General features: G+C 42.9%; 10 protein-coding genes across 18 annotated transcripts; 5 read left to right on the top strand and 5 right to left on the bottom strand.

Moving 5' to 3' along the window:
• The first annotated feature begins 29779 nt into the window (after positions 1 to 29779).
• si:dkey-12h9.6 (macoilin) lies at positions 29780 to 37901 on the top strand. 2 transcript variants are annotated; one of them, XM_037448882.2, is made up of 12 exons: positions 29780 to 29895; positions 30013 to 30113; positions 31417 to 31558; positions 31662 to 31788; positions 31974 to 32097; positions 32386 to 32564; positions 32988 to 33450; positions 33547 to 33705; positions 34656 to 34826; positions 35426 to 35552; positions 36296 to 36470; positions 37175 to 37901. In XM_037448882.2, the coding sequence occupies exons 2-12, from the start codon at positions 30037 to 30039 to the stop codon at positions 37363 to 37365; spliced, it is 1935 nt and encodes a 644-aa protein (XP_037304779.2). In that variant the 5' UTR covers positions 29780 to 29895; positions 30013 to 30036; the 3' UTR covers positions 37366 to 37901. The 2 variants fall into 2 exon arrangements, with proteins under 2 accessions (XP_037304779.2, XP_062415490.1); XM_062559506.1 differs by lacking the exon at positions 29780 to 29895 and having other exon boundaries at positions 29981 to 30113.
• Positions 37902 to 39847: 1946 nt separating this feature from the next.
• On the bottom strand, positions 39848 to 47161 carry nrbp1 (nuclear receptor binding protein 1). The gene is made up of 18 exons (XM_037448883.2): positions 46557 to 47161; positions 46023 to 46281; positions 45811 to 45933; positions 45147 to 45248; positions 44953 to 45042; positions 44801 to 44841; positions 44560 to 44654; positions 44329 to 44412; positions 44121 to 44179; positions 43847 to 43945; positions 43624 to 43756; positions 43047 to 43137; positions 42765 to 42815; positions 42442 to 42577; positions 41906 to 41959; positions 41738 to 41801; positions 41445 to 41500; positions 39848 to 41348 (listed from the first exon to the last, which is right to left on the bottom strand). The coding sequence occupies exons 2-18, from the start codon at positions 46251 to 46253 to the stop codon at positions 41253 to 41255; spliced, it is 1605 nt and encodes a 534-aa protein (XP_037304780.1). The 5' UTR covers positions 46254 to 46281; positions 46557 to 47161; the 3' UTR covers positions 39848 to 41252.
• A 916-nt stretch (positions 47162 to 48077) lies between these two features.
• On the top strand, positions 48078 to 57484 carry capn3b (calpain 3b). 2 transcript variants are annotated; one of them, XM_037448878.2, is made up of 23 exons: positions 48078 to 48641; positions 49725 to 49794; positions 50113 to 50231; positions 50690 to 50823; positions 51133 to 51301; positions 51417 to 51500; positions 51593 to 51684; positions 51807 to 51884; positions 52298 to 52458; positions 52554 to 52723; positions 52817 to 52828; positions 53389 to 53597; positions 53678 to 53714; positions 54194 to 54217; positions 54401 to 54490; positions 55002 to 55079; positions 55165 to 55222; positions 55305 to 55369; positions 55692 to 55760; positions 55844 to 55922; positions 56037 to 56153; positions 56336 to 56394; positions 56710 to 57484. In XM_037448878.2, the coding sequence occupies exons 1-23, from the start codon at positions 48330 to 48332 to the stop codon at positions 56734 to 56736; spliced, it is 2313 nt and encodes a 770-aa protein (XP_037304775.1). In that variant the 5' UTR covers positions 48078 to 48329; the 3' UTR covers positions 56737 to 57484. The 2 variants fall into 2 exon arrangements, with proteins under 2 accessions (XP_037304775.1, XP_037304778.1); XM_037448881.2 differs by lacking the exon at positions 54194 to 54217.
• On the bottom strand, positions 57102 to 66268 carry znf106b (zinc finger protein 106b). Its single transcript, XM_037448874.2, has 20 exons — positions 66135 to 66268; positions 65597 to 65718; positions 65408 to 65469; positions 64836 to 65030; positions 63622 to 64756; positions 63485 to 63545; positions 63081 to 63235; positions 62933 to 62993; positions 62123 to 62792; positions 61988 to 62037; positions 61771 to 61901; positions 61500 to 61634; positions 60707 to 60823; positions 60260 to 60451; positions 59945 to 60007; positions 59663 to 59782; positions 59451 to 59522; positions 59261 to 59332; positions 58945 to 59091; positions 57102 to 58813 (listed from the first exon to the last, which is right to left on the bottom strand). Exons 1-20 carry the CDS (start codon positions 66181 to 66183, stop codon positions 58757 to 58759), a joined length of 3666 nt encoding a protein of 1221 aa, XP_037304771.1. The 5' UTR covers positions 66184 to 66268; the 3' UTR covers positions 57102 to 58756.
• Positions 66269 to 66362: 94 nt separating this feature from the next.
• On the top strand, positions 66363 to 68277 carry churc1 (churchill domain containing 1). Its single transcript, XM_037448888.2, has 4 exons — positions 66363 to 66496; positions 66691 to 66826; positions 67253 to 67323; positions 67415 to 68277. The coding sequence occupies exons 1-4, from the start codon at positions 66458 to 66460 to the stop codon at positions 67505 to 67507; spliced, it is 339 nt and encodes a 112-aa protein (XP_037304785.1). The 5' UTR covers positions 66363 to 66457; the 3' UTR covers positions 67508 to 68277.
• A 582-nt stretch (positions 68278 to 68859) lies between these two features.
• On the bottom strand, positions 68860 to 76024 carry ttbk2b (tau tubulin kinase 2b). Of its 2 annotated transcripts, none has more exons than XM_037448876.2 (15): positions 75541 to 76024; positions 74930 to 75052; positions 74662 to 74809; positions 74461 to 74534; positions 74208 to 74348; positions 74007 to 74111; positions 73711 to 73776; positions 73535 to 73627; positions 73318 to 73443; positions 73082 to 73239; positions 72747 to 72936; positions 72194 to 72408; positions 71641 to 72106; positions 70661 to 71361; positions 68860 to 70174 (listed from the first exon to the last, which is right to left on the bottom strand). In XM_037448876.2, the coding sequence occupies exons 2-15, from the start codon at positions 74996 to 74998 to the stop codon at positions 69814 to 69816; spliced, it is 2913 nt and encodes a 970-aa protein (XP_037304773.1). In that variant the 5' UTR covers positions 74999 to 75052; positions 75541 to 76024; the 3' UTR covers positions 68860 to 69813. The 2 variants fall into 2 exon arrangements, with proteins under 2 accessions (XP_037304773.1, XP_037304772.1); XM_037448875.2 differs by having other exon boundaries at positions 68860 to 70177; positions 75541 to 76023.
• Positions 76025 to 77201: 1177 nt separating this feature from the next.
• mideasa (mitotic deacetylase associated SANT domain protein a) lies at positions 77202 to 85049 on the top strand. 5 transcript variants are annotated; one of them, XM_037449713.2, is made up of 13 exons: positions 77202 to 77564; positions 78229 to 79941; positions 81172 to 81384; positions 82107 to 82449; positions 82566 to 82632; positions 82727 to 82869; positions 82988 to 83091; positions 83243 to 83318; positions 83498 to 83586; positions 83784 to 83927; positions 84102 to 84215; positions 84324 to 84490; positions 84767 to 85049. In XM_037449713.2, the coding sequence occupies exons 2-13, from the start codon at positions 78484 to 78486 to the stop codon at positions 85020 to 85022; spliced, it is 3174 nt and encodes a 1057-aa protein (XP_037305610.2). In that variant the 5' UTR covers positions 77202 to 77564; positions 78229 to 78483; the 3' UTR covers positions 85023 to 85049. The 5 variants fall into 5 exon arrangements, with proteins under 5 accessions (XP_037305610.2, XP_037305611.2, XP_037305612.2 ...); XM_037449714.2 differs by having other exon boundaries at positions 77202 to 77742; positions 81175 to 81384; XM_037449715.2 differs by having other exon boundaries at positions 77202 to 77742; positions 82727 to 82854.
• A 10386-nt stretch (positions 85050 to 95435) lies between these two features.
• kcns3b (potassium voltage-gated channel, delayed-rectifier, subfamily S, member 3b) lies at positions 95436 to 100299 on the bottom strand. 2 transcript variants are annotated; one of them, XM_037448674.2, is made up of 5 exons: positions 100182 to 100299; positions 99914 to 99981; positions 99669 to 99779; positions 98651 to 98796; positions 95436 to 98008 (listed from the first exon to the last, which is right to left on the bottom strand). In XM_037448674.2, exon 5 carries the CDS (start codon positions 98002 to 98004, stop codon positions 96520 to 96522), a length of 1485 nt encoding a protein of 494 aa, XP_037304571.1. In that variant the 5' UTR covers positions 98005 to 98008; positions 98651 to 98796; positions 99669 to 99779; positions 99914 to 99981; positions 100182 to 100299; the 3' UTR covers positions 95436 to 96519. The 2 variants fall into 2 exon arrangements, with proteins under 2 accessions (XP_037304571.1, XP_037304574.1); XM_037448677.2 differs by having other exon boundaries at positions 99669 to 99768.
• Positions 100300 to 100688: 389 nt separating this feature from the next.
• On the top strand, positions 100689 to 106686 carry LOC119195016 (uncharacterized). The gene is made up of 21 exons (XM_037449585.2): positions 100689 to 100801; positions 100887 to 100939; positions 101019 to 101102; positions 101171 to 101292; positions 101387 to 101530; positions 101644 to 101721; positions 101801 to 101971; positions 102166 to 102268; positions 102382 to 102602; positions 103029 to 103182; positions 103419 to 103630; positions 103711 to 103825; positions 103897 to 104096; positions 104187 to 104301; positions 104382 to 104551; positions 104630 to 104724; positions 105177 to 105307; positions 105529 to 105712; positions 105863 to 106004; positions 106089 to 106185; positions 106310 to 106686. The coding sequence occupies exons 1-21, from the start codon at positions 100779 to 100781 to the stop codon at positions 106378 to 106380; spliced, it is 2685 nt and encodes an 894-aa protein (XP_037305482.2). The 5' UTR covers positions 100689 to 100778; the 3' UTR covers positions 106381 to 106686.
• A 1174-nt stretch (positions 106687 to 107860) lies between these two features.
• LOC119195012 (zona pellucida sperm-binding protein 2-like) lies at positions 107861 to 112935 on the bottom strand. The gene is made up of 21 exons (XM_062559746.1): positions 112786 to 112935; positions 112608 to 112684; positions 112438 to 112533; positions 112233 to 112357; positions 111794 to 111937; positions 111641 to 111721; positions 111382 to 111546; positions 111209 to 111305; positions 110912 to 111129; positions 110680 to 110836; positions 110400 to 110608; positions 110193 to 110310; positions 109846 to 110045; positions 109664 to 109775; positions 109425 to 109594; positions 109229 to 109356; positions 109024 to 109154; positions 108749 to 108938; positions 108478 to 108619; positions 108272 to 108398; positions 107861 to 108192 (listed from the first exon to the last, which is right to left on the bottom strand). The coding sequence occupies exons 1-21, from the start codon at positions 112803 to 112805 to the stop codon at positions 108125 to 108127; spliced, it is 2775 nt and encodes a 924-aa protein (XP_062415730.1). The 5' UTR covers positions 112806 to 112935; the 3' UTR covers positions 107861 to 108124.
• Between the last annotated feature and the right edge of the window lie 1072 nt (positions 112936 to 114007).

Genomic DNA, 114007 nt, shown 5'->3' with positions numbered 1-114007 from the left:
ACAATTCAAATCAATAAACCAGCATGCATGATAAAGATGTAAACAAATTCAAATCAAACAATTCAAATCCATAAACCAGCATGCATAATAAAGAAAACAAATTCAAATCAAACAATTCAAATCCATAAACCAGCATGCATAATAAAGAAAATGCAAACAAAAAAAAGAAAAAAAAACCAACATATAATATGTCCAACAGTTCACCCAATAGAGAGCCACATTTGTACTGTTCTTCCGAAAGGTTTTTAACCGGTATCAAGAACAGTCTCAGTGAGGGGGGGGGAGAGAGCGCGCCGGGGAGGATTGGCCCATTAATTGGTCGCGGCACCAGGATAGCACCACAACAGCATGTCCAAGGCTGCAGCCCGGTCCAGCTATGCTGTGAAACACAGCATTAGAACAAGACCGTAATTAATGTACAGCAAACAGGCAGACACAGCGACTTACCAAATTACAGGTCACGCTGCCCACAGACCCCGGCGGCAGCACCCACCTCGCACACACTCACAGACGGCGGCCCACACTATAACAATTAAGACCATTTAGATTTTTATAATGACGCCCAAATGTGTTGAAAAAAAGGGAGGCGTGCATCGTACCGAGACACCGAACACCAGCAGTCCAGGCATTCATCCACCCACGTGGGGACATCCATGACCCAGACAGGGTCACTATATGGAAGGATGCACATTAGTGCCGCATACACGGCGACACAGGAGACTAAAAAGGCACAAAAGATGGAAAAATTTCCCTTACCACACCACAGCAGAATGTTGACCTAGGGCAGCGGCCAAAACATAAAGCGCGCCTCCCGGACAGTCTCCACAGACACCCAGCAGGAGAAGACCACAGGACGAGTCCACACACACCAGAGGCTTAAGTAATATCCCTGCCTCTCCCAATCAATCACAATTAGCCCCAGGTGTGCTGGTCCACCCCTGTGTGCAGGAAAGAGGGAGGGGAAAACCCTCATCCGGTCACACCTACCCCTCGTTTTTTTGTATCGTCGTCCCGACGGTAAAGAAGGCCCCCTAGGTCAAGACCATGGCCGAAAAATGACCGATTGCAGATTCATTGTTGGGTCTGAAGGCCTCCCGACCAGGCCACCAGCCGTACCCCTAACAGGCTGAGGAAGCCGGTGAACATTCGAATGATGCCCGGCAGTGGGACGGGTGGTGCGACGCATAACTTGCCCACTCGTACTAGGCTGCTCCGAGGCCAAGGACAATGGGACTTGTGACTGTGACTGAAAGGACGGAAGCAATAGGGCCTGGTCCGGCCTAGTTGCTGTGGAAGGTACGAGGGGCCCAGGAGCTGGGGCACCTGGTGTAGTGCTGGACACCAATAGCCACAAGTCACTATTTGACGACTCGTCCAGCTGAGCCACACCCAAAGGTGATGGTGCTTGAGTGGGTAAAAGATCAACCTCAACTGGCTGTACCACAGCCTTCAACATGTCGCGATGCACATTCCTTACTTTGTGCAGTGCGTTCACCGGTGCCACTGCATAAACTGCCCCTTCCGATGAAGCACTTACCACCTGATGAACCTCCGAGTTCCACAGATCTCGCAGCTTATGACGGCCCCTGGCACCATGATCCCTCACATACACCAGCTGGCCCACCAGCAGCGGCACCTCTCTCACGTGCTGATCATGCCGCTCCTTCCGACGACTTGCTGCTGTCAGCAGCCGCTCACGAGCACAATCAAAGGCAACCCTCAACTTTTCCTGGTGCTCTGCCACCCATCCTTGCACCTCACCCGGCCTTGGTTCTTCCACACGCCCCAAAAGGAAGTCAATGGGCAGCCTTGGTTGTTGGCCAAACATCAAGTAATAAGGGGACTCCCCAGTACTCTGATGAGGTGTTGTATTATAACAGAAGAGGACATAAGGTAGACAAGATGCCCAATTCCGCTTCTGTGTCAAGGGCAATGTTCGGAGAAGGTTGTGCAGTGTTCGATTGAAGCGCTCACACTGCCCATTTCCTGCCGGATGGTAAGGAGTAGTACGAGATTTAGTTATCCCATACATCAAACAAAGTTGTTGGATCAAAGTGCTTTCAAAACTCCTCCCTTGATCAGAGTGCAAGCGACTTGGCACACCAAACTTATAGAACCACTCTGCCACAAGAACCTGGGCCACAGTAGAGGCAGTCTGGTCACGTGTAGGCACAGCCACCGTGAACTTACTAAAAACATCTGTCATGACCAACACATTTTCAAACCCATTTCGAGAAGGCTCCAACAGTGTAAAATCAATGGCCAGTATTTCATTTGGTCGGGAGGCAAGCAGATGGCCCATAAAACTATGTGGCACCGGTCCAGAGTCCTTAGCGACCTGACACCGCTCACACTCACGCACCCAATTGCGGATGTCAGTAGACATCCCGGGCCAGTAACAACGCTGCCGGACCAACTCTGTGGTCCTTTCAATACCTTGATGGCCATGTTGCTGATGAAGCAGATTCAGGGTTTCCCGCTGGAGAACTGCAGGCAGCAACAGTTGGAGGAATCCCTCCCCCCCATCTGAGCGAAGGACCTGGCGGAACAAGACCCCATCCCGCTCCACCAGGCGCCCCCACTGTGTTAACATCTTCAAAGCTGGTTTAGAAAGATGCCGCCGTTCAACTGCGGTAGGTGGAGATTTTTGTCGCCAGAACACCATAATCTCCTTCAACAAGGGATCATTCTGTTGTAATAACTGGAGATCAGAAGCTGAATGGGCTGGGAGCGCAGAGACCAGGGCTAAAGTGGCTACTACAGGCTGCTCCAACGGTTGGCCAGGCTGAAGGTCAGGCAAGACTTGGCCTCCCGGCAACAACGGGACAGCAGAATCTAAACCCGAAGAATACTGTCTTGAAAGGGCATCAGCATTCCGGTTACTACGACCGGATCTGTACTTTATCTCAAAATCAAAAACTGCAAGCTGAGCCGCCCACCGATGTTCCGTAGCCCCCAGTTTAGCAGACTGGAGATGGCTTAACGGATTATTATCGGTGTACACCGTGCACTTGTGACCCAACAGGTAGTCTCGAAACTTTTCTGTCATAGCCCACTTAAGAGCCAAGAACTCCAACTTCATGGAGCTGTAAGTCGCCGTATTACGCTCAGTCTGCCGAAGTCCTCTGCTGGCGTAAGCCACTGGTCTCACCCCACTGTCAGTCTCCTGGGAGAGAACAGCGCCCAGGCCACTATAGCTAGCGTCTACCTCTAAAATGAAAGGACGCGAAAAGTCTGCGAATGCCAACACAGGAGCGGAGACAAGCCGATCTTTCAGTCCCTCAAAACTCTGCTCACATTGCGGAGTCCATACAGCATCCAGAGTCTTACTGGCACCCTTCTTGGACCTCTTGCCTGACGTCTCAGCCACCAAGCGATGCAATGGTGCCGCCAGCTGGGCAAACCCCTCGACGAATCGACGATAATAGCTGGCAAACCCCAGAAATGAGCGCAGCTCAGATGTGTTCTGTGGTCGCCTCCACTCAGCCACAGCCTCACACTTCTTGGGGTCAGTAGACACTCCCTGGGATGAGATGACATGACCCAAGTACCCCACTTCTTGTTGGAAAAAGGAACATTTCTCAAGCCTAGCCTTCAAGCCCTCAGTCTGAAGGCGCCTGAGCACCATCTCAAGACGCTGCAGATGTTGATCTACTGAGGATGAAAACACAATGATGTCATCGAGATAGAGCAAGAGAGACTGACCCTGCTGATCGCCAAACATCCTCTGCATCAATCGCTGGAAGGTGCCCGGCGCGTTGCACAAGCCGAATGGCATACGATTGAACTCAAAGAGACCGAAGGGGGTACAAAAGGCTGTTTTAGGCTTGTCTTGTTCTGCAACAGGGACCTGATTGTAACCGCTGGCAAGATCGAGAGTTGAAAACCAGCGGGCCCCTGACAGCGCATCGAGACTTTCCTCTATTCGCGGCAAAGGAAATGCATCCTTCCGAGTCTTGCTGTTTAGCAACCGATAGTCCACGCATAAGCGCAGACTTCCGTCCTTTTTCCGCACCAACACAATTGGTGAAGCGTACGGACTACAGCTCTCTCGTATGACCTGGGACTCAAGCAGCTGATTGATATGAGTCTTCACTGCCTCATACTCAGAAGGCGGTAAGCGGCGGTATCTCTGCCTGACTGGGATATCATCAAGCAAGGGTATGTCATGGGAAAGGAGATTGGTACAGCCCAAGTCACCTTCATGAGTGGCAAAGACCGAGTCATACTTTTTCAGCAAGGACCGTATTTTTTCCCTATCTGGATCAACAAGCGCAGGCAGAGCCACAGACTCCAACCTATCAGGCACAGAGGAAGGAACAGTTTGAGTGTTAACGGCCACCCAAGTGGTCCTATCCTCAGTCACGCCAGCTGGCAGACTGACAACCTGTGCTGTACTTAGATTGCCCAGACCAGTCCGTGGGTAGAGCAGAACAGCCGTTGTCCCCACATTGACCACGGGGACGTACACCGTGCCCCGGACGACCCTCACCAGGCAAGATGAAACAAGCAGCCCAGCGGGTAGCCCAGTCTCAGGAGGCTCCAGCAGAACCGTCTCACCTGCCAGCTGCTCCGAACAAGTACTGGCAACCAACTTCATGTGGCCTCCTGGTACCCGCACAGCTCCCCTACCTCGAACTCTGACTGTGCCAGTAGCGGAGACGGATTCTTGACCAACTGATTTATGGCACTGCTGTAGTGCCACAACAACCGGACGCGGTGCCTGTGAAACTACAGGTGACTCAAAAAGAGAAGGTCCCAGCGCACCGAAAAGTTCTCTATAGCAACTACGAATAACATTCATCCCCAAGATTCCCGGGGAAGAAGACTCAGCGCCAGGGGGATCCCTCACTACAAGGATTCCACATCGGGGCATGACCTTTCCGCACAACTCTACATCCAATTCTAAATAGCCGATGTAGGGGATCGTCAGGCCATTTGCCGCTCGAAGCTGAAGCCAATTGCAAGACCGAAGGCAATCCTGGCCCCAAGGTGCGAACTGTGCCATGAAGAGAGACTCTGTGATGGTGGACACCATGGACCCAGTGTCCACCAAGCAGGAAACACTCACCCCCCCAATAGAAACATCCATATTCGGGCAGGAGGCAACCAATTCACATGTCGCAACTTCCTGTGAGCCTGAGGGCTCCCCACCTGAGCTGTGGCTCAATAGCTCAGTGGGTGCTAGTTTTCCGGCTGCCAATTGGGCGGAACCTGCCTAATACTGTCTGACTGCTGACCACTGGACCTATCTGGACCCTGGCGGTAAACCCTTTCCCCAGTGCAGTCTCTCGCAAAGTGGCCAGGCAGCTGACACCGCCGACAAATGACAGGGCCAGCATGGGACCTTAATCCCGGTGGGGGCAGAGCCCGGAGTGAAGCTACAGTCTGGGTAAGTTGGTTCAACTGCTCTTGCTGGCGCTTCATCAGATCCATCAGTTCACCTAAAGTGGGTTCTGTTGGAGAGACCCGAGGGCTAGATTGAACACGACCCTGCACACCACACTGAAGACCAAGAGCTGAAGGCAGTGAATAGCTACGACCTCGCACACCACCTGGCAAACCTTCACGTTCCCAGCGCATGGCTTCAGCGCGAAGTTCCATCATAACCATGGTCGGATCACGACGAACAAGTTGTTTAAGCTCACGGCGAAGAGAGCAGTCAAGGACATGTTCGATAAATTGGTCCCGGAGCAGCACATCAGCATTGGGCATACCATCTGGGGCTTGTTGTCTAACACGGCCCATTAAAGACATGAGCGCTAAAGAAAACTCTTGTAACGTTTCACCCTCGAGCTGTCGCCGGGAGAAGAAAACCTGTTGTAGGGCGATGTAGGACTGATCACACTCATAAAGCTTATTCAAGATGGCCAAGATTTTAGCAGGGTCCCTTCGATCAGCACTCGAGCAGAACTTAATTTCTTCCTTTGCCTCTCCTTCCAAGTGATCGAAGATGAAAAGAGCCTGTTCAGCAGCAGCTAAGTGTCGAGCACGCATGCACGCCTCCACTTCCTCGACCCATTCAGTTATTCCCAAACCTGTCCTACCATTAAACATTGGACACCTGCGGTCCCTCGGAATGACCACTAACCGCTCCGTTACAGTGGGGGCAAGGGGTGGGGTCCCGCTGCCGGAAGCCGTCGAACCGGATGCACTGCCACCGGGGTCTGAAGAAGCAGCGCACTCCCGACGGAGTCGCCCGTTGTCCGCCTGAAGCTGCAACACAAGTTCTTTTAGCTGCTGTACCTCCTCTTCCATGACAGCGGAGGAAGTTGAACCAAAAGCCCCACAGAGATGAGAATTATGGAATGTAAGGTCCCAACACCACTGAAACTGTTCTTGATCACAAACACAACACAATAATTAAACCGCTTGAACAACAAAACAAATTTATATATACATACATCTATGGTCTCTGCCCCTTTAATGTTTTGATTGATCCTGCCAGCAACGCCACATGTGGCAATACGAGCGCCCTATGACACTCCAGGAAGAATAATCTCCAGCAACGCCACTTGGGATAAGCCCAAGACCACTCTCATTAAGGCACGCAGAGCCGTTCACCAAATCAGGGGTCAGAGACCATAAGATAATTATAAAAATATAGTTTTATTTGTTTAATACTCTTTTTCTAAAATGGCAATATGTTCTGCGATAGGGCGTTTGAGGACTATAAAGAAAACAATAAACAATTCAAATCAATAAACCAGCATGCATGATAAAGATGTAAACAAATTCAAATCAAACAATTCAAATCCATAAACCAGCATGCATAATAAAGAAAACAAATTCAAATCAAACAATTCAAATCCATAAACCAGCATGCATAATAAAGAAAATGCAAACAAAAAAAAGAAAAAAAAACCAACATATAATATGTCCAACAGTTCACCCAATAGAGAGCCACATTTGTACTGTTCTTCCGAAAGGTTTTTAACCGGTATCAAGAACAGTCTCAGTGAGGGGGGGGGAGAGAGCGCGCCGGGGAGGATTGGCCCATTAATTGGTCGCGGCACCAGGATAGCACCACAACAGCATGTCCAAGGCTGCAGCCCGGTCCAGCTATGCTGTGAAACACAGCATTAGAACAAGACCGTAATTAATGTACAGCAAACAGGCAGACACAGCGACTTACCAAACTAGAAAATGCATTTCCTGCTGAAAATGCGTTGGAATGCAGAAAGCTGAAATTAATTTCAAAAAGTTGCTTAAAGTACAGAAATGAAACAAGCTGAAGTTATTATAAACATTGCTGAAAGAATGGAAAAAGCTGAAATACATTTAAAAATGGCTGAAAATACAGAAATGAGAAAAGCTCAAATGAACTTGAAACAATTGCAAAAAAACTGAAATGGGAGAAGCGTCTATGAATTTGAAAACACAGAAATAATAAAAGCTGAAATTATTTCTAAACATAGCTGAAATACATTTAAAAATATCTGAAAATACAGAAATGAGAAAAGCTGAAATGAACTTGAAACAATTGCAAAAAAAACTAAATGGGAGAAGCTTCTATGAATTTTTAAAACACAGAAATAATAAAAGCTGAAATTAATTTAAACATTGCTGAAATAGAAATAGGAAAAGCTGAGAATTAAAAAATACATTTTGTAGTAATTTAAGGTTTAGTACTATAGTTGTAATTGTGGTACTAGTGGTACTAGCAGGAGTAGAAGTAGTAAGTACTAGTTTCACTAGTATTTGAAAGCAATTGTGGTGTACCTATTGTTGAGGTACAGATAATCATTGAGGCTTTTATTTTGAAACTAGAAGTACTAGAAATATAAGTAGTGGTTGTAGTACTATTTGAAAGAGCAATACGTATTTAACAAAACAGCTTTATCCTAAGCTTCATGGCTAAATTACAGATAATCATTGCAGCTTTTATTTTGAAATGATGGTATTGGGTGAGTGGGTGGGGGGGTTGAGAGACAGTATATATTATTTAATAGGCCTCATCAAACATTACAGTAAGAATTCCCTCCATTGGGTTGAAATACTAGTAGTACTAGTAAAAGTCATTTAGTAATAATACCAGTTGAAATACTAGAAGTACTACTAAAAGTACTTACATTTAAAAATTGCTGAAAATACAGAAATGAGAAAAGCTGAAATGAACTTGAAAGAATTGAAAAAAAATAAATGGGAGAAGCTTCTATGAATTTGAAATCACAGAAATAATAAAAGCTGAAATTAATTTAAACGTTACTGAAAGAATAGAAATAGGAAAAGCTGAGAATTAAAAAAATACATTTTTTGTAGTAATATAAGGTTTAGTACTATAGTTGTAATTGTGGTACTAGTGGTACTAGCAGCAGTAGAAGAAGTAAGTACTAGTTTCACTAGTATTTGAAAGCAATTGTGGTGTACCTATTGTTGAGGTACAGATAATCATTGAGGCTTTTATTTTGAAATAATGGTACTAGTGGTACTAGCAGCAGTAGAAGAAGTAAGTACTAGTTTCACTAGTATTTGAAAGCAATTGTGCTGTACCTATTGTAGAGGTACAGATAATCATTGAGGCTTTTATTTTGAAATAATGGAATTGGGTGGGGGGGGTTTGGGAGACAGAATGTTTGTTATTTAAAGCAAATGGACTTGGTAAAATAGAGTTGTACAGCGCTCTTCTAGTCTTCTGACCACTCAAAGCACCTTAAGACTACATAACATCATTCACCCATTCACACACCAATGACAGGACCTACCATACACAGTGGCGCCTGCCCAACCAGTAACTAACATTCACACACACTGTAGTCACAGCTAGAGGAACAATCCTGGGATTAAGCGTCTTGCCCAAGGACACATTGACATGCAGGTTAGCCGGGCCTGGGATCAGACCGCCAACCCTCTGATTGGAGGACGGACGCCCGCGCTCCCCACTCACCCACAGTCGCACTAAGCTAATAAAACTAAAGTTTATAATTGATGGGCCTCAAACATTACAGGAAGAAATCCCTCCATTGGGGTTGAAATACTAGTACTAGTAATATTAGTAGTAGTAAAAGTCATTTTACTAATAATACCAGTTGAAATACTAGAAGTACTACTAGAAGTACTAGAAATATTAGTAGTGGTTGTAGTACTATTTGAATAAGCAATACGTATTCAACAAAACAGCTTTATCCTAAGCTTCATGTTTAAATAACATAATCATTGCAGCTTTTATTTTGAAATGATGGTATTGGGTGAGTGGGTGGGGGGGGATGAGAGACAGTATATATTATTTAATAGGCCTCACCAAACATTACAGTAAGAATCCCCTTCATTGGGTTGAAATACTAGTAATATTAGTAGTAGTAAAAGTCATTTAGTAATAATACCAGTTGAAATACTAGAAGTACTACTAGAAGTACTAGAAATATTAGTAGTGGTTGTAGTACTATTTGAAAGCGCAATAAGTATTCAACGAAACAGCTGAACCCTAAGCTTCATGGCTAAATTACAGATAATCATTGCAGCTTTTATTTTGAAATGATGGTATTGGGTGAGTGGGTGGGGGGGTGGGGGGGTTGAGAGACAGAATATATTAGAAGGCCTCATCAAACATTACAGTAAGAACTCACTCCATGGGGGTTTGAAATGATGAGAGAAGGTGGAGAGAAGGAGGTCATGTCAGGCTGCACTAATCAGCTAATGAGGATCAGCTGTGAGTCACAGAAAGAGCCCCAGCTCGTTGTCGCGGCAACGGAGAAGCTGCACTTAGCTCACAGACAGTTACTGAGAACCCACACCTCAAACAAATGCTTCCTGGAGCAAAACTATTTGGAGTAGCCAAAAAATAATGACATTTTGAGCGACACAAGACTCTACCGAACGTTTGAGTGTAGTTTTTATGTCTCTATGTGTTTTAAAACTGCTCTACCAGCAGTTTACAAAACATGGACCTTCTTTTGTTGTCTGACTTTGTCCTCACTCTAGCGCCCACTCTAAATTCGAAAAGAACCCCAAAACTAGTGAAACATAATTAGTGATTATGAAAAAAGTATAATAGATATCAACAAGTTGTTTTTTTTATAAAATTGTTAAGACTTGTGTCAACATTTTAAAGTTCAAATGGTGTCTCTAGCTGAAAGATTGGAAAAGCTGAAAAAGTTGAAAGTTGAACAAGTTTTGAGAGGATTTGAAAATGTAATCCATTGGAAACCATGTTAAAAAAGGTTGATGTTTTTAATTTATATTAATTCAATTATAAGAGCTAAAAAGCTGAAGAGTCATAGCACACCTCTCCTGAAGGAGCTGAATATTTGAATAGTCTTAATAGCTGAAAGTGTGAAGGAGTTGAAAGGGGGCGCGGAAGAAATAGAAGAATAACTAGAAAATGCATTTCCTGCTGAAAATGCGTTGGAATGCAGAAAGCTGAAATTAATTTCAAAAAGTTGCTTAAAGTACAGAAATGAAACAAGCTGAAATTATTCTTAACATTGCTGAATGAATAGAAAAAGCTGAAATACATTTAAAAATGGCTGAAAATACAGAAATGAGAAAAGCTGAAATCAACTTGAAAGAATTGCAAAAAAACAAAAATGGGAGAAGCTTCTATGAATTTGAAAACACAGAAATAATAAAAGCTGAATTTAATTTAAACGTTGCTGAAATAATAGAAATAGGAAAAGCTGAGAATTAAAAAATACATTCTCTGTAGTAATGTACGGTTTAGTTATATACTAGTTATAAAACTAAACTCTGTCCTCAAACAGACGTAACCGTGAACAACATCAGTCTCTGACACCACATTAAAACGTATGAAGACTCGTTATAGTATAGTTATGTAGCAGGTCGAACCAACCATATAGAAAGTTAAATTTCAAAGTATGATTTAATTAGAGAATTTTAGAACAATTATTTCATACTGAAACATTTCCCCTCGTTCATGACCATGCTTTAACAGGGAAACACCAGTCTTACTCAAGGGGGAGTTATTCTAACTGAAGGGGGCTCAGTAACCAGAACAAAACAAATAAATTCCCCGTAACAACGTACATTCATTCCACTGCGTGGTAATGTCATTAGCAACATATAGCCATAGATGCAGTAAACGACAGGCCAAGCTTAACACTGTACTGTAACACTGAATGCAGCAAACATGTAATCACAGCATTCAAAACTACCCATAACGTAGACGTAAAAAAAGGAGCCACGATCAGCTGATCACGTTGCTGTTCGTGGACAAGGTGGATTCACGTGTGGCAGGATATTACTCACGTCGGGTAGTGGCGTGGGAGAGGGAGGGAGAGATAGCATGCGTGCTGCTGGCACATCACGGGCTGTAGAGGTGAGGCGGCTGGCCGTCGTTATTCGCTGGCGCGGTGAAGCCTTCAGCGTTGGAGACGAGCTAATACAGTTCCTAAAGTCAGCTAAACACTTAACTAGCGGCTAACATCCTACCGTTGCGCTTCCTCAATCACAGGTGTACTTCCCGGGCTCCGCCAGCAGCTTAATAACAACACCGAAGGAACGTCACGCCCCCGGTTTAAGTCCAGCATACGGGGAGTAGCCTCGTTAGAAGTTTAGCTAGCTAGCGCTCATATCTCTCCCATGTTTGAAATACCTAACCGTCCTGCCTCCACATTACTTACGGTCCGCTCGTCCGGGGTCCCCCGTAACTTTCGACGTGCTTATTAACCGACGGACCTTCTTGCGGTCCGCGAAAAGTTTATTAATAGTATCACACGGTGTAAGAAAATAAACTCACGTGGCTGCCTCTCAATCACCAAAAGAACAACGTCACGCCCCTCCCCCGTAACTTTTGACGTGCTTATTAACCTACGGACCTTCTTGCGGACCGTGAAAAGGTTATTAATAGTATCACTCGCGTAAGAAAATAAACTCACGTGCCTGCAGCTCAATCACCGAACAACGTCACGCCCCTCCCCCGTAACTTTTGACGTGCTTATTAACCTACGGACCTTCTTGCGATCCATGAAAAGGTTTTTAATAGTATCACTCGCGTAAGAAAATAAACTCACGTGCCTGCAGCTTAATGACAACACCGAAGGAACAACGTCACACCCCAGCAGAAGGGGAGTAGCCTCGTTAGCAGTATAACTAGCTAGCACGTATCGCTCTCCCATGTCCCAAATATCTAACCGTCCTGCCTGCACATTACTTACGCTCTGCTCATCCCGGGTCACCGTCCCCACTCACGACACGCACGTCCATGTCATTCTTCCTCGACACGGACCCTGAACTTAACTTGAAGCTAAACTTGCGATTAGCAGACGCATCTGCCATCGTATCCGCCATTGCTCATCGCTCTTAGTCTCTCCCTCGTCCCCCCCCCTCCGCTCTCTCCGTTCGCCTGCACACAACTTCCTGGTCAATGATTGGCCGGACCTATGGCCAAGTTCAGGGGCGCTATTGGGTGTGGAACTTCAGATTGACATCCCAAAGTAATCTCAGGGGCTGTATATAAAGAAACATGTCCGTATTGTTATTTTTTTCCATGACTGTACGAACCCTGGTTGAAAGAATAGCTGTGTCACGTGACGACACTAATCAGCCGTTATGGTTCAGCTGGGTGAGACCAACTGACAGAGTGGAGTATCCATGGCGACGGAGAAGCTGCTCACAGACAGGCAGTGATTTACAGAAAACCCACACCTCAAACAAATGCTTCCTGGAGCAAAACTATTTGGAGTAGCCAAAAAATAATGACATTTTGAGAGACACAAGACTCTACCGAACGTTTGAGTCTAGTTTTTATGTCTCTATGTGTTTTAAAACTGCTCTACCAGCAGTTTACAAAACATGGACCCTCTCTTGTCTTCCGACTTTGTCCGCACTCTAGCGCTCACTCTAAATTCGAAAAGGACCCCAAAACTAGTGAAACATAATGAGTGGTTATGAAAAAACTATAATAGATATCAACAAGCTGTTTTTTTTAGGAAATTGTTAAGACTTGTGTCAACATTTTAAAGTTTAAATGGTGTCTCTAGCTGAAAGATTGGAAGAGCTGAAAAAGTTGAAAGTTGAACAAGTTTTGAGAGGATTTGAAAATTTATTCCATTGGAAACCATGTTAAAAAAGTTGAACAATTTAATTTATATTAATTCAATTATAAGAGCTAAAAAGCTGAAGAGTCATAGCACACCTCTCCTGAAGGAGCTGAATATTTCAATATTTGAATGGTCTTAATAGCTGAAAGTGTGAAGGAGTTGAAAGGTGCGGCGGAAGAAATAGAAGAATAAGATTAATATTGAACTAGAAAATGCATTTCCTGCTGAAAATGCGTTGGAATGCAAAAAGCTGAAGTTAATTTCAAAAAGTTGCTTAAAGTACAGAAATGAAACAAGCTGAAATTATTCTAAATATTGCTGAAAGAATAGAAAAAGCTGAAATACATTTTAAAATGGCTGAAAATACAGAAATGAGTAAAGCTGAAATGAACTTGAAACAATTGCAAAAAAACTGAAATGGGAGAAGCTTCTATGAATTTGAAATCACAGAAATAATAAAAGCTGGAATTAATTTCAAAAAGTTGCTTAAAATGCAACAAGCTGAAATTATTCTAAACATTGCTGAAAGAATAGAAAAAGCTGAAATACATAAATGAGAAAAGCTGAAATGAACTTGAAAGAATATCAAAAAAACAGAAATGGGAGAAGCTTCTATGAATTTGATATCACAGAAATAATAAAAGCTGAAATTATTCTAAACATTGCTGAAATAAAAAAGGCTGAAATACATTTAAAAATTGCTAAAAATACAGAAATGAGAAAAGCTGAAACGAACTTGAAAGAATTGGAAAAAACAGAAATGGGGGAAGCTTCTATGAATTTGACAAAATACAGAACTAATAAAAGCTTAAATTACTTCTAAACATTGCTGAATCTTTTTCATTCAAACTTAATGAACTTGTACACCGCTTTGCTAGTCTTCTGACAACTCAAAGCGCTTTAATACTAGATGACATCTCTCACCCATTAATACACTGATGACACAACCTACCATACACAGTGGCACCTGTCCATGTGCACAGAATAAACAAGACAGGAGAAGATCCTGGCAACAAGTCAAAATAAAATATAAAAACATTTTGCATGGTTGGTGAGTGCCTCAAAAGTTTGCAAATAGTGTAGAAATTACTGAAAGCTTCGTGGCGGTGCCATCAAAAACGCTCCTGGATACTTCCGGATAAGTTAACCGTCATGTCTTGATGATGTCATAAAGATGCGCGGTTTTGTGAAATAAACATGGACGCATACAGCGCCAATGACTAATACAAGTACTACGTGTTTCACTTGGACAATTAAATGTTAGTGGACACACACAAATACTACAGCCCCCATCTCGATTACAATTGTTCACTCCTCAGTGCGCAGTTTCGCCCACCAGCGGACCCCCTCCTCCCCCCTAACCCCGGCTGGTCCACCGTAACTTTTGACGTGCTTATTAACTGACGGACCTTCTTGCGGTCCGATGAAGGTTATTAATAGTATATTAAGTTGACGCTTTGTTGCGTAAAATAAAGACCAAACGATCTCCTGTCATTCGCGTAAGAAAACAAACTCACGTATCTGCAGTTCAATCACCGAAGGAACAACGTCACGCCACTCCCCGTAACTTTTGACGTGCTTATTAACCTACGGACCTTCTTGCGGTCCGCGAAAAGGTTATTAATAGTATCACTCGCGTAAAAAAATAAACTCACGTGCCTGCAGCTTAATGACAACACCGAAGGAACAACGTCACAACCACGGTTTAAGTCTCCAGCGGGGAGTAGCCTCGTTAGCAGTTTAGCTAGCTAGCAATCTAGTACTTATGGCTCTCACATGTCTCAAATATCTTACGGTCCAGCCTCCACATTACTTACGGTCTGCTCATCCCGGGTCTCCGTCCCAACTCACGACACGCACGTCCACACGTACCGTTATCTAACCACGGTTAAACCTGCACGTCCCTGAGCTACGTCTTTATGGCCATAGATCAACAGCTGATCGCTAATTAGCTCACGGCGAAGAGAGTGAAGAGATTTAGACAAAATCCACACCTCAAACAAATGCTTCCTGGAGCAAAACTATTTGGAGTAGCCAAAAAATAATGACATTTTGAGAGACACAAGACTCTACCGAACGTTTGAGTGTAGTTTGTATGTCTCTATGTGTTTTAAAACTGCTCAAACAGCCGTTTACAAAAAGTGTACCGGCTGTGTTTTTTTTTTTTTAAATGTTGGCAGATTTGTATGGAAGCGTATGGGGCTCGGGGCAGACTTTGTCTCACAATCAGGCTCCTCACGCAAAAAGTAAATAACTCTGACATTCCAAACTTATACGAGTCCAACCAGCACAAGCACGGCTAATGTTTTCTTTTTAAATGAAGGCTGAAAAGTGAATATTGTGGCCGTAAAGATAAAAGTGCCTCTTTTTTTTTTACTGAATCCTCACACGGCGCTCACTCTAAATCGCGGGACAATCCGGAAAACTCCACTCTAAATTCGAAAGAAACCCCAAAACTAATGAAACATAATTAGTGTTTATGAAAAAACTATAATAGATATCAACAAGCTGTTTTTTTTATAAAATTGTTAAGACTTGTGTCAACATTTTAAAGTTTAAATGGTGTCTCTAGCTGAAAGATTGGAAAAGCTGAAAAAGTTGAAAGTTGAAGAAGTTTTGAAAGGATTTGAAAATTTAATCCATTAGGAAACCATGTTAAAAAGGTTGAAGATATTAATTTATATTAATTCAATTATAAGAGCTAAAAAGCTGAAAAGTCATAGCACCCCTCCCCTGAATGAGCTGAACATTTTAATATTTGAATGGTCTTAATAGCTGAAAGTGTGAAGGAGTTGAAAGGTGCGGCGGAAGAAATAGTAGAATAAGGCGGAATAAAGATTAGAAGAACAATACTTGGAATGCTTGAAGCATTCCAACTAACTAGAAAATGCATTTCCTGCTGAAAATGCGTTGGAATGCAGAAAGCTGAAATTAATTTTAAAAAGTTGCTTAAAGTACAGAAATTAAACAAGCTGGAATTATTAAAAACATTGCTGAAATAATAGAAAAAGCTGAAATACATAAATGTGAAAAGCTGAAATGAACTTGAAAGAATTGCAAAAAAACTGAAATGGGAGATGCTTCTATGAATTTGAAATCACAGAAATAATAAAAGCTGAAATTAATTTCAAAAAGTTGCTTAAAATGCAACATGCTGAAATTATTCTAAACATTGCTGAAATAGAAAAGGCTGAAATACATTTAAAAATTGCTGAAAATACAGAAATGAAAAAAGCTGAAATGAACTTGAAAGAATTGCAACAAAAAAAAAACAGAAATGGGAGAAGCTTCTATGAATTTGAAAACACCGAAATAATAAAAGCTGAGAATTAAAAAATACATTTTTTGTAGTAATATAAGGTTTAGTACTATAGTTGTAATTGTGGTACTAGCAGCAGTAGAAGAAGTAAGTACTAGTTTCACTAGTATTTGAAAGCAATTGTGGTGTACCTATTGTTGAGGTACAGATAATCATTGAGGCTTTTATTTTGAAATAATGGAATTGGGTGGTTTGGGAGACAGAATGTTTGTTATTCAAAGCAAATGGACTTGGTAAAATAGATTTGTACAGCGCTCTTCTAGTCTTCTGACCACTCAAAGCACCTTAACACTACATAACATCATTCATCCATCCACACACCAATGACAGGACCTACCATACACAGTGGTGCCTGCCCAACCAGTAACTAACATTCACACACACTGTAGTCACAGCTAGAGGAACAATGCTGGGATTAAGCGTCTTGCCCAAGGACACATTGACATGCAGGTTAGCCGGGCCTGGGATCAGACCGCCAACCCTCTGATTGGAGGACGGCCGCCCGCGCTCCCCACTCACCCACAGTCGCCCTAAGCTAATAAAACTAAAGTTATTAATTGATGGGCCTCATCAAACATTACAGTAAGAATTCCTTCCATTGGGGTTGAAATACTAGTAGTACAAGTAGTAGTAAAAGTCATTTTAGTAATAATACCAGTTGAAATACTAGAAGTACTACTAGAAGTACTAGTAGTGGTTGTAGTACTATTTGAAAGAGCAATACGTATTCAACAAAACAGCTTTATCCTAAGCTTCATGGCTAAATTACAGATAATCATTGCAGCTTTTATTTTGAAATGATGGTATTGGGGGAGTGGGTGGGGGGGTTGAGAGACAGAATATATTAGAAGGCCTCATCAAACATTACAGTAAGAATTCCCCCCATTGGGATGAAATACTAGTAGTAGTAAAAGTAATTTAGTAATAATACCAGTTGAAATACTAGAAGTACTACTAGAAGTACTAGAAATATTAGTAGTGGTTGTAGTACTATTTGAAAGCGCAATAAGTATTCAACGAAACAGCTGAATCCTAAGCTTCATGTTTAAATAACATAATCATTGCAGCTTTTATTTTGAAATGATGGCATTGGGGGAGTGGGTGGGGGGTTGAGAGACAGTATATATTATTTAATAGGCCTCATCAAACATTACAGTAAGAATTCCCTCCATTGGGTTGAAATACTAGTAGTACTAGTAATATTAGTAGTAGTAAAAGTCATTTAGTAATAATACCAGTTGAAATACTAGAAGTACTACTAGAAGTACTAGAAATATTAGTAGTGGTTGTAGTACTATTTGAAAGCCCAATAAGTATTTAACAAAACAGCTGAATCCTAAGCTTCATGTTTAAATAACATGATCATTGCAGCTTTTATTTTGAAATGATGGTATTGGGTGAGGGGGTGGGGGGGTTGAGAGACAGAATATATTAGAAGGCCTCATCAATCATTACAGTAAGAATTCCCTCCATTGGGTTGAAATACTAGTAGTAAAAGTATTTTAGTAATAATACCAGTTGAAATACTAGAAGTACTACTAGAAGTACTAGACATTTTAGTAGTGGTTGTAGTACTATTTGAAAGCGCAATAAGTATTCAACGAAACAGCTGAATCCTAAGCTTTATGTTTAAATAACATAATCATTGCAGCTTTTATTTTGAAATGATGGTATTGGGTGAGTGGGTGGGGGGGTTGAGAGACAGAATATATTATTTAATAGGCCTCATCAAACATTACAGTAAGAATTCCCTCCATTGGGGTTGAAATACTAGTAGTACTAGTAATATTAGTAGTAGTAAAAGTCATTTATTAATAATACCAGTTGAAATACTAGAAGTACTACTAGAAGTACTAGAAATATTAGTAGTGGTTGTAGTACTATTTGAAAGAGCAATACGTATTTAACAAAACAGCTTCATCCTAAGCTTTATGGCTAAATTACAGATAATCATTGCAGCTTTTATTTTGAAATGATGGTATTGGGTGAGTGGGTGGGGGGGTGGGGGGGTTGAGAGACAGTATATATTATTTAATAGGCCTCATCAAACATTACAGTAAGAATTCCCTCCATTGGGTTGAAATACTAGTAATATTAGTAGTAGTAAAAGTCATTTAGTAATAATACCAGTTGAAATACTAGAAGTACTACTAGAAGTACTAGAAATATTAGTAGTGGTTGTAGTACTATTTGAAAGAGCAATACGTATTTAACAAAACAGCTGAACCCTAAGCTTCATGGCTAAATTACAGATAATCATTGCAGCTTTTATTTTGAAATGATGGTATTGGGTGAAGGGGTGGGGGGGTTGAGAGACAGAATATATTAGAAGGCCTCATCAAACATTACAGTAAGAACTCCCTCCATGGCGGTTTGAAATGATGAGAGAAGGTGGAGAGAAGGAGGTCATGTCAGGCTGCACTAATCAGCTAATTAGGATCAGCTGTGAGTCACAGAAAGAGCCCCAGCTCGTTGTCGCGGCAACGGAGCAGCTGCACTTAGCTCACAGACAGTTACTGAGAACCCACACCTCAAACAAGTGCTTCCTGGAGCAAAACTATTTGGAGTAGCCAAAAAATAATGACATTTTGAGAGACACAAGACTCTACCGAACGTTTGAGTGTAGTTTTTATGTCTCTATGTGTTTTAAAACTGCTCTACCAGCAGTTTACAAAACATGGACCCTCTCTTGTCTTCAGACTTTGTCTGCACTCTAGCGCCCACTCTAAATTCAAAAAGGACCCCAAAACTAATGAAACATAATTAGTGATTATGAAAAAAGTATAATAGATGTCAACAAGCTGTTTTTTTTATATAATTGTTAAGACTTGTGTCACCATTTTAAAGTTTAAATGGTGTCTCTAGCTGAAAGATTGGAAAAGCTGAAAAAGTTGAAAGTTGAAGAAGTTTTGAAAGGATTTGAAAATTTAATCCATTAGGAAACCATGTTAAAAAGGTTGAAGATATTAATTTATATTAATTCAATTATAAGAGCTAAAAAGCTGAAAAGTCATAGCACCCCTCCCCTGAATGAGCTGAACATTTTAATATTTGAATGGTCTTAATAGCTGAAAGTGTGAAGGAGTTGAAAGGTGCGGCGGAAGAAATAGTAGAATAAGGCGGAACTAGAAAATGCATTTCCTGCTGAAAATGCGTTGGAATGCAGAAAGCTGAAATTAATTTTAAAAAGTTGCTTAAAGTACAGAAATGAAACAAGCTGAAATTATTCTAAACATTGCGGAAAGAATAGAAAAAGCTGAAATAGATTTTTAAATGGCTGAAAATACATAAATGAGAAAAGCTGAAATGAACTTGAAAGAATTGCAAAAAAACAGAAATGGGAGAAGCTTCTATAAATTTGAAATCACAGAAATAGTAAAAGCTGAAATTAATTTCAAAAAGTTGCTTAAAATGCAACATGCTGAAATTATTCTAAACATTGCTGAAAGAATAGAAAAAGCTGAAATACATTTAAAAATGGCTGAAAATACAGAAATGAGAAAAGCTGAAATGAACTTGGAACAATTGCAAAAAAACTGAAATGGGAGAAGCTTCTATGAATTTGAAATCACAGAAATAATCGAAATAGGAAAAGCTGAGAATTAAAAAATACATTTTTTTGTAGTAATATAAGGTTTAGTACTATAGTTGTAATTGTGGTACTAGTGGTACTAGCAGCAGTAGAAGAAGTAAGTTCTAGTTTCACTAGTTTTTGAAAGCAATTGTGGTGTACCTATTGTTGAGGTACAGATAATCATTGAGGCTTTTATTTTGAAATAATGGAATTGGGTGGGGGTGGTTTGGGAGACAGAATGTTTGTTATTCAAAGCAAATGGACTTGGTAAAATAGATTTGTACAGCGCTCTTCTAGTTTTCTGACCACTCAAAGCACCTTAACACTACATAACATCATTCACCCATTCACTCACCAATGACAGGACCTACCATACACATTGGCACCTGCCCAACCAGTAACTAACATTCACACACACTGTAGTCACAGCTAGAGGAACACTGCTGGGAATAAGTGTCTTGCCCAAGGACACATTGACATGCAAGTTAGCCGGGCCTGGGATCAGACCGCCAACCCTCTGATTGAAGGACGGCCGGGCTCCCCACTGACCCACAGTCGCCCTAAGCTAAGAAAACTAAAAAGTCATTGATGGGCCTCAAACATTACAGTAAGAATTCCCTCCATTGGGGTTGAAATACTAGTAGTACTAGTAATATTAGTAGTAGTAAAAGTCATTTTAGTAATAATACCAGTTGAAATACTAGAAATATTAGTAGTGGTTGTAGTACTATTTGAAAGAGCAATACGTATTTAACAAAACAGCTTTATCCTAAGCTTCATGGCTAAATTACAGATAATCATTGCAGCTTTTATTTTGAAATGATGGTATTGGGTGAGTGGGTGGGAGGGTGGGGGGGTTGAGAGACAGTATATATTATTTAATAGGCCTCATCAAACATTACAGTAAGAATTCCCTCCATTGGGTTGAAATACTAGTAGTACTAGTAATATTAGTAGTAGTAAAAGTCATTTAGTAATAATACCAGTTGAAATACTAGAAGTACTACTAGAAGTACTAGAAATATTCGTAGTGGTTGTAGTACTATTTGAAAGCCCAATAAGTATTTAACAAAACAGCTGAATCCTAAGCCTCATGTTTAAATAACATAATCATTGCAGCTTTTATTTTGAAATGATGGTATTGGGTGAGTGGGTGGGGGGGTGGGGAGGTTGAGAGACAGAATATATTAGAAGGCCTCATCAAACATTACAGTAAGAATTCCCTCCATTGGGTTGAAATACTAGTAGTAAAAGTATTTTAGTAATAATACCAGTTGAAATACTAGAAGTACTACTAGAAGTACTAGACATTTTAGTAGTGGTTGTAGTACTATTTGAAAGCGCAATAAGTATTCAACGAAACAGCTGAATCCTAAGCTTTATGTTTAAATAACAATCATTGCAGCTTTTATTTTGAAATGATGGTATTGGGTGAGTGGGTGGGGGGGTGGGGGGGGTTGAGATACAGAATATATTAATAGGCCTCAAACATTACAGTAAGAACTCCCTCCATGGGGGTTGCTTTGAAATGATGAGAGAAGGTGGAGAGAAGCAGGTCATGTCAGGCTGCACTAATCAGCTAATTAGGATCAGCTGTGAGTCACAGAAAGAGCCCCAGCTCGTTGGCGCGGCAACGCAGCAGCTGCACTTAGCTCACAGAGAGTTACTGAGAACCCACACGTCAAACAAATGCTTCCTGGAGCAAAACTATTTGGAGTAGCCAAAAAATAATGACATTTTGAGAGACACAAGACTCTACCGAACGTTTGAGTGTAGTTTTTATGTCTCTATGTGTTTTAAAACTGCTCTACCAGCAGTTTACAAAACATGGACCTTCTTTTGTTGTCTGACTTTCTCCTCACTCTAGCGCGCACTGTAAATTCAAAAAGAACCCCAAAACTAATGAAACATAATTAGTGATTATGAAAAAAGTATAATAGATATCAACAAGCTGTTTTTTTAATAAAATTGTTAAGACTTGTGTCAACATTTTAAAGTTTAAATGGTGTCTCTAGCTGAAAGATTGGAAAAGCTGAAAAAGTTGAAAGTTGAAGAAGTTTTGAAAGGATTTGAAAATTTAATCCATTAGGAAACCATGTTAAAAAGGTTGAAGATATTAATTTATATTAATTCAATTATAAGAGCTAAAAAGCTGAAAAGTCATAGCACCCCTCCCCTGAATGAGCTGAACATTTTAATATTTGAATGGTCTTAATAGCTGAAAGTGTGAAGGAGTTGAAAGGTGCGGCGGAAGAAATAGTAGAATAAGGCGGAATAAAGATTAGAAGAACAATACTTGGAATGCTTGAAGCATTCCAACTAATAAAGATTAGAAGAACAATACTTGGAATGCTTGAAGCATTCCAACTAACTAGAAAATGCATTTCCTGCTGAAAATGCGTTGGAATGCAGAAAGCTGAAATTAATTTTAAAAAGTTTCTTAAAGTACAGAAATGAAACAAGCTGAAATACATTTAAAAATGGCTGAAAATACAGAAATTTTCTAAACATTGCTGAAATAGAAAAGGCTGAAATACATTTAAAATTGCTTAAATTACAGAAATGAGAAAAGCTGAAATGAACTTGAAAGAATTGCAAAAAAAGAAATTGGAGAAGCTTCTATGAATTTGAAAACACAAATAATAAAAGCTGAAATAATAGAAATAGGAAAAGCTGAGAATTAAAAAATACATTTTTTGTAATTGTGGTACTAGTGGTACTAGCAGCAGTAGAAGAAGTAAGTACTAGTTTCACTAGTATTTGAAAGCAATTGTGGTGTACCCATTGTTGAGGTACAGATAATCATTGAGGCTTTTATTTTGAAATAATGGAATTGGGTGGGGGGGTTTGAGAGACAGACTGTTTGTTATTCAAACCAAATGGACTTGGTAAAATAGATTTGTACAGCGCTCTTCTAGTCTTCTGACCACTCAAAGCACCTTAACACTACATAACATCATTCACCCATTCACACACCAATGACAGGACCTACCATACACAGTGGCACCTGCCCAACCAGTAACTAACATTCACACAGTGTAGTCACAGCTAGAGGAACAATGCTGGGATCAAGTGTCTTGCCCAAGGACACAGTGACATACAGGTTAGCCAGGCCTGGGATCAGACCGCCAACCCTCTGATTGGAGGACGGCCGCCCGCGCTCCCCACTCACCCACAGTCGCCCTAAGCTAAGAAAACTAAAGTTATTAATTGATGGGCCTCATCAAACATTACAGTAAGAATTCCCACCATTGGGGTTGAAATACTAGTAGTACTAGTAATATTAGTAGTAGTAAAAGTCATTTTAGTAATACTACCAGTTGAAATACTAGAAGTACTACTAGAAGTACTAGAAAAATTAGTAGTGGTTGTAGTACTATTTGAAAGAGCAATACGTATTTAACAAAACAGCTTCATCCTAAGCTTCATGGCTAAATTAGATAATCATTGCAGCTTTTATTTTGAAATGATGGTATTGGGGGAGTGGGTGAGTAGGTGCAGGGGTTGAGAGACAGTATATATTATTTTATAGGCCTCATCAAACATTACAGTAAGAATTCCCTCCATTGGGTTGAAATACTAGTAGTAAAAGTATTTTAGTAATAATACCAGTTGAAATACTAGAAGTACTACTAGAAGTACTAGACATTCTAGTAGTGGTTGTAGTACTATTTGAAAGCGCAATAAGTATTCAACGAAACAGCTGAATCCTAAGCTTTATGTTTAAATAACATAATCATTGCAGCTTTTATTTTGAAATGATGGTATTGGGTGAGTGGGTGGCGGGGTGGGGGGTTGAGAGACAGTATATATTATTTAATAGGCCTCATCAAACATTACAGTAAGAATTCCCTCCATTGGGTTGAAATACTAGTAGTAAAAGTATTTTAGTAATAATACCAGTTTAAATACTAGAAGTACTACTAGAAGTACTAGAAATATTAGTAGTGGTTGTAGTACTATTTGAAAGCGCAATAAGTATTCAACGAAACAGCTGAATCCTAAGCTTTATGTTTAAATAACATAATCATTGCAGCTTTTATTTTGAAAAGATGGTATTGGGTGAGTGGGTGGGGGGGTGGGGGGGTTGAGAGACAGTATATATTATTTAATAGGCCTCATCAAACATTACAGTATGAACTCCCTCCATGGCGGTTTGAAATGATGAGAGAAGGTGGAGAGAAGGAGGTCATGTCAGGCTGCACTAATCAGCTAATTAGGATCAGCTGTGAGTCACAGAAAGAGGCCCAGCTCGTTGGCACGGCAACGGAGCAGCTGCACTTAGCTCACAGACAGTTACTGAGAACCCACACCTCAAACAAATGCTTCCTGGAGCAAAACTATTTGGAGTAGCCAAAAAATAATGACATTTTGAGAGACACAAGACTCTACCGAACGTTTGAGTGTAGTTTTTATGTCTCTATGTGTTTTAAAACTGCTCTACCAGCAGTTTACAAAACATGGACCCTCTCTTGTCTTCCGACTTTGCCCGCACTCTAGCGCTCACTCTAAATTCGAAAAGGACCCCAAAACTAGTGAAACATAATGAGTGGTTATGAAAAAACTATAATAGATATCAACAAGCTGTTTTTTTAATGAAATTGTTAAGACTTGTGTCAACATTTTAAAGTTTAAATGGTCTCTCTGGCTGAAAGATTGGAAAAGCTGAAAAAGTTGAAAGTTGAACAAGTTTTGAGAGGATTTGAAAATTTAATCCATTGGAAACCATGTTAAAAAGTTTGATGTTTTTAATTTATATTAATTCAATTATAAGAGCTAAAAAGCTGAAAAGTCATAGCACCCCTCCCCTGAAGGAGCTGAACATTTTAATATTTGAATGGTCTTAATAGCTGAAAGTGTGAAGGAGTTGAAAGGTGCGGCGGAAGAAATAGAATAAAAAAAAGGCGGAATAAAGAAAAGAAGAACAATACTTGGAATGCTTGAAGCATTCCAACTAATAAGTTGAATAAAGATTAGAAGAACAATACTTGGAATGCTTGAAGCATTCCAACTAATAAGATTAAGTTGAATAAAGATTAGAAGAACAATACTTGGAATGCTTGAAGCATTCCAACTAATTACAGGTCACGCTGCCCACAGACCCCGGCGGCAGCACCCACCTCGCACACACTCACAGACGGCGGCCCACACTATAACAATTAAGACCATTTAGATTTTTATAATGACACCCAAATGTGTTGAAAAAAAGGGAGGCGTGCATCGTACCGAGACACCGAACACCAGCAGTCCAGGCATTCATCCACCCACGTGGGGACATCCATGACCCAGACAGGGTCACTATATGGAAGGATGCACATTAGTGCCGCATACACGGCGACACAGGAGACTAAAAAGGCACAAAAGATGGAAAAATTTCCCTTACCACACCACAGCAGAATGTTGACCTAGGGCAGCGGCCAAAACATAAAGCGCGCCTCCCGGACAGTCTCCACAGACACCCAGCAGGAGAAGACCACAGGACGAGTCCACACACACCAGAGGCTTAAGTAATATCCCTGCCTCTCCCAATCAATCACAATTAGCCCCAGGTGTGCTGGTCCACCCCTGTGTGCAGGAAAGAGGGAGGGGAAAACCCTCATCCGGTCACATAATGTTGAAGTTAGAGTAAACATACTGCATCCAATATTTCTCCCTCGCAACAATAAAGGCCTATTACACACTGGGGCACTTCATCTATAGACGACATGACAGTGCTAAATACTGATCTATTCTGCCAGTGGCGAGCAATGTGAAATTGCGACAGTTACAACACTTTGTTGGGATCTGGTAATAAAATCATACTCTACAAAATAAAACTGGTAATCAAGTGAAGGGTGAAAAGTACAGCTCTTTTTTTCTGAGATGTAGCAGAGAAATAAGATAAGACAAACATAAGATGTAGTTTTAATTTAGAAATAATGTTAATGCAGTTAATGTACTTTGTTGGCTTGCACCGTTTGGAATTCCTTACGTACAGTTTCTCAGCCCTTCCTTTTTGAAATGGGAAGCAAAGGTCATGTTTCCATCTTATCTAACAGGAAGCTACCTTTTTGGCGTCCGGTCCGGTCATGCTGTCTGGATTCCACAGGAAATCCTCCCAAAATTTACCTGGCAGCGTTATCAGTGTATCACGATAATAAAAAAAGGTGCTCTCATTTGTGTTATCGATGTATAATCAATTATATATTTAAGATCTAATCAATACTAATGAAGTCTTGTTTCAAATGCGGGAAGCTTTGCTATTCAAGATATAAGGCTAAACAATGAGTCTTTATTATTATTATGAAGCAGGTGAGGTCGCAAACTGCGGCTGCTTCTTGGCTCAGGCGTCGGAAATCCACGTGACGTGACCGTTCGTCCCCACTTCTGCAGGATCCCCTGAATGTGATCTCCTTCCTCCTCGCCAGTTTGCAACTGACATGCAGCCAAAGGGCACCTGCCGCCGCGGGCCAAAGTAAATTTCCTTTCTAATCTCGGGTGTAATACTTAGCGCTGTTTAAACGGTTGCGTAATCAGCCGAGGGAAACAAACTGCAAAGGTTGGCATCGATAGTTGAAACTGACTAATGAGTTGGTGCCTACGTGGACGTGTGTTATAGAGATGTATATTTTTATAGGTGCTTATATCATTGTATTGTAAGTAGTGAACACTGATTTCTCTTCACAGCCCCACTTCACTGGAAATGATGCACAGTTATTGATTATGGGTTGGCCGCGGGAAGTTTTACTTGAACTTGGTCTTAATATTTGAGTTATTATTACGCTCTATTACTTGTGGGGTTTCCCTTCAGAAATTACATTTTTATTTTGCTGTTAATTTGCTGGTAATTAGACAATGCAAAATAAGTGTTGGATTTCACCGAATCACCTTTGACATTTTGTAGTTATTCACAGGATAAAAGCAAAAATTAAAATGTGTAAAGGGTAACTTATTAAACCTATTTAGGTTACCCTAAAGAGCATATATAAGCACTATGTAGGAAATGGTTTATAACAGCACTGAAAAAACTGAAAGCGTTTTCCAAAACAAACTGTCCACTTGCTGCACAGATTGTTGGAGCCAGAGTGTCTGCACTATAATGTAGGCCGAAGCATCAAATCCACTTTCAATTAAGTTTTAAACAGTATGTGTGTAACAAGAGCACAACATAGTCTGACTTCTACTAAAACCACACACAAAAACACTTTCATCAGACAAAGAAAATAGGTGTGAAAAACACCGTAATTTCCTTTTTTAAACTCGCAAGTGAATTTGATATTACATAATCATAACAACATGATCTATTCAACTCAATCGCTCTGATTTCAGTCAAAAATGTGTGTGGATTTTTTTTCAATAATTGTTTACTCAGGCTCGGATGGCGTACATGATGTCTTCAGCGTAGGAACAGAAGGCCGCAGCAGAGCCAACCTCGTTGGAAACGTACCAAACAATCTGTGCATAGAACAAAATACATACATGAATATCATTCCGGGCTCTAAGCATAACTCAAATGTACAATTGTGTTTTATAGTAACGGTTTGGGTTACCGTATCCCTTTTTAATCATTCCAGCCATTTGTTTGCAAGTTAACCGCAAATGTTGTTCCACCTGATGGTACCGGACCTGGAAAGCCGTGAGTTATGGTTAAAGAGGAGAGAGATACTTTTGTAGATAACAAACAAATATATTAGATATTAAGTATATTAGATTTGACCAAACTACATCAGAATATCAGAGGGTTAAGTGAACTATCTGTAATGTGATTCTTCTGGGTGTCGGTGCAGAGATTCCAGTCACGTCACGGTCTAAAATTATGTTTCCAATTCGTTTTTATCTCTGATAAACATCAATTTTTTTGAAGCATGTTTTTTTTTTTCTACAACAAAAGGCGCTCTCATAAACCACGGGTCTCTATCTAATCTATAGATTTGTGAGGGCTGCGCTTCACGCAGCAGGTGTTGGTCCATTCCTGAGCTTTGACAGCTCTGTGCCTTCGAGCACATGCAGGACCCCAGGATGCACCAGAAAACCTACCGAGTGCTGCTAATATGCTTCACGAGGGAGCGCGGTGATATCAAATCAAGCACTAACAGGCTGAATGAATCCATTCTCCGAATGATGATGAGCGAAGCACGTTATGCCTTTGACATTCTGGATCGTTTGAATCCATTATCAACACGCTGCTGGCAGGAGGCGCTACATTTCCCCTGAAGAGACAACGCACAGCCATGCGGCCAAGACTGTTTATTTCGGAAAGCCACAGGTGTCAGTTCTACCACACACACACATGTGACAAAGGAAACACACACACACTCAAGGGTATTTTGTTTGGTTTCTTGCACCTGATGTTTAGCCTGAACGTTACATCGGTCGTTCCTTTTTATCTGCCGCTGTGTACAGATTGACAACAATAACTTGTCTCTTATGTCTTAACTGTACAGTGTCCAACTTGCTCTCCTGGCATTTCACAATAAAGCTTTGAATGTGGATTTGAAAATTGATCAATTAATAGTACACGTTAATCACAATAAACTACATCCAGTTGCTTTTGTTGTTCCACACAAAGAATGTGTTATTTTAAAAACATGCGTATTTCAGACTGATGAACAATTTCTAGAAATCAGAACTGTACTTATGGTGGCAGGTTCATATTTTAAAGCTTTCCTGCTATTAGCCTAATTATCCCACAATAGTCTGCATCCTTACAGGCTTAGACGGACATCTGTCTAAGGTCTGCACTCGCACATGCACATTAACTTGAAGCGGCAACCTCCCGGTTGACCAACTAAATCAATGCAGAAGTGTCTTAAAGGTGCTTTATCGCTACTCGCCTGCAGGGGGCGACTCCTCTGGTATGGTGTTCTGCGCTCACTGGTTGCAAAAAGTCAAGATGGCGACGTCCCGATGGCTGAACTCGAGGCTTCGCAACGGCCTTCTACAAACCATGACATGTGTCCAGTCCATACAAACTTGAGTCAAACTCAACTTTACCTGCATTGTTCTCCCAGTGAAAATATCGTTTTACAACCAAATGAACACTGAACAAAAAAACAACAAGATACATCAAACATATCATTTAAATATTTAAAACATTTGCTAATACCACCTATCTATGTCTCACTACTTGACCTCTAATTCCTACATCTTCTTTTTCAAAAATGTTCCCAAGGAAGTTGTAATTGCTTTGGCCACTAACATTTGCTTCAAAGCCTTCCGATCCTCCCGGAAGCTTTTGGAAGAACATTCTTGGGTAAAAACAAACTGCATGAAGGAACTGACTACTTAGTCTGAGCAGGAAGGCAGGAACCCCGATGATTGGACCTTCGAGCGATTGCACAAAAAATTGGCTTTTACATTGGTTTTCTTTTTCTTTTACAACTGTAAAGGATCTTAATACCTCTTCCCCCCACTGATTACAAGCTATGTGTACAACTAATAGGGGTTATGATTTTTACATTGCTCTCAATGTTGCACAGTGGTAAGAACAATTAAAACCACAATTAATAATCAGGTAAACGGCAATGAACAGTGTTGAAATAAATGTCCAATGATTCATTTAGTAGATTACTTTAAACACATGTAGATGGATTATGCCTGTGCTGGGTGAAGGTTTCCTCCCCGGCTGCTCTTGCTGAGGAGGGTTTTCCCTCATGAAAGTTGTATAGCTTTTCCTTAACTGAATCAAGTCTACGCATAGAAGGTTCCTTGTGGCAAGTCTGATATTCAGCTATGTAAATGACTCGAATGGGTTTCTCAATATTACCAAGAAATATGAAGTAGTTAAAAGAATATATTTCATCCTAAATATATTTATTATTATCATAAATACATATATATATTGAATTTGTAATCTGAAATCTAACGGCCACGCCTTGTAAACTAAATGTGTTGTTAACACAGCAGCATGACAACAACCCCCGCGTTGTTTTGCTCCCCCCCTGCGATGAACACGCGCAGGTGCAGCCCCCACTGAGCATGCGCAGACCCGTCGGGAGCCCGGACGCTGCCAGACATCATCACAGGTTTGAGGCGAGCATCCTCCTCCACAACAAGGGATCTTCTTCCTTTTTATTTGTGCCTCCTTTTCTTTCCCCCCCCCCCCGCCCCCCCCATCTCCGCCGCGTGGAAAAACCCGACAGCGCGGAGGGAGCAGAAGCCATAAGATGAAGAAACGTTACGTGGACGCGAGCAGGCTCCGGAAAATGAAGAAAATGAAAATAACGGAGAGGCTGTCTGAGAGGTGGGTGACGTTGGCGCTGCTTTTGGTGTGGTGCGTCTCCGTCTTTGTGTAAATTCCATCCGTCGTCATCGGGCTCACCTGCCCGCCTCACGCGCCGCATCCCCGCATCCCGCGTCTCGCGTGTTTACACGAACAGGTCCGGGCCCGTGATCCGCTTCGTTCGGGTTTATCCGCTCAGACGTGCGCGTGGAAATTCTTGTGCGAGTTACTTCCCCCGTTATTGTTTACAGAACGGACGGACATCAGCATCCGTGCAAGTTAACGTCGGCCTGCTTCTCCTCGGCTTGTGGCATCTTGTCCCCCCCCGCCCCCCCCCCCCCCAAATTAGGCAAAAATAATTCGTTCACTTGACATGTTATTATTATTTTTAATTATTGCATTTTCCTTTGAGTCCAAAGTGATGCAGCTACTTTTGCAAAAAGACATAATTGAAATCGTCTAGACACAAGAGCCATGATAAGAAAACACTGCCTCGGGAGAAAGAAACCACTTCTTTTAATTTAATTGCAAAACATGAGCCAATTAAACTACTAGCCCATAGACTAGATGTGTCTATGAACACTGACGTCTTTTGTTGTCATGAATTTGCAATAAAATATAATATTTTTGCTCCTTCATTCTGGTATACTTATTTGCTAAATAATTGCACCAAGGCCAATTACAACTACTCCGTATCACCCTCCTGACTCCTAAACTCGTACCTTTAGTTAATTAATGCAAATTTTTAAGAATTGAAGATGTATAATTCCTCTTTTTTGTGCCTCGCCCATTCAGACTAATTCAAGTGTTTTGTTGTGGCATATTGAGTATTGTATTAATATGAATTGCCTGTGAGTTACATACAAATATGTTTCACATCAGACACAATAAAAGGGGACATTTGAAACTTTCATGTGCAATAGGATGCTGTGGTGCTCCCTCTCCCCTCCAGATGAAACATTGCCATGGTTACCAAACAAAGAAGGGGTGATGTGATTCCAGGGGCGAGCAGAACAAAGGAGGAAGCCACGGCTCATGCTTTTAGCTCGTGGCTGCCCGATGAAAGGAATTAGGGAGCAGTTTTTGTTCTGTAGTGCCTCTACTCTAAAGGACTGACCTGCAATTTTTAAGATGCAGGCGCTCAATTGTCGGTCCAGCCACGTGTAACAAATTGGTCTGGTATTGGCTTTTGTGTGTGTGTTAAATGTTTTGACTCAAGAGGCTTCTCTAAATCTGTGTTTCTATGCTAGAACCAGAGCCCCCATTGATGGTTGTGGTGTAATGGACAGTAATAACAGCAGTGGACCTTGTTGTGTGTTTGCAGTGCTTACACCTTCCTGAAGTTTATGATGATGTGGACGCTGGTGCTGCTGGCAGATTTCATGCTTGAATTCAGACTTGAGTACTTGTGGCCATGCTGGCTCTTCTTTGGGAGTGTGTACACCACTTTCCACTGCCACGGGCTGGTGAGAGACCTGCTGTGTGAATGATCACAATCATAAATGATCGTAATCCCACAGAATTAAAACAATGCATTTTTACTGAAACTTACGTTGTGTTTTTTTGCAGGTTATTTGTGTGGTTTTTGTCTGTGCCGCCTTCACCCTGGACATCTTTTGTTTAATTTTTGTGCCTTTGCACTGGCTGTTCTTTGTGGCGAGCACTTATGTGCTATTCAATTACATATGGCATACAGGTGAGGATTTGATTGTCCTTGACAAAATGTACCAAACGGTTTCTGTTCCTGTCATAAAGAAACACCATGCTTTTGTATAGTGGATGTGTAACTTTGTTATGAGTTACTCATGATGTGATTGAATTAGTGAGTGATTTGATCTGAGCAAGTTCTCTTCACATCTGGTTATTTTTATTTGTCTGCAGAGAAAGGCATCTGTATATCAACGGTGTCCTTGTGGATTCTGCTTGTGTACACAGAGGCTTCACTTCGACTCAAAGACCTTAAAACCTCTCACGCCAACTTGTCTCATTTTTTTGCTGCGCACTGGTATGCTCATTTAACATTATTCATGAAAAATAATACAATTTCTTGCATTAATTGATCTGTGATTCAAAAGTACATGTATCATGTCTCTGTGAACAATTTACGAAAGGATTAAATGATCTTCAATGTCACTAGTCAACAACCTCTCAAGTAACAAATAAAAAGGAAAAATGAGAATCAATCTGTATAAAGACTAATAGTTAATAAAATGTTTTAGCAGAGGTGTTTTTATCATTTTAATGTGGCACACATATTCTAACTGTGCCTTTCCCCGTTTGTGTTCACATTCAGCATTGGATACCCTGTAGTGTATTTGGGGTTTGATGCCACCTGCTACTTCACCAACATCTTCAAGCTGCGCATACAGAAAGCTGTGCAGAGTGAGAATGACTTCCACATGCACCTGCTGCAGCATTCGCTCCCTCCAGGCCTGCAGGTTTACCCCAAGACTGGCACAGATTGCAGCAGCGGTAAGTTATCTTCACCATCTACACACACACACACACACACACATCCGAGTTTGTGCGATCACTTAAAGCAGTGGTTCGCAAACTGGCGACCTCATCACCACAGCAACGGCACAAAAATATGGTAAGGTTACAAGAAAATTGCGATCAATGTTCCTATATCATCATAGGATGGTTTTACAGAAACTCCCAAACTGTTCATTTGTCAATGTAATATCATTGCTTCTGTGAATTTTTCATTTATATTTGTACTATTAATAGAAACTGAAAGTGTGAGGCAACTTTTAAAAGAAAGTCAAAACCTTGCACCGAATGAGGGAATTCTTACCTTTCCTCCAATCCAAGTGCAACAAACGTTCTTATATCCCAGCAGCCATATTGAGATCATATTACACAGATGCCATTTTTTTCTACCTGTACCCGCAGGCTCAAAATGGAAAATAAAGCCCGAGTCCACTCAGTATCAGTGTCAGAACGGCACCGCGGTGACCCACGATGAGGCGCACACGGCGGACTGCCTCCAGATCCGCAGCGAGGAGAGCGCGGCGGAGAAGGCCGCGCAGGAGACGAGGCCGGCCGAATCAAACCGGCCGCCGCTGACCTCCAAACCTGGCGAGTCCAGGGATCCGCTCCCATGTGGGCCGGGGGGACCCGAGTCCCCTGCGGCCCCCGAAACTCTACCTCAAGACGACCAAGGGAGCAAGGCCGCGCGGACGGCTAAAAGCTCCTCGCCGAAAACCCGCAGAGGCAGCACCAACACCCCTTCGCCGCCCGCGGGGAGGACTGAGAAGAAGCAGAGGTCCGGCTCGAAGACGTTCTGCCTCAGCCAAGAGGCGGCAGAGAGGAGCGCCGCGGCCGCTCCCAATCACCACGCCGAGCAGATGACCAGGTGGGCCGCCGCCGACCTCCGTTCAGTTTAAAAATCAGGCCTGTAAGGGTGAAATCAGAGCGAGAACGTCTCCCTCTCTCTCTCCCCGTCCTCCAGGCAGGAGCAGGAGCTGAGGAGGCTGCGGGGCGAGCTGCAGCTGAGCAGGCAGAGCGAGCAGGAGCTGCGAAGTCACATCTGCAACCTGACCAACAGCGAGAGGAGCCTGAGGCCGGAGGTGTCCCTGCTCAGGCAGTCCAACATGCTGCTCCAGAGCAAGTGAGTCATCCGCTGAAAGCTGGTCTCTGGCACCTTCTGTGGGCGGTTCGACACATTACATCAGTCTATAAATGAAAAAATGAAAAAGACAAGGAGGATTGCGTGCAGAAATGCTGCCAGGACAATGGCTGTCTTCTGTTTGTGAGCTGATGTCATTCTACAATCCTTCTAGTTTTCGTTTTGGGGGCTGCGTATACACAATGAATGGAAGCCCTTGAGTCAATGTGCTCAGCATGAATTTGATCGTGCTAATCTGATCTAATTTCCTGCGTGGTCGGTGCACACTAAACACATAACAAAACTGAAAAAAACGGTCCTTTTAAAGATTGACTTTTGATACACGATCTATCCGGTAACATCAGGAATCAGGAAACGTTTATTGCCATAATATGTTGGACATATATGGAAATTGTCTTGGTGGTTGGTGCATGACAGAAGACAATAATAAGTACAATAATGACAACATAGTGCAAATAAGATAAAAATAAAATAAAAGTATAATAAAATATATGCTATGGGTTCGTACGCTAAAAAGCTAGTTAGTTAGTTAGGGTTAGTAAGTTAGAGGAGATAAGATAAAATTAGAAAGAGAAAGAAAGATAAAGTGCACCAGCTAAACAAAGTGACAAGTGAAAGTGACAAAGTGAATGAATGAACATGGGAGTCAGAGTCAGTCAGGGGGGGCCCGGGCTCTGTTGATGAGCCCGACATGACCTGTCAAAACATTTACCACTTGAAACACTCGTCCACCGTCCAGAGGCTTAAAGTCTAAAGTCTGAGATGAGGATGTTCTGCAGACTTGGGATCAGCGCCACCGCTTCGAATAAGACTTGCTTCAGATTTTAAAGCAAGTGCTCTGTTGGTTTCGGTGAAGTTAATCTCAGGCAACATCTGGATGTGCTCCCGTTGAAGGCGTTGTGTAAAGTGAGACTATGGTTTTCTTCACCCAGGATTCTGTGTCTGAGTAAAACCAAGCAGAGGGACAAACAGAGCAGCGCCATGCTGGAGAAGAAGACCAGAGCGGAGACGGAGGCCAGGCTCTTTGTGGAGAAGCAGCTGGCCGAGCTTCAGGCTCAGAAACTGGAGGAAGCAGCCATCACGGCACGAAGTCTCACCAACAGGTAAATCCCCGCTGTCACACCTTTTTTAAAATGCCTTTTTGTTTTGGCCCAGGAAGTGAAAGCTGGATCTGTAGCTTTAAGTAGAGCCGTGGCCCAAAAATGTGAAGAAATACTGTGAGTTACTTGCTGTCTGCTTTCTCGCCGAGAGGGAGATTAAGTGAGCCAGTCTTTGTGCTAAGCTAAGCTAGCTGTAGCTGCTGGCACCAACAGGGTGGAGAGGGTTACTTCAAAAATATGTATTTCAATACACTAACTATTTACTAGTACTAATGGGATGTCCACCTCTTAACTGTATCAGGATGCAGTAACCTTGTTTTCCTCCTGATTACATAACACTGTAAACAGTTAGCAATGCTAGCATGGCTATTGTATTGTAAGTGTATTTTCCAAAATATTGAGCTGTTCCTTTAATGCACACATTACATTTACTTTGCCTTCCATGTAACATTTAAGTTGTCTGTGTGTAATATACAAAAAAAAACAGTAAATGAATGCAATTGAAATGTCATGTTTCTTTCTGTGTGAATTGAAACTTCATTTCCAGCGAAACCCGTCTCTCACTGCTCCAAACTGTTACTTTCTCCGTCTCCGTCCACCAGGCAGGAACACTGTGAAACCCAAATGTTAAGGAAAAGAGTAAAAGATCTAGAGACAGAGTACAAACAACTTCAGCTGGAGTCTCAAGTGAAAGAGAGTCGCGTGCTAGATCTAGAGAGTGATGTTGAGGTATCTTTTCACACTATTTGGGAATGAGTTTAAATGTCTGTGGTCCAGTACTTGGTTGTCCTCAGTTTGGTCATGTAGTTGTTTTTTTTGCTGTTTGAGTTCTAATTTGTGTCTGTAAATCTTTGTCTTTGTAAAAATCTATTAGAGAACTGAATTGTTCATGGGGACCATTTAGTGTGTTATGTCATTTCTGGCCTGCCGTCAACGTATTGCACTTTGTCATCACAACCGTGTGCAGTGGTATTGTGTGGTTGCTTTGTTGTCTTTAAATAAGGTGTGAAACATTGTTGTGATGTTTGGTAATTGATTTAATATTCACACTCTCCATGAAGCATGCAAAAGCCCGGTCTGTCATGAAAAAAAAAACATTGCACTGCTTTAATAACGTTTTAAAGTACGGGTCACCTCCTTTAAAATGTTTAAAGTCAATGCATATACAGACAGAATCATCGCCTCAGCGAATGTTGTGTTTTTCCAATGGCTGGCCGCTTCATCATGGAAATGTTTCTCCCTTTTTTTATGGTGCATTGGTTTCATAAGTCAGTGAGCCTGAGCACTGAGTCTTTTAAGAAGGCTAACGAAACGTAGCCTTAATGAAATACAAGCCCCCCCCCCCCGCCCCCCCACCCAATACTTACGAAACCAAAGCACACAACCCCGTCCCGGTGGTCACAGCCCGACGCGTTATTGATGTTCAGACATGTGGCGCACGTTCTCACCGTCGATGTGTTTTGTGCACTCAGGCCCTGGGAAAGTACCGCTGCGTGGAGAAAGAGACGGACATGCTGCTGTCCACTCTGTCGGCCATGCAGGAGAAGGCTCAACACCTGGAGTACAACCTGAGCGCCGAGACCCGAATCAAACTGGACCTGTTCTCCGCTCTGGGAGACGCGCGCCGCCAGCTGGAAATTGCTCAAGGTTTTCCGCTGTTTTTCCTCATTGTGCAAAACTTCATTTTTAATGTGTGTGTGTGTGTGTGTTCCCGGGGCACGTGGTGTGTCATTGTGGACGTGATGTTATTTCCCCACCTTGATTGGTCGGATAAACCAACACCTGGTAGACGGTGGGAAGATTTCGCAACCAAATTTCCGGCATGAATTTGGTCCCAAATCATTTTTTTTGACCATATCACTGTTCTGATACTTGTTGCCAAATTGTTGTAAGGAAGTCTATAACCATTAAATGCATTCTGCAAAATGTGGACATATCAGCTAAAACAACCATACTAATCGCTAAATGTCCATTTGCACACATGTGGCGTTACCCAAATCTTTTTTTGGGGCCAGAAGTGATATTATTCCTGGGGACATTTAAGGTCCTGACCCCTCTGCAGCTGTAGAGCGCTTCAGAGAGGACACAGCGCGGATGTTGGCATCGCACTTGGCAAAAAGACAATGGGATTTTTCCTTTATTCCCGTTGCACTCAACTAGCCACTCAGCACACTGTCTGTTGACAGATTAGAATTTTGACAAAAGTTTATCATTTTTAAACAATCAGTAATAAATAACAACAGTGTAGCGTTGGTAAAGGCATTTGTTCATTTACGTGTTTTCAAATTTGAGACGATTGACTCACGGACTTCATCCACGCACTCACGGATTGAACGTTGTTTGCTCGGCAGATAAAGTGATGAGGCAGGACCGCGAGATAAGGCTGATGAAGCAGAGGATTGCGGAGGTGATGGCCGTCAGTCCGGCGGTGTCCTACATGGCTCCTCGGCCTCCCGTCCCGCAGTATCTCACCAAGCTACTCAACTCCGAGCGCTACATGCTGAATCCACGAGCGCTGATGTACCAGTGTCTGAAGAAGTAAAGGACGACGTCGCCTTTTTCTGCTCCTCAGAACTTCAGAGGCCCCGGGTGGATCTGTGTCGCAGAGCCAAATGCCACCACAGAGTCATCTACTTCCGGGCCATGAGTGGAACCAGAACCTCCGCAAGTCGAATGCCTTTTTTCCCCGCACTGACGGTGCTGACTTTACGTTGGGTTGAAGTGTTTCACTGCAAAATAAGAAATCTGATATGCAGAGCTGCTCCCTAGGATACAGCAACAACAAAAAAAAAACACCAAGGTTGGGATCCAACAGAGAAAAGCACAACATTTACCTTCAATTTACTTGCAATTTTGCAATTCAGACCCTGAAGATTTGTCTAAATAGATGATACTCCGATATGTAAGTTCAAACAATACATGTATTTGCTTCACATGACAGTAGAACCACACACAAAAATTGAATTTACAAAGTTAAGATTTTAATTATACTGAATGATTTTGATCTGCAGGGATATTGAAAAATATTTAAAATGACATTGTTTAAATATTGTTTATCCCTTTCAATCAAATTCTTTTAAATATATAAAATCTCTCAATTATGGAAGCCCCTTTCTGCCAATGTGAGGGCAAATCATTATGATGAGAAACATAAAATTATGACAAAGTAGTGACACAAGTTGAAGATAACTTTTTTCCTACAAATGTTTTTATTTCGATTTTGTGAAATTATTAATATTCTTTTGGCTACGATCATCAGGACGTTAGATTATAACAGTCATATAAACGGTTTTATTTGCATCTCCATCACTGGCAGGAATGGGCTACCATAAGTCCCAGCAGAGATTTTGACTACAACGATGTCGATGCCTCTGCTTTTCATTCGGTGGACGAGTCAAAATGGCCATTGTGAGAAACGCCTTTAAATAGTTACTGCAACAGATTCAGGCCAAATTGTTCAGACAACACTATTGCATTGGCCTAAACTTCTGAATGAATGTCTCAATATGAATAGCAAGAGATCATTTTAGTAATTAACCCTAAAACCCCAGTTAGTTGTGTTTATGACCTTGTTCATTTTAAGCACAAAATAAACCTAGGTTTCCCCCAAAAAATTCTATTTACAAACATAAAAACCTTCATATAGATATAAACTGACATCAAAAATGGGAAACATTTATGGAATTTGTGTCTGTGTGGTAAGATCTAATCTGTGTTTTTGGACCCTTCGTAGTGCTTCGGTTGGAGGAGCTCATGGCAACAATGAGCGCTGGTGTTTAATCGTCGCAGTGGGAAGACGCTGCGCACGAAGCTCACACTTAGGAGCAATTATCTCTCTTTGTTAAACTAACATTTGGCAGCTCTCGGCTGCAGGGGGACAGACCTCTGCCCGCCGGATGGTTTGTTCTTGACGTGGGAGTTAAAAGGGGGATTTGTGAGCAACGAGGTTGATGAATTTAATTACTGTGCCTATATACATTACTTTCAAACGGGGGAGTAAAAACACAACGTTAATGTGAAAGAGTAATGTGTTTGCATTGAAGTGCTCTGTACTGTTTTTGTAGATTGTATTTTTTTTTCTTTGTTTTTACTCACTGTACAGAATTGAAAAAAAAAAACCCACGCAGCTGAAAAACACTCATAAACTGGATGTCGCCATTTTGGTAGCTTTTTATTTAGAGTGTGTGTTTTATATCAAAATATTTTTTAGTCTTGCTGTACCTTTATTATACTGCTGTAATTTTGTACGGCAATGTGTTTGTCAGCATGAAATGTGTTTAATTCAACTGTCATTGGAGCACACATTGTGACTTTAAGTATGTACAGGAATTACTTGTACAAGGGCTACAGTTTCTAAACATTTTGAAGTAATAATGAATTCAAACAGTGATGATACACCACGATGGGTTTTTGTATAAATTTAAACAATTGAATTTTGTCTCAATTGGTTTCTGTCATTGCATTATTGTACTTAATATTTGACTCTTTCTGCAAAGGGAAAACATAGTCGTAGTCGTTTTGTAAAACTGCCTTTAGTAATTTCCTGGATTATTTTCGTTTAGATAACGCTGGTTGAAGGTGGAGCTTTCAATTCACATACGATGCTGGATTGTTTTATAATGCAACATAGTTTAATTCTTATATATTTAGACCCAAATCTGAATCGTTTACTACTACAGTAGTGCCCTATGAAACATTTTAAAGATTTGTCTCTTTGCTTTGGCAACATTGTGAAGTCCTAAAAAGCGATTCTTGAGAAAAAAGTAAGCAGTAACAGTGCAGGTCGACCCTTCTACAAACCTGAAACTTTGTTCTGATGAATCTTTGGGCTCCCTGTGATAGACCGTTCAAATCTGGCCTAGAATAACTACAGAGCTCATTTATTCTGCATCACGTTATTTGCTCAAAGCAGTTTTTTCTTTGAGGATGGGAACCACTGCGTTTATGTAGGCAACAGAAATCACAATTCTCTTTCATCTTCTTCCACTTCCCTTGATCATGAAAATTCACACCAAACTAAATCGTGAAGTGTAGATATTTATTTCAGGAAGTGAAAGGGGTGTAAATGCATTGCAGTCATAGAGCACTGTGTCCAGCCCTGAGGGTGAAGATGGTTACGAGCAGAATATTCCACGCTTGTATCTACAGACCCAAAAAGTAATGTCACAGCAGAGTGGACTCGATGTAATTTCCAATTCAAGGAAGCCACAGGATATAAAAGTGTACAGCAGTGCAAACTAAGGGGGGGGGGGGTGTTTCTGAGCCCAATATCTATATGGTGGGGATATGGTTTTAGATCTGGTGTCACGCAGAATGTCGGCCATGAAGAAGACTAAGGAGTCAGAGTCACACAACCTAAATGTTATAGCGTTGACATCCTTTACACAACTTTCTAACCCACTGCCCATTAAATGAGGGAAACCAGTCCCAGAAACTTGTTGCATGCATCAGTTTGTATTCAGACACACTAAAGCATATGTGCATTGACTAAACCTCTTGAAAACCAGATGTGCCTTAAAACGCAAAACCATCCCCATGTAAATCCCACCGACCTTTGCGGTGTAATACGTCGCTAAAGACGACCTTTGCTTGATCCGAACGTATTGATTGGTGCTAAAAACAGCAGCTGCTGCAGCAGTTGGACCACAGCCAACTGATGAAACCCTCTTTTTGAAGCAAAATAACAATTTAAAGAAGGGCAGCAAACAAAAGCATAGATTTAAACAACCACCGGCCTTATTGCTGGAAGTGTTACAGTACTAAAGAAAAATGTACAAATAAATAGTTTGATTTTTTTTTATATATATATTTTAGCTACAGCTCTTCAAATTGTGTTGAGCTGCGTTTAATTTTGAAGTAGTAGTGACGAATCTGCTGCATTGGAGAGTCTTTGATAGAAGGTTGGAAGATGCCCCACTCGCTGCTGAGGGAAAGTTTAAAGAACCACAAGACTTCACCTAACAACACTTAATACACTTCAGTATGCTGGGACCAAGACCAGTTTTATAGACAACTATCGAACACTCAAGTAAAACTTGTTTAAAATACAGTTTTAATACTGACTTAAAGAAAATACTGCTGTCGTGCAGCCTAATGTAGCTCAACTCTTCCTTCACTACTTGAAAGCTGAATGACAGAAGTGCCAAAAAAGTGAAAACATTTGTATATTCCATTAAGTTGAGACTATGGTTTCTTCTTTTAAAAAGAGGAGCAGATGGCTGTATTGGGTGAAGAAAAAAAAAGAAACAAAACCCGACAACCACTTAGTGGCAGCTTTTCCCACCAGAAGAAAGTTGCAGGATCTGCAACCGGAACAAGGCCTCCTCCTCCGTCCTCACAAAGCTTCCCTGCAAACTCAGAGTTGGAGCAAAAAGCTAGTCCCGTTGTGGAGGACGAGGAGGGCTGACCGAAGGCCGAGTGAGTCCTCCGCTACGACGAGACCGTCACGGGATTGAGGGAACCGTTCCGGCTGTAGAACTTTGAGAAGGCCTCTTCCAGAACGGATGCGAGCCGCGGCTGATCGCCCTGAAACGCACAGGAAGGGGAGGTTGGACATCCTCCTTGAAAAGGTTGCATCTCCGATAACCCGAGGGACGCGGTCGGCAGGTGGACTCCCCTTACCTCGCTGATGAAGCCCAGCTGAACGAGTTCCACAGCGAGCTCCTGCACGTTCTCATCTGAGCAGAAACACAAGAGGCAGTGAGAGTCAAACAGGACGCATCGGGGAGAACGTCAACACCAAGTCTTTTCTTCTTTTTTTATTTCATACAATAAGAAGCAGGTATCATTAACCATCAAATAATGTGCCGTTAAATTATTTATGTGCCTTGTTCAAGAGAAATAATGTATATATGTATGTATATTTATTTTGTGAATGTGGATCTTTCAGATCAAATTGTTTGTATGATACTCACTTGGTAACAAATCACAGCTCAAGTGCCTGTTCAATTTATCTTCAAGTTTCAACAACAAGGTCAGCTGTAAGGAAAATTCATTCATTCATTTTACAGTAGAGAAAACAGAAAGCACTTTCATATACAGTTGTTTAAAGCAGAAATATGAATTAGTCAGATAAAACTTACATGATGTTTGCTGCCCTCATCAACAGGCTCAATATTGCACTGCATCTGAAGGACCTGTGAAGGAAAACTGATTAATATACGACACTGACGTGCAGAATATGCACAGAACAAACAAATGAAGAACTAAATGCAAATCCCCAATCATTTAACAGAAAAAAGACAACCGGCATACAACATAATGCTTCTATGGTTTTTAATTCTACCAACAACTCAGCTATGGTGTCCTCAGTGTCTACCATCATCATCTCCCAGTATGATTCGACTACAGCAAGATTAGACAAAATTAGAGTTGTTTAGGTTCCAGTATCTGAAAGGCCCCTGATAGGACCAACAACCCCACCGCGTCTGATTCAGCGCCTGATCCCTGCACCCGAATGGTAGTGTTAGCATGTTAGCATCTGCAAACTAGCACTTCACATCTGTGGTTAAACCCCCTATTTCCGCCTGATAATACTTGAAATCAGCAGAGAGCTACAGTGGGTTCACCATTAATGACTTGGACGCGTCTCTGTGAGCATCCTCACGTCTGTTCTTACCTTCCTGGTCTCCAGTTCCGCGGGTTCGGGGGTGGGGGTTTTCACTGAGGGGGGCACAATGGGCGACTTCACCGCCTCTTGCTGAGGCTGTTGTGGACACGGCACGCCAAACGCAGTGAGAGGATAGATCCCATTCCTATTGCAGCAAGCAAAACCAAGGTCATGGTTTTGTGGACTATTCATGCTTATTAAAATGGACATATGAGGGCCTACTTCAGACTTTGCACTTATTCAAATACAGAGATAAAAACACAAGTTTTTAACCAGCGGGTGAGCAAATCGTTTCCTTATTGTAGATGGAGGTATCCAAGTTAAAATCTTACCTGACATCTTCCAGGAACTTGTCTAGCTCCAGTGCAGGAAACTGAGAGAGCCTGAAACAAGAGAAAAAAAACTAACTTACTCAGTTATCAGGATGCAAATAAGACTAAATCTTCAAAGCAGAGCAACATTTTCATTTCTCAAGTTTATGTGGTCCATAATAGAATTATAATGCACATTTACGACTTGCAGAGATCCATATTAATTCAGAATAATATAAATATTCCATGGGTTCTATCCTATAATCTTTACAGGTGTTATTGTGGGGTTTTATTCAGACTTACTTCATCTGAACTCCGTCCTTGGCCTCAACAATCACCAAGTTAGGGTCCATGTTCTTCGTCATCTCCTCTAAAGCGTTTTCTGGAATCATATCTACCGACAAAAGTGACGGCAATCAGATACAAGCATTCAGACATGATGGTTATTTTCCATTAGATAGTCATTGTAGTTAATGTCCATGGTGGGTTTTGTGACTTCAATTAAAGTTTAATAAACTGATTCTTTAGCAATGTAAAAAGTCAAATTTAACCTCATCGTCCTCTTTGGCTACTCGATATGGGTTCTCGTCTTTGGGCCATTTTTGTCAATGTAAAACCCCTTCAAGTGAGGGGGACACAGAGGGCGCGATGGCTACATGCCGAGATAAGAAAGCTTAACATGCAGAAACTCGGGTTAGGAGGACAGTTCTGTCTTAACAGTTACGTCTGCAGCAGACTGTCACATGACTGTCTCTTATTAGCACTTGTTTCTAAATGGGGTGAGATGGGGCAGATTTTATGACTGAACAATTTAAGCAGTAAAATCATAATCTAATTTGACTGACATCCTGTGTGTGCGTGTGTGTACACTTTCACTCACGTTGGTGGCTAACAATGCAGTGTGCAGCCAGCAGCTTGAGTAATGGCACCTCGAACAAGGCCTGGTGAAACAGCAGCTCTTTGGCTGTGGGTCGCTTACTGGGGTCGACCTCCAGACACTTCTGGATAAATTCCTGAGAAGAGACAAACAACTGAAGGTCATGGATATCTCTTCCGAAGAGCCGTACGGACTTGACATGCTCGCCTCTCCCTCGCTCACTAACCCTTTGCAGGGGGTCCTCTAGGAACTGAATGGCACTGTTTATGGCTTCTTGGGACACATAAGACGAATCTCCGTTACTCTGGATCTCCAACACAGCCATCTGAAGAAGTGAACGGAACAAGTTGAATGGAAGCGATTCCCGTTGACATTTACACTTTGGTAACGCATTGATAGAGACGCCATCAGCACGACCCTGAATCAAGCTCATTTCCCATAAACAAAAGGAGGGTTTATGTCACTCAAAATGGTCAGAGCAGAAAAAAGTAGCCTCTCACCTCTAAGGCGCACATCCCAAAGGAATAGATATCCACAGCTGTGGTAACATTGGCAACAGCTGAAAGCAGAAGTAGGCTGATCAACATCAAGCAACTGAATCGCATATCGTAGTGATACATCGGACACAAAGGCACAGTCTTTTTTAAGATGATGAAGAGAGCGAGAGTTTGAGACGGAGATAACCTTTAACTACCATATTAACCGTACCTCCATATTCTGGAGCAAAGAAGTGAAGACTCTTCTGCTCTTCACGGCAGGTTTTGACGTGGTTATTGATCGTGTCAGGAGCAACTGAAATGAGAGCGGAAAAACATCAATGATAACAACATTAATACAAAACGTACTATCAATAATCGCGGTGGCATCTGTGGCATAGAAAATGGAAATGAGGGACATAATAGTGTGATCTTCTGACAGAACACTTTAAACGACGTCTACCTGAGCCGATCTTGATGAGGCCGTTGTGCTGAATGAAGATGGTGTCACAGGTTAAGTTGCCATGAATGATGGGAGGTTCACATGAGTGCAGGTAGCTGGAGACAAGAGAACGAGGGTTGAGTCAATAAAACAACTGCCACCCCACCAGGGAACAAATACAAAACCTTTTGGGTTTGGATTTGCAATTGTAGACAATTTATTCTTTAAAACCAACTAGCACTCAGAGGTTTGTTGTACTTGCCTGAGCGCACTGAGTATTTGTGTGCACCAGCGCTTCCAGGCCTATTGGAAATAAAAGTCAATTAAAAACATTCCTGGTTTTCCTTTAAACCCAACAGGCTAAACAGGTTTCTTGTATCGACTGTTTCTGACTTGTCGGGCGACCTTTCACACCTTTTCATTCATGGTCTTGTGGTTTTTCTTTGTCTTTTTCAAAAACTGTTTAAGACTTCCCGAGGACATGTACTCAGTGATGAATATGACCTGCAGAGGAAATAAAAGCAAATAGATCAACACACTAATGTTATGACATTCAACACTTTTTACATGATTTCATAAAACAGCTATTTTTTTTATTGGTCTCTCACCCTCGCTCTGTTCTCTTTGACATCAGCCCAGTATTTGTGGAACTTCACAATGTTTAAATGCTCTAGCTGAATCAGATTGTCAAAAACAGCTTTGACTTTTTCCTGTGAAAAGAACAAACAGACCAGATTCAACCAAAATGCATATAATGTAAATATTTTTAGCAGCATTCAACCGAATGTTGAATGTTCCATCCATGTTGTCGAATGTAGGTTGGACTTCCTGTTTTACTGTTTCAGATTCCAGTCAAGTGAGCTCATTTTGTTTTCACAATATATTTGTTTTTGGTTGCCTGGGCTTCGATTGGCCAGCAGGTCAAGCAGGTGGTCGGACAGACTGCCTTGTAAGAGAAAGCTCAAATGCCCAAAAATCCCCCAGCCATGAATGAGTGTCTATAAATAGCAGCTCTGTCTCTTGTTCTGTACTCCACACAGGCTGTGAGACTTTTACTTTGTAGCTAAATCCATTTTAAAGCCTCAATCATTTTGAAAACTTTTTCCTTTCAGTCACATCCATATTAATCTGAAAAGCTGCCTGTGAACAGTTTACTGGCCACCAACACTAACTGGCTTCTTGGCTATATAATCCCCACAGTAATCATTAAGATACATGTTATTCATTATTTAGAGCACATAACCATCTCCATCAACCAGGCATTGTAACTACCTCCTGTAGTTTGAAATTCTTCCTTTCTGAGAACATGACCTCATTCCACACCACTTCGACTCCTTCCTCAGTGTCCATGGCCAAGTAAGCATTATCGATCCCAGGGACATTGCGCTGATTCACCTTCGGGAAGAAAAACAAAATGATGCACAGGGCTTTGTTCGTACATTAGTCAAGGCAAACTTCCCCCCGTCTGGAGACACCTCCTATACCTCTTCTCTGCGTTTCTGCCAGCGTCCACACGGGCTTTCCTCCAAAATCTCAGACTCGTCCTCGCTCTCCTCTTCCTCGTCCTCCGTGGCAGCGGTAGCTGGAGGCTGGGTCACCATGGAGACAGGGGGAGACACAGAGGACGGCGCTTGACCCGTGGGTGCAGCAGCAATGGACTCTGCCTTGGCTTCCTGGGCACTGTCTGAGGCCTGCCTGTTCTCTCCCTCAGACATCTTCTTGGTTGTCAGGCCCAACAGCCAGCTGCGAGAGACACACAAACACAGGAGACGACGAAGTCCAACATCAACATCATAGTTCATAGCTCTACATAAAGTGCCAGGTATCACGTGTCAGAACAAGCTGTACCGCAACGGTATAAACAGGGGGAGTGTGTCTGGCTAACACAGTTACAGAAGTTGAACATAACCTCGGACACTTAACACAAGTTAACGTTCAATAGGTAACTTGTTAGCTTGCGCTAACAACAAAGGCCGGAATAAATCACACCACAAATGTCAACACATTGCCACACATACGTTTTAGAGACGGGAGATGTAACGGTGCCAGCTCCAGTGTAGCCCAGTCCCCCCGTAGAAGACCAGGCGCAGCTTCCTGTTTGGTTTCGTTAGCTTCGTTAGCTAAAACAATCAGCCGATTCTCGGCAGAGTAGCAGCTAGCTTGATTGAAGCTGCTAACGTTAGCTCCTCGGCTAAGGTGCGACCGGGTAGAGCCGTCCACGGCCGTGACTTTCTTCGCTTTTTTAACGCTAGGCGTGTCGCGCAGCCAGCTAACACGCTAGCCAGTACGCCGCTAGCGAGCGACGGTTTTCGCAGCTTTCAGCCGCTTCTCCGGAATGCAGCTAATGTGCGCTCTGAGAATTAGCCACTGCTAACGTGAGAGTAGCGTTAATTAAACTACAACGTATGACAACGCCACTTGTCCTAGACGCGTTCACTGATTAATAACATCGCGGCAGCTCACAGATTCTCGACAGACGCAGCAACGAGAGGCTAATAATGTCATTAACTTTATATCCTTGAACCACGACGGCTGGAGGACTTTAAAGGCTAGCTTAATATTTGGACAAATGTGACGGCGACAACTGCCAGATGCGAACTGCACGGAGAGCTCTGTTAGCCAAGCATGGTTGCCACGTATGGTTTATCCCATCCCCCTTCTGCAGTTTTCAAATCCCAGAATCCAGATATGTTAGCAATAAAACATAAAGAAAGAAAGGGGAAAAAATAACAAATGCATAACATTATAATGCATAACATTATAACAGAGGATACTTTTAGGATGCAGTGCTCAGTGGCCCTCAAACATGGTCATGATTGGAAATCAGAAATGTTAAGAGACTAAACTCACAATTTTGATTTAAGAAGTCATACATTTGACTCACTGTCTCATTATTTCTGATTTACCGTGAGCTTTGCCTTGTAACACAAAAACTGCAAAATTCTGTTGTGCAGTACCTCCATCCTGGCTTGTACTGAAACTTGGAATAAAATGCGGGTTTCTATCAAACCTGGCAATCCTTCCCTCATCTGCCTAACTCCCATTTGTTATGGGCATGGATTGACACATAATCTGACCAACTGAATGCTGAATTATGATGGCTTGTTCAGTGAGCCACTCCAGACTTATATGAATTAACCAGGAATTTGTTTTACCACTAGCTTGTTAATATAGCTCATATTATAGATGTTGAATTGAGGTTTGTAGTAACTGTAATCAAGTTAACCACTTGGTCCCTATGTTGTGCATTATAAGCACTAACTAAAGCTGTTATTGCCTTTTAGTATAGGAATTCCTATACATTTTAAAAGGTGGTATCACAGTACACACACCACCGGGTAGATGACCTAAATCTGACCTACATCTTTTTCCAAAAACGTTCTCTCCAGTAATGATCATTGCAGTACCTTCATGACACGGGGAAATTAAGTGTCGATTCAGGGTCCAACCTTTTCTCAGGCCCACTTTCTCTTAGAGGAGCCTCCTCCCCTCTATAAAAAGCCTATATTTAGGTGCAGCCACTGGGCAGCGGGGTCACAGCAGTGACAGTGTGTGTGAGAGTGCTGGAGTAAGACGCCTTTGGCTGGCGAGTGTCCCTGAGTGGGGACACGGTTTCAAGCAAATAAAGGAACAAAAAGTGAATCCGCGTCAGTGAGGACTCAGGAAGCGTCTCTGGCCGTTTTGCAAGCCCATGCTGTTTCTTTGAAGAAGGAGTGTCTTTTTTTTGTTGTTGGCATTTTTAAATTGAGCGGTAAATAGGAACACCAAAGGCTGAGGCATTCACTTTTAAGATGGGGGATAAGAAATGTAAAGCGCCTCTCGTTGAAGATACGGAGGCGAGAGTGCTTCATGAAACTGAAGCATCATTTGAGGCCGACGACAAAGCGGATTACCCTTCTGCCGGCACAAACTCCATCTACTCAGCGATTCTAAGCAGAAACGAGGCTGTCAAGGATGCCAAGCGTCTCAAGACTTTTTTGGAGCTGCGGGACAAATATGTGAAGAAGAAGGTAATGTTTGAAGACCCGCTGTTCCCTGCAAATGACTCCTCGCTCTTCTACAGTCACAAGCCTTCCATGAAGTTCGAGTGGAAGCGTCCCTCGGTGAGTGACGTCCTTTACTAATCACCTGCCCTAAATGCAAAAGGAGGCTCTCCCCCCCCGTGTTCAGTGAAATCACGGCTCTAAAACCAACGTGTATGTCGTCCCTTCCTCTCAACACGTGACTGTGGTCTTCAAGTGGCTGCATGGCGTCCATACATAGCTCTGGGTTGTCGCTTTCTCCAAGCACAGACATCTGAACCTCCCACAGGACGCCTCCAGCTGTCAGTCACCAGAAACATTTCAAAACAAACCCTTTCAGCATGTTGTATTAGGCATTTTATATTAACAGATTTAATAAACATCATGTATTCATTTCTACCACAATAATCAATTATATTTTTAACTTAATTATTTTTTTTAATTCTTACCAGTGAAAACTAATACAAAACTGAATAAGGACAAATGTCTGTCTAAATCCAGTGGAACATAAATCTGCAGCTTGGTTGCTACTTGTGTTGTGACAAATGACCAAAGTTACTTTTGGCCATTTTGCCGATTTTAATGATACACAAATCTCACGCAGGGCGTCAGCTGTGGAGCCGGTTCTATATTTGGAACATGAGGCTGCATTTTTAAATGTGATGAGGGGAGCAGATACACTGCTGGGAATCACCTGATTTAAAACCTCTCGTCCTTATTATACTCTTATTGTAAACATTGAAACTTTGGATTGTTGTTTTATTATCATATGTTTTGTTTAAACCCGTTTCAAAAGTCCAAAAGTTCCACATCATTTGTTAGTACCTCTTAATATGTTATTTCAATTCATGGCTTTTTTTTCTGTGGTTGCTTTATTTGAAGAATTCACATTTAGAAGCCTAAAGAAGTTTTACGGGAGGTTTGAAACTGAACCCTAATTAAAGCAAGTCTCTGTTTTACAGTGATAGTTATTATGGTGTTATTTACTTTCCTTTTGACTTCTATAGACCAAAGAGCACATGTTTCCTTGCAAGACAAACTATTGTTGTTTGAGACTAGATCAATAGATTCAAAATGCAAGGCCTTCTAACGCATGCATCATTTCCCCTACGTGGTATTTCATCATAATAAAAAAGAGTTTCTTTTTTGTTTTTCCATTGACAGGAAATTTGTGAAAACCCCCAGTTCATCATAGACGGCGCCAACAGGACAGACATCTGTCAGGGAGAATTAGGTAACATTTGATTCGTCCGAAAGAAGGAACATATAACAGCCAGAGAAAAGGAAACATTTAGAAAGAAGCAGCCTTCGGGTGGAAGGCCAACAAAATACTGACGTTTTGATTGGTTCAACAAGTCAAAAGTGTCTCCGCCTAAGACGACTTGTAGCTCCTGTAAGCGGAGACAGTCCTGATAGGGGACACGGCACAATATATGAAATTCACAGCCACGGGCATAAGTGGTTTGGGCTCATACCTCTGACAGCTGCTTTTGGAAAGGGAAACGTTTGGATCAAGAGATTTCACAGCTCATAACTCTGTCGCTGTCGACAGGTGACTGCTGGCTGCTGGCTGCCATCGCCTGTCTCACAGTGAACGAGAAGCTGCTGTACCGGGTGATTCCCCCGGACCAGAGCTTCACCGACAACTACGCCGGCATCTTCCATTTTCAGGTTCTACTTGGATATTCGTCCGATTTGTGCATGAAGCATGGACTTTCGTGTTGCAAAGTCGCAAGGATGAAAACTGCCAAATTAACTTGAAAAAGCAATACAGTTGAATAGTTTGGATAGAGAGAAATATGACCAAAAAAAAATCACATGCTTCAATATATGATTTTACTTTCCACATATTATCCTATGCAAGACTAATTATTGTTTAGGAAAAATGTCCCATAGTTTACAGTTTGTCCACCTCAGAGCACCGACTAGTTTATATTACAACTGTAAAGCTGTTTAGTGCATTTCATCGTTATAATTGTTTACTGATCAAATTTAATTGATTACATAAATAGTTTCATATTTTGGGAAATACTTTTGTTTAATAGATATGAGTCAACATACATACAACATACATCTTTGTCTCACCACTGACTTCCTGTCTTACATGTGTTTTGTCTAATTACACTCAGTTCTGGCGTTATGGCGAATGGATCGATGTTGTCGTGGACGATCGCATCCCCACCTGCAACAACCACCTGGTGTTCACCAAATCTTTCAGAAAGAACGAGTTCTGGAGCGCTCTTTTGGAAAAAGCTTATGCCAAGTGAGCATTACCCACTGCCAAGTGGAGTGGTGCAGCTCTTCAGATCGTTCCATCATGTCAATTCATTCAGTTCACATTTCCTGTCCATCCAGTAAAAAAAAAAATTAGTCTTTTTGTAAACTCTCAGAAAAATTTTACATTACACATGTCAGGGGGTTAAAAAAATGTATCACTGAAAGTATTGAAAAATGTCGCTGGTATACAATTTATTTAAAGTAAAACCAGTTTCTACAATTCAATTTGGAGTCAAATGGTTTATAAATGTGTACATCAACACACAAACTGGCACTCTCTCTCTCTTTTTGGCAGGTTGCACGGCTCTTATGAAGCACTTAAAGGGGGCAACACCTTGGAAGCCATGGAGGATTTCACTGGCGGAGTGACCGAGTTCTTTGACTTGTCCGAGGCGCCCAAAGACCTCCACAGCATCATGAGGAAGGCGCTGGAGAGAGGCTCGCTCATGGGCTGCTCCATAGACGTGAGTGGGGATGGAAAACAGGAAACAGAGACCAGTGGACAACACAAAGCCAGAAAACAACTTATACAGAATAAGTGACTTTAAAATGATGTCTGACTTGTGTCGTATCCGTCAGACTCTTTCAGCCAGCGAACAGGAGACTCGGACGGATCAGGGGCTGGTCAGGGGTCACGCCTACTCCATCATAGGTTTGGCGGAGGTGCAGTAAAATGTCCACGCACTATTTCCATTGTTAGCAGGAGAAGTGATGTAAGCTGAAGTGATGCTGACCGGTCGGTGGTTGTTTTGCAGTGTGACGAGGTTGAAAAGGACACCACGATTCGGCTGATTCGCCTGCGTAATCCCTGGGGTTTCGTGCTGTGGAAAGGCCCGTGGAGCGCAAAGTACCACCTCAAAAACTCCCACGCAACCTTCTGTGTTGTTATTAAATGAAATGACAAAATAACTCAGGTTTGGCAGATGTTCTATTCATGTCGTGCGTTGATATTATTCTGTCTTTCTAAAGCTCGACGGACTGGTCCACCATCTCCATCGCAGATAAGGACAACCTGATCAAACAGACTGTACAGGAGAGTGAGTTCTGGTGAGTAAAACACAACATTGATTTTATACGTTGATTGATCATCTATTTTTTTCTTTTTAGCTTCTTATGTTTCTTATAAGTCAGAGGTCGATTCTGACGGTGTACTTCACAGCCAACTGGCACAACGTTGTGGTGCTCAACAAGAGCTGATCTGCTTATTTTATTTTGGTTTATTGATGCATCGATAAAGGAAAACAGGTCTTCCAAGTGATTCATGTATGTTAACATCATAACTGCACACATGTGTAAACAAACTATGTATTCATTGTACGTGCCGTTAGCGTGTTAGCATTAGACACAATGCAACACACCCGCAGCCGCTTCACAATTTTTTGCCCTACTTGAACCCTAAAAAGCTGCAGAGTCACCAGAACACGTTTGAATAGAACTTCCTGCTTCCCGCTCCCCTTCAGGATGTCGTTTGATGATTTCAAGAAGAACTTCACCAAGCTGGAGATGTGCAACTTGACCCCCGACACCCTGGATTGCGAGGAAAGACACAGCTGGACGGTGTCAGTCAATGAGGGTCGCTGGGTGAGAGGCAGCTCTGCCGGCGGCTGCAGGAACTTCCCACGTAGGCTTTTCCTTTTTTTTTTTTAACAGCCGCAAACGGCCCCCTGGCTCCTCGGCCCTTTGTTGCAGGTTCACTTCTTTTATTGTATTTCACAGAAACGTTCTGGACGAACCCTCAGTACCGGCTGCAGCTGTACGAGGACGACGACGACCCGGAGGACGGGCAGGCGGCTTGTACTGTTGTCGTGGCTCTGATGCAGAAAGGCCGAAGGATGCAGCGCCATCAAGGGGCTAAATTCCTCACCATCGGATTTTCTATCTACGAGGTACTGGTCGAGTGGACCCCGAAAACACTGCATGAACTGATGTTCATTCACTGGAGATTAACTACGTCTTTTCCTCCTTCTCTGTGTCTGCAGGTGCCAAAGGAGGTACGTCCATGTTGGACAAGGATGTTGGTTAAATAGTGTTTGATTTAGCTGTGTGGTAATAATAAATCAGGCTGCTGTTGAACGTTTCATTTTCCCCGTCCAACACAAGCCAAAATACTTTCTGTACAAGGTACAGGATTATTTACATGGTTAAATAATCTACTAACCCTTTACTCAACACATTGTCAGAAAATAACCCCAAAATGCGCGCCAATGTCACAATTGCCTGGAGCCAAATCCAACTTCTTGTTTCATCACAACAACAGTGGAAAAAGAATAAATGCATATATTAGCCGATCTCTATCATACTGTGAGACAAGAATCACACGCTCTTCAATGTTAAACTTTGGTATTTTAATAGATTGCACAAGAAATAATAGAAATGGAAATCAATGATAGGTAAACTTTTTAGATTTTGTTGCAGAGGCGACCAAGCGTTTTTCCCTGGTTCCAGACTTCAAGCTGATTAAGATTCATGCTCATAAATCTTCTTGTTGTTAGGGGAGTCCTGTATCGCAGCTCGTTCCTTTCTGACCGGAGGATTTTGTTTCCATCCGTAGATGTGCGGACAAAACCAACACCTGCAGAAGGACTTCTTCCTGTACACGGCCTCCAAAGCCAAATGCAAAACCTACATCAACCTGCGGGAGGTGACGGAGCGCGTGCACCTGCCTCGGGGAGAGTACGCCATCATCCCCACCACCTTTGAACCCCATCAGGACGGAGAGTTCATCCTGAGGGTGTTCTCGGAGAAGAAGAGCACGTCTGAGTAAGCTAGTAAGCTGAGCCATAGTTGGAATGCTGCTGACAGGGAAACGTAATGAAAAGTGTTTGTGCTTTTCCTCACAGGGAAGTGGAGGACACAATCGGGTCGGAGAAAACACAGGTTTGCAACCAAAAGAGTAGGATAAAAAACACTTTTGGATCACGCTGACTGATGTTTCACCGTTGAAATGAATAAATCAGAGAAGTAGGGATAACGTCTTCAAAATTATTTGAATATTATTTGTGACCAGTTGATGGTGGGATTCCCCTCTACCATAATTTGACTATTTCTGTTCTTTTCACATTCTGTAGAAACATATTCAAAAGGTCAGCTTTATAACTCTTTCTTACCCATAGCTGTAAGGATATCACTTTTACTAGGCTAACTGGAACATGCCTCCACATTACAACACCAGTTGTTCATCATTTGTAAACCCATTTTGATATTTCATCAACATTGTTCTCCTTTGTCTTTGTCTCAATTCATGCTGCACTCTTTTCCCAACAAGACTAACTAACAGACTTCCTCCTTTTCATCTCATTTCATCCTCCTGTCCTTCCTTCCTTCCTTCCTCCCTTCCTTCTCTTTCTGGCCTTCAGCAAGACAGGAAAAAGAAAGAGAAGGTAATGCATGCAGTTAGCAATAGCGTTGTCAGATTGTCAGTTTTCATGGCTACTCCTCTCCATTTTATGTCGTTATCACTGTCGGGTGGTTATAGTTTTTGTTCGGTACAATAACTATAAATGGTCTGCTTTTGATTTTGCCTTTTCAAATCCATCCCCCAACTGCCGTTGCCCACATGCCAGCCGATTGTGTTCGTGTCGGACAGAGCACGAGCCAACAAAGAGATTGAGCACGACGGCATCCAGGGGGAAAAGAAGAAGAAGCAGCCGAAGGTAATTTCCTTGTTGGAGGAGCCTAAACTCTGTGACACTGTGGCCACGTAGCAAAAAGCTCACAGTGGGCCAAGACTGACTGCTGCGAAATGCGATCAGGTCAAATGACACGACGGGGGAATGAAATAACTGAAATTGAGGTCAACCGATGGCTCAAGTGCACTTGTTTTCCTGTGAGGCCTCAGTGTACACAGGCCTGGTCGCTTGTGTCTTTCGCTAATGAGCTGCTTTCTCCTGTAATATGAGGAAATGCATCAACCCCTTAGGGTCACTATGTTATTACTGCGGTGCATCTAAGCAGAGCGGCAGAAGCTGAACAGCTGGCCTTAGAATTATTGAGCAGGGTTTTCTAACCAGTTTCCTCTGATGAAAAATAATAAATCAAATCCATTTTGATACTTTTTATCCCATTCTATTAAGATGAATGTTATCATGATTGAGAACGTTTTATAACGTAGGAGGGCAGTACCTTTTTGTACCAATAAGTCTATAATTTACTTCTCTCTTGCAGCAAAAACTAGTCCAACCAGAGGAGGAGACTGAAGAGGAAAAACAGTTCAGAGCCATTTTCCAAAGGATTGCTGGCGAGGTGAGTGCACAGAGAGGAGTGGGGACGAGGATCGATACGGGACCTGGTGTACGGCTATGCAACAAACACTTCCTTCCTCCATCAGGACATGCAAATCTGTGCCAACGAGCTTAAGACGATCATGAGAAACGTGCTCGCCAAACGTGAGTGGTCCGTCAAGGCAGAGGCCGTTACTGCGTGGTCGGTGTCACGTGATCAATCAAGTCGAGTCGCCCTTTTCTCCAGATAACGAAATCAAGACGGAAGGTTTCAGCCTGGAGACGTGTCGCAGTATGATCGCACTGATGGACGTATCCTTTCGCTTTGTAAGAGCTTAAGTGGAGATGACAACAGAGAAAGCCTGCCGTTGCCTTGGCACCAGCAGGTTGTTGGTTTGAATCCCTCTAGTAGGCAATGACATGGCCGGTGCCCAGTTGCTCAGTAGAGCACAACAAGCATTTACATGGACTGTTGCACAATGGCGCATTAAGTAACCATCTGGATGCATTTGGTCATTTTAGTCATATTTATTCTCAACTTTATCTAAAGAGCAAGTGTCTGTCAGTCAAGCAGCCGACATTTTCTAGTAGTTAGAAAGATGTGGTTCTTTTCCGATGAGATACCGTCTCTCAGACTGATGGGACGGGGAAGCTGAACCTGCAGGAGTTCAAACACTTGTGGAATAAGATCAAGGAGTGGCAGGTAGGACCGTTGTGACAGACGAGAGCTTTCTGCTCATGTTCAGCAAAACACGCGTGACGGTCCGTCTCCTCGTGTTCCTCCAGCGGATCTTCAAACGATACGATGAAGACAAGTCCGGCTCCATCAGCAGCTTCGAGATGAGGAACGCCGTGAATGACGCAGGTGGGCGGCATGAAGGAAAATACCTTTGGATTCGTTGGATTCTATGCTTCACCACAGCTGATTAATTACCGTGTGTGTATGTGTGTGTGTGTGTGTGTCTGCTTCCACGTGAAGGGTTTCACCTCAACAAGCAGCTGTACGACATCATCGCCATGCGCTACGCAGACGAACATCTCAACATCGACTTTGACAGTTACATCTGCTGCTTTGTGAGAGTGGAGGGCATGTTCAGTAAGTCACGGACTCACCCCTCTCCCTCGGCTGTTAATCCCTGAATATCTTTCATATCTTTCATGGATTTAAATTTGTATGGCCGAATTGGACGTAAATAATTCATCAGTTGCAGGTTTTTTTCTCCAGCCGTTCAATATTTATGAAGAGATGGATGAAAAGTGATTTTGATTCTGTTGCAGGAGCTTTTAATGCGTTTGACAAAGATGGAGATGGAATAATAAAACTCAATGTCCTGGAGGTAAATTCTTTTCATATTCATATTATTTGTAGAGGTGTGTGAATAGTTTGTATCCCTTACTTATTTTATATGGTCTTATTTTTAGAGATTACATTATGAGGTACTGCAACGTTGGATTTTATTATACTGTCAGGTTTCTCTAATATATTGTCTACTTCATCTCAATATTTAGAAGACAAAGAATTTCTGAGAATAACATCACAATATAGTGCAAAACCACTCATTACAATGGAAAGTGGTTTATTCTCTTGTGTGTTCTGTAAGTAAAATGAGTAAAAATGATGCTCACACGTGGTTGTTTGTCCCTCTCTGTAGTGGCTTCAGCTGACGGTGTATTCTTAAATCACCTTCTTGACCGCTGACGTAGCGCCTGACAGTCGGAGCATCGCATTCAAGACTCTCCTGGAGAAGCCTCGTTATGTATTTTTGCACGACTCAGAGGTTTGATGATGATTATCTCTCTCAACACTTATTTAAAAAAAAGTTAACTTTGCAGTCTTCTATGTGGATGTAATCAAGTCAAGCATTAAATTGCTCAGTATGTGCTATTTTGATCACGCATTGATCTTTTGTTTCTCACCTTCCTATGAAGAATGTTAACGCATCAGTAAGAAGTGTTTCAATGAGAACTGATGGAAGTGTTTGACAAACCATGAGAGAAAACTGAATGTACTGTAACTCGTTTTAGAACTTGGCAAAGGCTAACAGTGAATTGTATTTGTATTTTATTGCTGTACATACAGGTATTCAAGACAAATCAAATACACACCTTACACAACATACAAAAATGAAGGCATAACTTGAAAACATAAGTTAAGTCCGTGAAAGGTTTAATCACAACTACTTTTCAAAGTAATAGAATTTAAGGTGACATTGGGCAGAAAATTGCTTAAAATGGGAAATGTTATAAATAAGGGGACATTTGTTGCTAAAATGTGGCTAAACCATATTTTCTAGAATCAAAACGTCTCAGCAAACAATTAATTACTTTGAGTGTGAAAGAGGGACATTAAGGATACGTTGTCTTAACACTGGTATTGGGAAACAAATGAAAATGTGAATAAAAACAAAAGAAAAACTCTACTTAAAAGTGGGGAGGTCGCACATTTCATTCTTTACTGAGAGTCTGCAATGCCAAATATTAGCCAATGCATTTTAAACCCTTGAGTTACTTTTTAAACGGCACGTCCTATAAATAATAGAAGACGCAGAAATATAGCCTGTTTATTTCCATAACTCAAGTGAGGAAAACCTCAGGATAAAAATTTGGAAAAATCTCAAAAAGGATTTTAAAATCTAAAAGAGTTCTGACTCTTCCTAAAATGATTGTGTATAAGTGAAAAAATAAGTATAAAGCCTTATTCTTTGTGGTTCCAGAGTGCTGAACGATATCTGGTAAACTGCTTCATTTTACAAAGTTTTAAAATGAAAATGAGATCTTGAAGTGTGGTATACAAAGAAGTGATCTTACCAAACTGTAGCTTCTAACCCTAAATTAGCCAGCACTAGCATAACAAACCCAAATCTTTGGTGGACTTGTGGGCTTTCGAGGTTTAACCAAGGAAGACGAATGCATGGAAAAAAGAAAATACATTGTGTTTTTCTGCATCAATCGGGATCCTTTATATAAACAGGTGCATTGTAAGACCACCAATTTGACAAGAGTGCAAAGCCTAAATGGGAGGAATAATCCTTTATAATCCACTTGAGTCACATCACTGACAGATGATGCCTAACAGGATTTTGGTGAATAACTAAACTGTGGCATCCCTGCTGTTCATCAAAATAACACTTTGAGTCAATTGCCAAAAGAAATGGAAGTTGTGATTCTGATGGCAGTTAACACTACAGACTGCTTCTTAAAAGCTACTCGGAAGTGTTTGTTTCAGTGCTGCATAGTTTTACAAATGTTCTGAGTAATTAGCTCCACCTTTAACTAATGACATCTCTAAGGAGGCTTACTGAACAATATACAATACAATATACAATATACTGTGACTGAATACCAAAAATGGAATTCATTTTGAAAAAACTCAGACCACCAAACCAACAATAGATTCATGAATTGCTCTATTAAGATTAATTATTTAACTGCAAATAATTGTTGTTAATTTGATTGAAAAACAATTGAGTTTTTGGTCATGCAAAGGCTTCAAATGACAGAGTCAGTGTTGTCTTACTGTAACAGATCAAATATTATACACAAGATCTGCTCAGCACCTGAAAAGCTGGAGCATAACAGAAAAAACCATCATGTCCGCTTGGAAAAGGAAAAGAAAATAGATATTTTTTTAAAAGCAGATGTGTTGTTGTGGCTGCGACTCCAACCGTATCTGCCACACAGCTCCTCTCCACAGCTGCTTCAAGGCTGCACCTTACTGTCGTTCTCTACGTGGTTCCGCATGTGTTCAGGCAGCTTCTGCAAGAAAAATACGACACTGAGGAAACGAGCCAAGTGCATGTCTATGCATGGATGACAAACTCCTACACACTGCTTAGCTAATGAGCTGATTGGCCATCTGGGATAATCAGGCGGTGCAGGTTCGTTACCTGCTGAACAGACTGCTGAGTGGAAAAAAAAGAGTGGCATCTTTTCCAGCGACATTTGGCGGCCGGCAGGTTGAGGTTGCTGTGATCTCTGACGAGATGCTGCAAAAGATGCTCCGGGTTGCCGAAGATCAGAGCGCAATTTTGCCACTGAACACGGGGCGAAGGTCACAAGCACAAACAATAGAAAAATTACATTTAATACACTAACGAAGAAGAAGGTTGGGTATTGTGTGGTATGTCATTTCATTCTCATTTAAGATGTTGACATTTTAAGATGTTGACATTTTGGTTCTGTAAAATAGCGTTGAGTCGTTACCCAGCAGCGGTAGTTCTTCATCAAGTTGAGCTTCACAGCTTGAACAGTTCCATCATAACAGCCTGTATAGACCTGGGTGGGACAAACGATGACAGAAATTAAAAAAAAGTCCATGTTTCAACAATATGGCTCAATGTTTCTTTCAAAATAAACCTGTTAAGTTTCAATTAAAAATCCTTGGTCCACTTACCACACTCTTATATACGGCCATGCACATCACCATGTCAGTGTGACCCCCGTACACCTGCAGACGATCATGAGACTGACAACACAAAGACAAAGTTCACATGAATAATATAGATGATTCACTCGATGCACAAAGTCAGACAGTGTGCATTCAAATATCATTTATGAGAGCATTGATGCAGCAGCAACGATCTGCTCAAACGTTCCATTCTGTACCTGTAGCTCGTAAACTCTGACCAGTTTATCGAGACAGGCCGTCACCATCACTTTCCCCAAGATGACTATCGATGTGACCGCATGATCGTGACCCTTATAGATACGAACCAACTCCCCCGTCTGCAGATAAAAGAGGCACGACAAAGATAGCGGTGACAAAGAGTGTATAACAAAAAAAACACACTAAGACACAATATTTCAAGTTATTGTTGTCACCTCAGTAACTGAATTTATGCTGAATATTTTTGCGATGTTAAACTCCCGGTAACCTTTGACACTTACGTGGATGTTGTGAGCATGAACGGATGTGTCACTGGAGCCACTAAACACCAGGTCATTCACCACCTGTAATAAATAAAGGCAACATTATGAAGTATATCCAATGATGTCTTAGTAATAATATATTTCACGGTCTACATTCAAGAACTGTCATTCTCAAAAGCAAACATCCGAATAAGCAGCCTTTTTAAGGAATGAAGTGGTAAAAGCTTTGAGATGTTCAAATTCTGCATTTCGGTTACTCAGTCTCCTTATCTGCACAAAACATGTTTGTAAGTTCCACAGTTTAAGTTCTCGGAGCTGGGTGGATCTCCTGACCTTCATGCAGAGGACCGTTTTGGTGTGGCCCTGCAGCGTGCGCAGCAGCAAGCCGCTCTTGGCGTCGCGTACGGTGATGCTGCTGTCGTAGGAGCCGACCAGCAGCACTCGCCGGGCGCCCTCCTGGGAAGTGCCGAGGCAGCTCACACCTCGTGGGCCGTGGCACTCAAACACATCCAAGTTCTTCAGAGTCTGAGAAGAGAAGTTAAAGAAACGATTCTACCGATTTATCTGAGCAGATGTCGGAGCATTACCGTAGATAAAAATAAGATTAGTGTTCTGTAAATATGATCTAATACTCTGCTAAAACAGTGGCTACATTTACATGGATGGAGATGCTTTTATTCTGGTCGTGCGAATACTTTGGCCTCAGGTAAACACATAATCTAAACTAAACCCGGTAAGATCAACTTGATCACGAGCTACTTCCCCATTAATGTCACTCACCTTTAAGTCATAGCTAGCCACTGATCCATTGGCCAGTCCAGCATAAAGGATGTTCCAGGCAATGTGCAAACACAACACTCTGTCCGTTAGGGAGAGCTGGTCCAGACACTTCGTGGTCTGGAGGTGAGAGGAGAAAAAGATTGAAATCTAATAATCTAAATAACGGCCAACCAATCAGCTGGCGTTCTACGACGTCTGTAAAAAATGATTCGCTACAAACACACTTGCCAACTCATAAGGGGGTTAAAGGGGCGCAGCGACATACATGCGTAACAATGAATGCGCTGTACACATCTCAACGTCAAGACTCGAAACGTCACATCAAAGATGTTCTATTGCGAAGTTCACAACATCACCTTTTCTTTCTCCTCGTCTCTCTGCAATCTCCAAAATATTGACCGACCAGTTGAAAAAAGCGATTCACGTGGATGACATTCATTTCAAAAAGCGTTATAGCCCAAAGCGTGTTTGAGAGGTCTCTGACGTTAGTTTACTGTTTACTTACTTATCTTTAAGTTGAAGAGTAGATTTGTGACAGATGTAAATAAATTGTGTAATCAAATTCCCTCCAGGTTTTCCTGCTTTCATTAAAATGGGACAGAAGTCATAGGGACCTTTGACAATCAAATTCTAATCAGTTCTTCTCTAAATTCAGGTGGACTTTTGTGCCCAATTAGATCGACACTGCGGGTGTTGTAGAGAGTGGCTTCGTTCAAACAATGTAACCTGAACAACTTTGTTTTATTTGATCCTGTGTCAGATGGAAACATGGCTTGTCCAGTCGTGTTATTACCTTTATGCTGTAACAGCGGATGGTCTTGTCACTGGCTCCGGTGAAGAGGCGACTTGGAATTTTTGGGACCGTCGACACCAGCAGACAGTTCACTTTGTTTGTGTGACCCACAAAAAATGCCTTGCACTCCTTGGTCTGGATGCACAAAACCAATTTGTTTTATTATGTTGTATGTATAACAATTAAGAAAACTAACAATGTAAAACAAGGATTTTTTTGGGGGGGGGGCGGAGGGAGGGGCAGCACATTTTCTTATTGTCAGAGGAAGTACCATGAGACAGTAGGCCCGCGCCGTGTTGTCCCCGGAACACGTGTACAGCCGGCCCTCGTGAATCTGGAGGCCGTGCACGGGGCCCGTGTGACTTAAAAAAGCTCCCACAGACGGCTCCTCGTCGTCGTCGTCTAAATATCATAACGAAACAACAGACCAAATGTCATTACGGTGAAAACCATTTTTACTTAATGCGAGTGGAACAAACAATACCCACCGAGCGTACTGCTGGGATCTTTCACTGGCTCGTGTGTAGGCTGAGCTTTCCTGAACGGTCAAGAGAAAAAACGTCGGTCACATTTCATTTCCTGCCCAAAGTAATGGTCACGATCTACACCACATGTCGTCTCACCCCTCGGCATCGCTTGACGAACTGAGCTCCACGCTGATAAACTCTTGAGGGGGCTCTTGGTTGGCCGGAGAATCTGGTCCGTCCTCATTGTCTGAATCCTCCGATTCGTCGATGTTGATGACCACCACGTTGCCTGGCTCCATCATTTCGACAGAGGCCTCGCTCTCGCTCCCTTTATCGTCAATTGCCGCGGGCTCTTCTTCCGCCTCCTCCCGTTCTCTGCAGAGATTTACTTCGGCCTCTTCCTCAGAGTCATTGTCCGCTGACCACGTTTCTCCTCTCGCCGACGTCGCCGCCTGCTGCCCGGTAGCCCATTCGGGCAAACTGTTTGTACATGCCGATTCGGAGCACTCGGCTTTGACTCGTTTGACAGCGGTAACAGCCGGCGGGGCCAAGGATGGCGATGGAAGCCGCGGTGAAGGAAAATTAGGGGGAACCGGGGGCACGGGTTGGTTTGCGTGTAACTGAAGCATACCTTTGAAAAGTTCTTGCTTGACTGTAACGGTCGGCAGGGCGAGGGGGCTCATGGAAGTGGGTGGGACTGTGGGAGATGGCTGCTGGCCAGAAGAGGTGGGGAAGACTGAGGCAGGAAGGGGAGAGAGTCTTGGATGCGCTGTCGCAGCAGACACTGCCGAGGAGGTGGTGGCTTTCTCTGCGCTAGAGTATCCTCCTTAAAGAAATGAAGAAGGAAATGAGTAAAACCACTTGTTTACCACGTCCCATCCCCTGACATCAACCCCCTCACAACCCTCTGAGGATGAGCAGTTAAAAAAATGTCAGACTTGTTAGTGACGAGTAAATCGACTCTACCTTGCATTCCTTGAAGGATTTCAATTCGCTGAGCTCTCAGACTGTTGACCTCCACGGTAAACTACAACAAAATAAACAATTGAATGTGAACCCTTGACATGAAAACTGGGGGAAAAGCAAATAAATACAGAGTAGCCATTGGTGATACCTGCTGTCTCATTAGCAGGAGCCGTTGCACTTCTGTGTAGGCAGCTTGCAGGGAATTGCGGGCCTGGACCAGAGACCTGTCCAAATCCTGCAAAGAGTGACTTAGCTCATCCTCCCTCAGAGACACAGCCAACAGCTGGTCCATTTGGCTCTGGTCTGTCAGGTGGGGGAAAAGACAGAAAACGGTTTTAGATTTTTACATTTTTTTTAAATTTGTATTAAACGTCACTGGGATCAAAAATAAATATGTGGTACAAGTTCAGTGGACGGGTGTTACCCTATGCCTTGGTTTGCCAATGGCCTGATGATATGCATATATTTACACCATCTAATTACAATGGCTAAAATTGCTGGAATTCTTTCAGTTAGAACATAAAAATAAAGCATGCAAAATATCAGAATTACCATTGTTTGACTTTGTTTTCTTCTTTTTTGCAGTTGGCTGCATATCCAAAATGTCACCAGCCTGTAGGAGAACAGTTATTATAGTCAAACTATGAGAAAGTATAAGTTGTCATTATCTGTAAAGGTATACAACTCACAACGTTGGGTTTCCTCTTGCTGGCACTAGAGTAGGCGCTAAAATCTCCAACAACATCATGATCCAAGGTGGGCTCCATCTTCACGGGGTGAGCTTCAGCCGACTGGCTGCTGCCCCGTTCCCGTCGAACCTTGCTGGGGATGTTCAGGTCGGGCTCAGAGGATGTAGGCGGACATGGGCTCAGAGGGGTCTGGCTGTTGAGGGAGTCCGGGCATTCTTGTACAATTTGAAAATATCTCCGCTTTTGCTGAAATGAAGTAATAGTGGAGACGGGGCCAGATGTGTCAACCTGGGAAGATGCTCCCGTCAGCTGGCATTTCTCAGCTCGAGCTCGCTTCGCCGTGCTGTGATCAGACACCCGGACACCAGCCTCAGCGCTCTGCTTCCGGGCTTCGCGGTCAGCTCTACACGGCTCCCTCACACCCAGCGCTCTTCTGATTTGCCGTAGCATCGTACTGACGTCGACATCCCGTATTGGAGCTGCATTCGCGTTTCCGTTTGCTGAAGCGGTTTGAGCTGAAGCGGTTTGAGCTGAAGCCTGTTGTGCCGACTGAGAGGATTCTAGACTCTCCTTCTGGTCCTGACCAAAGATGATGGCTCCGTTACAAGGAAGATGATCACTGGTGAATTCTCCATCGTCCTGCTGGTTGTAATAGTCATCCTGGGTGATGGCAGGCCACGTTTTTTGTTGTAGTTTTGTTGTTCTTAGTTCCCTTTGATTTTTTAAAAGTCTTTTAACAGGTCTGTCTGTTGGGGAGCTCTTGATATTGATGGAAAAGTTGTCACTATACAGTGGCTGTTGAGCTGATTGTGTGGACTGGTCTCTAACAGTGGAGGGATGCCAAGTTTGACCAGCAGGGTCTTCTGACAGGGAAACCAATCTTGTGCTTTGATTCTGGGGAGTTGATTCTCTTTGGCAAAGGGAACCTTGCAGACTGGACACTTTGTTCTCTTTGTTTTGACAAACAGAATTGTTCTTTCCTTGATGGTGAGTATCCGGCAGGTGTAGGCCTTTGTTAACTAGCTTGGCTTTTTCCTGCTTCCCTTTGGTCGTATTTTTAGCTATAAGTGGTATTGGATGCTCCCTAGCGGCTTTCTGCTTCACTTTCTTTTTGATCTTTTTCCCTTCTTTCTTCCTGGAAAGAAAGACAACCGGTTATTACAAATATTACATTGTAGAGGGAATAAAATCCATACAAATAAACAGTTCTTTACTCCTCTTTTCTCAGTGTCTTGTTTCTTCTTCGGATCTGTAGCATAGTTTTTTTGCCCAAAATCTTCAACAGAGAGAGAGGCTTTTTCGTGAAGCCCTTCAACCTGGTCTGGTGTTTAATGGTTGAGATGTGCTCAGCATACTCTTTTAAACCCATGGGGGATGCCTTACACACCTGGCATTCGTGAAATGAATCCCTGTTATTGGAAGAACATTTGGTCAGGTACATGTCAGAATCTCTGCTTTAAAGTTAATTGATACATATTATGATTATGTTATCCCAGTAATTTTGGAAAATACTAAATAACAACATTTTAAAAAGAACCATGTAGCAATTTAAATAGGATTTGTATACCACAAATTTAAAAAAAGAATACCACAGAGGAATACAACCTGTTTTATGTTGTGCATATGGTGTCATTCATTTTTTAAAGATTGTAAAAATGCTTAATACCAAAATAACTCACCATATGCATGATATATGTCTACCATTACATTGTTTGCATTCTTTATGAAAAATAATTGATTAAAATACAACAGGTTCATATTCTTATATCTAACAAATATCACTCACTTGCCCAGCACTGCCTCCAGCTCGCTATGATGCTGCATACTATGCACATGCCTTTGTGCTTCCTGTAGGTAGGAGACATTTAGTCAATCTCATAGATCATTTGAACGGCTGTAGGTTGGTAAAAACCAAATACTAGCCGGCAGTAATATTCATTTAAATTTGTAAATTGGTAAAGTTAGAGTCACTTACAAAAGTAGAATATATTTTCCGACACAACTCACAGTAGGTTACACGTGCTCCCTTCGGTATCTTCTTTACACTCACAGGGGCTTTAGCCACCTCATTACTTGAGGTTTGACTCTTTGCCATTTCTACCCAGATGAAAAGGGCAGGAGATAACAGCACGTGTGAATAACAGCGTGGTACGAGTCCTACACACGGGACCTAGCTGCAATGTCTCAATAGCGTTAACGAAACAACAAATATAGCCTCCAGAATGTAGACTGTGGATGATATTTATGTTATGGGTATTGTAGGTAAATATCAAACCATTAACCAACGCTGCAGTCCTTGAGATCAATCGTATAACGTTAGCTAAGAGCAGCACAGCGTGGTTGTTAAGTCAAAGGTAACGTTAGCTAGTTAGCATTCATGTTGGAGGTGAACTAACGGTTGACGCTAACGTTAAATTAACACAAGCCGTTAAAGCGAACGGTAATAAGGGTGCAATCTTAACAGATTGTGCCAAAAAAATATCACGGTTGAATTATACATATATTTGAATTACCAGACACATTTATCATAGAAACACCACTCTTCTTCTCCAGAACCGCCATGTTGGCTGACGCAAAATGTACGTGAAGTTAAGGTCAGCCAATGGTTGGCGAAAGAGAGCACCGGAAGTCTGGCAGTCAGGCAGGGGGCGATCTTCGAAGATCTACACAAGATCGGATAGGGGCGGTTTGGGACTCTTGCAACGACATCCGGGAAGGTTTAATTTTACAGATCTAAAAAGCAGCAGGTTTCCACTGTTCTGTGCGGAAGAGGATTTTTCGCGTGTGGTAGCTCTCAGTCTATTTTCAGCTGCCTCGAACAATTTTCAAGTTAAACATGTGCAACGGCTGTGTGCAAAAAGAATACCCAGACCGGGTAAGTTAATTTAATGTAGCTAGCCGATAAATAACGTTAGCTAAAAACACATGTAACTAACGTAAATGTATAACGCAACGTTGGATACTGACGTTGAAGTGCGCCAGCGCCAATTTGGGGTTCACCGATGTCCCGTTGATGCATCGAAACTAGTTAACGTAAATACGACGCTGTCCCTGTGATTTCCTGCTCAGGGTAACACTTGTCTGGAGAACGGTTCTTACCTGATGAACTACCTGGGCTGCGCGAGCTGCCATCAGAGGGACTTTGTGCTCATCAGCAACAAAGCCACCGAGGATGAGGACGGAGAGGAGATCGTCACATATGACCGTTCGTCACTGTTCTAAGTGCTCCAGACACACTGACTCATATATCACACATTACACACATCACACGCACACACGCACGCACGCACGCACGCTCGCAGTGATATGATTGACAGTTTGAGGAAGACAGTTTTCCTGTTTCAACATGCTTCACGTTCCTTCATGTTCGCCCAGTATAGTGTTGAAGATTATGAGCCCTTTAGGATCAACTCAGTGACGCTCTTGGAGCTGAATCGATCCAAATGCTTCTGGCCAGTTTTCAAAATATCGTGTAAATCTCTTTAAAGGAGGATGTAGGCTCTTATTGCAGCTTATTAAGGCACCTGAAGGGGTTTGGCAAAACACTGTGCTAACTCCAACAACCTTATGAAGTGAATGATGAGAGTTTTTGGCAGAGATGTAATCCACTAATGCCCATTTCTTCTTTCAGATGTTTGCAAAAATTGTGACCATGTTGTGGCCAGGCATGAATATACTTTCTCCGTCGTCGATGAATACCAGGTAATGTATCTCATCCTTTAATTCCACAGGGTTGATGGTTAGTTGTTGCCCCTGAGTTGTCTCTCAGTATGTCCATTTGTCTGTTGTGCAGGAGTACACTATGCTGTGCATGCTGTGTGGAAAGGCGGAGGACTCGATCAGTGTGTTGCCAGATGACCCCAGACAGTCTGCACCTCTCTTCTAGATCTCAAACTTGTCGAGAATCAATTTTTATTGAAGTGTCACCATCACGGATGTGTTTCTTGCATCAGGGTTCCAACCCTTTTTTTTAATCCTCCATTCAAGGTTTTATACATTTCTTAAATCAAATACACAATAATGTAAGTCCTCGCATGGATTTCAAATGAGCAATACCTATAATGTTTTATTATACCCCAGGGAGCAACAAATATTGTGAATTTGAATTAAATTTACTGTAAATAAAAACCTCTATTAAGAATTGTTGTGCAATCTGCATTTTACACGTCCTTCTTTGCTAGACCCAAAAGGGAAAGATTTACAGTTAAAATATTTTTAAACAAAAGTATATATTTTTGCTCATGTGGTTCATGTAATTTATTTTGCCCCCCATAAATAGTGGGGTTCATAGCCACCAAACAGAATGGAGTTATGTGAAACAATTGGACCCAGTCTTTATAGTTCTGACTTTATTTGTGACTGTGCTTCGAGATGTCATATATAATATACTTATTACTGTAAGTCGCTTTAGATAAAAGTGTCAACTAAATTACATGTAATGTAAGATCAACTTCATTCGCGACCGGCATTCGCGAATGGCAGATTAAAAAAGAAAAACTTTCCATAAGATCACAAATTAACTGTTAAAAATACATTTGTAAACTAACATATACAGGAAGCCCCATTAGGTGCTCAGAACAAAATAGAGCAGCTACTTATTGCAATATTTTGTGATTGTTTTTCTTTATTAAATTGCTTGTCATTTCAACATCTGGATTTGGGTTGTAATTGGTTTTTTTCTTGAGTTTTACTGCTTATTTTAAACTTTACGATATACACAACCACTGCTAAACCCGGAGTCTGTACAGCAAGAAGCCCAAGGTCTGATTCGGCTTGCCATTAAGTTTCGAGCATGAAACAGGGACCATAACAGAGGAATGAGCCTTTGTTTCACTGTTGCATTCTGGGACTCCCACCATTCGGTCCTCACCCCGTCAGCAGTCTCTCTTGAGCTCACAGGGACGTGTGTCTGAAACAGAATCTGACCAGCGGCTGTTCTCGGGCTGCATGCAGCACTCCGATAAAACCATCACATTGTACTTTGAGCACGTTTAGTCTACTCTGTCTGGCTTTTTCCATTCATCTGATCAGCGACAGTAACATCAGAACCGTTTCTTCTCTTGAATACTAGTTATATAAAATGGTTCTCGGCCAACATCTGTGGATTATCCAGAGTACCCGGCCCACTGGTGCTGCGGTTTTGTTGCTGCACCGCTGAACAAATTCCATCCATTTGTACCGAGCTGCTGACGGAAACCTCGGACACGGACACCGTGACAATCCAAGTTTAGAAGAACCTTTAGTTGCACTGACCCTTTATTCATAACGTGGAGTTCATATTTTTCAGATCTTATTGGATCTTCCTCTGATTTCGATACATGTTTAGAATTGTGTTCAAAAATGAAATGCAACAAGAAACAGACATGAACGGGTTCCACATTAGTCAGTTTTCTTCCTGATGTGAGAAATGAAATGTCACATCGATGCTGACGTATTTCGATCAGAAGCAGTTCAATAAAAATACAGCATTTTAGCGGATTATACAAAGGAACAAAAATAAAAAAAAATGATTTGCAATGATACCCATGCACTTTTACAATACTTCAGTATGAGTGCAGTTACATGTACATTCTAATATTCGGCTGCCTTTTTGCATGACAAATATTTCCTAGCAAAGAAAAAACACATTACCACACTGATATGCCAAATGAGCAAATTCATTGTCACATAGAATAAATAATCTAAGCTATTTTACAGGAGTGAGGCCAACATGAGGCACCATGCTCGGGTTCTGTGCCTGAACGCCAATGTTGGTGTACAGCTTGTGGGGTTAATTACTCCTAAGTGTTCTTAATGTGACTACACGGTTTCTATTAGTGTTCAATATAGTCCTCATGGTACATATTTACAATGAGCATGAATTTTACATCCCTCGAGTATTAAACATGATCTTTTTGGTCTCATATTAGGCCTTTATGGAGATTTAAGAGAAGAGTGAAATGAGAGGTAAGAGTTGGCAATCTTCAGGTTTTCTCAACCCTTTTTTGTTTCCACCTGCAGGTATCAAGTCACATTGTCAAGTATTTTGAGAGAAACATCCATCAAATGAATAAATAAATACATTTTATACACTTTACATTACATACAGTACATTCCCTTGAGTAAATACCATATTTACACATGCTATCAGCGACTGAATGTGTAACAATCTCTCGCTACGTTCGGGGTCAGTCACTAGTGAGACAAATGCAGTCACCGACTCACTTTGCCGGAGCCTTTGCCCTCGTGGGTCAGACCCCTTCCCCTGGAGCTGTGGCCCCGCTGACCCGGCCCTGCGGCCCTGTCATGCGGGTGAGCCTGCCGAGGGGAAGGAGGAGGAGGAGGCGACCCGGAGAAGCTAGACGGAGAGCGGCTGCGTCCCTGCAGAGCGCCGACCTCCCGGAGCTCGTGGCGGGACGGGGAGGAGCTGAGTGAGCGCTGCAGGGAGGACGAGGAGCTTCGAGGGCGAGGGGGAGGGCTGAAGAGCATCCCGCTTCGGTCCTGCATCAGCTGCGTCAGACTGGCCAGGAAGTCTGCATCACTAGTGCTGCTGGCACGCACTCGTAACCGCCGTCTTCTGGAGAGAAGGACAAAGGACAATCCCTGCTGTGTTATTCCTCCTCCACAGGTTCAACCGCAATTATAATCCAAATATTTCCATTAAGTCCCATGTTTTTTACATTTCTTTTCACTATTTTTTCAGCAATTGCTATGGTCTTTAATTTTCATCTTTTGTGGTTGAGTACACTACTCCTGGTTAAGGTTCATGGGAAACGATGGAGCATATGCGTTTTTATCCCAGCGACTGTTTAGAACTTAGACTTAGAAACCATAAACTCCTGTTTAAATTAAGTTTACCGAGTTAATAAATCAAGTGAGAAGTAGGGCAATTTTCTCACACACCTCCATATGATCCAACCCCGAGTCGCCCCCTGCTGGCAATAATCGAGAATGCAAATTCAAGAGCCGTCTAAATCATAGCTGTAAAAGGATTATAGTTTGGAATATTTAGCACCTGACAGAAGGGGTCGAATCAGTGGGTCATTTTACGACATCGTACCTGTTGTCCGCACACGGGCGCAGGGGTGGTTTCCCCGGTGGTGGTCGAGGCAGAAACCGGCTGGTGAGCAGCTCGGGTACCGCAGTGGCGCTCACTGGGCGGGGGATCTTGCTTTTACTCCCCGACGAGGAGGACAGAGAGAGAGGCTCTTCTCCCACACAGTCAGAGCGGGAGCCTCGCTCCGAGAGGAGCCTGTCTCTCAGCAGAGCGCAGGGCAGGTTGTCACAGGACAGAGACGGAGAGGGCGAGTGGGTGGGGGAGCCGGGGACCGGGCTGCTCCAGCGATGGCGCCTCTCGACGTGGAGGTCCCTGCTCGGAGAGTCCAGCGGGTTGTTTGGGTCTCGCACCGGGATTCGACTCAGTCTCGGGGACGACGGGGAGCCTCGTCTCCTGAGCAGAGCGGGCGGTGGAGAGGACGAGACGGTGACGGTGTTCTCCAGAGCGCCCCCCGCTGTGTCAGCGTGAGGCTGCTGATTCGGCTCCGAGGAGCGATCGGGAAGCCCGGAATCGCTCTCTGGGTCTCGGTCGTTTGTCAGATGGGCGGGGGGTGCTTTTGCTGCACTTTGGAGCGGAGCCACGTCCAACCTCCCTCCATCCTTTAAGATTTCCTCCGGGTGTTTTTCAGATTTATCAGACGGGGCCTCGAGTGGTATTGCATCGCTCCTCTCCTGTCCCGGGGACTGGGTGGCACAGCTAGAAGACTGAGAAGATTTTGAGGATTGTTAGAGGGCGCGACCCCAACCAAGGACATCAATATAGCACAAATATGTAATAAACATACCTAAGTTTAAGGTATTGTAAGTTGCACAGTTTCTCTGAATGATAAAAGTTTAAGCAACCCCGCCTGGCAGAATTAGCACTGCGTCAGCAGAATGAAAAACTCCAAACTCTGTCCTGATTGTATGACCCCCATCCATATGTCAATGACATGTATGAATGTATTATTATATAGTACTTAGTTCATGCTCGCTCAGTCCTACCTGGTCCATCTGGGGTCTTCCCATAATCACAGAGGGCATTTGTCCCAGCATCCCCGGCAGCCTCCTGTGGCCCAGTAACCACGTGCCGGGCATGGACATCTGCGACAGGACGGGACTGCCCGGCGCCGCTGGGGACTGGCCGTCCCGCGTCTCCGAGGCCTGGTGGTCCGTCTCGGCGGGCGCGTGTCTCCCAGGCTTGTCCTCGTGCGGGGCCTCGCCCGGAGTCCTGGTGGCTCCGGAGCCACCGCCTTGCTCCAGCTCCAGCATCACCCACTCCTGGGAGTCTCCCTCTTGGGGAACGGGACTGAGGTTCACCGCCACGAAGCCACTGCTGGCTGCGCCCTCTTCGTGGTCCGGGGTCGCCGCGCCAGAGTGTTCCTCGTTGCAGGGCGACTGCTGGCCGTGGGGCCTCTCGGGGATGGACTTCTCTCCCACTTGAAAGAGGACAGGGCGCTGTTTGCCCAGGCTGAAACGAGACATTCTCAGTGTTACGGAGCGTTTTCCTTACCACTGTATATATATATTTTTTATTTCATGTGAATCGAGTACTAACTAGGCCTCTAGGAAGCGCTCGATGGTGGGCTTGGGCTCAGGTGCGAGCCTCTTTTCAAACGCCAAGCTCTGACTGTGCCTCATCCTGCGGAGGAGGGGCGCAGCCCGCTCCAGGAACATGGTCTCTGATCGCACCCGCCGGGGAGAACTCTGCATGGAGCCGGTGTTGGGGCTCTGGTTACCCTGGTTCTGACTGTGTTCATCTTCACTCACCACCTGAGGAGAATGATTGACAAGCTCAACAATTTTAAACATTGACTTCTATACACAGAAAGAAGCTGCAGCATGACATTCATTTTTTTTTGTATGGAGAAGAAGTTGGTTTCTACACAAGCTTAGCAATGGAGAGGTAGCAATAGAGGTCGGTTGGGTCATTACTAATATTATTATTGTTATCACATCTAGAGGTAAAGTTGATGGCGCTTCGGGGAGAGTTTTGCGCACTGCAGTGCAGATAAACTGTGGATCCCAAAGCAAAGGGAGGAAAGTCCTTCGGCCAGAGCACTATTTCAGCAGCAGGTAAGAACATTCTACTTAAACCACGTGGCCCTGACCTTCCTGATCATCGGCTGGACATGTTTATGGTTGCGGTTGCGGTCCATCTCTTCCCATACATCTGCACCCGGGGTGGTCGGTGTGGGGATGGGGGGGCAGTTGTCAGCATCGCTGAGGCGCTCCCCTTGCAGGACATCCTCCGTGTTCTCCCTCTGCAGCTCGCCCGGCAGCACTGAAGCATTGGCCATGCTGTGGAGGAGAGGGAAGGTCACCCTGCGGCTCGTTTACACAGCACAATTTACTGCAGCGCTTTTCTGTGCAGGATTCTAGTCTGTAACCATGTATTACACCACATATCCAAAAGAGATGCAAGGCAACATATGAATAGCAATACCCTAAGTACGCCGGCGTGAGGCGAGTAAGCTGCTGAGCAGTGGTTGTTGCTGCAGTGATGGTCAGCATATCCTCCGAATCACATTTCTCCCAGTCATAAGGGTCATTCTCCAGCACGTTGTGGCTCTTCATAGCGCTTTCAAATACTGACATCAGGAGCTGTCACAGAGAAACCACAAGCGTCAGCATGAGATAGAATCGATGCGTGAGAAACATACCAACGAAGCGATGGCCGACCTGATAGTCTGGCTTTGTGAAGTAGTCCAAGATCAAGACGTGGTCCAGGAAATTACTAAACTCCGTGGGAAGGTGCTTGAGCATAAGTCGATTGTCGTATGTGTCTTTCAGATTTCCTACTTGTTCCTAAGAGCAGAGATGGACAAAATACGATATTTAATGGAAACATTTGGTGTGAATAACAAATATATAACATCTGAAACATAGAGGAACGTACCTTGTCTTTGATTTTCCTCCAAGGCAGCTGACCAACCGTGAATTCAACCAGCATGTAGAAGAGGGACCACAAGTCGTCATGACGACCCATCTCCTACAAATTGGAGGAACCATATGTGAGAAACTTCAAGGACACAATACATTTTAAAAGAATATATGTGTTCGGTGTGATCTCACCTTATTCTTATGAGCATTGATTGAAGCATATCGGACAGTTCCTCTGAAGCCTGCCACCGGACGAGGCTGAGAGAGAATATGGATTTAATATAAATAAATATATTTGACCTTTGAACCAAACGCCTTGTAGTCTAAGCATTTCAACAAGAAATACAGGGGCATTTCATCCTCTATGGGATGCTCATAAACAGATTTCACACAACAGCCATGTGAAAGTTGTCACATTGATTAAATACTGGTGTGAAAAGTGTAGATGATCAAACATTTCTTCAAGGAAGTTCACGCAGAGTACTTACTGGACGAACTTCCTGGCTGGAGTTAGTAAACTGACGGGCCAAGCCGAAATCCAGCATATAGCAGCATCTGCAGGTGCTGGCCAGTCTTCCCATCGCAAAGTTAGACTATCGTTTGAACCACACGCAAAAAGACAAGCAAGTTTAAAGTGACACATACCAACAACAAATTCACAAACCGCCATCAGTCTCAGGCCAACTTACAGGTTTAATGTCGCGGTGAAGGAAGCCTACGGAGTGGATGCTTTCAATGGCCTCCAATATCTGCTTGCCGAGTCTCAAAGTCGTAGAAATGGAAAAGATGCCGCGGGCCATGGTTCTCCGCAAATCTGCCAGATTCCTCCCCTTTAGGACGGTATCGGTGGTCAAAATGTCACATTTGATAGAGGCTGTTCTTTGGGGGAGGGGGGGGGGTCAGCAACGAACAAAATAGTTGAGCAACATTAAGCGGTCCTACCTGAAGTTCCATCACCACGTAGTTGAACCGATCGTTTCGCCCACAGCCCACAAAGCGACACACGTGGTCTTTGCCTGATTCAGAAAGAGGAATCGTTTCAACTGAATTCTCAGGGAAACCTGCGGCGTTCAGTAGTTCTCTAAAAAACCCGTGAGTTTGTTTTTCGCCGAGTCGACGGGGGGGGGGGATACCGGCACTCACCCTGAAGCTTCTTCAGCACGGCCACCTCCATCTTCAGCACCTGTTTGGGTTGCTGAGCAGACTCCACCTTTAAGGCAACCGTGGCCTGGCTCAACTGATCCAAAACCTCGTAGATCTCCCCAAAGCCGCCTCCTCCGATCTTCCTCGTCTGAAAACCAGGGGAATATTTATTGTCAAGTCTAGATTTAGGAAAAAAGTGATTGCTCTTCATTGGGCCATCGGTTTGTTGTTGTTGTCTTTTTAAACTTGATTTGGGGATTTCGCTTACCACTTTCCATCTGTCTCTGACCACGTCTGCCACTGACAGGATGTCCGTGTGCTCTCCAGCCCCACTCATCCTCAGTGCTCTCAGCTACAGCCTGCACCTGGCATCAGGGACACGAGCCTCTCACTGGAGACAAGTGGGAGGGGGGTGGGGGGGGGGGGAGACACATTTTCTTTATCTTTCTTATTTTTTAATGGTGGTCCATTTTCTCTTTGAGAAATCGCTGCACTCTGCAAGCTACCGGGCGTGCAAAGACACACACACATGCACAGAAGAAGAAGCACGACTCGTGACCCGCTATTGTGCCTGACAGAAATACGAGCAGAACATCACTTGAAACGGCTACGTGGATTAGGGCTAACCCCGCATCTCAAATGGTCTCATAAGACGCTAACGAATCGGCCAGAGGGCCACGCAGAGATCGCCGTTAGCGGTTTTGTGACGAACACAACGCAACACAGCCGATCACTGGCCACCAACCCACCTTTAGGGGGGGGATCAGCCTCCGGGAGGCTGATGTAACGGCGTTCGGTGCGGTAAACAAGCTAACTGGCTAGCATGTCAACCGGGGATAACCGTTAAGGTTGGGTAGCAAACCTCGCTTGACCTCGTACCTCGCTTCGTTGCGCCATTGCGATCCGAGTTAGAATCCGAACAGCCCCCATGCTCCGCGGCTTTTGCTGGTTAGCGAGGTCATTCCGAGTAGTTGTTTATTTTAGAAATCCGGTAATGCTGATGGTACATTGCTGACGTTAGCTAGACGTAGCCCCGCTAGCATGCTAATGGATGAGGAGCGATGCCGAGTGCCCCGTGCTCTGCCTTGCAGCGGCGACGGTGACGTCACACCCCCTGTGTCCTGATTGATCCGCAAACGCCATCAAAAATAAATAAATAAATAAACTCCTGCACTCCTGAGATACTGACAGTTTGTTGGAAGATCCCGGCTTGTCACCCGAAACACAGTCGAAATGTTTGCAGTCTAAATTTGCGCAGTGGACAAAGGGAGGTACACTGCATCACCAGCATCTTTGGTCGATTTGCACCATTCAATGGAGATTGTGATCAGTTGTGATCGCCGGTGTCGTAAAATGAATCATACAAGTGGAAAGGGCGTTGCGGGGCTTTCTGGTGCTGCTGGTAAAATATTGATAACCCTCAACCCCAGTATTCCACTCCATCACCACTGGGCTACGGTGGTGGAAAAAGTACTCAGAGCGGTAGACTGTAAGTGACAATACTACAGTACAGATACAGGTGAAAATCATTTGATCTTAGTGCAAAAGTATTCGCGTTTAGATGCACTAGAAATAGGCTACCCAAAATAGACTAACTCAGAATGGGCCATTTAAAAATAAAAATAAATCAAAAATGCACATTATATATGAATATTACTTTAATGTTGCAGCTTGTAAAGTTGGACGTACAGAATACTCAGCGGGTGAAAACAATAGTCTTATATTTATTATAATACATTATAATTTACAAAAACTATCAAATACATTTTGAATAAAATTCTCATTGAGGCCTTATTAATTTAGTGTGTGGAAAATGCTGGCTCAGATTAACTTAAATGGAACATAGATATGGCTCAATTTATTAAGTAATCTGACAAAGTCATGTGTGCTGCACTGGCCAATCAAATTTTTGCAAACATACATTAATGCTAAATTATCTTGTAATAGCTCCACTCGCACATTGAGATGTGATATATGTGGAGGTTGCAGTTTAGTGATGATGCAGCAATGCAATCCTGACATGACACTTTACTCCCGTCAACCTTGCCTTAAAATGTTAACCAAGAAACCAAACACAAACCCAACAGGCCTCCTGGACACAGCTCTGGGTGGATTTATCTAATACTTAACCATTTCAGCATTGTCAAACAAATATGTTCCTTTCAGAATGTGAATTCCTTAATTTTTTGAGTTATATATTTTTATTTTGAATAATTTGCTATTGAGATGTAATGACCACAAGTTCAAATATATACGAACCAAAAAAAGCATAAAAATATCTATATCTATGTTTTTTTTTTCTTACACACACTTGCTGTAAAGACTATATATTTGTATAGTATTCTCTTTAGGATACTTTTCATTATAATAATGACGTTATAGACACACATAACCGTGTTTAAAACCACAACAAAGTTTCGGTGGGACAAGTCAACACTCCGCTTTCCGGGCAGCCGTGACAAACAAATCAAACGTACACGGATGCAGCAATGGGCGTGCCCAAAAGATCGGATTGGATAACAGGATGTGAGTTGGGCCGATTCGGGGTGCGTTGCGTTGCGGCGGTGCGTTCTGCGGCGCACAACTTTCCGTGTGTTTGCGCAGTTTCGCGGCGTTCCGTGTGTTCTGGACAACGCGAAACGTAGCGTTTGAATTCTCGACGCAAAGTCAGCGGAAATACCAGAGCGGGCCGCAGCACGTCACCGTTTCCACACTTTCGCCGTCTTCATGTGTGGTTCTTTCGCTGTCGCGGGGGGAAAGTTGTGGACATTTTTCTCCCCCCTTACACCCCACCCCGACCGAGGTGCACGGTGGTCACGGATACAGTGTGCAACATTGTAACTACAGCGCTTAATGAGCCTCGCCAGCCCGTCCTGATTTTTGGATTATGTGCCCGTGGGATTGTAAGCACGCCTGTTCGCCATATTGTGCGCAGTGAAACTCGAGTTGAAAACTTGTCCCGAGTTATGACATTCGCCGCCGCGCACAACCCCTTCATGGAGCTGCATGCAGTCGACTTTGATCGGAACCAAAGTGACTCCATGGAGCTGGCCATGGAGAGTTCCGTGCACCATTGATAAGGTAGCGCAAACAAACCCACACACTGTGTTTCGCTAATGCTCGCTCTTCCGCCGTATTGCCTAACAGCCCTTCGCTCTCCAGACGCTTCCTTATTGCTGTTTTTTTTTTGTAACATAACACGACTGGCTATCATTCTGGTGATTGCACGAGCCCCTTCGTTTCCTGTATTTCTTGTTATGCCAAATGGCAGCGACACGTTAAGCGCCTCCTCGTCGCCGTTGGCCGCCGTTTTAAAAACTTCTCGGGGCTCTTCGCCGTCCCGTCTGCATCCACTCGGACGTAAACATCGGCATGTAGGTTTCGCTTGCACCCAGCAGACGCACTCTGAATGCTTTTCACTTTACTGACTGCTCGACTGGCTCGTGTAGGCCTCAATTTCCTCTCTGCTGCACACGACTGAGAAGCGACGGGAGGAAAGAAAAAAAAAATGTGAGTGCTTGTCGTAAGGAAACAAGAAAGTGTCTAACCACTTCTTTTTCTCACAAGGTCCGGCCCAGTAACGAGGATGAGAAGAAAGGACGGCAGACCTCAGATTTGATTCTGGAAGGAGGTTGCATGCTCCCCACCCTGCACTTTCCTTTGGGATTTTGTATTTCCTCCCAAATACCGCCGGTGCACACAATTGAACAAACAATTCCTTCAATCTCAGGCATTGAAAAGCACACTACAGAGGCAGTGACATTTCGCAGGCTCAGAGATCGAGATCGAGAGTTCTGACTCCCACCATTACCGTATGTTACTATGAGTCTTCCTCCCCAAGTTAATGCCGACAAGAGCGGCAAGCATCGCTCCGCTGCCATGAAAGAGCCCGTGCAGCATTCGGGGGAGGTTTATTATGGTATGGGACCTCCGGCGTTAGAGTCGAGCCACAGTGACTCTAGCAGTTCTGGTGTTTACAACCCAGAGAAAGGGACTCAAAGTCTACCGCTCTATCAACAGTCTGCTCCAGTAAAGTGGATGCACCAGGACTCCGTACAGGCCCCCGGCTGGTCTCAGGAAGCTCCTGTTCAGGCCTGGGGCCAGAACTTTAGCCCCTACATGAGCGGGGTGAACGCCAGGGGTCAAATGGCGTTCCACAAAGGAGTCCATGAGGGTGTAGCTCTGCCAATGGGGGGAGAAAATCAACTCCCGGGACCTGTTGAGGTTTACAGAGATGCCCCCCAGGCTCCAGCTCAGGGGAGGGGCCACGAGTGGGATCAGCACGCTGTCGCCGCGATGCACCAGGCTCAGCTGCAGGCTTATCAACACGCTCACAAAGGCGTGGAGCTTCAGGGTCAGCCCCATGCACCTCCTCCCACTTTGCAGGGGTCCATGCTGCAGCCCTTCCAGGCAACATTTAGGCCCAGCAAGCAACAGTTTTCATCAGGTTATTACTCTGTTTTACCAGGCAACAAGGGAATGCCGAATCAGCAACAACAACAGCAGCAGCAGCAGCTGCTACAACAGATGCAGCAGCAGCAGCAACAAATGCATCACCATCACCACCAGCAGCATCAACAGCAACATCAGCTGCAGCAGCAGCAGCATCACATTCAGTTGCAACAGCAGCAACATTTGCAGCAACAGCAGCACCAAATCCAACGGCATCAAATGCAACACCAGCAACTGCAGCAATTGCAGCAACAATATCACCAGCAACAGATACAGGAGCGACAGCAACAAATACAGCAAATGCATCAGCAGCAAGTGCAACAACAAAATGTGCCACAGCTAGAAGCGGCACAACCACACGTGCAACCGAAACCGCAACAAACCGCAAACTTTGTAACCTCTCACCCTCCTGAGCCTATCCCGCCTGTCGCCGCTCCTAACAAGGAGGGCGTCCAGTCACTGGAGATGCTGCAGGAAGCAGCGGCTCAACCCTGCGACGCGTCGCACGTTACTGATCCATGCGCTGAAAAGCTCACCCCGAATTCAGAGGAGCCCTCTGACGCACAGGCCGCCCCTCGGCGTTCACGCCGCCTCTCCAGAGAAGGACAGTCCCCGCTGGGACCCCCTTCGACCAACATCTGGTCTCAAGCGTCCAAAGATCTTCCGTCAGCCCTGAACGGAGCGGCGGGCCCGCAGGCTGCGAAAGGAGGGGAAGTGACGACAGGAGGGGTCATTCGTCGGAGAAGGAGGGCGTCCAAGGAGATCAACTTGGAGACTTTAGCCCAGAAGGCATCAGAAATGGAGTCCCTACCGGCAAATATGGTCAAGGTTAATATTCACTCATTACACTGCCACGGTAGTTTTATGTGTTTATTTATTCCCATTCTTACGACATAAAAGGCCCCGTTTAGTAGCGGGGGGGAAGCCAAAAGCAGGCGGTCTCTGCCTGCAAGAGACAGTAATGTCATCCAGCACAGTTGGCGAGCAGATGCACAAAGAGGAAGAAGCTTGTTTCTATACAGGACTTCCCTGTAGCTTAGTAAACTATTTTATTTCGTCAGATGATTTGATTCCTGCCACTGTGGAGCCCCAGCTGCGGCAGGCTGTGGGACGCGTTCGTGCAGTCGCACATACACGGCGGCGTCGTGCACAGCGTAGAGATACTGGTGCGACCTGAAAAACGGCACCTATCGAAGATACTTCTTGGATTTGAAAAATTGCTGACTCAAAAAGATCACCCGCTTGACGTTGTTTTTCCAAAATTTCTAATCTTCCGATCGGTAGCACATCCAGAGAAACCCGCTTATGTTAAGGCACATTTGCTTTCTTAGAACAGGGAGGTTTAGTTCTCTTGTGCAGAGCGTACATGCCGGACGTACAGTTGAAGCGGCTGCATGTCTGCACACCTCCACATTCCTTTGCCTCCTTCCCAGTCATTCATCCAGCAGAGCTAGGGAGGGGCTGAGCTGTCAACCCACACTCCAATAAGTCCCCAAACACACACACACCAAACCGGTTTAATATGCGTTACCCACCCAGGTCTGGTGTATTCTGTTTAACAAGCAGCACATTTGTGGGTTGAGATTAAAGTTTCTTGTATCCATTCTGTTGTGAGAAGTTGTAAAATTGTATTTCTTTCACCGATACCAGCAGAATTGAGGAGGATTTGACCAGATATGCCAGGGGTCTGTGTGGACATTTATGAATACTGAGGAAATGTGTAGTTGTAATAACAATTATTTTGTTAATCGAAATTGTAATTCTTCTTTTACATTTGAGCGAAAACATTTCTTCAGCTTTGATTTTTATTAGGATTTCCCACAGTAAAGTGGGCACTAATTCCTCTGTAAATGCCACATTTTTTCCAGTTCGAAGCTTTTTAGTGCTCGGGTTCCCTGCTTTTCATTCGATGTCATTTCAAACTAAAAAGTGTTGCAGATTTAAAAGTGAGACCTCTTCGCTAATCCCTTTTCCATTTCCCCCGCTTCTCTTTCTGAATCTCTGTGCTTTCCCCCCCCCCCCCGCAATCTCTCCGCCCTCTTTGCCGCGGCGCCTCAGCAGGAAGACGGTTCCTCAGGCAGACAGGCCTCCATGGTGCCTTTGGTCATCCCTGTGTCGGTGCCAGTGCACGGGAGCCAAGCGGATCCTCAGGGCGGCTGGACTCCGGGGCGACTCGGCGAGCGGCCCGCGGGACCGTCCGATCACAAGCCGTCTGTCATCGTGGCTCGCCGGCGATCGCTCAGAAACTCCATGGCCGAGAGTTTTGGTCTGGTTAGTATTCCATTCGCATTGCTTCATGTGTTCAGAAGTTTCCTGGAAATAACTAGTTCAGCATGAAAAAGCACCCATTAATTGACCTGAAGAAACCCTCAACTAAAATGAGTTTACTTGGAGGGGATAAAACTACTCTCTACTGATCATAGTGAATGTGTGTTACAGTAAGTTAAGATGAGTACAATGAAGATTTAGATACTGATTTCATGTCCTCCTGTTCAATATGAGACTACACGCAGCAGACCATTAGTTTCCCGCCAATGAAGCAAAATTCGCCTGCAAGCACCTCACTAATGTGTATTTGATGTAGTCAAATGTTTGCAGCCGCTATGCTAAGCTAACCAGATCCCTCCTGCAGCTCCATATTTGCTGACTCATTAACCCTCCAACTGCTCTTTTTAACTGGGTGTGTTGGTTCACAATGAAGCTTCATTCAGCCACTGTACAATGAGACAATGTTTTGGGGAGAGCACCCATGTAGGGCTGTTTAGAAAAGCCAGAGGGAAAGCCAATGACAGCTGGTTATGCTTTGGTCCAATCGGCTGTGGCAAAGGTCTACGTGTCAGCAAACACTTAATGGGTGGCTTCTTTGTCTTTGTATATAATAATAATTGCAACCAGAATCTGATTACTTCACCTGCCCTCTTCATTTATTTCATGACTCTCAAGACTTTTTATAATCGCCATAATAACTTCCAAACCCGTCGTTCTGCTTCCAGGATGGGGAAAGCGACCCGGGCCTGGATGAGGATGGAAAGTCCAAATTTAAGCGCCGACCCCGACCGGAGCCTCTCATCATCCCGCCGCACAAACCATCCACCTTCATCCCGCCGTCCCTCTACTCCAGCATCTCCTCCTACCAGAGCAACCTGCGCTCCCCCGTCCGCCTGCCGGACAACCCCCTCACCATGCCGCCCTACACGCCGCCGCCCATTCTGTCTCCTGTGCGCGAGGGCTCGGGCCTCTACTTCTCCGCCTTCCTGACCAACATCGCCGTGAGCAACCAAATCCTGCCGCCGCCACCTACGCCCAAATCCGCGGCACGCAGCCTGTTGCGCTCGGGTAAGTCTCCTTTTTTTTCCGCTTCGCGAGTGGGATCTCGGGGGAAATTCTGACCAATGGGGCCGTCTCCGATGATGTGTTTTAAAAGGGGGGGGTGTTTCTTTTCGTATTTTCAGCAAGTTCAGATATCACACCTCCTCTTCTGCCCTTGATGACCGATGCCACGCCTGCTAGCCTTGAGCCGTAAGTCCAGTCAATGAAACTGGCCTTTTCAACACCTGGCCCCAAAACAACTTCTTTTACCTTTTTTTTTTTAAATGTCTTTTTACTTCTTCAGACGTATCAACATCGGGCTGCATTACCAGGCAGCAATTCCGGAGTTAGAGGATCGTTCTTCCTCCCAGTCGGCCCAGGACAAGGCTGACCCCGTTTGGCGCCCCATGGATGACTCCCACCTAAAACATGGTGACCAAGAGAGCCGTTAGTATCTGACATCAGTCCTCCACTGAGAGCTTTTCTCTTACCGTACCTTCTCTTTGTTTGAGATTCCTTCATCATCATGCACGCTAATTCTTTCTAACCCTCATCATTTCCACAGTGGACGACATGATGAACATGGCTTGTTGCAGTGTGCTGAGGGGCGGAGGAACCAACCAGGAGCTGGTTTTACACTGTTTACATGAATGTGGAGGGGACTTCCTTGTGAGTATAATGATAATCAGACACTTTATTATTAATTCAGTTAGCAGCAGGACTTGAGAATGGCTGTGTTTAACTGAAACGTCCCACTTGTTACTGTTAGAACTGTTTTTATATCACTTGGGGATCACTGATTATTGATGTTGATGTTAAGGAAACACTGGAACGTTTGATGCTTCAGGACCCAGTTTTCCCCAAAGGTCATCCCCTGGCAGGTTATCACTACTCAGGTGAGCATCGCCATCACACTAAAAGAAACCGTTTTATGGGAATCATTTTGACAAATTCTCTGACATTCATCAGTAGAAGATTCTTCTTCATCATCTGTTCTCTTATTTCCAAACATTTCTTTAAAATGTTTTTGTTTTCTCTTGTAAGAATATATTTGATTTTCCTGATGCACTCACAGGCTCTGATTGCTGGACTGCGGAGGAGAAGTGCTACTTCAATAAGGGGATCTCTGCCTACAGGAAGGACTTCTTTATGGTGCAGAAATTGGTACGCTCGTTAATGTTACCACAACACGGCGTCATCTGAATCGATGCAAATGACATAGCAGAATACGTTTTTAAATCAAATCACAACCAGCGTTAAAACGTAACGAGTTCTGATTGTAACAAAAAGAGGTAAAGGAGAATAAACTACATCCTATATAGTATTGATTTTAAATGTTGCACCTTGTTTATATTTTAAAGGTGCAGACAAAGACTGTTGCTCAGTGTGTGGAATTTTACTACACATACAAGAAGCAGGTGAAGATCGGTCGCAATGGGATTTTAACGTACGGCCCTCCAGATTCTCCTCTGGAGAAGCACACAGAGGCTCTGGTGGATGTTAAGGTAAAGTGGAGTTAACTTTTAAATTCGAACCAAGTCAATGATGCAGATTGTTTGCTAAGCTGTATTTTCACTGTCTTTGCGTTACAGGAAATATGTGATCATATTGTGAAATCCCTTTTGTAAGGACCATAAGGGCCACCAAATAATCTGTGTTTTTCTGTTGTGATTTGTTAGAATTCACAGCGATCAAAATGTACTCAAGGCGAGGCAGATGACGATAAGAGGGATGTCTCCTACGGCAGCAGCCACCAGGAGAGCGTTGCTCGGTCACTACAGGCTCACGACTATGTAAGTGTTTCACTACATATTCTCACCTTACTCCACGTCTTCTCAGGTTAAATAAATGTAAGAAGTAAAACAAACTGTGGTCTACAATAACTTTCTGGTGTCCTCCAGGCAGGAACCGTGCTGGTGATCAAAGAGCCAGAGCCGGTGAGCAAGGAGGTCCTCCACCCGTCAGCACTTCACAGACCTCCAGCCGAGCCCGCGGCAAAGAAGAGTAGAGCACCGGCCAAGCCCCCGCCGGATCCTGACGCAGTTTTTCCATGCAAGAAATGTGGCAGGTACTTCAGAACCATCAGAGATTTGTCTTGAAACCCTTTTTTTAAATGATTTTTTTTTAACTGATTGGCACTTACACATCAAAAAAGGACATGAAGACTATATTGAATCAATTAATCATATGAAGAAATAAAGACAATATATAATGGTGACTTGTGAAATATTCTGCCGTCTTTAGTCATTTAGTAGCCCTAATCTTCAATCAGATATTCGTGCATCATTCCAAACTGCAGCTAGAGTGTGTAATGCTGTGTGATTTTTCATCCATTTCCTAATAGGGTGTTTTCTAAAGTGAAGAGTCGAAGTGCCCACATGAAGAGTCATGCAGAGCAGGAGAAGAAGGCGGCAGCGCTGCGTCAGAAAGAAGAGGACGAGCAGGCCGCCGCCGAAGCTCGGCTCAGGAAGGCGGCGGCGGCGGCAGCCGAGGCAGCTACTCGGGGAGGAAATGGTATCGGAGGGTCTGAGGAGCCAGATCTCAGCAGCCAGGAAGACTCATCCGAGGGAGAGGATGACAAGGATGAAGACTGGCACTGAGGGACAAAAAATCTGGAGAGAAACCAATTGGAAGATGGATTGATGGGTGGAGATGGAGGTTGAATCGGAGAGCGTGAGGGAAAAAACAACAACAACAACAACATCCCGCCTCATAGAGAGCAGAAAAAAAGTCTTCCTGTTAATATTCATACTCTGAGTGACCGTAATCCACCAACCAGCCAGTCACACTCCACATCTTCACACATTTTGTCTTTTAAAATATTCAGAGGATGTTTATTTTTTTGTAAATGCACTTATCCCATATGCTTCTGCTTTTGCCAATATTGCCTTTTTATATCCATTATTTAATTGAATTTAATGTCAAAATATTATACATTTTCATGGTGTGGAATTAATGGTTATATGATGTTTCATAAGATAATCAGAATGCCTGTTGAGCAACAAATCAAGATCAAAGCTATCTTTCACTAAACAGTATCCCCCCCTTACAATACAAATAGAGTAAGAGCTTATATTTATCTTTTTCTGAGGAAAATAATGTGTTGATTATGCAGAATTTCCCCCAGATTTATAGGTTTGTTGTACTTATTTTGTACAACTGAGGGATCCTTTAAAATGAATATGTACAAACAATATATATATGAGATGGCCATATATTTATGATACTGCATTTGTTTTACAATGATTTTGGTAATATAAAAACGAATTACGTCAGCTGCAATAAGACTTGTGAATTGAAAAGTTTATTAAAATATCTTCTGTTTAGAGAAGCGTCATTATTGATCTACTTAAGTTTATTCATGGCTGCAAGACTTTGTTGATCCAGCAGGTGGAGCCAGTGGTTCAGTATTTCACATACTCTGTGGTTTTCAGTATAATTTAAGGTATACTTGGCTGATATTTTTATTGGATTTATTAGTAATTTACCAAATTGTCTTTTTTTAAACATTACATTTTACATTTGCTATAATACCTGTCGCTACACCAACGTCTATATGAGCCGAGCAAGATGTATCGCCATTGAATGTGACTCTAAATACTCTGTTTCATTATACGAGAAGGCACCAGTCCTTTTCAGATTAAGGGCCGTAAAATCAAGCAACTCAGCCATTTAAAAAAAGTGCACTACAGATGTTGCCATCAGGACATGAGATGCAATGCATATTGCTTTGCGACCGTGGATGATAACGTTTCTCTGTTACACTTCATCACTGAGTTATCAAACCTTTACGGCAGAAACTAGCTGGAGAAGCCAATTTACAATAATATGCCTCTTGAGTAAGAGGAACGTCCACTGACTTTGTCTATAGATTTAGTTATCTGTCATTCTTTTTCAAGCCTTTATTTTAATTGTTCAATTTTGGGAATATACAGTTGTCAATGTAAAAGTGTGGCTGCTTATTGCTGACCACATTAGATGTGTATTGTTTCAATGAAATATCTCCAATGTCCCCAGGAGGTCCTCTTTAACAACTTGAACAGGTTTACAGTGAGGATCCAATGTCCTTTCTGCCCAGTGGCCCTGCTAATTATGCCTCATTGTAAACCAAGTCACATGGGCATAGTAATAAAACAGGTCAGGGATAGAGGTGGAGATGAAGACTGTGATGCCGACCAATGTTGAGAGATGAAGAAAACTGGATAAATGTACCTAAGTGTCTCGTAGACCAATGATAAGATCAATGGTTCCTCCTCTGGCAGAGCGGAAGTTAAATCTGATGAGAGCAGAAATGTACATTAAGATTTATGTTCCCCCACTAAGCAATAAAACTTTAATCATTTTATAGGTGTAGCAGGCAGGCTGCAGGTCAATGTCATTCTTGCAGTTAGTAGGCAGAAGAAAGTAGAAGAAGAAACCGGAGTGATGGTGTGCAGCATGTTCATGAAATTCGATAAGTCGATAAGTTGTCATTGAGTGGCTTCCATCTAAAAAAACAAAACAAATTCTGGCGATGCCGTATCCTAAAACGTAGATTAATACGATGCAAAATCTATTCCCATACCTTTCCAGATCAACGTAATGCAGGTGAAGGTATGGTTTACTTTTCGGAGTGTTAAATGTCTGCAAAGTAGCATGTTAACGCAACAACGCTCACTGTCAAAGTATTGCGTTTACTTGACGTTATGCGCTGATAGAAGGTGAAACTGAATAAACTTATTCCATGGTTAAGCCAAGCCAACCTCAGCTCTTGGTAATTAAGTACTATACTAAATACTTTTTTTCTGTTGATTAGGGACAAAGCGCTGGTCTTGATTGGCTTCCATTCTCTAAATAATCCTTATGTAAGTGCATTTGAAATAGAAATAGATGATCATTCAGCTTGGTCATGACCAAGCTGAATGATCATCTATTTCTGGGAGAGAAGCTGCTTGTAACATCGCCTACAGGTGTCCTTCACGGCAAACCAATGGGATGTAATGGGACGTATAACCGACAAACCCTCGGCTCAATTCGCACGTTCACCGGCCTTGAGGGATGTAATCTCCCAGGTTGACATCTTGACCTGTGACGCCTCCTGCTTTTATTATCTGTCACCTTCACCTTCAGCTTCTCGGTGCTTTGCAGATTGAGCGCCAAGCCTCCAGCTGCTGCTCCATCCTCACGCTGTGGCTCTCGCGTTGGAATTCAACCCATCAGTTAGTATTTTAGCGGGAGTCAGCAGCATCATTACCTCAGAGTTATGCAAATGGGACTCGACCAAAGTCCATCCGTCTCCTTTCAGGACGGTGGCGAAGCCTCAGAAATACGAGGTTCAGACGACACTGGCATGTTTAGAGGGATCTGTATCACTGTTCATTTGGTGGTACAAATATATATCTTGGCCCTGGTCTACACCTCAAAGTGTGCTCCTTACCCTTCTGCAAGATGAATGTTTTTAGCTTGTCTCGAGTCAATCAAGTCTGCCCTGACAAATGGCTTGCAGCTGCTTAAAGAAAATGGAAGGAAACATATTTATTCTTTTCCTGCCATGATAGTTGAGAAGATAAATAGGTCCCTGTAGGTAATGCAATGTGAGCAGTGACATTTAATCACTTTTGCAGTGCTTTATCAAAAAAAGGTCTTTTCAGAAGGGGCTAAATTATGGGATTGTCCCCCAAAGCACGAAAAAATATGCAACTCAACCGCATAATTGTGTAATTTTACTTAAGAGGAAAACATTGTCTTACTACATTTAGCTGATTGATAAATTTAATCGTTTACGTCGGCGGTTCCAATTCGGCCCATTAAAATATGTGGCATTATTAACTGAGCCATCCAGCATCATCAGAATGTAAAGCGCCATCTTGAACACTATTGTTATGTTTGTTGGTAAACTAAAAAAAATTGCACTTGAAGTAAAATAGTAATAGCTAACTATTTCCTTCAGGAAGTATTGAGCTGTTTTCCACTGACAATCCCATCATTCCCACTTAGAAAAAAAGCTGAAAAGTAGAGCAAGAAATGCAGGCTGGATTTGGGGTCCATAAATCACTAAATCTGGGAAGATTAGGCTTCCTTGCTTCAGAAACAGTGAAGAAGGCGACCCTTAGCCGAGGTACAGAACGACAAACCAAGAGAGATTCTATGCTTTATGGTTGGATTAGATATTATCAGCCATTATGACAGTGAGGGAATGAGAACATCACCGAGCTAAAACTTTAGGTCGACACAGAGGGAGCTGCGCTCCTTTGCCAAACCTCCTCCCTTAGATAAAGTCCATTTAATAAGAGGAGACCTTCATTTGTTACGACTCAGCAAAACGAGCAACTTGGGTGGGCACCTTGCTGGACTCTGCAATGGTCTGGGAGTGAGAAGGCGGGCGGCCGCAGCCAAATGCGCGCACTTACTGTAAGTGTTCTTAATCCAGGCCTCATTCCATGACTCCTGCCAATCTCCCCATCACAGAGGAACTTTTGGCCCCTGTTCACGAAGTCAACGCTCAAACAAAGATAATCTATACGCAAGGTCATTATTTACTGCTTGCGCTGCATTAAAACTGCTTCGCTTTGCTAGAATCAGGGAAAAGAATGCCAAAGAAACACATTTATTAAGGACCTAATGCACGATCTAACCTCGTGCATTAAAGGTACTCCTTCCATATTTAACCCATCGAGGCGCTACAGAAGGTGTCGCGTAATCACGGAGGCACATACTGCATGTTGTGGATGAAGTTTGCTCTGAAAAAAAACAAATATACTCTTTCTCTATTTGAAGATCATCATGGAACAATCGACACACCACAGAAGGAGCCATTTACAGTGTCTTGTGCATGCATATTAGGCCATGTCCTTGTTAGAAGGTGGTTAATCCCCCAAATATGTATGTGGTGAAGCTTGTAATGCATAATGAATACATTTGAGTTAAAACAAGCGTCGTTTCCACATTGTACAGGATACTTGTTGAGTAAAACAACGATGAATCACTCCAAACCAACGCTCCTCTGAACTGACAGCTGATATGCATAAACCATATCAGCATTTTTTTTTTTATTGTGCTCGGGGATGTTCCCTCAAACCCATGAGCCGACGTTTTTTTCAGCTACACCAAAGGTGCCGCTCCATCAATCACCAGAGCGGATGGACACCGAGTCAGTCATCCATCATAAAGTCATCGCCACGCAGCCTTCACCCCTCAGAGGGGAGTTGATGTAGTGCTCGAGATGCGCTGATTTGTCTCAGATTGCCTGCCGGGCACTACGTCTCCCTGTCTCCAGTCGGTCTGACCTGCCCCCCCCCCCCCCCCTAACCAGCCAGGGACCACCATTGCCGTGATGAAGCCCCCCCCCCCCCCCCTTTGTGCATCCGGACGTGATAGATTCAGACTACGTCAGCCACCCGATGTAAGGCAGAGGATGGGTCCTGATTGGTTGGCATCAGGAGTTCTTCAGCACGGTGATGTGATCGATATCCGGGGGAATCGGCCACAATCAGCCAACGAGCTGTTCTGAGACCTGTACTGAGGATCCAGTTCCTCCCCTCACCAGTAGTCATTCAAGTATTTAAGATTCATATATATATATTTTTGAGTTTCACCTTAGGAGAGATCAGAGGGTGATTTTCATACTGTCCTTGTCCGAATTATAAATTGAAAGTTCACTTTCATAATCTTCATGATACCAATTCAGAGTTGATGGGCTAAAACATGAAAATTGCCCAAATGGTCCTTTAAATCAGTGGGTTTATGTATGTTCCTAAAGCTTTGCTTAGCAGTACGGCAAACGTAGTTCACAACTTAACGGCACAACTTTTGGACTTTGTTCTCTTTGATCGTATAACACTAAAATCAATAGTGCGCATACAGAATCATAAATTACAATCTTCATCCTTAACGGCGGAGAGCATATTGACAGCTGTGATTTACTGACAGACCCACCTTCTCCTCGTAGTGCTGCTTCATTTCTTTATTTTGACACATTTGTACGCAGAATGAAGAGGACAACACATTAATCTTCTTATTACACACCAACAGGAACATGTTCTTGGGTTCCTGGGAAACAATCCAAATCAGACTTATAGTCTCCTAAAGACTGTTATTTCAGTCTCTGCTCAGCAGCTTTGTTTTTGCACCCAGGGCGTTATTAGGCAAATCTCTTGCTGTGTCCGAGAGTGCTTTCCCTGTTTACATATCCAGGTAAATACGTTGTCACTGTCTATTACTCACGGCTCTTACTTAGTTTGAACTAACAACTTCACAAACCTCAACAGATGGGTTTAAACATAAACAATAAGGATTTTGTGTGTGGATTTTAGGAACACGTTATATAATACGTTAATAATGTCACAAGGATGAAGCGAAGACGGTTCTGCACAAGCAAAAGACGTTAAAATACTGCACTAGATACAAGAGGTCATTTTTCTTCACAGGGAAACAGGGTCATCTTGAGTTTCTGCTCTTCAGTAGAATGTCCTCTGCATTTTATAGACTTTAGTTCTGATTGTATCAGGAACTGAAACATTGACTAAGTTAGTCAAGCACATGTAAATCAATAGTCTGCTGGCCACAGGGAAATAAGGTAGATGATTGATGTCTCAGGGAAATGCAGAATCCACCGAACTAACTGATCAATTTACCCCCAAAATAATGTTATCGGTCAGACTGAGACCGGGATCCTGGTTGTTGTGCTTCAAAATGAATTGCTAGTGCCAGTAGCCTTTTATATAAAAATCAAATCTTAAATTAAATCCGTGAAGAAAAAACCGCTCAAGGTGAAAGAATATGGGCGGATTAAAAAGGACGGAAAGGTACTTTCACCTCTGTGAATAACACTTGCAGCTGCATCAATCATCTCGGATGAAATATATTTCACAAATCAATTATGCACAAGGTCACCTCTTGCTACTCAGGGCAGTCGCTGGGGCACAATAAGACTCAGCAATGCAGCAGCCAATTACCCCTTTACAGCTTTCACAAGTGCTTTTAGTTTAAAAGTCAATTTACGTTTTTTATGTTCAATCGACAACACATAGCGGACGCTGCTTGCAGCTGATACTGACAATAAAAGTGGATTTGAGGGAAGAGACTGAGAGCTCGTAAATTACGGAACCATCTAATCACACAACAGTCAGCAAAGAAGAAGAAGACAGAGACACCAGCAAACTAGAGCGAGAGAGTGAGTGACACTTCAGGGCTGATGGAAAGATATTCCGTCACTTTCATATTTTTACCGTGTGATTTGTAGATTCTCATCATTGGGGAATAGTTATCTTTCAAAGACAGATGCACCAGTGTTTGCTGCTGTGTCAATGCTATGAAACACCGAAACAGAGAAACACTACGTCAAAGTCTGGGAACACCTTGCACCAGTCGTCATAGACAGATGTTTAGACTGCGTTCGAGGTTATGTTTAATCTCTATCCTTTTTTATTTTTGTAAACATTTCTGCAAGAATTGAGAGCGGTGGTCATAACATCCAAAATCATTTGTATTAACTTTTGAACGATGGATGTCACCCTCCATCTGCTTAATCGCATTCAGTCTCTTGTTGCAACTGCCAAAAAAACTCTCCACATTCATCTGGAGATGGTGCAGCGAAGACAGGTGCTCAAGATTTCAATAAATCCATTTGGAGAAAGATTAAACCATGCTGCATGAAAGTAAAGAAGCTGCAGCAGAAAAAGAATTCAATAATGGCTCTGATTCTCATTCATTTTTTTTAATTAAACAGTTATTGATGCTCTGAAAGGCTGAGTGGACACAATTACCTAGCACATGTATTATATGGCACAATCAGTCATCAGATGACGACAAAACCTGCAGTCGAGGTTGAAAGAAATGCTGCAGTAACAATCCGACTTTCAAATGATGGGATTTGCGGATGCTTAATGCATTTTTTTTTCTCGTGTAAAATCAATCTGCTGACTGGCGGAAAGCCGCATTAATCATGAAACGAGTCTTCCATCTTCTACCTTTATTGGGTGTGCGCGTGGCTTGATGTCGGTGTACCGGCTGAGGTCAGGAGAATCTGAGTGTATCCACGTGGTGCCTCACAGAACATATCTTTCCTGTCTATCGATAACCATCCTCCTGCTCTTTAGTCCCACCCTCTCTCCCCATCCTCTCTTCCTCCAATTCATTAGCTGGACTCAGAGCCCTCCTGCTCTCTTTTGCAGCCTCCATTAAATCCTCTCTCTCTCCATTGTAACTGTCTATGATAGCGAGGGCACCAGCTCATCATCCCAGCAAAGAGCTGCAGCATCAACTACATTTTTCATCCTATGCGCACTTTATCGTTACTTAAACCCAGCTCAGCACTCTGGAACACATTAAGAAAATGTAAATTAAATTATGTAATGCTTGTGAGTGTGATCAACACTTTGAAATGTAAAGTACTAAAGGTTTACATTTCCCTGCTGTAAAAGAGAAAAATACAAGTGGACCTAGAGCTGATAAAATACTGATTATTTGCATTATTCAAGATTATAGATAATCATCTCTCTTGAACTATACATGTATTTAATGTATATAATATAAATAAATGTATTGCAGATTGATACTGTGTGCAATGACAATCAAAAATGATTGGATGGAAACTGGATGGAAAAACGCCCAATTGCTTGTATCCGTTTTTTGTTTTAAGTTAAGTAACTTTGAAGGCTGTAAACTCACGCAACCTGTCCAAACTGCAATCGAATCACTCTGCAAATACCGCAGATCCCAGCGGAGCGGAATCTGCTGAGAGCGCATGTTGAGGACAAGACCCCCCCCCCCCCAGTGAGATGGATACCGGGGAACACAGGGATTATCCGCTTATCTGCCTTCATAATTGCAGAGTGCACCACTTTAATGGGGGTCAATAAGCATGGCTAACGAGGGAACTTAAAATGCTTCAGCCTTCTCTTGTTGTTAATGGGATAGGTCACACTGCAGTGCCCAAGGTGAGGTGAAGGTGAGGATTTTTCAGCTCAGGGCGCTTTCAGCTTTTCTGTTAGAAAGGCCCCAAAAGCTACACCACCAGGTCAGATGCAGCGCGGCGTGGAACTCGCCTTGATGCAAAAGATATTTAATAATTTAGCAATGTCTCGACATGTCAGTCTCTTCCAGGGGGGGAGAAGACTGAAGTTGACTGCTATTTTAAAACGTTGATCAATTTTTAAATATGTTTTGCAATGTGGCAACTGCTTGCATGTCAACATGTTCATCTTCATGACAACTGAGCAGTTAACGGACAACTACAGCAACACATGGCTTATTCTAATTAAAAGTTGAACGATGTCCATAACTTAATCATTTAAACTAAATTAAAGCAGATTTATGTGTTGCTCAGACAAAAACTCCACTTCTGCCAGAGTGATAAATAACCAAGGGCATGCAAAATCACAACGCCCATCCAGCCTCGCTGTGACAAACCTGCATGGGAGAGAAAAGCTGGACCCAGATATAAACAAAGTGGTTTCTTTCTTTTATCTGACCTTGGGGCTGCTGTCACAGCTGCTGTAGTGTCTGAGTGAAAGTGTCGGTCTGTGCTCTGCACCATGTAACGTTATGACTGATCCAAACACTGCAGATTGGCTTGAGCTAATGGGAATATTAGTGCAAATGTTCTAAAAGCTTTCTTCAGACCACGGCCCATTTAATAACTGACAAAGATTAAGTCTGGCATCTGCTGCTCCTAAACGCATGAATAGGTTAAATAGTTCATAGTGCTAACTTAACCAATGCTGATTTACACAACGTAATAATGGAAATATTAAACTCTTTCCTGTATACAATCATTTTCAACAGATTAAATCTAAACCTGGAAGTTCAGATGTATAAAGATAATCAAAGTGTCTGCAAATTGTGGTGCAATCCGTTTTGATTCATCTTCCAAATCTTAAAGCAAAGTAACACGTGTAGAATTTGTCATTTGCTGTTGCAAACACAACATTTGAACATTGCCGGCTCCTCCCCGACTCAGAGAGACCAGAAGCATTCGTCATTTTTACAACTTCCTTTTGTACGAGTCCTTACACTCTGGCACCTCTTCAGTTTTATAGAGGTTGACGCCCCTGAGCATCCGAAAAACTAAATAGTGTCTCTGAGGATTTAGACGCTGCCACACACTCCTAGTGGGTCATGATTTGTCTGTGCATCGTTTTTTTTAAGCAAATCCGACTCATTCTGCCTCCAACATTTAACACTCTGGCTTGCTTTGAATTTTAGACCTAGTGCAATGCCTTCAGCAAAATTTCACACAACAACCTCCCCCCCTTTTCCTTCTGCACATTCATCACTGCAGTGACCTTTTCCTCTGTGTAAGGGTAGAGGGACAAATGCCTCCATGGACCCTGAGGCTTTATGTACACACGGTCACACCCAATAACAAATGTCAGATTTTTCGTAAAAATAGATTTACGCTTGCTCTTCAAAGTTTGAAGCAGCTACACAAACAAGGCTGTACGGGCATCCGTGCTTTAACTCTCTTTCCCTGTTATTGATGCCCACGAGACTCTGCAGAGGTACCACCACAACGCTGCAAGATGAAAGACATCACGGTCTGTATTCTGCACAGACCCCTCATTTCAAACGGATATCAAACTGGCTGGTAAATACAAATGCATATCGCAAAAGCAATAAATAAGAAAAAGATTTCATTGATCAATTTGTTTTTTAAAGCTAACTGGAGTCTCTCGGGGCAGGAACTTGATCGCTCCGTGACACCTTTTATCCTGGTGATTCAATGCTCCACTGCATCCAATCAGCTTGGGTTACAATTCCGCCGAACACGCCAGAAGTCTAACGGTCAAGCAACTTCAACGCAATGAAGGTTGTTGTTTCCTTTAAAGAAAGAAAAAAAAGCCTGAAGGGGGAGTTCTAAGCACAACTCCCATTGTCAGGTCTGCAGCACTGACATTTTTGCTGACACACTCATTGTGACCTTTTCAGGTAATTTGCTTTTTTTCCGATGCTTTGACTCACCCGGCTCCTCTACTCTACATGCAATGTATATGTTGTTGCCTTTTAAAAGCAACTTCAACCTGAATCCCCTTTTTTGACTTAATAAATTACATGTAAAGTGACTTTGTTACACTATTGATCCCAGTCCCATTTAGTTTATTGCAACAAAGGTTATTAGATGTCATCCATACTGCAGACTACAAATAAAACAATTCCGCAACCGCAACTGCATTAAAAACACTAACATTTTGGTTGAAATGAATACATTTGCTTATGCAGGGGAAGTGAATTTGCAGACATTTATTATTTATTTCCCTTTAACCTGAGACATTTACAACCAATAGATAAGAAAGGCTGGCTCAGTAATGGCCTTACCACAGACGTACTTGAGGTCTTTATAGGAAAGCTTATAGCTTGTTCTAATGTCTTCCATAAAGCACATTTCACCACTACGTTGTCGTATATTTCAGTTACCAACATATGACAATAAATAATTCATTCAACCAGAGTTAAAATCCTTAATTTATGCCATTTACAATGGGTATTTTGGTTCATGTCCACCCGGATTTCCCTCAGGAGTCGGCAGGCATGCAAAAACTGTCCAAAAGAAAAGTTACATGACAATAACCTGGTATACCAGAGCTCTGGAAGAGATGGCCTCTTTTATCCTCTGGAGCATCAATAATATTGCATAATTTTACACATCGCTCCCATTCAAAATGTAATTAGTTCTGTTCATGCACGCTGCCCAACATCAGTGGACTGAGGGATCTATAATACCATTTTGAAACATCAAACATGTTGTCATTCTTGTCGTTCCAGGCCTTCGGCCAAAATCCCCGCCTGAACTTTCGGAGAGAAGACAAATCAATACAGGACATTACTTTTGAGAAAACATTAACATTGTGGCCTCTTCCATGCATCATTGCAGTTTTCTCAAGCAGAAAATGGGCTTTCAATCCTCCAGGCAAGACCCAAATAATTCCCTTGAGATTTCCTGATTTTAGAAACGCTGAAAAGCTCTTCCCTTGTAGAAATTTAAAGAGAGACAATCATCAGCACAACAGTTCTCTGCCAATTTGCTTGGGGGAAGACAATTCAGAAAGGTGGAGTCAGCAATGGAGAAGCCCCGAGGGGCACAACAGTGACTTTCAGTCATAAAAGGGAAATGGCAGAATTTCATTTAGCTGTGTCATTGTCATACAGCTCTAAATCCTGGAGACTAGAGGCATCTGTAGTGTCACCTGTGCTGCTCACACTGTTCCTGAAGGCGAGACTTCCAACGAAGGGATACACACTCCCTGTGAACAGGTCTCTGATGTTGTAGTGCGGGATCTCTGGGTCCGGCCGTTCGGGCTTAGCAACACCTTGCTCCTCAAGGGCTTTGTTTCTTTGATAGTACTTTGAAAACTTATTGAAGATGATGGTGATGGGCAGAGCCACCACCAACAGGCCACAGACGATACACAAGGTGGCCACTATCTTCCCTGCCAGCGTCACCGGGCAGGTGTCACCATAACCCACTGTGGTCATGGTGATTGTGGCCCACCACCAGCCTGAGGGGATGGTCCCCAAATCTGTGTTCTCCACTTCCTTCTCTGCGAAGTAGATGAGGGCTGAGAAGATGGAAATCCCCACCGAGAGGAAGAGGAGGAGCAGACCCACCTCCTGGTAGCTGTGGCGAACGGTGGCGCCCAGCGCCCGCAGCCCGATGGAGTGGCGAGCCAGCTTGAGGATCCGTAGAATCCTCATGAGGCGCAGCACCTGCACCACCTTCGCCACGTTCTCCAAGTCCTCATTCTCCTCTGCGGCCTCTTCGTCGGCCGTTTCCAGAGCTAGAGTGGCGTAAAACGGCAGAATGGAAGCGACATCGATGATGTTCAAGGGGTTCCCCAGGAACTTCCTGCAGGAGGGCGCAACAATCAGCCTGACGATGAACTCTGCAGAGAAGCCGGCGATGCAGACCTCCTCCAGGATGGCGAGGACAGGGTCCTCGATGGGTTTGTCGTTATCGTCCACCTGCTGATATTCGGGCATGCTGTGGACACACATGGCAATGATGGAGGTCAGCACCAAGCCGAGAGACGCCACGGCGATGATCTTTGAACCTCTTGAGTGCCCTGGGTCCTCCAGCCTGAGCCAAACGTAGCTCCTCACTTCAGAACACCAGGCACCTTTGAACTTGGCCAGGTCTTTGTCGAGAGCAGAGAGCTCCTCAAAGGAGGAGTTGAGACTCGGCTGCTGCTGGTCGTCGCTCCTCGCGTCCCAGTCTCCGTCATTGATGTAATCTTTCCTCTCGTGGTACCAGTAGCTACAGCAGGGGCTTAGGTGGAGCTCCTGGATGCCCCAGTACTCGATCTCCTGGCTGAAGGAGAAGACGCACACCTCCTCCATCATGTGGATACGTCCCGTCTGGTAGAAGTTGAGAACGCTGAGGAAAACGTGCGGATTCCTGTCGAAGTAGAACTCCTTCTCGGACGGTCCGTAGTCGTCGCACAGCTCGAGGATCGCCGCCTCGCTTCGGCAGCGCAGCAGACGGGCCAGACGCGTGTGAGGGAAGCGCAGCAGCATCCTCGGATCCACTTCGCGTCGGACCCCCCCGACGTTGAGGAGCACCTGGCCCTCCTCGTTCCCCTGCCGGTGGAGGATTTGCCCGTACCACATGGTCCTGACAGTAAATAAAGAGACATTACGGCGAGAAATGTAGCATGAGTTCAATGGAGTTTTAAGCAAACAGAGATTGTAGGTATATATTTGTTATTTTCCTTTATTTATTTTTTTATTCTGCTTTATTCTATTGCACCGATCACCAAGACAACTTCCTCTATATGTGGCAATAAATGACTTTTGATACTAATTTGGATTCTGTATAGAGAGGTCTATCAAGACACATTTGACTACAGTGATAAATAAATAAATTCCACACACACACACACACACACACACACACACACACAGAAAATAGCTTGAGCTGGAGTGAAGAGGGCTGAGGTGATGTCTCTTCCTTCAAGGCAATGCTCAAGTACGGCTTATCATAACAATCAAATTAAAGAGGAGATGGAGTGCAACAAGTTGAAACTGAACCCACACGTCGTTTAAAGCAACCATCAAAGCCAAAGAATGTTTCCTTGCATGTAATAATTATATGTGCAGATTTCTAATTGTTCCGTCCACATATCGACTCCTGGTAAAAACACTCTGGTTTCCACACCCACTCATTCATCAACAATTCCACTCACCAAACCCTAAATTACAAATGAATCACTTACTTCTAATTTGACTAAAATGAAATGCAAAACATGAAACTTACCAGCACTCAGAGCTTTTCTTTCCATGAAAATAACTTTCAGAGAACACGTAGGTCTTCACATTCTTGTAAAGTGGCAGATGGCAGGTCGGGTGGAGGCAGCGAGTGCTGCTGCTGCTGCTGCTGCTTCACGAGCGGGACAAGAAGAGCTGGGGGCGGGACAACGGCACCGAGGCACTTAGTTCCCTTTTACAGGACAGGGGGGGGGGGGGATGAACACCCCTGCTGTAAGGCTACATTGTTTTTTATGGCTTTTACATATATATACATATATATATATATATATGTATATATATATATATGCTTATAGTTTGATATTCATAAAGGAAGCTGTAGACTGAACTGCTCAGTCCCTGCGGATTTTGTGTGTATGACCATATATATTCCATTAGTTTATCAAAGCGTGAGCACGTAGTGACGTTATGCATTCTTGGTGTTTCCAAAACGTATCGTACTTGTGCGCAATTGTTGCAGCTTAAGGCGGTAGCCCCCAGCCCGCCAGCAGCTGGAGGGAGCAAAGTAGTAAAGCACACTGACATTTCAATCCGCTGTGAGAAAGCACTGCTGCAAGGCTAACTGCCAAAGCAGGCAGTAACACTGTATTTGGTAGTAAAAGGGCAATACAACATACCTTTATAGTGGCAGCACATTTGAAAAAAGGGCTATTGGTTGTCATTGGCCTCACGACTGTGGGATTTGTGACGTGGCAAGTTTTCTGTGTCACAGACTAGCCTGGGTTATTTGTATCCAGTATTTTATTACATCAATAAAGATGCACCGACTACCTCCCAGATTTGCTGCCTGCAGCATGTAACTAATTCCTACAAGCACTAAACCCTTGCGCGGCTGTTCTGCTCCTGAAATGAGGGTTGGACATCTCTGTGTCATTAAGGTAAACACGTAATCTGTGTAACCTTTTCTGAGAAAATGGTTCATTTTATACTGCAGCTTGCTGACCATTATATATTCATACCTGCCCACTGGGGCCCCTCGGGATGGAGTTTGAATGTTCTCCTCTCACCTCTCCGGGTACTCCTGCATCCTCCATCGGTCCAAAGACATGCAGGATAGGTTAAATGGGGACTCTAAAATATTGCCTGTTGTGTGGGTAGATGACGGCCCTGCAACAAAACTTGGGATGAAGCGATCAACATTAATCAGATTTTAAATTGCTTTGTTAAGCAAAAATATATATGTCCAGTAATGGAAGTAAGAATTTCAGGATTTTATTGAGATTCTGTAATTGCAACAAGCAGGAAGTTGTACCTCTCAACAGGGGAATCCAGACGTGTTGACATTATGGAGATGTGAAGGTGATGAAGGTGAGGATGTGGCTGTTGTGTTGGAGGGTAGAATGGATTGGCAAAGGCTGACGCGTCTGTTATTTTAATTAGTGGCGTCCACATGTTGCAACTCATTTCCAGAAAACATAACTAATAACATTATGATACATATTTTAAATCTGCTACATATTAAACTTCACATAATTGGTACCAATAATAAAATCTATTTCAAAAGAGCTTTTGGAACTTACTTATTTCTGCTCATCTGTATTGAAAATGTGTGAATAGTCGTGGAGACACGTTTTAAAACCTTATTCTTCTTTAAGGTGGCGGTTTGACAAACAACGTGACGTTAACAACATGGTATGGAGTGCGGATCAGTATGTATAAAACTTGCATCCCTAATGAATAAATACAAATATAATTAATTAATTAATTTAAAAAGAAAAAAAAGAAAAAAGAAAACTATTGAGTTTGTTTGGTTGATTAAGATTACCAAACAAACCAAATAACTAACTGATTAAGCCAAGACTGACATTTTCTCAACTATGTTTATACCTTAAAGATACTGTAATACTACTTCATAGCACTTACTTGCACACTTCAATTTGGCAGCTGGAGTTACATGAATAACAATCCATGTACCATCAACTAAATTAACCTCTTTGCATTGCATGCTGGGAACTGAAAACTACGACCAGGCTGTAATGGGATTCACCTGTGTGTAGTTGTATCTGTATGGCAGGAACCTGTGAGGTTTATTCCCTCCAAAACCTTTAGTATAAAGGGCAGGATCAGGGACCCAACGGTCACAAAACTTTTACCATCACTTTTACCCTGCTTCTGAAATGGGGGGTTTATTTGGATTTGGGTTTGTATTTTTTATTTTTTTTTAAAATTATGGCTCTGATTTGAAGTTTGTCTTTTGTGTTAATAAATTATTTAATCTCTTTCAGGTGGTTAATCCTGATTGTTGTTAACGTAGTGGCTCAAAAGAAGCCCTCAATAAGTATGTTTTGTAAACAAAACTTTCCAAATTGTACATTTTGATATATAGGCTGCTTACTAAAATACATGTTGCATCCCAGATATCTACTCCAAATGCCTGGGGAACATCATGCGTTTGGATGTCGGTCCACTTGGCGGAAATCTTCTTGAAGTCTCTGTCTTAAGTAAGAATCCCCCCCCCTTTTTTTTAAAAAACTTTTTCTCTTCTAACTGTTCTCTTTTCCCTCCACAGATAACTCTACAACTGTCCTGACACAACGTTTAGCTTCTCAATGTGGCTTCAGTGTGAAGATCGACAACCTGGGAAATGCCCTCATTTTTGTCTCCTTGCAAAACTGTTTTGCTGACAATGTGGTAAAAATTAGCAACGCAGTTTCTTTTTTTTCTTGTTGCTGAACCTATTTCGTCTAAATGGGATCATTGGTAAGCTTATTGCTGTGTTTTATAGAACGATGAATCATTCACAACAACAATAAATCTAAGGCTGCATGGGAACCAAATGCTTGAGGATGAGCTGTACCAGGTGACTAAAACCTGTCCCTACATTGCCTGGGCCTCCAGGGAAATTGTCTGTGAACGCAACTATATGGAGGCAAGTGAATACAGTTTCTATGATCACTGGCTTTATGTCCCATTTGTGTGTCAAGACCAGTACATTTGATACGAGAGTTTATATTGGCACTTATGGAGTGGCCTCATTTCTAGGTGTCTGTTAAAAGTGTCTCTCCTGGACGTCCTGTCCCAGATGATGTCACGGTGGGTGGTCCTAAAAGTGCTGCTGAGGTAAGACTAGCCTTCAAATAAAATAAAAAATACTCTGGATGCTTATCTGTACTGAATGGTTTTTCTGTTTGCTAAACAGAAACGGCCCCTGGACGCAGGATTCACAATCAAAGCGCTTGTGTTCTTCACTCCTGAGGAGAGGATGATGAAGGTGAACGAGGCCCGCAGAAGAGGTTATGGGATATCAAACACTCCGACAAGGCTGGTTCTACGAGCGCCGCTTTTCTCCCCAGAAACTCTCATCCAGACCGTAAGTGGACTACGATTCACTTTTTAAACAAGCCTTGCTTTCAGGCAGTGAACGATTGGATTTGTAACACTATTTTAAATTGTATTTAAACAGTTACTTTAATACCCCCCTTTTTTATATTAAAGTTCGTCCATGGGTATTCGGGCATGGAAAGGATTTAATTATTTACAATGTTCTGTAATCTCACCACGCAGGTAGCAGGTGTTCCTATGACTGTGCTCAAAACGGCGACAATATTTGAAAATAAGTGGCTGGCGACTCAGATCGACGCAGCAGCTGCGTGCCCGTTAATGGAGGGTAATGTTTGCAGGGCAGGAAGCGGGGGCCCAAGCGCTCACAAACCTCATGTCTATGGTTTCTCTGGGTATTCAGGGGTTGTAGAGCTTCCAACGTGTTCGTCTTGTGTGCAGGTAGTGTTTCTTTCACTCCGCACTCCATCAGCTGGTTCCTACCGAGGCGAATTAACCCCTTGATTTCCGGTGGCCACATTAAACTGCTGGAGGTGCACATGGGTGTTGATGGCCAGAGGCTCGACGTCGCCGAGATGGCGGCCAGACGTTACTCCATGTCAGTCAATGACTTGTACGTCGTCACTGAAATCCCCGTCGGGGCTGTCGGTGGCCACTTTAAGGTAGGGGGTCACTTGTGTTATCTGTCACTCTTTAATAAGTCTTGTAAATCCACTTCGTAGGCTTAAACCTTGACTTTAAAGTGGCCCGATTTAGTGTTTTCTGAACTACAGAGTTTCAAACTGCCGAGCTCTGCCTGCATTCATTTTGCACAACTTGTTTATAAAGATGTGCTAATACTCTAACCAAATCGTTCATTTGCTTTCATAAAAAAAAACGCTGTATGAATATGGGATTGTCCTCAGCAAAATAATCATTGTAACCCTTGAACATTAGTTTGAACGGTTAAAAATGGACCAAATCTGAATGTTTGAAATGGTTAGCAGTAAAAACATTTTTTTTCCTTCAGCTTGTCCTCTTGCAGGGCCACACTAGTTGTCACGCTTATTTATGTCAGACGGCCTTACTGAGGATGTTTGCTTCTGCAGAGTCGTGTTCAGGATGGTCAGTATTTCACTGCCTATACAATTGAGCCGATGCTGGAGTTGCTCTGGTCCGAAGACTCTAAAAAGGACACAAGATACAAAGTCCTCCTTCCCATCACCACGCCGTTTCTGCCTCAACCTCCACAAGTTATTGACCGTGAGTCATATTGTCTTGGTACTATTATGAATGGGGTGATGTGCTGGGAGCTGCAAGGTTGGTGGCTCGAATCCCAGCTGTGCCATGTCAAAGTGTCCCTGAGCAAGACACCCAACCCCTAATTGCTCCCCAGGCAAATGTGATGCAAGTCGCTTTGGATAAAAGAGCCAGCTAAATGACATGTAATGAATGCACTATGTGTAACACATTTTTCTTTTTTTTTCTTTTCTTCTCAGACACAGTTCCTGAGGAGCAGATATTTAAGGTGTCGCTTGGGCCGTTCTGTGCTGATGTGGCACTAATTAACATCACCTTCTCCTCTGAGGTTTTATCTGTAGCCGACTGCATTGCCAGAGGCCTTAAAATCCAGGAGCACATGTCTCCCAAGAGCTGCTCAAAGGTCTTTACGCTCGAAGTGCCCTTCACGGACCACAGCGTTCAACAAATGGTTGGCATTACTGAATTTCAGACATTATTTTAAACATTAAAATGGTTGCTTTTGTGGCTAATCCCTCCATTTTCCAACAGAAAGAAATGGGGATGTCGGTGTACTCTCTTGAGCTGACATTTGGCTTACTGGTAATGTGGCAGTTTGCACCATTTTCTCACACTGCTTATCTGGAAGCTAGATTTGTAAACAACGGTAAGTACTGGTGAAGATGGTGGCTTCATTCAGAAACCACTTTCTATTAATCCGTGTATTCCTCTCTGCAGTTCCTCCCTCAGTCTCTGGGGGCTGTGACTATAAAAACTTCTATATCCTGGTGAAATACGGGACTCCCGGCTTCACCTTCAAGACACTCGTGGGAAATCGAATGTTGACCTCTAGCCTGGCTCAGCAGTACAACTTCATGGACAATGGCACACACTTCAGTTTTACTGTACCATTTTCTGCCCCTGATGTGGTAATTGAGGTACATCAGTATTCTTAACCAAATTGACTGCAGGAACATGTTTGGGGGAAATTTTTTAAAGCATTGTCACGTTAACCTAAATTTTTGCAGGCTGTAGAGAAATCATCCATCAGGAGCAGACTCGATGTGTCCCTGAAAAGTCCAGACACAAACAACAATATTGACAAATTTGCTGTGGCTTGCGATTTCTTCTCGACACTGACTGGTTTGTTTAAAAAAAAAAAGTGGTATAAATTCTGTTGTGTCTGACTAAATGCGCCAAAAATACTAATACTCCACTTTCAGAGTGTTTCCCCAATGGAACGATAACCACCATGGCTATGAAACTAGAGTCGGTTCCCAGTCTTGAACTCAGTCAGCTCACCCTCAGAGACGCCACCTGTGGTCCCTCCTACAGCAACGACCGCTATGCTTACTTTGTCTTCACTGGGAACTCCTGTGGGACGACCAGAACGGTACCGTACCGCTGATTGTTGCAGATTATTCACCCTAATATTCAAAACGTTTTGTTTGACTTGGTTTCATTTTCTTAGTTCTTGCCCACTATGATGCTGTATGAAAATGAGATCTCTCTGCCGGCTCCTGCAATGAAATCTAAGACTGAGACTGACTCGGAGCCTGAATATGAGTGAGTGTCAAACATGTAGCGCTAAATTGAAGTATCAAAACTTTCTAAAATTCAATGTCACCCTGAGACATTTTTTTTGTAAAACAATATTGAAGATTTGTCAGATGGCCAATGATGTGCATGTTAAAAGATGTTAAATGACACAAAATCCCAAATCAATGCATGTTGGTGGAAGGTCAATATGTGATCGTCGCCAAGCGCTTGGTCATCCTTCAATAAAGATCCTCCTGGAGATTCCTCCAGCTCACTTAGTTGGCATGTCCGTCCTTGCAAAAGTGCCTTAACCATAAATTCCTCCTGCAGCCGACTACAGTGTAAACATTTTTTTTTTGGTACTGATCCTGCTATCAGCAACTGAGTGGAAAGCTGTAAAGTACAGTGGCTTTAAACTTATTTCCTGGTCACCGTATGTTAACTTTCCACCACACTGATCTCCTGCTTTGTCTCTACAGATTTAAGGTTGCCTGTTATTTTGATATCCACACCAACCATGCTGTTGCCTTCAACAACAGACCTCGCAGGAGTGAACCATATGCTGACAACGGCATAGAGGAGCTGCAGGTTGAGATGAGACTTGCTCTTGGTGAGGGAAGATTGAAATGCATTGTATTTTCATGCAACCTAACGGGACTTTTGAGCCATAAGCACACTGTGTAGAATCAGTAACTTGCATAATGACAGCTTTGGGCTTACTTAAAGTTGTGCAATAAGGTTTTCTTAGTCTAAATGGGTAAACTAGAAGTGTCCTAAAAGTCCATGTTTGGTGTCTTTTAATCGAGTTAAACAATTTTTCTCTCTACGTAGATGATGCCTACACCACGTTTTACAGGGCAAATTACATCCCAATGTTCCTGCGACAGCCTCTGTATTTTGAGGTGGAATTGATAAACTCTGGAAAACCTGACTTATCATTGGAGCTCGCGGACTGCTGGGCAACGTTGGCGGACGACCGTACTTCGCTTCCCAAATGGGATCTCATCAGCCATGGGTAATTTCACTTGAGCACTGCACTTTTTGTGCACGTAAACATGGGGATTTTATTTCCTCTAAACGGGTCAGGGAGGGGCTATTCACAAGCAGATCTTCTTAAAATGAACGTGTGTGTGTAAATCAAAATGTTTACTGCATTTATCTTCAGCTGTGCAAACCAAGGGGACCCGCACAAGGTTATCTTCCATCCGGTTTTGCCTGATGCCAGAGTTCAGAATCCTTTAAACTTCAAGCGTTTTGAGATCCCAATGTTTGCCTTCACTAAAGACGAAAAGAACTTAAGCCGCCAGGTAATTTTAAACTACTTTTAAGTCTTTTCTTTTACTAAAGATTTGGGGGGGAACGAATCTGAATGTCAAATGACTATTTTCTAGGTCTTTGTCCATTGTGATGTGGTGATCTGCGACGTTACAAACCCAGCGGGTCCAGCTTGCAATGTGAGGTGCTCTGACCAGGATGCTGGGATGAAAGGTAAGATGTTTCTAAATCCAACTCCACCGTTACACACTCGTCTGAGCGTCAAATAGAAACCTTACAAATGAAGGGATAAACGTAATATCGAAGTGGCTTAAATGTGCATTTTTGTCTTCCACAGGTCAAAACCCTGATGTTTCGGAGGGCCAAAGTATCAACAGCCTGACATCAGGACCAATGCTCATAAGCTGACTTTAAATGGAATTTTCACTGTTCTTGAAAATGTCACTATTGAGATTATTTTGTCCAACATACATTTCTAGACCTGTGGTAAAACAATTGTCTGTTTGTGTTTTGACATGGTTAAAATGTTGTCATACCTGTAGAAGACGTGTGTGTCAGGCTTTACTCTATCATGAACGCGTACAAAACGACAGACTGGTGTAACTTCAAAGATACTGTTCTACATGCTGTGCTTAAACATTTAGAACTGCTTGCAATACAAAAACCAGCTGAACATTTTTAAAGAAACGCTTTTTTTGTTGCACTCGTGCAACTCTTGGTCAGTGGCACTTGCACCTGAAGGAAAGTGAACTTTACTGCAATGTGTAAATATTCTGTTGAATAAAGTGTGTGTGTATATAACTTAAGGTTTTTTTTTTTTTTTTAAACGGTCTTTCAATTCATGAAAATCTAAACTATTTTCTACAAATTTAGTAAAAAATCTTCACTAATCTCTTAATCACTTTCTATCAAACATGTGAATGTATATATTACATATACACCTCTCTCTCAGCTTGCTAGACTGCACTCTAGCTTTGAGTACAGTAGAAATATGTCCTGTCTTTTCATGTAATTAAGAAATATGCTTATGTGACTACCTCCCTTTACTGCAGTGTTAACATTAATGTTACATTTCCCTCATAATTGTTCAAGTGGAAATTTTTTTTGACTGGTAAAAATATTTGGATGGTATGTATTTTAGATACTCCTGAAGCGCAATTCCATAGGAAGGCTTTCTGGAGAGAACATTAACTTCAAGTAGTCATCCTTGTCAGTTCGTTGCTTTTAGCTTTACAAAGCATCTCTAAACCAAGACTACATTCTGTGAGACTTTCAGAAACCCATCCTGAGCTGAAATGTTTTGTCATGTTTCCATGGATTTAGGCCCCCTCTCCATCTACCACGACTGATGGTAAACTTTAATGCGATGTGAATACTTGATTTGCATTTGGTCCGATTGCAACTTTGGTTAAGCCAAAAAGCTTGTAGCATGACTTGTGCATTATCTTGTCAAATTGAGTTTTCATTGACTATCTAGTTTAACAGTGCATTGGGTCAGAATGTATTTTATGGTTTTGGCCCTAAATAGAAATACAACCAAGGAAAGTAAACTTAAAGTTGCAAGATTTGAAGCATGACAAGTTTAAAATGCAGATCCAAGCACATCAGCATTTCTTTCACATATTTCACTAACATTGGCTATTACATTTTGTACAGTATTTCAAACTAGTTTTAGGCACAATGCAGCTAAATATATTATCACCATTACAAGGAATTGGAGGCAGTCATAGCGAATGACTAAATGTGCTGGTTGAACTCCAGGATAAGTGCTATAGTTACATTTCTACAATAATGCTTTAACCGACATTTGAGCAAACATCAGCAAATACATTGCGCTACTAGGACTAGATATAAAGGAGAAAAAAAGAAACATTTCTCTTTGTAATAAAGTGAAGTTTATTTCAAAAGGGCAATTCTGTTAAACAATTGTAAACTGACTTACATTTGGCAAGTACAATCTTTCCTTCCCTAGCCTAGAGGAACAGCTCAGGGGTATTGAAATTTAACAATTTGTTTTGTAGCTAGAGCCACATCTGTAAAAGTACCTATTGTACTATCAGCAACGCTTTTCAAAATGGCTAACTGATTTATGCAATACAGGGTGAAATGGACAACCAGACAATTTATAGAATTTCTATTTTTTTTTTTTTATTTAGAAGTTCAACTCGACCGGCCCCGAAGAGATTTGCCTTTGCTGGGTGGAGTCTGTGCCTCGTCGCGCTAGAAACACAAAACAAGTCTAGATTACCAAATGCACTTTAAGTATATACACCTTTATTTATTTTTTTATTTTTCTTACTGCGTTTTGCTCCTTTCCTCTCATGCGGTCTGGCGTTAATCTGGCGTGTGGGCTTCACACATTGGCCTCTGCATGAATCTGCTCGGCTGCTTGAGTCACAAATCACTGAATCACAGTGGACATAGATCTGTGGAGCGAGAGAAGGGTTTATTAGACAGGAATACTTGCAGCTTTAACGTGTGGACAATACAAGAGTCTCATCGTACCTCGTCTTTCAGAACCGCCTTGTCTTTAATGAAGGTGAACATTTTCATGGAGAAGCGTTTGAAGTGGGCTGGGAATAAAACCCTGGAGTCGCTCACAACAGGATGGAAAACTGTCGCATAGATGTCATCAGGATTCTCACAACTGGGAAAGAAAAGACACGTTTGAATGGCTCTTTTAAAGCATTAAATTGAAAGAATTTGTGCAAATCGTCCACAGTAAACGTTTTAGTGTATGAAATACTGAAGGGGGCACTTTGATGCATCTCATTACCCATCTACGATGATATCCCAGCTAGGCAGAGATGTCCGGTCTACATCAAGTGTAGCCCAACACTTCTCCACGATAAGCTCCAAATTTGGGTCGGAAGAATCAATCAGCTCCACCTCAAAATACAGAGGCTGCCTCAGGTATTTCACAACTGGATAATCTTCTGCTTGGTAGAAGAGCTGGTAGGATGAATCTGGAGAAGACTGTCTCATTAGGAAGAGGAAGGATATTTGGTACATTCCTACTCTTTATAAGGCTTTGAGTAACTGCAACCGCACCTTGTGCTAGCCTGATCTGCACCATCAGCTGCCCTGAGCCGATACCTGCTTTGGGTTCATAGAGTCTTTGTTTGGAGCCGACACCGACAGTCTGTGTCCCATTGACCACGTAGTAGCAGGAAATGGTTTGTCTAGAACAGAAACACTCATGTGGTTCATCTCCCACCAGACTATTTCAGAATAACATATTGGATGAGTCCTCTACCTGTAGGCTGGATCAATCGGTGAAGTCTTGGCAACTCCTTTGTTGTTATACAACCCTTTGTTGTAATACAACCCTTTGTTGTAATACAGGCCAATCTCATTTTCATACAGCATGTAGTTGTCGAAGAACTAAAATAAGATTGCAGGGGTTAGGATTCAAAATGGAAAATTGGGATTTAGGGAAATGCATCACTTACTGTTCTAGTGGTTCCACAGGAATCAACACTGAAAGAGAACAGTGCAAAGCGATCATCACTGAATGCCGGTTTGCAGGACTGGTCCTTTAAAGTCAGACTACTTGGATCAAGCTTGGCCACAGATTGCACCTTCACAGCCGTAGCGGTCATTGTTCCATTTGGATGGCATGCTGAGGGAAGAAGTGGCAGTGTTAAGAAAAGTCATCATCAGGAGAACCATTGCATTTTGTAAGTCTTACTGGTTGTTGTAAAGGGGAAGGTGCAGGAAAGGTAAAGATCAGCAAGCACCCGGTTGTCGTCATCCAACAAACTGAAGTCAACTCGAGCTTTAAGTGAATCCGTCATTAGAAGCTTGAAGACAAAAACAGACGTTTTATACACTGCAGAAGATTAATTATAAGGGGGTTCTTGTTTGACATACCTCAAACACTGCGTCCTCTGCATTGTATGGCAGTTTGACATTGAAGCGTGTGCCATTTTCTTGAAATTGATATTTCTCAGCCATCTCAGCGGTCAGATGTCGAAAGCCAACCATTGCCTGGAAATTGTTGCCATGACTACCATATTTCACTGTGATGTAAAAGTGCTTCTTGTCGCAGGTGCCAGTGAGTTTTGGTAGCACTGAAAGGAGACACAAGTTCAGCATTATACTCCCTTGGGTCTTTCAGTGGAGTCGCATGTAGTTTTCAAATTAGAAACCACCCAGAAAAATAGTCAAGTGTTCTCCCCGAGCGAACAAATTTTTGTTGAAAAGCACTACAGTCTCACCAACATCCTGGAGAGACGCCTGCAACTCAACTTTGTGGGAAAACTGAGTTTCTTCAGGAAGGATGATTAACCCAAAGGTAAGAGGGAGGAAGTAGGTTGTAACCAAGATTTCTGGGTTCTGCAAATGAATGTGCAGCCATGTAACTGAAACACTTGAATAAGACATCTAAAAACAGTAATATTCTTTTCATTAGTTATGTGACATACATGTTTCAGGACAACATCAGCATCAAAAGGTACTGAGAGAGAGTAGTCCTTTGTTCCATTTGCATATTTGTGCTCCTGGATGGTAAAGCCTCTGGCGTTGCTCTCATCAACAGTGAGAACCCCAGTGGAGAAGGTGATGTTCTTCAGTACCACATCATGAAGAAAGGTGCCCAAAACAACGCTGAACACCCGAGCTTCTGGGACAGTATCTGAGGAACAGAAGGACACGTTTAACCTCCTCCAAACCTCAAACACGTTGAACTCTTAGAAAAGAACTCACTTTCTTGGATGTGGGGCTGTTGAGGCATGAAAGGGGTTGTAATGGGGAACAGAATCTTGTATCTGGTATCATCTTTGGTGTCAGTGGTCCTCCACAATACCTCAAGCATGGGCTCCACATTGTACGTGATGTGGTACTGGTAATCTGGGGCATGGCTCTGCAATTATTCATGATATTTAATGAAACACATTTGATAGACTACTGAATCTTTATTTCTTAAGGACTTCCCAACCTTGAAGTGACCATCAGGCGAGCCCACTGGGATCTCAATGACAATATGGTGGTGAGTGGTGGACAGAGTGTACCCCCGTGTGGCCATCTGAGATCGATCAAGCCTTTTCCCGTTGATGCCCATGTGCAATTCTAGGACCTCAAAGCTGCCATCTACCAGTGGTGTCAGACGGCGAGGTACATGCCACGAGATTAGATTGTTGATGAAGAGGACTCCACCTGTCAAACGAAGCACCCATTAATGCAACTGTGATACGTAATGTCCACCACCTCCATCCACAGATATCACAAGGCTTACCTGTGGGACAAGCAGCTGCCAAGTTCATCACATTCAGACCATGTGGAGTCTGATAGTAGGCGCTCACCCTGATCACCTCCATGGGGACTCCACCCACCTAAAAGACATTGGGTTTTAAGTCATATTGGGAACGTTTCACATAAAATGCAAAATAATGGAGGCGAGGTTCTCACTTCCTCTGAAGTGGTCTGTGCTGTATTGTAGGGGGATCGCACAACCAGACGTGTCGAGGTCAACTTGAGGCCGTAGCCGGCTTGTTCAGCCTCCCTCAGCACCATTGCTACTGGTTCTGGGGTGTAAAATGTCACCTTCCAGATACCGTGTGCTGCCCCAGATGCCTAGAGGGAGGAGAACTGTCATTACCACAGTTTCACATAACAAATGGTGCAGCTTGAAAATACAGTCCTCAGTAACCTTGTAAATCTTACATACATCAGGAAGGTTGTTGCCGTCTTTAACATCGTGAGCCGGTCCCTTTGCTCCAGTATCAGGAGCAGCTATAAAGCCTGACACCTAAAGATAAGAAAGTTGTTTAGGTCTTTGTTAGACACCATTTGGTAGATCCAGGACGGTAACGTGACCTACTTCCATGTAGTTCCTGTCGCACAGAATCTCTCTCGAGGCCCACTGAGTATAGCTGCAAGTCTGCTTTACATCATGGGTAACTACGTCGGATTGACTGTTGCTGTAGATTCGCAGCCTCAAGCCAACATTGAAAATACGGTCATCCTAAAAAGTTAGTGCGAAAAACAAGAATTGGCCATTAGTTAAAGAATCGCTCATTTAACTTTTCAGAAAATAAATTTACTTTCAATTTCACTAAAATACAGAAAGTTTGAAGCATTTCAGAAATGTACAAAATAAGCACACACAGCAATTATTTACACCATATAATCACAGACCTGAATACAAGTGCGTGTGTATCTACATACACAGGCTTAATAAAATCAAGTCACTAGATTTCTGTTAACAAAAAAAACAACCAATAAAAACAATGTAAGCGTCAAAATAAAGTATAAAGCACTTTGTTGTCCACATAGCAGCCCAGCAGAGAGGAGTAGATTCTAGTGTTGCCAGAGGGGTCGGACTCCATGCTGTAGCCACACTGAGCAGCTAAACTGGGTGTTAACACAACATGCTGGGTGCCATCTGAGGGAAAGGAAAGACAACCATCACCGTACTGCACTAGTGACGAGACAATCCTGCTCATTAACACACGTTCTACTCACTGACGGCCTCGACCTCAAGCTCGTTCCCCACTGCTAGGGCCTTGTCCAACGAAAGCCTCATTAGATTACCCACACAGTCCGACAGTAAACCACTGCCTGTAAAGGAAGAGGCTGGTGAGGAAGAGTACACAATAAAAGCAGGAAAGTACAAGTTTAAAAGACAGGCTTACTGGACTGGGAATTGAGCTTCATATTTGGCCTTGCTTGACCCAAGAGAATTACTGCAGCCATCAAGCTCCATAACAAACTTTAACAAAAAAAAAAGATTTAGAAACAAGGTTTAGAAACATTACAATTGTAGCTGGTACTCTAATCAAACCATAGAAAAAAAGAAAAAAATCAACTTACATGTTCCCAAACCTCCACATGTTGCAGTCTGAGCGCAGCCAAACAAGAAAACAAACAAAAAAAGCCCTGAAGTGATCCAATCACTTTCCGAGCTTGGCACTGAACACCCAACAACAGCAGCGCAACTCCGATGAGAAGCGACTGATTGTCTCGCTGCTCCGTCACCTGCGGTTTTAACCCGACATTGTACACGCCCACTTTCAAACATAAAATGGTCAATGCAAAGCACCTTGTGAATGTTGATGCATAGAAATGAGCTTTCTAGTCATTGTGTCTTCACGGCGGACCACAGTGACTATAGAGAGGAAGAACACTTCTTTCCCAATTCTTTCATATACTGTCTTAACACCATAAGTCACCCTGCAGTATTTTTATGTTTGACAATAATCAGACAATTACCTAAAAAACTGCCCTGCATACCATTTAAGAAAATCTAATTTTGTAAGGTTAACACAATTTATGCATTGATGTTTTCTTATAGCATTAAGATTGGACATTTCTTTAATTTGTTCAATTGTTGTGTGCAGGTGGGGATGGATTAGCAGGTGAGCTGACTGGAGAAAGTGAAAGAGACACCTCTGTTCCAGTGAGCTCTGATACTTTCATTGGATGGCTGTTTTCAGCGTGTCTGTTTGAAGTTTGCTGTTCATGTCACTCTGTTATACCAACCATGAATGAATTAATAAAGTTGCATTCGCTCAAACAATATTAGTCACACATTGTGTTTTGTATTTTTGCACTATTTAATGTTATCTTACAGCTTCCTATCTTCACCATCCGTGTCTCCATGTCCTCATAGGTCATGTGTACAGGTGCGCACATTCTCCAGTCTTCCTTGTTATCACATTTTTTGCGTGGAAGTGGCCTACGCCTCTTTCAGAACCCCCGTTTTGTATGCACTCAAAAATGAGACTCCAGGTGTTCTTGCAGTAACATCTTGCTGTTTCCGATTTGGGGAAAAAAATGTATATTTTTGCACTATTTGATGTTATCTCACAGCTGATGATAACTTCCGATCTGACAGTGAGTGGTTTGAGCCTCTCCACCGCGCTGCGGGATACAGACACTGCCGATGACATTTTAGAGAAGAAGAACATTATTTCTACTTCCATTTACAGTCTTAATACCATAAGTCGCCTTGTGGTGTTTATATGTTTTACAGGAATCCGACAATTACTTCCAAAATGATCCCAACAATATGTGGTTTCAACTGCCCTGGCCA

This window comes from Pungitius pungitius, chromosome 20 (genome assembly GCF_949316345.1).
Source record: "Pungitius pungitius chromosome 20, fPunPun2.1, whole genome shotgun sequence".
In the NCBI taxonomy this organism is placed as follows: Eukaryota; Metazoa; Chordata; class Actinopteri; order Perciformes; family Gasterosteidae; genus Pungitius; species Pungitius pungitius.
Note: the sequence above shows the minus strand (reverse complement) of the source record. Positions and strands in the feature narration are given on the sequence as shown.

Excerpts from the sequence above, each read along its gene's own strand:
- si:dkey-12h9.6 (XM_037448882.2), top strand. The coding sequence starts at position 30,037 with ATGAAGAAACGTTACGTGGACGCGAGCAGGCTCCGGAAAATGAAGAAA. Across the intron at positions 30,114-31,416 it reads ACGGAGAGGCTGTCTGAGAG|TGCTTACACCTTCCTGAAGT; the intron begins GTGGGTGACGTT and ends GTGTGTTTGCAG. Across the intron at positions 35,553-36,295 it reads ATCTAGAGAGTGATGTTGAG|GCCCTGGGAAAGTACCGCTG; the intron begins GTATCTTTTCAC and ends TTGTGCACTCAG.
- nrbp1 (XM_037448883.2), bottom strand. The coding sequence starts at position 46,253 with ATGTCTGAGGGAGAGAACAGGCAGGCCTCAGACAGTGCCCAGGAAGCC. Across the intron at positions 44,413-44,559 it reads CCTCATCAAGATCGGCTCAG|TTGCTCCTGACACGATCAAT; the intron begins GTAGACGTCGTT and ends CTCTCATTTCAG. Across the intron at positions 43,757-43,846 it reads TAGAGGACCCCCTGCAAAGG|GAATTTATCCAGAAGTGTCT; the intron begins GTTAGTGAGCGA and ends GTCTCTTCTCAG.
- capn3b (XM_037448878.2), top strand. The coding sequence starts at position 48,330 with ATGGGGGATAAGAAATGTAAAGCGCCTCTCGTTGAAGATACGGAGGCG. Across the intron at positions 51,501-51,592 it reads CCATCATAGGTTTGGCGGAG|TGTGACGAGGTTGAAAAGGA; the intron begins GTGCAGTAAAAT and ends GTTGTTTTGCAG. Across the intron at positions 55,370-55,691 it reads GTATGATCGCACTGATGGAC|ACTGATGGGACGGGGAAGCT; the intron begins GTATCCTTTCGC and ends ACCGTCTCTCAG.
- znf106b (XM_037448874.2), bottom strand. The coding sequence starts at position 66,183 with ATGGCGGTTCTGGAGAAGAAGAGTGGTGTTTCTATGATAAATGTGTCT. Across the intron at positions 60,452-60,706 it reads TGGCTAGCTATGACTTAAAG|ACTCTGAAGAACTTGGATGT; the intron begins GTGAGTGACATT and ends TTCTCTTCTCAG. Across the intron at positions 59,333-59,450 it reads TGGCCGTATATAAGAGTGTG|GTCTATACAGGCTGTTATGA; the intron begins GTAAGTGGACCA and ends TGTCCCACCCAG.
- churc1 (XM_037448888.2), top strand. The coding sequence starts at position 66,458 with ATGTGCAACGGCTGTGTGCAAAAAGAATACCCAGACCGG. Across the intron at positions 66,497-66,690 it reads AAAAAGAATACCCAGACCGG|GGTAACACTTGTCTGGAGAA; the intron begins GTAAGTTAATTT and ends TTTCCTGCTCAG. Across the intron at positions 66,827-67,252 it reads GGAGATCGTCACATATGACC|ATGTTTGCAAAAATTGTGAC; the intron begins GTTCGTCACTGT and ends TTCTTCTTTCAG.
- ttbk2b (XM_037448875.2), bottom strand. The coding sequence starts at position 74,998 with ATGAGTGGGGCTGGAGAGCACACGGACATCCTGTCAGTGGCAGACGTG. Across the intron at positions 74,349-74,460 it reads ACGTGGTGATGGAACTTCAG|GGGAGGAATCTGGCAGATTT; the intron begins GTAGGACCGCTT and ends ACCGTCCTAAAG. Across the intron at positions 70,178-70,660 it reads CGCCCGTGTGCGGACAACAG|AAGACGGCGGTTACGAGTGC; the intron begins GTACGATGTCGT and ends CCTTCTCTCCAG.
- mideasa (XM_037449713.2), top strand. The coding sequence starts at position 78,484 with ATGAGTCTTCCTCCCCAAGTTAATGCCGACAAGAGCGGCAAGCATCGC. Across the intron at positions 79,942-81,171 it reads TACCGGCAAATATGGTCAAG|CAGGAAGACGGTTCCTCAGG; the intron begins GTTAATATTCAC and ends GCGGCGCCTCAG. Across the intron at positions 83,928-84,101 it reads AGGCTCTGGTGGATGTTAAG|AATTCACAGCGATCAAAATG; the intron begins GTAAAGTGGAGT and ends GTGATTTGTTAG.
- kcns3b (XM_037448674.2), bottom strand. The coding sequence starts at position 98,004 with ATGTGGTACGGGCAAATCCTCCACCGGCAGGGGAACGAGGAGGGCCAG.
- LOC119195016 (XM_037449585.2), top strand. The coding sequence starts at position 100,779 with ATGGGGGGTTTATTTGGATTTGG. Across the intron at positions 103,631-103,710 it reads ACCACAGCGTTCAACAAATG|AAAGAAATGGGGATGTCGGT; the intron begins GTTGGCATTACT and ends ATTTTCCAACAG. Across the intron at positions 105,713-105,862 it reads TGGGATCTCATCAGCCATGG|CTGTGCAAACCAAGGGGACC; the intron begins GTAATTTCACTT and ends ATTTATCTTCAG.
- LOC119195012 (XM_062559746.1), bottom strand. The coding sequence starts at position 112,805 with ATGTGGAGGTTTGGGAACAT. Across the intron at positions 111,547-111,640 it reads ACGGCAACAACCTTCCTGAT|GCATCTGGGGCAGCACACGG; the intron begins GTATGTAAGATT and ends TCCTCCCTCTAG. Across the intron at positions 110,609-110,679 it reads ACAGCCCCACATCCAAGAAA|ATACTGTCCCAGAAGCTCGG; the intron begins GTGAGTTCTTTT and ends TCTGTTCCTCAG.